Source organism: Excalfactoria chinensis, chromosome 13 (assembly GCF_039878825.1).
Source record: "Excalfactoria chinensis isolate bCotChi1 chromosome 13, bCotChi1.hap2, whole genome shotgun sequence".
In the NCBI taxonomy this organism is placed as follows: domain Eukaryota; kingdom Metazoa; phylum Chordata; class Aves; order Galliformes; family Phasianidae; genus Excalfactoria; species Excalfactoria chinensis.
This window is the reverse complement of record NC_092837.1, coordinates 6,296,513-6,399,122: the sequence shown is the minus strand read 5'-3', so window position 1 is coordinate 6,399,122 and position 102,610 is coordinate 6,296,513. Positions and strand designations below refer to the sequence as shown.

General features: G+C 46.7%; 5 protein-coding genes across 8 annotated transcripts; 2 read left to right on the top strand and 3 right to left on the bottom strand.

Moving 5' to 3' along the window:
- Positions 1-447: 447 nt before the first annotated feature.
- On the bottom strand, positions 448-14,225 carry MRPL22 (mitochondrial ribosomal protein L22). Of its 2 annotated transcripts, XR_011905166.1 has the most exons (8): positions 14,104-14,225; positions 13,979-14,024; positions 12,105-12,240; positions 10,152-10,217; positions 9,624-9,701; positions 8,776-8,845; positions 5,461-8,391; positions 448-3,212 (listed from the first exon to the last, which is right to left on the bottom strand). XR_011905166.1 is itself a non-coding variant. In XM_072347887.1 (7 exons), the coding sequence occupies exons 1-7, from the start codon at positions 14,129-14,131 to the stop codon at positions 8,180-8,182; spliced, it is 636 nt and encodes a 211-aa protein (XP_072203988.1). In that variant the 5' UTR covers positions 14,132-14,225; the 3' UTR covers positions 449-8,179. The 2 variants fall into 2 exon arrangements, 1 of the variants encoding a protein (XP_072203988.1); XM_072347887.1 differs by having other exon boundaries at positions 449-8,391.
- On the top strand, positions 14,137-31,183 carry GEMIN5 (gem nuclear organelle associated protein 5). The gene is made up of 28 exons (XM_072347881.1): positions 14,137-14,423; positions 14,525-14,679; positions 15,265-15,446; positions 16,174-16,325; positions 16,549-16,668; positions 16,849-16,981; positions 17,427-17,586; positions 18,149-18,361; positions 19,036-19,121; positions 19,658-19,752; positions 20,383-20,519; positions 20,907-20,980; positions 21,360-21,541; positions 21,643-21,782; positions 22,316-22,487; positions 22,745-22,972; positions 23,492-23,605; positions 23,869-23,997; positions 24,578-24,673; positions 24,920-25,057; positions 25,522-25,669; positions 25,801-25,920; positions 26,242-26,452; positions 27,105-27,362; positions 27,869-28,031; positions 28,423-28,999; positions 29,281-29,377; positions 30,461-31,183. The coding sequence occupies exons 1-28, from the start codon at positions 14,273-14,275 to the stop codon at positions 30,614-30,616; spliced, it is 4,587 nt and encodes a 1,528-aa protein (XP_072203982.1). The 5' UTR covers positions 14,137-14,272; the 3' UTR covers positions 30,617-31,183.
- A 662-nt stretch (positions 31,184-31,845) lies between these two features.
- CNOT8 (CCR4-NOT transcription complex subunit 8) lies at positions 31,846-36,803 on the bottom strand. Its single transcript, XM_072347888.1, has 6 exons — positions 36,591-36,803; positions 35,423-35,616; positions 34,669-34,830; positions 34,185-34,329; positions 33,470-33,580; positions 31,846-33,162 (listed from the first exon to the last, which is right to left on the bottom strand). The coding sequence occupies exons 1-6, from the start codon at positions 36,705-36,707 to the stop codon at positions 33,013-33,015; spliced, it is 879 nt and encodes a 292-aa protein (XP_072203989.1). The 5' UTR covers positions 36,708-36,803; the 3' UTR covers positions 31,846-33,012.
- Positions 36,804-37,000: 197 nt separating this feature from the next.
- On the top strand, positions 37,001-49,304 carry FAXDC2 (fatty acid hydroxylase domain containing 2). Of its 3 annotated transcripts, none has more exons than XM_072347883.1 (10): positions 37,001-37,275; positions 37,501-38,284; positions 41,672-41,719; positions 43,576-43,667; positions 43,771-43,874; positions 44,574-44,695; positions 45,005-45,210; positions 45,817-45,922; positions 46,728-46,894; positions 48,008-48,302. In XM_072347883.1, the coding sequence occupies exons 2-10, from the start codon at positions 38,261-38,263 to the stop codon at positions 48,162-48,164; spliced, it is 1,026 nt and encodes a 341-aa protein (XP_072203984.1). In that variant the 5' UTR covers positions 37,001-37,275; positions 37,501-38,260; the 3' UTR covers positions 48,165-48,302. The 3 variants fall into 3 exon arrangements, with proteins under 3 accessions (XP_072203984.1, XP_072203985.1, XP_072203986.1); XM_072347884.1 differs by lacking the exon at positions 37,001-37,275 and adding an exon at positions 40,487-40,551 and having other exon boundaries at positions 37,892-38,069; positions 48,008-49,304; XM_072347885.1 differs by lacking the exons at positions 37,001-37,275; positions 37,501-38,284 and adding an exon at positions 40,412-40,551 and having other exon boundaries at positions 48,008-49,304.
- A 3,846-nt stretch (positions 49,305-53,150) lies between these two features.
- LARP1 (La ribonucleoprotein 1, translational regulator) lies at positions 53,151-91,541 on the bottom strand. Its single transcript, XM_072347882.1, has 20 exons — positions 91,110-91,541; positions 77,673-77,699; positions 65,506-65,567; positions 64,363-64,428; positions 63,284-63,455; positions 62,500-62,631; positions 62,193-62,336; positions 61,298-61,460; positions 60,902-61,046; positions 60,517-60,691; positions 59,852-60,021; positions 59,205-59,564; positions 58,342-58,465; positions 57,582-57,787; positions 57,387-57,493; positions 56,876-57,027; positions 56,417-56,561; positions 56,121-56,230; positions 55,507-55,634; positions 53,151-54,409 (listed from the first exon to the last, which is right to left on the bottom strand). The coding sequence occupies exons 1-20, from the start codon at positions 91,459-91,461 to the stop codon at positions 54,197-54,199; spliced, it is 3,153 nt and encodes a 1,050-aa protein (XP_072203983.1). The 5' UTR covers positions 91,462-91,541; the 3' UTR covers positions 53,151-54,196.
- Positions 91,542-102,610: the final 11,069 nt, after the last annotated feature.

The following is a 102,610-nucleotide window of genomic DNA, read 5'->3' as shown; positions in this document are numbered from 1 at the left end:
ATCCTTAGCCGACAGAAATTAACATTCTCCCATCCTTGCCAAGCCAGGAGTAGATCTTTGGTGGTAAAACACCATCAAGTTTACTCCAGTTAACCTTCTTGAAGGTGTTTGTTGCAAAGAATTCAGTTTCCTTTGATTTTGGTAGATCTTGTTCTAGAAGAGGAAAGAGACTTTTATTTCAGTATCACTCTTCAGACTAATTTGAAGGCACTTACAGCAACCTGTGGCACGTGGCTTCTTCCAACTCACTTTTCCTGGTGTCCTGGTGTGAAACTGTACCAGGAAAATGCAAAAGGAGAAGAAGAAGAAGAAGAAATCACCAACCAAAGTAACGAGTCCGCTTGGATCTAACCTAGTTTGGGAATCCCAAAGATGCAGCGGAATCTGAACTGGCTACCCAGTGCCAGCTGAAAAAAAAAACAACCCAAAAAGCACTGGCTTCTTTTTAAGCTTTTTTTAATGTACAGATCAAACAAACAGACTTTCAAGTGCTTTCATTTAACTTTGATGCCAAACTTTGATGTCTTCGCCATTTACAGTAATCATTTTTATGTGCACTTAATGTTATTTTTCTTTAGTCCACAATGTTACACATAAAACACCAACTTCATTTGAAATACGCAGCATTTTTGCTATTCAAAAACTCTGCATTTTTAATTTCTTTCTTATCAGCAGACCACTTCTGGGGCAAAGAGGGAACATCAAGTTTTGAATGGTTGGTTTCAATTAATATTTTATGTTTGGATTCAAACAAGCTGGCTTATAGGAGGGCTCTGACACTTTTTTTCCATACTTTATTTTCTGGCACATCTTAAACCTGAAGCGATGGTTCTCTCTCAAATGTTTGGTGCTTTATTCCATGATGGGGACCCAAAAGATGACATTTCTATGCGGTTTAATCCATTAGAATCATTGCTCATTAGCCCTCTGCCAAGCTGGGGTGGAGCAGCTCCCCAGTGTCTCAGGAAAAAGACAACACATCGATCCTTTGCTTCAAATACAAATACCTGTTCCTAGTACTTGAACGCCCTCACCCTCAGAAAACAATACAGGGTTGCAATTCTCTAGTTCTGTATTTCCACCCAGCTCTTTTCCAAGAACACAGAAAGCCAGACATGAGTGAAGTTTTAATGAAAAGGGGTCTGAATGATTTCTATTGCATTTAATAACCACTACATCACTGTCAGTAGATGAAAGTGCTATATTGGATTCCATAGCTGACAACAGTGGTGAGTTAGAGGATAGCCTTCAATTAGTCTTCTCCCTTTTTAAACTGACAGAGAAGGACCATATTTGAAGATCACAGACAGGGTCTACAATTAAAGTTTATAGAAGGAGGAAACTTAGAGAAGGAATGTAGTTACATACAGCCCATACTGTGGCATTACCCCATTTCTACAGCAAGAATCCATTCATGCTGTTATCCAGCAGGATACGATATGGGGGGAAAAGTTCTCCTTTCTAGGGCAGATGAAGGAGGAGAGCACCGAGAAGCAATCATTAGAAAAATAATGAGTCGTCTGCTTTGCACAGTTGCCACAAGACATCGGTGCCATGAGGGCTGGCCTGCCAAAGCCAAGGCTGTGCCAAGGAACTATGTACTGCTGGGGCTGCTGCTGCATTTCACCTTGTAGGTGTATGATGCACCACCGGATCAGCATCCCTACTCCCCTGCTATGCCAGGCAACGCATTGGGAAAATGTATTATCAGCCATGTGAAACCTAGAATTTTGGCCCCAAACATAACATCTCAAGCCTACTTTTAAGAATGTCACTTTATGAAAGCATTTATTATGCATACCCTATTTTCCAACCAAGTTAATGCAGCAGTCCTTGAAGAAGGAAGAATGCTTTTGTTTCACATGAAAGGAGATGAGCACAGAAAAGAACTAGCAAGAAACCCAAAAGGGGTTAAATGAACATAAGCAGTCATTGCGAAAATTTCATCACGAAGTCTCACTTATCAGAGGGAAATCATATTAAAGGATATGGTCTAGCAAGGAAAGACGTGCACTGCACAGTAACTTATTCATATGCTCCACGTGTAAAGAAAGCAGCTAAGAGCACAGTCCTTAAGGATGCTCCCAGTTCCAGTGGTGTTCAGAGCACTCAGAACACTGCAGGATTTGCCTCCAATGGCTATCTGATCCAAAAGCCAAACTGTTAAATGAACAAAATTCCCTCATGCTGACCAGGAGCAGAAATGACTGCCTGAATTACTGACAGATTATCAGACTAACAAATCCACCACGAGCTTGGTAAAATAAATAAATCTCTCAAAATACAAGGAGAAGAAATGCATTCCCAGCACAGACCCTGAAAACCTTTCAAACAACAGACACAGCCAGAACGAGAACAGGTGGAGGGATGAATAGGAATTGCTTTCCAAGCACCTATCCCACAAAAGCAGTGAGCAAAGCAAGAGACAGGCAATAACAGGAAAATAAAAACTAAGAGCATCTTCTCCTTGATGAGAATGGATGGGATTCTCTGCTTTGAAATGCAGCACACTAGAGACAAATGTGGACGTTTGTATCTATTTAGCCAATAGTTTACACAACATTGTTATGATCTCCAATAGAAGTTTCAATGTAGTTTTGTATATAAGAGACATAACTGCATCACACTGCAAATCCAGCTGTTTCACACTCACATTTCTCAGTCAAGAAGGTGCCATTTGTCTTCATCCACAGTTCTACATTGATATAACACCAATGGCCGCAGGCAAGATAAAAACTTAGCAAGTGTTATTTTCAAAAGGTTCCTGCAAACCAAGATCTTGGGATGCTTCCCCAGTGGGCAGTGCAGACAGAACGTGGCTCCAGCATAGGTACAGGTCTACCATTGCAATAGAGTTCTGCTGCTGCTGTTATCTAAGCACAACGTTGAGATCATCTCCAGTGACCGAACCTTTCCAGCTCGAGGTTCAACGTTTACAGTTTGTCCTTTTCTTGCAATAACTGTGCTATAGTTTCACTGTTTCTCCGTCATGGCACAGAGGGCCACAGGTTATTGCTGCTTGTGCTCTGAGCTGACAGAATATGAACCCATCCAGAAGGCCTTCAGACACAACACTGACCTGAGCCAAGCCCTGAGCCCAGTCCTGCTGGAGGGCTGCCTAACTCATGGCTGCTTTCACCACTGTGCAGGCAGGTTCTTGTTTAAAGACAGATCAACACCCAGATTCACTGAACTAGAGACACATTCCAGGCCTGAAAGAAAGAAAAAGAAACAGAAATGGATGTTTTTATAATGGAAACCATAAGGAAGAGCTAAAAACTAAAGCCATCTAAGTTATGACAAAGCACATTGGCAAAAAACATCTATTTGCTGGAAGGAGACCTACTGAGAGGCAGAGGTCCCATCATCCATGCTGCACCACAGTGGAGTTCAGCTGCCGCCTCCTTCCCTGGAAAGCTTCATTTCTGATTTGCAGCCTTGTAAGAGCTTTCCAGTACTCTTCAGTTCAGAATAGAGAGGTTAGTAGGATGAGGCTCGTTATTAATAACATAATTAGCCATTCAGAGGGTTTTGTGCCAACTCTACCTTTGGAATTTTAGGACACACTGCACAAGGGGAAACAGGACTTCTGTGTTCACTCTCAAGCTGTTCCATTACACCTGATTTATAGCATGACACTACTTGTTCTAGCCCATAACCTTGAGCTTGTAAACCACACAGGGGAAAATTTACTAACTACTGAGTTCATCTTAATGCACCATTGGGAATTTTAAGCAGGAAAAACTCAGGCGAGGTGCTGAGGACATTTAAAAGAGCTAGTCCTGAGCAGCAATCTTTTAATGGCCCAGTGCAGCACACCTCACAGTCCACTCTGTTTTCTTTTAATTAAAGCTTTAATTTACATGGCTAGCATACAGTAAGGACCTGTGTTTGTCTTCCTCTTAAGAAGATAATCGACAGGAGAGATGAAGACACATTTCATTGCCTCTGAGCTGCATACACTGATGGAGTTCAACCACAACAACACGTATAAATGCGTTTATTCCACTTTTAGTTTGCCTAGGAGTTTGATTAATAACAGAAGCCAGAATGCAGTACTACAGCTCTCATACTGGGGAAGAAAGAAAGACCATCACCCACACAGCAGAATCATTTCTTGGTGGTGAAGAAGTCTGCACTAGCGTATATAGAAAAGCAATGAGAGCTGGAACACAAGTGTCAAAGGTACCTGCTGCAATTTTGACGAGCGATCTAAAAAGGACCTGGGAGTTACATGAGCATCAGGCTGAATGCGAGCCAACAACACACTCACAGATACAACCTGCATACTTGGCTCTATTAGAAGCACGGCCAGCAGACAGAAGGGAGATATTCCCCTCCAGTCAGTGCTGGCAGAGGTGCACCTAGAACATCTAATTTGGTTTCAGGTTCCCCAGAGCAACAGAGAGGGGAAAAAAACTAGAAAGTGTACAGCACAAGGCCTGGAGAACTGGATTTTTCAAGAAGGCTGAAGTTGGGCTTGTTCATTCTGCCAAAAAGAAGCTCCACAGGGTGATCCTGACAGCAACAGCTACAACATGATAATCAACCATTTCTCCATAGCACCGCACCATAGAACAAAGGATTACAGCAACAGAGTGCGATTTGAGGCTGAGCTCTGCTCACATTTCCTTAAGGCTGCAATTCATTATTTTTGGTGAAAGGGAAAAAAGAAAGAAGTGAATTTAGTTTAATATATGACGAAATTAACTCTATCATGCAAAACTTGATGGTTGTATAATTAAGCAATACACAGAAATATCACCTACATGTGGTAGTAAAGCTCTGACCCACATTTTGTCTTTAGGTGCAAGAACACTCAGCTCTTCAAGCACATCACACACTTCCAGATTCATTTCCTCAGTTAATAATCTGAGATGGATGCATAATTTGCCTGATGTAAAGTTACTCTCCTTGGCTTGCTCTGTTCAATGGCAGGCTGCCCTCTGTACTAGCACAGAACTTCCTTGAAACGAGAGTTGATAGAGCAAATATAAAATTAGCTCTGCATTTGCTGTCTGCTCCCGAGAGATCCCTTGTTCCTTACTTCAGTCTAACTACTCAAAAGTCAGTTCCTGACAACAGCTCCTGCAACTTTCCCCTCCTTGCAAGTTATTTTCCCCAGGTGAGGCTCCAGCAAACAGTAACTCATGTGATTATTAGCACCGTTACAGTCTCTTCTTTTGTTTAATTAGTAATTATTTTAAATGACATGGCTGAGGTGCAGCTGAATAGCTGTCATTCAGCAAAATACTTGTTCTTTAGAAAGCTAGGAATAGGGGCATTTTCAAGAGAACTACAGATCATACAGTGAAGACTGTCACACTTTGTTTACACGGTTCATTGAAGATATTAGGAGTAACCTTATTCCTATTTAGAGGAGAACTCTGTTTGCAAATGACCTTCCAGCATCCCATCAGTGGGCTTTCATGGGGACTGACAGAAAGCAAAGAACAATACCTATTAGTTATTTGCTCCAGTTGAGTGAAGGACTTTCCAAGCATCTGGATGCAGAGGAGGCGGTACTCTTACACAGCTCCCATATTTGTGCAGGCAGAGTTAATCAGAAGCTTTATGCTGTATGACCTTGGTCTTGTCAAGTTTATTCCAGGTGCTGCAGCACAGCTGAAGCACCAGGCTGGTCTGTGCCACGTACCATCCCAGCCACTACAGGTCATTGTTTAATCATGTTTAGATTCATCTTCCATGTTTTGCAGAACGCTCATGAACACTACATCCAAAGGGTAGATTTAAGGAAGATTCATTAATGATCTCCTCAGTAATTGCCATAGAGCTCTAAAAAAGGAAGAAACAACAAAAATTCACAACACATCCAGCAAGACATCGAGTTGGCAGAAGTACCTTGACTTTCTCAGCGAGGACTTCAAAATGTTTACGAACAAGCCCAGCAGCAGGTTTTCAAGCTTTCATCAATTAAATCTCACATTGCTGAGCACAGCTCACAGTTCTGCTCTCTTCACATTTCCCTGAAGCTTTACTACACCTTCACGCATACTTGCTCCTTCTGCAGTTTCTGTAACATCAGCACACAGGTACACAAGTGGTGAGTTTACAGTGCCCCAGATGCTATTAATAAAATTAGCATCAAGTAGAGGCCTAGGTGCCTCTCCCCTCCTGTCTGGTGACAGCTCATTTAAGAATGTTCTTTTATTGGAGGTCGCAGGGATAAACAATCATCTTCCACAAAAGACTTGTTGCAATTAACAGTACTTTCCTTCTGAATCCATCTCACAAGTGTAGATGTACTAATTAGCATGAAAGCGCAGCAGAATAAATAAAAAGCAATTTTATTTTATATTTAGAACTTGGCAGTATAAAGCTTTATCACTAGGATTGTACCGAGATCAAGATCCAAACAGGCTCCATAAATCACTTCAGACACTTCCACCCTCCTATAAGCAAATGGGAGGAATCAAGTCAGTTTAAGCTCTGTATCTCATCAGACCTCCCAATGTACTGTTATAGCCAAGGATGTGGATCTTCCTTGGCCAGTACCATAAAGGTCCACTACATGTTATATGCCACAGAACACAAGCATCTTGCCTTTTGACTGAAGGCCATTTAAAGAAGTGTCAGTGCCACCAGCTGCATCACGAAGGTGGAAAAGACATCAGCCACATTCTCACTCCTCTTCCAGTTTTCAGAGAAAACAAGAGCAATGATACAATCTTGTCTGGAGGTCCAAAGGGGATTTGAAGGGAAATCTACAGCTTTCTCCTGAAAGAGGTACTGGGATAAGTTATCTGGAAGTCAGGTTTTGCACTTAAATCATGAGTGCTGTCGTTAAGTATGGATTATCTTGCAATTCGGTTATCTTTGCCCAGATCACTTACAACCCTCCATCAGAACAAGTACTGCATCTGCAAGCACACCATGGAAGAACAGAGGGCAAATAAGCACCATGTATGTACATGTGTAACTTCACTATCCCCTAACACTCTAGGATTTCTTTGGAAGCCAAAAGAAATAGTTGTATGCCACCTCCAGTAGGACAGCAAGATAATTTGTTTCCTTACGAACTGTCCCATTATCATCATTTAAGCACTGATGAAATTAAAGTCAAGAAAAGTTGTCACATTTCAATCAGTGTGGTAAAAAGAACCAAATGAGGTAAGCAATCTAATCCATCCTAATGCTCTCAGAATGGAAGGGTCTAAATATCAGACATCTTCATAAACAAGCAGCAGTAGGTCTTTTATGCCAATGTCCATGATCTCTGGCCAACTGGATGAAAACATGACAGGGTGAGGTCCTTTTCACCACTTTTCCCCTCTGCATTAAAGTAATAATAAAAATAGGATATATATGTATTTTTTTTCAGAGAACTGGAAGTCTGGTTCATGCATGCAACAAGCCATTTCACATTAAATCCATACATTATTTTACTCCCCTCAACATTACAAAAGTGATTTGCTCCCAGACAGTGTAATTAGTTCGCCCTTCAATACTCACACTGAGTTTCCACAGAGAACAGCATGAACTCCACACACATATCCAGACTATTAATGCCATGGTCAGAATTAAGAACGGTTTCAACGCACTGCAAGTTTTCACTACCAGGTCCCTCCCTGACAAACTAAACAATGCCACCTACTGACACTGCCACAATCTCAACTCGGATTTTTCCACTCCCCACCCCCAGACAAAGCGCCTATGGAGCACAACAGAGACAGTAAGGAGGTAGCATTACATCCCAGATAAAGAAATCATTAATTGATGCCTGATAATCCAAGATTGATGCCAGTTATGTTACACTGTTGTAGCTACTTTCAGGTGTCCAATTCTGGCAAATTTACTCCAACTCCTGACCCCACAAACTGACTGCCAATTGTACACTTGTACAATAAAGGACCTGAATGTACGTAACAAAGAGTTGCATGAACTGCAAGACAAAATTCCCAACAAGTTTTAAGTGCACTCTTTCCTCTAGGTTTGATGGCCCAGAGAAGTTGAAAGCTGTAGTCCAAGTAACTCAGAAAGTAGCATCTGTTGCTGCTCTTCCAACATTCCTGCACACCTTAGGCTTGACGAATAAATCTACAATCATTGATGCATCATCCAGCTCCAGCAGCAACAAAAATAAACCTAAAAAATGCTTTTATTATTTTACATAACTACTTTGTCAAACAAGAAGTACCTATACAGTCCCACAAGTCCATCACAGTGTATGAACAAGGGTTCTATTGCGCAGCTGTTGCACGTATTCTTTAGCTTGGTCAAAACCAGTCTTTCGTGGTTCTGGAAGAGGAGGAGGACCTTCCACCAACTTCACAAAGTAGTGGCACGTGACGATTTTCATGATGCCAAACATGCCTTTCCCATGGAAACGGATCCGTTTTGTATAGTGACCTTTGCCTGCCAGAGACTCAGCTGAAGAAAAAAAGGTAGGGAGGAAAGAAGACCAGTCAGTCTCAGAATAAACTGCTATGCATCTGGAACACTGTTTTACCAGTGGGTTTTCCCATGATTACAACTGAGAAGTTAATTCAATTAATGATTCCCTTCTCCTCCATCTTCCTCAACATTCAGCAGATTATTGCTACAGAAGAAACCCCGGAGTTAAACTAACACTTCAGAAGCACCAAAACGGTGAATTTAGAAAGTATATCTTTAATATTTTGCTGAAGATATTTACTAAGAATTGCATTTCATCCATTTCTGCCAATTTGAGGTAACAAAGTCTTACAAAGGATAAACTTCTCATGGAGCAGGATGACATTTTTCTGCACTAAAACAACAACAAAAAAGAATTACCTATATATAAATTGGATTTGAACTCCACGTTGTGATTTCTTACTGCCATTTCCTGAGCCTCTAAGAGAACCTGTTACAAAAAGAAATGGAAGCACTAAGCAGGAATTGAAGCAATATTATTTCCTATCTCTGGATAAGATGAAGAAATTTGTAAGTTTAAGTCAATTACAGAAAAGTACCTCAGAGACATCAAAATAATTAAAAACAGACTTATATAATTATGTTCTCTGCACACAAACTAGGAAACTTCAGGTCAACCTCATTACATTTTTGGGTTAGATGGCTCCCACCAGCAGCTGTCAGTGAATGAGTCTTCAATTGGTTTGATAACAGACTAGAAACGGACATGGGTAGAAATCAACTTACGCCACTCAATGTTTTTGAGCTAAAACTTAATGCTAATCAGTCACAAATACGCCAGAAACCAATGCTTTGGCCAAGCGAACAATTTGATACTCCCAACAATATACTGCATATGAAATATTTCTGTGCTTTAACAGAGCTCAATCCCTTCCCCTGATGATATTCCTCATCATTTATGATTTTGAAGGAATGAAGCACGTTGACAGAGCAGCTATTTATGAGAGATTCTGCATTATTTACCATGATCTTAAAACCAAAGATTGCTACAGCAAAGGTACCCACATGTTGTTTGCTATCATCAAACATTTAGAACATTCAGCACAAGCTACTTCCGTGTATTCTTACATCACAACATTACATGATTGCTAAAAGAATGTGGTCTGAATGGGTTCTCACAGGCTTACCAGGAACATTTAAAATCAACATCATCAGATATTTGGAAAGCTTTCTTGAAACTGGGTTTGTTAGAGAGTACTTCTGCATACCTCTTTGATCACCTTCGCTCCCTTTTTATCGTTAAATTCCAGCTGAGCAAGAGCTTGATCAATGGACATTCCTTTAATCTGCAATTAAAGCGTTAAAGTTAACTCGTATCATTACAAATACTTCTCTTCTTCAGAAGACAGTCTTTAAATTATTTTGTCGTTACAAAGAACAAACAGGAAGACTCCAGCTTCCTTAACTGACATATCTTCAGTGCAATATCATACGTTCAGCTCTTCTCAGCTAAATGCTGACTGATAAATTATTCAACTTTTTTTCTTTTTAACTTTATTTCTCAAAGTGAAAGAACGGCACATGACTCTGCTCCAGAGATCCCTGGGTACGCATTTGAGAGCGTACTAAGATTAAGTGGCTAAATCAAACTACAAATAACTGCCTGCTGCACAACTGCATCCTCAGTCCTCTATCATAAAGATACTGACTACACTCAGGTTGAGCTGAACTGTTAAAGCAAATACAACAATTAAATTTTGTTCTAAAATTCAGAACAAATAAGCACTTTTGCTTACCAGTTTTGCCAGATACCACATCTTATCTTTGCTGTATTTTATTTCCCTCCGACAGTGATATATTTCCTAGGTGCATAAAAGAGAGGATGAGTAATTTTGCTGTAGGAACAAAATGAAGCTCACATCTGCTCTGCAATGCACATTATTTCAAGGAATAGAAGAGCAGCTCTCCATAATACTCATACTCATATGCGCCAAGTCAAACATACTGTTGCCATTTTAACTGTAAACTCTAATTCTGTATAATAACAGTAAACCTTAATACAATCTCCTAAGAATTAAATTAGTTTATAAGCAGAGATCCTGAAAACCACAGTCTATTTTTTTCTGTAATCTTCTCTTTTCCATCCTCCCCACCTTTTGAAGCATTCTAAAGACTCACATGCCCATTCAGTCTTAAAGGTATTACTGTGCTGTCACAGCAACTTGCTGGGATAGCAATTCGACACCAATGAATTTAATTAGCTCTTCAGAACTGAGGAGGGTTTTGAGTTTGACTGGCATGACGAGGTGTCTCCAAAGGGCCATTTAACATTATAACTAAACCAAGAGAGCAAAAGCAGCTAGTAAAATTGAACATCGATACAAATCTGAAGGACGCAGAATCTTTTACAAACAGGAAAAGAATTGATTTAAGCGAGCTGGTTGGTAACTCTATGTTCATGTATATATTGCACATGTCAGCACACTACACAGCATGTATTTCTAATTCTAGGCCACAGTATTGATAGAGGTGATGGATGCTAATTGCTCACAAAAGCATATCGAGAAAAAAAAAGATTCTTGTGAGATGCAAATAATTTACTTTCCTGAGCAGCACCTCTAACAGAGGACACAAAACATCACTGCCCGTGTACTATTAAAACAATGAAAATCCAATCAGTTTTTAAGAATGAGGAAATACTGAAAAATTCACCTAAAATTTTCTCAGGTTGAGATGTAGAGAATACAGTATTGATTACTCCCTTCAGTGACCAAAGACAACACTTCAATGTCCACAAATGACTCAAATTAACAAAAACTTGCTTCTATTTGCACCTATCTGTACTTCCCAGTTATAAAATGATCAAGAAGAGGCGACAGGGAGAAGCATGCATGAACTTGCTGTCATCAAAACTAGTATCATCTGTTATGCCTACCTTTTAAAAACAATTGTGTTACTTAAACTGACTTCTGCAAAGCTTGTCTGGAATGGCTATCAGGCCTTCATTGATTTTAGGCTCTTTGCTTCAATTTATGGTTTAGTAAACACAAGTTATTGTGCAACAGACTGAATAACAATTTCACAGCACGACGTTTACAAAATGATTTCTTAAGGAAAGGAGACTTCTGCCATCACATTCTTCACCTGACTCCTTTGTGTGTCCCCACACAACTTTACAATCTCTCACCCATGTCAAACAAATGAAGCAACCATTATGAGAGCAGGCAACCTATGAACAGCCATTAAGAGAGAGGCAACAGAGTATGAGACCTAAGACTCCTATAAAGCAGAAAAATCAAGAAATTTAAATAGAGTGCATGCTTTTCAAAGAGACACCATTATTTCCACTGCTAAATGAAAGTTACATTTATAGTTGTATGCAAAGAAACAACCCAGCTGTCTTCTTTGCTAGTTACCTACTGCTGTATGAACAGCACGAGTGTATAAGGACACATTCTTGATAACTTTCATCACTTCGTAGTTCAGAGAATTCTACAAGCAGAGGATGGCACCTTTGCAGTTTGCAGCACATTGAGCCACAGAGCAGCTCCAGGTTCCAATTCAGTTAGAAACAGAGAACAGCCAAAGTGATGTTAACTCCTACAATTTCAATATGTGAAACAGGATAAAAATCTTAAATAATCAACAAGGAAACAACCAGACTCGTGCCTTGTGGAGTCATCCAGAGACAACCTGCTTTGAAACTGCAGAACACAAACATGTAAAGAAACATGCAGGTGTGTGCTTACAGCTGGTCTGCGAGGCTCTCCAGGCAGCTGAGGAGGGTACACAATCCTGTTCTTTTTCTCCCACTTCCCAAGTTTCTGTAGGAATGTACTTGTGTGGATGCATGACAGCGGGAAAACACTGCCAGCTGCAAACCACCTGCAAGACAACACCACAGTCACTGCTGTGAACATTAAAGTTCTTTGCCCCTGTCCAGACTATCTGAAACAATTATGAACCTGCTTACCTTCATAAAGAGAACTGAAACATGTGACTACTTTTAAAGTAACGCTGTTGAAGTCCTTTATAGTTTACATTAAAGGGCTTTTTAATTTAACAAAAAGCTTTAGGCTTCCTAAGGCATGCCAAGTAGCTCAAGTTACATTCGTAGAGCATCAGATTCCACAGTGTCCTCTGACCATCACACAGACACCACCATTTCTCTCCTCTTGGGTGTGGTTCATTACTCGCATAAGGAATTCATGTCTTGTCGTTTTGCCAAGACTGAGCAATACTCATTTAAATTCTAACAGCAAACGTTCTAACAGCAATAATTTGTAGCTTTTTAAGGAACTGAGAGTGAAGAAAAAAAAGCATCAAAAGCGTGTAAGCATTTACCGTGTCTGAAATTTGAAAGGGAAAATAATCTCAACCTTGAAAACACAAGGAAACCAATGCAAGACAGCCGACAGCAATCATAAGACTTTATACGGCTTCCAGTCAGTTTGATCACTCAGATTCACAAAGACAGAGCTGCATTTTGCCCCCTGCTGACCAGGCGGAGCAGTGCGAGGCAGCCGCTCACGATGGTAAGTAAATCGACAAGCTCCACACGAAACACTTGGAGTTTTAACAAGGCTCTAACAGCTCTGTGCGGGTTGCCAAGTTGTGCAAAACGTTTCAAGAAGTCTGGCAAACAAAACACACCGAACAACTTCACGAATGCACTGTACACCTTAGAAAGTGTTCACAATACTAATAGGGAGCAGGATGCTAAATAAGTGTGTTGGGCACTTTTTTTTTTTTCCTGTTATTTACCAAAAAACAACAGTCTACCATCACCAGACATAATATCATCAATTCACACAGGATGATATTTGACCATCACACAAATATCACTCTGCAGTTTCACAGCCTAACAGTGAAATAAGCATAATAAGCATTACCTTCCAGGCATCAGCAGAACATGCTAGTCCTGACACGCTGAGGAACCTGACATTCTATATCTTAAGGCAATCCAGGGAACAACTCTATTTACCACAGTTCCGTGAGAGGAAAAAGGACACAAACACATTGCAGGAAAACCAAGGGACAAGCAAAAGAAGTTTTGATACTTTACAACCAAGAGGTTCTTTTTTACATAAGTTTTATGCTATGTAACTTTCCAGGAAGAAGCATACATAAAAAACAGGAGGGAGATGCACAGAATAGAAGAACTGATCAGGAAAAGCGATTCAGCTGAGCTGAAGGGACAAGAACATCACATGCCTTTATTTCATTTTCTTCAGTGACACACCCCTGTATTGACCTACAACGGCTCCAGCAGAGACCAAAGCTCTGCACTCTGAGTTCCGCACACTCAGCCTTTCTTCTGGACCTGGGGATGCAGCGGGCAATGACCAGCACTCCCCAACATGCTGCTCCTCCAGAGCAATGATTGGCCGCTGTAGGAGAGCAGTGACTGAGGAGTGCAGCCGGGCACAAGAGATACGACCTTACTGCATTCCGAACCAAGCAACCAGAGGAAATAATACGTGTGCTGGATAGAATGGGGCCAAATGAGAGCCCGTCACCGTGCCACAGAGCCCGAGCGCAGAGGAGAACAGGGATGGGGAGCGGCCCAACGCACACAGCCCACACCCGGACCTGCTGCAGGACGGCAGAACCCCGGACTCACCTCTCCGGCCGCGCCCAGCCCAGAAGCCCCCGCAGCCAGGCGCTACCTGCAAGGAAGAAACGGGATGAGCCCGGGCAGGAGCGAGCGAAACTCGCGGAACACCGCACTCATACCACTACACTCACCAGCACCTCCCGCACACCGCGCCGCCATCTTCCCCGCCTCCCTTTACGGCGGCCGCTCCGTGCGCGTGCGCAGCGAGGCGGGAAGACGGCCGGTTTTGCGACACTTTGCGACGCTTTGCTGGGCGGGAGCGCCCGGTGCGAGCGTGTGGCGGCGGCGCGGCGTGGAGCCATGGCGGCAGCCGTGCGGGTGTTGCCCGCCTCACCCAACTGGTACTGCAGCCGCTGCAGCGACACCAGTGGCGACGGGCGACTCTTCGGCTTCGCCGCCAGGCACCGAATCACCGTGCTGGATGTCAGCACCGCTACGCCGGCGTTTCACGGTACGGCCGCGACCCCCCTGCTCCCCGTGCTTATATAGGAGCTGCTGAGCTCCTGTTGGCTGCGGGGGAATGGCGTTCATACGGGGCTTCTCCCGGTGCAGGGGAGCTGATCGGGCACACGGAGCGCATCGCCGCCTTCGCCTTCTGCCCGCACCGCCAGCACAGCGCCCTGTGCGCCAGCGGCTCGGACGACGGCAGCGTGCGGCTGTGGGACGCGGCGGAGCTGGAGCTGCGGGGAGAGCACGGCCTGCACCAGGTGGGAGCTTGAGGCGCTGGGTGCTGCTGGGCGCCTTGTTCCCTCAGCCTTAGGTGTGCGCCGCCGTTAAGCATCGTAACGGGATGATGGTCGCTGTTAGCACCTCCTTGCTGCCGCACCCAACTTGCTTTGCAGCCTCCTGGCGTCTCATGCAAGGCATGTGGCAGTTACTGCTGCTCAGGACAAATAAATGGCAACTCAAAGAGTTTAGAACAGGGAGCGCTTGCAGATCAGTTTCTGCTTGTTATCCTGTGCTACACAGTCAGAATGGTTGAGTTGGAAGGGACCTCAAAGCCCATCTGGTTCCAACCTGCAGGAACACCTCCCATCAGATCAGCCATCATCCTTGGCCGTGAGCACCTTCAGCAATGGGGCATCTTATGGGCATCAGCGCCAGGGCCTCACCTCTCTCTGAGAATGATCTCTAGGCAGCCTGTTAGAGCAAGAGTTTTCCATCCCAAAAGAGCCAACTGCTAAATGCGCTTTGCTATATTTTGGGCTTCAGTTCTTTAAAGAACCCACAAAATGAATTCAGTGGCCAAGCATGCTCAATGGCTTTACATGTATTCAATTGCCTTTCTTCAGAATGCAATCACAGCGTTACACTGGTCACCCCTTGTGAAAGATCTGATCGTGTCCGGTGATGAAAAAGGGGTAATTGTTTGTTACTGGCATAGCAGAAACGACAGCCAGCAGTTCTTCCCAGAGCCTCGGACAATTTTTTGTCTCACTTGTTCTCCTCATCATGAAAACCTGGTGGCTGTTGGGTAAGTGTTACGTTTTACTTTCCGTTCTTCCATCTGAAAGTGTCTTGTTTGGATTTTTTGCTGCACAGTTGTAAGGTTACTTCTAAGAAGTTCTGGTGGCTGTTTTTTCATTGTATTCCAGATTGTATACAAGAGCTCAGAAATGATATTTTGATAGACATGCACAGTGTTTGATTCTGTAACCATTTACAGAAACGAGTTTGGTTTACACTCTGAAGTTACTTAAAACAGGTATTTTTAAATTAGATTTCATTAACATTCCTCACGTTACAGGTTACATCATCTGAAGAGAGCTTCATAGTTTTACTATCTCTTTATCAACAGCTGCCATTTCAGTCCTTTGAACACCTAAGACTACTGAACAAAGCAGGAACGTGAAAGCCTTTCAAAAGAGATGGGAGAGAATGAAAGTTATTTGTGGAAAAGGGAAAAGCTTTCCTTTTATAAAAGTCTCTGTTACTTTATAAGACTCTGAAAACTGTATTGCTGATTAACTGGTGTTGTTCTTGAGCCAAATATACTGCCTGGTTGCACTTCTCAAACAGAAGGCAGCTGTGTTTGTGCTAGTGCTACACTTGAGCTCCAGTTGACTGGTCTCGTTGCCACTTGTGATTGGGCTTCTCTGTAATGTGGAGACACTGATCCTGAGTAATAGCTTGGAAATCAGATTAGGTGTTATTGCACAAGGGTTTAACAATCTATCATTAACTGAAATCTCTGTTTTTAGCTACAAGGATGGCATGGTGGTTATAATTGATATCAGCAGGAAAAAAGAAGTTCTTCATCGGCTAAGAGGTCACGACGATGAAATTCATTGTCTGGCCTGGTGTCCTGTACAGGGTGAAGGAAGGTTACCTGCTTGGCAAGATGAGCTCCAAGGTATGTAGAAGTGATACGTAATTTGTGAAGTGATATTTAGCTCAGGAAAATGTCCCTGCGGAGAAGTAAATTCCTTATCCCTGTAAGGTCAGTAGGTACCTAATAATCAGAGGTAACTGGTTCACGTAAAGTATTTTCTGATCCAGAGCAATGGATTTTCAATTAACATTTAGAGCCTTGAATTCCAAAGTATAATAACAGACTTCAATGTTGTTTCCTTCAGAAGAAGACGATGTTCCAAATGGGGAGCTGAAACAAGATACAGCCATGAAGAAAAGTTGTTACTTGGCTTCAGGAAGCAAAGATCAGACAATACGAATATGGAGCTGTACTAGAGGCAGAAGTAAGTAAGATTAATCATTTGAGTGAGACAACAACATGAGTGAAGTGCTTCTTTCTAACTGTGGGTTTCATTTGCTAACTCAATAGTTTAAAGAGTGGGGAGCTGACTTAAAGTTCAGATTCTCAGGTCTTCTGAGAATTTGGATGTACAAAGTCGAGATGATCCCTTTCTTTTCCAAAGGTATAATGACTCTGAAGTTGCCACCCACAAAGAGAAGAGGTGGAGCTGTTGATCCTGCTGTTAAAGAGCGCATTTGGCTCACTGTCCACTGGCCTTGTGGTCGTCCTACAGAAATTGTATCCAGCTCTTTTGGGTAAGTAGGAGACAAAGCAAGTAAAATTAATATTAATTGTAAATTAATTCATTGATATTTAAAGAACAACTGGCAGGAAACACTGACACCCCCATCTTCCTCCCTTCCTAGTATAGCAAGATAGAGGACAGTCTAAGAGTCGTAGTGGGAGTTCAGTCTTCTAGAAGGCTGTTATTTGCCCCACAATTCATTTGATAATCTAACTGAATACTGACTGCTAATGGTACTATTTGCGTTTTTTGCCCATTTAATGGAAACAGATGACATGTCCACTTCCAGTGTGATTAAGAACAGGTATCTGTAGGGTAGTTTTATCTCTGTAGAGGTACATGTAGTACATGTCTATCTGTATTACTCTTACACCTGCAGTATGTGTGTGAGCACTGATAGTCTATATGATTTTTTTGAAGCGAAGAATGAAATATACACACTTTACCTTTCGCAGAGGAGAACTGCTACATTGGGATTTAACTCAACCTGGAAAACGCAAGTGGACACTTCTGGGATCTTCAGAAGGGCAAAATCACTCCCGGATTGTGTTCAATCTGTGTTCCCTGAAGCATCAAGACAAAGAGCTGCTTCTTTCCATTTCAATGGACAGAGATGTAAGAACCAATTTTAAAATTAACATCAAAATAACAGCGGCTGTTCAGCTTGACTGAGTGAAACTAGCGCTTTGATGACCACACATTTTCTCCTAAAGCAGGCTTATCGCTGCCTTTTATAACATCACTGCTCAACATTTCTTCTGAGCACAAGTTGTGCATTTCTTTGTTAGCTTGTAAGCTCAAGCTTTTACCGTAGTGGACAGAATGGTTATGCCCTCTGGACCTGAAAATTAAACGTTTAATAGCTGCCTTTTTGCCGGGGGGGTGGGAGGAGATGGTGCGGGAGGAGTTAAGGAGGGAAGGGTTATTATGGCTTTGTTTTGTTTTGCCTTTTACAGGCAGCAGAGAGCCTCCTGTTTTGAATTCAGAAGAGGACTGTATAATTAAACCATAGCCTTTTTTTGCCTGTTTCATCACAGTCTTGCAGTTATTACAGCTCCATCTTTGACACATGCTGACACGTGCATACCCTGAGTCTTCCTCTCACTTGTGCTTTGTTTTTTTTACCCCCTATCATACCACTCACTTTATCATTCGTTGTTTATTAAATATCCTTTAGGTAAAGTGCTGGGACCTATCAACTCTAGATTGTAGCTGGACAATGCCTTCACTTGGGGGATTCGTCTACAGTCTTGCCTTCTCCCCTGTGGACCCAGGCTGTCTTGCCATTGGTGTTGGAGACAGCATGATCCGCATATGGAATACTTTGTCTATGAGCAATATCTATGATGTTAAAACTTACTGGCAAAGCATAAAATCCAAGGTTACAGCAGTAAGTGTGCTTTTCATTCCCCTTCTTTCTTGTCTCTTTTCTCACTCCATTTTTCTCTTTGAGGAATGTTTTTCTCTCACACTGAAGAAGGTTTTCCCCAACTAAATACTATAATGCCGAGTTGTTACTTCTGCTCTCAATTTGCATGATATTAACTTTAGAATTGAACAGCATTTTAGATGTTTTTAGAACAGTAGGCATTTACAGTACACATACCGAAAATCAGCTGAAGTTCAGGTGGTTTTTGTCTCACTTTCTTGGTTTTGTAAACCACTGTGATCATTCCTTTTGTCTGCTAGGAAGTTTAACATAGAAAAACTGGCACTGATACCTTCAGTTTGGATTTGACCAGCAATTGGCTAAATACTAACATCTAGTAAAAGATGGCAGCATTACAACATGTTAGTCGATCATGCCAAAAGTATGACTATGTTGTAACGTAGCAGTCAGGTAGCATTTCAGTGATTTCAGTTCTTTTCATCTTGTCCCAATAACTGTTAAGGGAAGAGTCCTTCATTCACATCGCAATGTGGTTAAATTGAGTTGCTGTAGTCAGCATGGTGAATATAAGGGACAGTAGTATTTGCTTTCAGTGCTTAACCTGTTATTTATTATTTAAAAATAAACTGTCAATTCCTTTTGTCATTATGGGGCTCTTTCTACTTTTCTTGCAGTTAGCGTGGCATCCAACTAAAGAAGGTTGCTTGGCTTTTGGAACAGAAGATGGAAAAGTTGGCATATTTGACGCCTTATCCAGCAGGTAAGAAAGTAGTTTCCAGATTCATTAGTGTCCGATCTTGCTGGTATGGCAGCATGTGTAGATGATATGGTCTTTCCTGAGTTTTACATTTGCTATTTGTTAGAAGCTAAATTTAAAGTAGTCAGGTGTATTTTAAGTGTATCTTTTCACCTGTTCCTTGTGACTGGCAGCTCTTAAGGTAACCTTACTCAAATTGTGTAACAGTCACCTGTTGGAAGTCATCAGTCAAGGAAGACTTAGGCCAGAAAAAGTTCCATAAAATGAGCAACATGCAGCTGCAGTTCATTAGGACAGTTTTGTTCTGATTTTAGTAGCATTCTACAGGAAGCATCAAAGGCTTGGCTGAGCCGTTGCTTTAGTATATTAAAGCATCTGTTGTCTGTTTTCACTACTGGAAATATACTACTTCTAATTTTGGGGTTTTTTTTGCTTGTTTTGGATTTGGTTTAGTTTTGGTTTGGTTTTGTTAGGTGTTTTATTCTATATTTCCCTTTGCTGCAATCAGACTACTCCTGTTTCCTTACCTTCCTGCACAGTGCTAAGAATAAGCCACCACAAATCTCCAGTACTTACCACAAGAGGACTGTATACACATTAGCCTGGGGACCTCCGACTCCTCCACTATCTTCCGGTGAGTGTTATAATGTCTTGTTACAAAGTAGAAATCCATACAGAGCACACAGATGCCACAAAGTTGGCGTGCTTCCCTTCCTTATGGAGGGAAGCTCCATCTGCTTGGTAGCAGTCATTTCTATCCACTAAGGATGTATTCTGCCTGAGAAATTGTTAATAGTTTTGCAAGGGAGCAAAATAATCTGTTCTGTATTTTGAAAGGTTCAGGAAGTAGGTGGGAGTAGAGCACAACACCACATAGTTACATGTTTGCAATGCACTGAAATAGCTATATAGGCTCTCCACAATAATTGGTTAGGATCAAGTACAGATTCTTTAGCTCTATATGTATTTTTCTATCATTAAAACTAAACAGAACAGCTCCATTTGTCATCTTATGCAACTTGGGGGGGTTTATTGGCCCAGATTTAAAGGGAGTTTTAATGTGTGCAGCAGTTGTGCTATGGAGAATGAATGAGGGGTCCTTTTAGGGAATTGTATTTTGAGAATTTCTTGCTGCCAGATCACAGAGAATCAAAGCATACATACAGCATTTTAAAATACTGTTTTGATTTATAGTAAGGATAATTGCTTTTCTTAAGACTGACAAAGAGCATAGTATACTTAGATTTTTTTCTCTGTTGAATAGGAGAAGAAGGTGAACATCCCTCTGTAACGTTATATAGTTGCGCTGGAGAAGGTATTGTTTTTCAACACAACCCTTGGAAACTTAGCGGAGAGGCAAATGACATCAACAAAACCATCAGAGACACTAATTCAATTAAAGTGAGTATGATTATTGCCTTTTTCTGTGGATCTGTGGTTATAGTTGCTATAGCCCATAGTTGCAGGCTTTTGAATTTTCTTGGAACATGTAGGGCTTTCTAAGGAGCGTAAGGAGGTGGAACATCAAGATCCTTTTGGAATCCAGACATTTCATTTGACACATTCCGCTGCTCTGGATGTAGCCAGTGATTCTTAGATCATGTTGTAGTTTCTTCAGTCCTCGATTGCCCAAACCTATGTCACTACTACAAAATGCAGCAGACACTTGTGTGGCTTTTGTTTTGCAGACTAATTCTGTCTAGTTGCCAGCTGTGTTCCATTGATATATTCAAGAGAGACCTAAGAGTTTGTGTGATGGCTGGTAATAGCTGCATCTTCTCTCCACAGCACAAACTGCCTGCACGTACAGAGATCAGCTGGAAACCAGATGGTAAACTCTTGGCCCTTGGCAATGAAGATGGGTATGTTTCATTGTCAGGATTGGCACATACACGACCTTAACCTACAGGTGTCAGTATTATGAAGCACAAGTACTTTCATTGTCCTGGTTTGGTTCTTAACTTTCATTGCCTATGTATCTGAACAGTGATAATACAACATTCTTTGCTGGTATTTCATTAAGTTGCTCTTGGCATGGAGGATCTACATCACGTTACATCATTTTTTCAAGGATCTACTCATGACTGAAACACACTTTCTCAAAGTACTAAATTGGAGCGTGACTTGGATTCAGAACAGAGAATCTCATTTTGTTTCATAGACCATCATTCAGGACGAACAAAACAAAATCACATTTTCACTGACTGGAGGATTTCTAACACTGTTATTCTTGCATTTTAGGTCAATCGAAATATTTCAGGCTCCGAGCCTGAAGTTGCTCTGCACTATCCAGCAGCATCACAAATTGATTAATGCTATCCGGTGGCATCATGAGCATGGGAGCGATCCAGAGTTGAGTTACTTGATAGCTTCAGGCTCAGTTAATGCCGTAATCTATGTGCATAATCTGAAGAGTGTTGTAGGTAATGGTTTGCAGATTCTGTCCCATGTCTTGGCATCTTGTTTTGCTTTCTTGTTGGTTTGCATTGCTAGCCGTAGCTTATCCTTTTATTTCTTCTTTCAGAGAGCACTTCAGAAGGTCCTTTGACAATAACGGAGCCTTTTCGAACTCTGGCGGGACACACAGCAAAAGTCACAAGTCTTTCTTGGAGCCCCCACCACGAAGGAAGATTGGTATCAGCTTGCTATGATGGCACTGCACAGGTACTTCTCTACAACCACTCAGAAGAGTATTTCTTTTAATTTCAAGTCATCCTTTCTTGCAGTATTTTAAAAGCAAGCTGATTGAACAGGAAAGTTTTTCTGAGTTCAGCTGCTTAACTACTGCATATTTACCCTTGGCAACAATCTCACAATGGATACCTGATACAGAGGTATACTTTTGGCTTATTCCTGCTTTTCCAACACGCTGCACAAATGAGAATACTGCAAAGAAGGCTTTTAGTCCAGGCCTATGGGAATGAACAGAGGGAAGCTGAGCAGTAGGTATAGTTTTGTGCCTTGCAGTTTGATTTGTAAGTCCAGTAGCATTTTTGGATTCTCAAGAAAGACATTAAGCTGGCTTATTGTTATAAAAAAAGAAAGGTTTCTGAATTTTCTCTATTTGCTTGCTTGTAATTGAAATAGCTCTGCAAACTCACTAGACAAGCTTCTACAAATGTAAATTGCTAAATAGGAAGCATGGAGTTTCACGGCTGGAGGAGATTAAGTAATAAAGTTTCTTTCTTGGTCATGAGGTATGGGATGTTATGAAGGAAGAGCCACTCTGTAACTACCGAGGGCACCAGGGCCGGCTGCTGTGTGTCCAGTGGTCACCAGTGGACTCAGATTCTATTTATACAGGAGCTGATGATTTCTCTGTTCACAAGTGGCTCATCTCAAAGCAGGAGCATACACGGCCCCCTCAGGGTAAGTATATTCAATGATCCTTTCCTGAAGGTTGATTTGGGAGCTGGGAAATAGAGGGTTGTCATGTTGAAATGACAGTAAAGCTTTTATGCTGAATTCAATTCCGCCTGCTTCCCATTTAAGGATAAATGTTGTCTAAGTTCAATTCAGTCGTATACTTATTTGCAAACTTGATATTGATCTTGAGAGACAAACAGTTTATACCCCAAAAATCTCTACAGATAATACCAGAGTAACTTTTTTGTGACCTTTTATAGGCAAAAAAAGTATAGAATTGGAGAAAAAAAGAAGTATCCAACCAAAAGTAAAAGCCAAGAAGAAGAAAAAGCCTGTAGGAAAGAGTCCAGCCAAGCAGGATCTAAGTGATGCCATGAATGGGGATGAGAGCATGAAGGATATGTTGCTGGAGGAAAACGGAGTGTCCGACCATGAAGGAGAAAAAGCAGCTCAGGAGACAGAACTGTCCAATAAAGATTCCATGGCTGGTAATGATTTAACTGTCTTAGTTTAGTGGCTCCCAGACTGCTTAATCTCCAGAGCATCAGCAAGCCTAACATCTTTATGCGGGATTTTCTTCTAACACTGTTTTATTGAAATAGTCCACTTGAAGGAAATATGATTCCAAAATACCTTTCGTAACTTTATAAACTGGTTTGGAACTAGTTGTCTTTAAATAAGAGATTCTGGACTAAGAAACAAAGTTAACTGTTTGCCTTGAAACAGCATCATTTTATATTACTGTTGATTTATGGTGATAAATCTTAATATACTGATAGACTGTTATTAATGTCTTCTGCCATCTTAGGTAGTTTTTTGACAGTTCTGTAATGTTTTCTTATTGTTTCCTTTCCCTAGAAAGCTATTAAGTTATATGACAAAGCAAAGCTTGCTTTCTGTATAATTTGAAGTTATTGTTGCAGAATATTAATGTCAGTTATTTTGCTGTGGGCTTTTCCATGTATTGTTTATCCTTTCTTAATCACTTCTTAATTGCTTAACTGCAGTGTCCAGGGATACATCTTTATCTGCATACGATTACTCTTCATTCAGCTCATCAAAGCCTTTTGTAAACCTGAAAGCCACTCCTGTGAAAAAGGATCCACCTAAAGAGAAAGCAGGTTGGTACGTTTCAGATACTTGCATCAGTCCTGTATCAAAAGAGAGTTCTTCATTCTTGGTTTAGGCTTGGCTGCATCTTCCCTTATTAGTGAGTGGTGGAGAATGAGAAGAGTGCTCTTCAAATCTCTTAAATGTTTTGAGTCTCTTATTTGCCTGCTTGCCAGGTCAATTGTTTAATGGGGGAAGAGATGACGCCTTCTAGTTGCTAGTTTTAGTCCAGGCAGGACTAAAATATTGATTTGTATTTGTATTGATTTTTCAGCTCCTGATGCCTCTCTAAAGAAGAGGAAACCCCGCTCACTTTTACCTTTCAGTACATCCATGGATCACAGATCAAAAGATGAATTGCATCAGGATTGTTTGAGGCTGGCTACGTGTCTGAAAACCAAAGGTACCGGTCTTAAACTGCAGCTTCCCCTCTCTGTTCATCTAGGTAAAATACTTAGAGGGAAGGTACTCTGAAGTATTCAGAAACACATCACAAATCCAAGTCCTTGATCTGGACAACCTGGCATTAAGTTTTGGAAATGGTGATCTACTGTGTAACTTGTCCTGTAGTGCTGTGACGCTCTGTAGACATTCCAGACAGGTTTTGTTTAGGATTTTGAATTATAGAGATAGGGTAAGATTGTCTAGTTCAGGCTTTTTTCACTTTCAGAAGGTGAAAGGGAAAATAAGTCATCAGGAGGATGTTTTTATCATCACAGTGTTTTTCTTTAGATTCAGAGCATTCCAAGGGAATTTCCTATGTTTGATTTGAAATGAATGTCCTGCACATACAAAATTCTTCTGTTCAACCTTAGATGTAAGTTCTGAGTGACGGTCTGCAAATGTGCAAGCTTCTTAAGTGTAAAGAAAGCAAAAGACAAATACTTGCAATAACGAGTGTAGTAGCGCAGCATACTGACTTAGCACATCCTCGTTTTCCATGTTGTACCAAATCCTAAATGTTCATTCTCTTTATGTGTTAGATCACAATGAAGATGTGTTCTCTGACCTCCAGAATTGCATCCACTTGGGGCTGTTCACAGACAGAGCTTCTCTGCACAACATGATTGATGTGGAAGGCAAGTAGAATAAGGAGCCCAATACCTCCATTGTCACTGTGATATTCAAGGAGAAAACTCCTACTGCTTATTTAAGTGCAGGATTAAGAATGCAAGTCTGTTCGAAGAAAACAGAAGGCTTACTTTTGCCAAATAGTTTTTACAGCTTTCAGATACAAACATTTCTGTCAAGGTATTTTGCTGTGTCAAATAATGCTAGTGCACTCATGCTGCTGGATAACTAGGAAGCTTCTTTACTTCAAACAGGAAAATACCACTTGGAGAACGGACATCCAGAGCTGTTTCAGCAGCTTATGTTGTGGAAAGGAGACATGAAGGGTGTACTCCAGGCAGCTGCTGAGAGGGGAGAACTGACAGACCAGCTGGTTGCGATCTCACCCATGGGTATGTTTGCTCATGTAACACATAAGCAGATGGAATTAGATGCCGAATTTCATCCTGTTGCTCTAGGTTAAAACTCATGACTTCTGGATTGGACACAAAACAAATCCTATTTATGACAAAGCCACAAGCACCCTTAGATTAGTCCAGCAGAAAATAAAGTGATTTCCTCTGGGACTTTTCAGAGAAGCAAGCTGTGTTTCCAAGGGCAAAGATGGTGCTTTGTAGTATCTAGCAGTCCTGGCTTGCTGTTGGTTTCAAGTTATTGTACTTTCAAGTTATTTTACTGCTAGTGAAGTTGTGTTCAGGTTCAAGCTTGGTCCTGTTTTATTGCCTCAAGTAGCTTGCATTAGAGAGATGAAAGAAGTACCTAAGAGGGGGCAGAGAAGAAATGCATGCTGAAGAAACCAGGAATTTTTGCTGTTCTAAATTTTTTGCCTGTAATTGTATTGCTTTCTCTTTTGCAGTTGGATATCAGGCTTGGGTTTGGACAGTAGAAGCCTTTGCAAAGCAGCTGTGTTTCCAGGAGCAATATGTGAAGGCTGCCTCCCATCTCCTGTCCATTCATAAGGTGTATGAAGCTGTCGAGCTCCTGAAAGTGAATAATTTTTACAGGTTGTTGCATATTTGTTCAGATAATTTTTTTCCCCCCATGAAATTCATGAGGTTTGATGATTCCTTTATGAAAGAAGGTATTTGTGTATTTTTAACACAATCTTCTATCTGGTTTCTCTCATGTGCATTAGGGAAGCAATTGTAATTGCTAAGGCCAGGTTGCGTCCAGAAGATCCCATTCTGAAGGATCTCTACACCAGCTGGGCAGCTGTGTTAGAGAAAGATGGTCATTATTCCATGGCTGCTAAATGGTGAGTGTTATCAGTAAGAAGACAGAATGGAGGGCTTCACATCTGTGATTACCAGAGTTACTAATAACATTTGGGATATTTTGGGTTGGAATAGCATACTGGCTTTGCTTGATGATGGATTTGGCTCAGGCATTTTTGGAGTTTTCACACTTCTGTAAAGGATTCAGCTGAAATCCAGACAGAGGCACTGATTTTCATCTCTTGAATCTATTTATTTGTACTACCCTTGTAAGCCATGCATGGTATACGTACCACCTGAAGTTTCATTGTATGCTGTTAGGCTTTGTGATCTAGAGTCAGTTTGCTTTTTTCTCTTTTCAGTTATCTGGGTGCTTCCTCACCCTATGATGCAGTAAAAGTGCTGGCAAAGAAGGGGGATGCGGCATCCCTTAAAACTGCAGCTGAGCTTGCTCTGATATCCGGAGAGGAGGAATTGTCAGCAAGTTTGTCTTTCCGATGTGCCCAAGAAATGCTGTTATCCAGGAACTGGGTTGGAGCTCAGGAAGTCCTTCAGCAACAGAAAACCTTATTTGTGAGTCCTGTTCTTACCTTTCTGCTTTACTTTAGCACCGTCTCTCTCCAGGTTAAACTCGATGAACTTTACACCTCTTCCTGTGTATTAACAATCCACTGGTAGCCCTGAGCTTGTTTTGCTTCAGAATATTTTGCTAGAAGTTTGCAATGACACTTCAAAAAACCATGAGTCTTTACAGAGGAAAAGGCCTTTGATAAGGAGGCATATATGCTCTATGCATGTTATATCCATGAGAGGCAGTTCAGAAGGTTTTGCTGCTTGTTTTTGCTTCGGTTTAGTTTGTTGGGTTTCTTTTTGTTAATTACATAATGCAGATGTCTTTTTTAGTACATAATACTGATCATAATAAGAAAGGTAGAAGAGTGTTTGTTGTTTACATTAAATGAATGAACATGTATATCCATCCAAGGCTTAGTCCAGGAATTCCTTATAGCACAGACTGAGAAGCAGAACGTTGCCGTAGCCTGTTTTGATGTTTCCTTCTGACCTTGGAGAGCTCTGCCAGTATTTTTCCTTTAGAGCTATAGTAGTTAAGTATGCTATCACCAGCAATCTGCTACTAGCCATGTTTTTCATTTGGCCACTTGGTGTAGTCAGCAAGAGATTATTTTTCAGCTCAATGCTCTTTTTTTTCCTTCTCTTGTTAAAGGGGCAAAGACTTGTTTTCTGCCTCAACGAACTGCTTTGTAAGTGCCTTAGTGAAAGAAATCCCTGTAACCGAAGGAGCCCTGTGCCTCCCTGTTACCACAACTGGGAGCTGAACAGAAATGCCTCCTTTTTCGACATGGTGATAGAAGTGTGGCAGAAGGTACTGGGCATGGACACCACTGAAAAAGCCACGTGTGCACAGGAGCAACTGCGCAGCATTGAGCATCCTCCTTCTACCAGCAACACTCACCCAAAGCAGGTAATTAAGTGTACACACCAAGCCTCCCTATGACATGTGCAGCTACACAGCCACTTTGTAGTGTCCTGTGAGCTGTTTTCAGGAGACTGCTTTCTGCTACAGGATGAGGTTTCAGTCTGGGAGAGTTAATGATAAGACAACTGGGACAGCTTCCCCCAACAAGCTTTTGTTTAGGACTGTCAGAAGAGACCAGGATGCTTGTTAAAAATATTATAGAGTCAGGTCTGGTCATAGACTGATGCTTTTGCAGCTCTTCTCTCTGACCTCGTTAAGTCACTGACCATTGGTGTACTTCTTGGCCACTTAAGAGGACAGTGGCTGATAATTACAGTGACAAGTCATGTAAAGATACTCTGATCTCCTATATAAACTATGTAAGTTCCATCATTGTTAAAATTTCTCTTGCTTGTTATGTGCTTCTGGACTTTTCTGTAATACTTTTAACCAGCAAGTCATTCATACTTAGCAGTAAAACTATTAACTGTGCTCTCTGCTGCTTCCCCTAGGTGCTTTTCTATATCTGCCATGACCTGACCCTCGCAGCACTGAGCTATCAGGCTGCTGCCTGGGATGAAGCAGTGAAAAGTATTCTTGGTGCCGTGGCCCGCAGTTACGATGCTGGCAATTTTACTCTGATGCAAGAAATTTGCAGTATCTTCCTTCCTGAAGGTCAGTCTCTTCTTGTACATCTCCTGGCAATGACAAATACAAGAACCTTCCTCATAAGCAGAGCTATGTCCATCATATCCATTGTTCTTCTGTTTGTTCTTCAGTCTATGCAGTGCATTCACCTGTAGCTCTTGATCATGTGAATATCCTAATTAGTGATTTAGGACACAAGGGAGTTTGCTATAGATGATAAGAACATGCAGCCTCATGCTAGCTAGAAGAGAGTTCTGTATTTAAAAAGATGCCAAAGATGCCTGCTTTTGCTTTTCTGCTTCCAGCATCGCTCTGCTGGCATATGAGTAAACCTCTGCTATGGGTCTCCTGGACAGCTATTCAGTTATTAGATCTTGTCTTTTTTCATTTGGAAATCCTTATATTTTTTTATTATTAGGCTGTGAGAACCTGAGAGACAAACTGGACAGCACAAATTCTCAAAGCACAGCTGCTTGCAGAAGTTTAGAAGGCTTTGTGGCTTATGGACTGCTCTATGATCTGTGGTGGAACCCACCCAAAGACTCCCCTGCCGTTGAAAGGGCTGGTTTGGATCCGGTGTTTTGTCCCACTGAGCAGACAGCTCTTGAGCAGAGTTGCATTCCTGATCACTCCTCTCCTGAAGAAACTCCTGGTCAAACTGCAGTTGAGCTGGATGAAAACCTCAGCAGCACGACTGAATGTAATAGATGCAAGATAGAAAGCGACTCAGAAACTAACTCAGTCGGTTTGGCAGACCGACAGTCAAAACTGAATGGCTGCAAAGTGCTTCTATCAGAAACGATTGCTGCTTTACAGAGCACACAGAGAGATATAGCTGAGGTCCAGAAGATTTTAGCCAACATGATCCAGCAGCATCAGCAGCAGAGGAATACTCTCCAGGAAAGCACAAATGGAAGTATCCATGAGAACAACGTGCAGCAGAGTTCAGAGAATGAACCGGACAAACCATGCTGTGACAGCAGCCAAATGGAGTGGTAAGCTTTAGAACATGAGATGGATTGAAAAGTGTTGCTCTTTGGTTTATGTTTGCACAGTGGATTTCTTACTTAGCTCAGATTACTTCTAATCTCATGCTGATCACTCTGGAATACCGAATGTAGGCCTAAGAAGTCTTGCATTTCTGTAAGGCATTACTGTGTGTGTGAACTTATTGCAACTGAATGACTTTTTGATAGGTGGGTTTGCTTATAGCAGGGAGGCTACACAGTCATTCAAACAAAACAGTTACTCATAACACATGCTCTTTTCTTAACAGTAAAGATGAAGAAAAAGAAGCAATTACCCTCCCTGAACTAACAAAGCAACTCTTGGAAGCAAAGCAGAAACTAGCAGAATTTCCAGACAGCTTAAAGGTAAGTTTTCAAAACAGATAGTATAGTCTGAAAGAAGACAGTCTTTTTGTAACTCATTGTAATGCTATAACTTGATAGAAAGTTCAGTAGTAATAATGGGGTGGCAAAGCCTAAGGCTGCAGCAAATGGGAAGCCCAAACACAGCAGCTGCGGATACAGAAACAAAGGGAAAAAAAAAAAAATCACTTACCTTTGGAAGGCTTCAGGTATGCGGGGATCTCCAGCAGAATCCTCTTGCTTCCACTGCCAACCCTTAAATGAGGTTTGGGAAGGGCTGGATCCTGGCTCCACCCCTTCCAATCACTTAGGAGCATTGCATGCACCTGAGCTCTCCTGGGTTGGCCCTGCCTTCCACCAGGTGCTCCATCACTGCTTCAGGCTGGGACTCAGCAGTTTTGCTAGTCATATACTCCCCTTTTTATACAGGAGGAACAGTGACTTTCTTTGTGCCACAGCTGCACTCTAGATTTGTAAGATAAAGGTGCTAGTAATGTAAATATAAGCTGGCTGATATAGGTGGGCAGAATCACCCTCCTTTTCCCTGAACTAATCCCACAGCAATTTTAATTAATACAGAAATGTAATACCTGGCATCAGGGTTGGATTCTTGCTTCAAGCATTACTTTCTCCATGCAGTTAGAGCGTGTAGGTGAAGTGTCTGCATGAGACAACTCAATGGGATATCTTGTATGGATCTTTCCCATGTATTCGAGGACCAGTCCTTTGCTATGTACAGTAACTTCATATGCAGAAACAGTTTTGATAGTGAAATCATGAACGTCAGGTATAAAATGGCCTATATTAATTGGAAACTGTTCAAACACCACACTGTGAGACTATAAACCACATCTCTAGGCTGTATCATCCCTTCTCTTGTCTAGTCTATAAGTATTCATGGTGATAATGCACAAGGGAACCAACTTGGTTAAATGTGTGCTAAATGTCCTGGAAGAAGAGGAAAATTCCTGTCTCCCCAAACAGATGTTGTGAAGCAGTTTCTAGATGCAGCTGTTTGAATGTGTTGTAGTAAAACAATTCTAACTGAAAGAGTGGACTCACTCTCTGTTCTTTTTTCACGTGCAGGTCTTTCCGTTCCCCGATGTGCTGGAGTGCTGCCTTGTACTCCTTCACATTGGAGCCCAGTGTCCTCCTGAATTACACCAACAGGCATTGGATCTCCTTAGGAAACAAGGCAGAGCTGACGTTTATGAAAAGGCTGTCAGGAAGTTCTTGACGTGACCTTTTGAGACCAGACACACCTCCTTTGAGCTGCTCGAAATCACTTACTTAGCACCAGTTAACACCAAGACTGTTCTTCAAAGCGAAGGCTCATTTCTACAGATATAGTTACTGATGAGTACTGTTTTAGATAATATTACAAACAAATCGGGTTTATATACATACATTCGCGGTCATCAACTGCTACTTAATGAGATTGCATTAGGAAATTGAAAAGTAGTAGATTGCAGCCTTGAAACTCTATACAAGAGTTTTATGTCTTTTATTTGCTGGATGCTAAGGAAACCTCTTGGAATTTACATGCAAAATAGTTTTGAGCAGCTGTCTTCCAGCAGAAGAGCACCAGCTGCCCTCTGAAGAAAATAATGGTTCCTTCAAGTAGTCTGACCTTTAAACCAGTGTTGTACTTAAGAAAAGTGTGACTTTATTTCCCCTTCTTTAAATAAAGTCTTCTTCAAGCAGGAATGGGCATTTAATTAGATGTCACTAAAAGTAATTACTTCTGTCACTGTTAATACAATAGAAATTGAACATGCTGGATAAAGCAGGTGTTTGTTGCATACCATGACTCAGCTTTGTGTTTTTGTTTGTTAGCTTTTAAATACAGCGAGTGTAAATGTGAGGTAGTAACAAGTTCTCTCTTCTTCAAGTGTCAAAAGTGATCCTAGGTCCTGCAGTCCTGATCATGCACTGTGCTGGCCATTCTCACAGCTTACTGGAGCTTTTTTCCATCGTAACATAAAAACTTCTTTCTGAAAGAACAAGGCTGCAAAGAGCCTCAGCAACTTCTAGAAGCAAAACGTTGCAAACAGCAGCAGGTAAAAGGAGTAAGTTGTATCAAGAGATGCGTTAACCCGTTGAGTTGTTCCCACTAACTTGGAATTGCTTGAACCAGAAGGGGGAGCTACTGCTTAACCAAACAGCTCTCCTATTGTTTGAGCAGGAATTGGTGAAGCTGAAGCAGGAAAATGTCAAGCAGGACCCATCAGCAAAATAGATAGGTCATTTAAAGTGGCTAAGCTGCTTGCTGAGGTTCTTCCACCACAGGGATTTTAAGCACAAGCTTATCAAAGAACAGCTGAGCAAAGCAAATTTTAAGAACTATCTCAGTCGTACATCATAAGTAGTAAAAGAAACTTCAGCATCTTCCCTTTCTTGCATGCAGGTCTCTCTTGAGTTCAGATTCCAAAGGCCGAGTTCCATCAAGCACTAAAATTCCCAAACGAGGCCTTGTTTAAAAAAAATTTATTTTACAAAAATTAAAACCAGGTACTATTTACAAGCATTTCAAACACCAGCTCCAAACCCTCGTTCCTAATAACGGATTGTTTAAGCTTGTGTTAAATGCATGACCAAGTCAAAATTTTGAGTTTGCCACATCCAAAACTTTTGCAGGTTTTTTTCCTTGTTCAATAATGTCATTACAGAGCTGCTGGGGAAGAAAAAGTATTATAGAGCGACTTGATCTTTAGAAGTCAGAATCCCACATTGTTCATCCATTCTCTAGCTCTGATTTAGATGTTTGTAATGAAGGAGAGCTGTTTTGGAAGCTGTTAAGCGTGGAGTAAAAAGAGGATCAAGTTTATCCATGTTCTGAATTAACTGTGTCATAATGAGACTAAAATTCGTAGGTCAAGTTGAAGAAACTGAAGTCAGAATATTGGTCCTGTCAAGAGGTTCTCAAGCAAAAGGCCCTCTTCATCTCTATCTACAATTGTTTAACGCCTGCAAGAACTAAGCCAAGGCTCAGTATGGATCAAGCCTGTACCACAGTGAAACAGCAACTACGAAGCTGACCAAATCAACTCGAGACTCAAGTAATATCCATTCCCACTGTTGTTAAAGCAAATCTCCAAATAGTTTTAGCTGCAAGGATCGTTTTTAATGTTATCCTTTCCCAAACCTCTGCAGTGATCAAAGGGAGCATATTTTCCACAGACTACACAAAGATAAAATAAGCAAAAGATGAGGTGAAGCTGTCACCCTCACAACATGCAGAAGTTTTAAAATAAGCTTTCTAAAGCACAATTTGCAAGTTCATGTGCACGTCTGTGTCTGACTTCACTGGATTTCCAGGTCCTTGTCTTAAAGGAATATTATTACATCGTTAAGTCTTCCTTGCAGATTCTGTACAGTATAAAGAGGAAAAAAACAGAGGTATACACAGTAGTTTCTGTCTTTTGCCCTTCGTATTAAAAAGATGGCAAATCACAAATGCTGGCATTAGGAACTGAGTCAACTCTGTCCAGGGTTTCAAATGAAGATGCAGCTCTTCAGCAAAACTGCAGCCTTCCAGAGATTGTGTACTGTGCCTTTTGAGACAGCATTAGGGAAAATGGGTGAGGTGACAGCAGCTGCCAATACAGTAACCATATTCTGCTGAGGGCTACCACCTATCATGGCTGCATGTTGTTGATAATAGCCAAAATGCTCATTTTCTCCTGGGCTGAGTCCGGATCTTCATTTTGTTTCTGAGCCACTCCCGTGCCAAGGCCATACAGCCGCCCACAATACTTTGCATCATCAATTGTATCCTCAAAAAACAACTGCGGAGGGGAGGGAAAAAAAAAGTAAATTATTTAATTGTTCCTCTAAACTGGAAAGCACCTAACCCTAATTAAAGAGCTTGTCTGAAGTCAGCACCTCTAGGATTCAGCACAGGCAGTAAGACAAAGACTGGAAGGAAGAATAAAGGGAAAGATTTCCATACCAGTATAAACAATTCTTATTACTGACCATTTTGAAGTGTAATACATAGCTTAAAAAGAAAAGCAACACCAAAAACACATGGTTTGTACTGATACTGATGGATAGAGATGAGAGAAAGGTGGACCAAAAAGAACACTGCATTACCTCTTTCATTCTGAAGAATGCCATTCCTGTGAGAAGAGAGTCTGATCCTGCCTGGTGTTGTCTTCCAATTCGCTGCAAATCCAGTTGATCTGCCACTTCTTGAAGGCCGCCCTGCAATGGAAACAGTCAAGTTTATTTTCTGAACATCGATGTCCCACCGTAAGTGCCACACTTCTCCAGAACACAACTGTTAAATATATTGTATGCAGATCCCAGCAACATGCACACCCCAGCTATAAGTGAAATACAATGATAGATACTGTTCAAGAATGCAGAAATACTCTACCCAAACTTAGGTACCTTGCTTTCCTGCTGCAGACACATGAGATGACTGTGGGTACATTCACAGGTTACAAATGCTGCACCCTTTCCTGAACCAAGGCTGTGATTCAGTACATAAGTAATTTTCAACCCTCTGAGTGCCTCGCAATTAACAATTCATGTATGACAAGAATGTTCCACTTTGTGCAGGTGAAAAAAAAGTAATAAGATACACACAGTTACATCAACATTCCCAATATAATAAACATATTGACAAGCTTCTAACTGGGGACATAGTACCTATTAGATACAGACTTAGCCTTAAGTGTCTGTGTGTGACTACTGGATTTTATATTCCAATTCTGAGAGACAAACAGTTTTGTCATTTGGCTTCCTGCATACGTGCAGGGATGTTGCCCATCCAGCCTTTGTTTGCATCGAAGATGAAAGTTACCTTGAGGTTTTTGCAGCTCTTCATTAAGTATTTGACATCATAGATAGATGGGAAGAAAAGGTTCAAGATATGGAAAAATTCATGTTCCTCTTCAGGTAACCTGGAATCTGTCAACAGCTTCACCATGTAGCCAAAGTCATAACCACTGAAAACAAACACACAGAAACCTGATAAACAACACCTGTACTCAGCTGCTATTAGTGTTACATTCATCTCATGAGGGTAATTTTCTATACTAACAACCTTCTTTTCTACAGAGGAAGATAAGAGCAAAACACGCACAAAATACAGATCACAGTAGGTGCTGAGATAAAATGAAGTACCAAATGTGCTTAAAGTTTGCCTTTACAATTTATATTAAGAACTGCACAGCTGCTGAAATCCATCTCCTTAAAATCTGTCAGTCTCCATGGTCCAAAGCAGCACTATTTAAGCCAAAAATAGGCATCTTGTTCTGTAGTACCAGCCATCACCTCAGACCTACCTATGAAACGACAGCCATTTCACACTGTCACTAAGGACGACCCCTGAAGTCATGAGCAACTCAGCAAAATGCAGGGTATCAATCCCTTCTTCTTCATGCTTCTGGAACTGCAGCCCAGAGCTTGCAAGGAGGTCTATGGAATCCTGAGAGTACATATCCTCCCTGAAGGAGAAAAGCAAAGCTTTGCAGTCAGGGTGCCAACAAGGAAGGCTCATTTCCAAAAGATTTCTCACACGTTGCGTTTTGGAAAATCAGAGTGACCTGCAGGCAATCCATCGCTGAGCTCCACGTTTGTGTCTCTAGGAAGCTCAGATCACTTTTAATACCATGACTCCTATGCATTTAACAAGATATTCCACAATCTTTACCAAACATTAATTCTTTTGCTACTGCCAAACCTGAAGAACACCATAAAACCTCCACAGAACGGACATCTTGAAAAGCAACACTGAGGGAACAGAAGTGCCACAGATGATGGGAGAGAAGTCAACAAAATTCATACCAAACACTATAATGTTGAGTCAAACAGCGTTCAGTGTCAAAACCTCTTTGTTACGACTTCCATGCTTTTAAGAGGCTGACAGTTGTGGAAGTAAATACTGCAACTTCTGTTTACAAGAACTGCACGATCAGCTTATAGTAAGTATATATGCATTTAATTGATTACATAAAATATATGGAAACATATATGATATATACGCATTGAGCCTCACATAATCTGTTCTGGTATTGCTCCCTAACACAGAAGACTCACGTGAGGTTGAATTTGAAGTTAAACTGCCAGGTGTTGATCCCAGAAGGATATTCTCCTTTCTCATTTGTGAAAGTCAGGCCCAGCTGGATAATTTTCAGCAGGTCAACATTACACCGAAGAAGCTGATACTGATAGTCTATGGAACTGCGGAATTCCCCAATTGGCCTTACAACAACCCCAGGAAACTCCGTGTCCTAGAAAAGAAGAGGAAATCTTACGGCTGCAAATCAAGACAGACCTTAACAACAAAGCGAGCATACGGTTTGTGCTCTCAAGTCAAATGACATCCATTGACTACAGCACACACAAAAGCTTTCAATGAGGATCCGGCACATGAGAGAATTTCTGCCTTGCACATCTTCCTGTACCCACTCTTTCAGCACAGCAATTACAACAGGCCAGAACGAGATGAAAGCATATTGAAGCGAGGCAGTTCGTTTCCAATCAACATACAGTTTGAAATACGTAGATATATATTTACCGTCTACTTACACAGCTTTGCTCTGCACTGGATTCTATGCACTCTGAAGGCACGTGTATTTTTACGGCATGCTTTTATTACAGAATTCTCTCCTATCTTTGAGTTTTGCATCCCCAGTCAAAGCCGTCATAACTGAAAAGCGTCATAACTGAAAAGTATCATAGCTCATAGCGGTTAGCCATGTGAGTGCTGGGCTCCTGTCGAGCAGATACAGACTTAAAGAGCAGAAAAAGACTGCTCCCACCTAGAGGATATTCTGCTGTTCTGGAACACGCTGCCACATCTACAGCCAGAATATTCTGCTTCTGGAGGGATCAACAGGTGAGCACGCTAAAAAGGAGCCACCTCTGCTAACAAGGTGTCACTTGGGGGTTTCTCGTCCTACAGTTTCATATCAATTTCCACAGCCATAACAGGCAAGAAAACTGCAGGACAAAAACGTTGGGGAATCTAAAGATTCGTACACACCTGACCCTTCCACCTTCTACTGTATAAACTAATCCCTGCTGAACAGCTCCATAGTCAATTAATTCCCTTTTTTAAGGCCACCTTTCCATCAACACGGGACACGGGAAATCAGTTCTTGCTCAAGAACCACCACAGAATCACTGACGCTGGAAAAGGTCTCTCGGTCCAACTATCGCATGCCCCTATTCTTTGAATAAGACAAACGGGTGAAGCATTTACCATAGCGATGTAGCTGTAACTCAGCACAATCTCTCGGATTTTCCTCATCTCTTCCTCCAGGTTGTTGGCCCACACCTCACAGATCACCTGGCTGTTCTCCGCCAGGGCTGCGGGCATCCTGCCGGGCCCAGGGCGCAGCCAGCTCCCCTCTCCTTCAGATGGCGGCGTACAACCGCAGGCCGCAGGCGCGATGACGCCTCCGGCCGAGGCGGGATTTCCGGGTTGTCTCGCGACACTCTCTCGCGAGAGTTCCGGCAAAGCCGCAGCGGCGCGCGGTGCGGTGCGTAGTGGCTCGCGCTTGGTGCGCGCTCCCGCGGAGAGGACGGGTGGGGGGGGGGGGGTGGAAGCGCGCATGCGCAAAGCCGGTGTCCTTGTGTGTCCGGCCGTGACGTGGCGCTGTGCCGTGAGCCAACCCGCGGCGTAAAGCGAACGGAGGCATCCTTTAATCTTAGATAGGCTGTAAATCCTTCGGATAGAAGCCATATCTGAATTGAACGGAGGTTAAAAGGGAACGCTGACATCTGTGCAGGTCACTCTTATCGCCTGCTTTAGCATATTAGATTAACTACGCCACCAGAGCAAGAGCAAATAACGTGCTGGGCAACCTTTATTCTCTTGGCATCCCAGTTCCTTCCTTTCCTAACTGAGAGTGGTCCTTAATGTGCCTTGCCTGGACGGACACACGGTAAGCTGTGTCAAGTACCACCCTCGTTGCTCAGCGCTTAGTTTATAATAGGACGCCGTACATTGGGTAAGTGGTACAGATTGGGGCCACATCTGCATAATAAAGGCAACGCTCCTGCAAGTTACACCTTGCAGTGCTGTAATTACAGACCTTATGGTCGGTAAGGGGATTTAAACACGACTGAGCCCAACCACATTCTAACCTGTTTGCATTTCATCCTCATAGACAGGACCTGGACCTGTAACCGTTTGATGCAGCGACAGCTGGTGCAGTTTGCAGATGCGGTGAGATGTGATGAAAGCTGGGCTGCTGGCTTTTGCCAAACTCCCCTGTAACTCACATGCGTTTCACAAATGGCACCTTTGACCCACTCGGTCACATTGGCATCAGCTACTTTGTGCTGACAACATGAGTTAGTGCCTGGTAGAAACTTATCTTGACTTATCTCTAAGGCTAGAGCTGTCTCTTTTATTCTCGGATGCAGCCATTCACTCCTGATGAAAAACTCTCACCTACAGAGATGTATTCTGAGCACTGGACTGAGTGACAGCATGTGCACATGCACAGGGAGCAGTGCCAGCACTAACAGTGTCATGGTACTGGCTTCACATGACTTGTCTGGGAGGGGACAGCCAACTCCTGCTTGGAAACACCCCGGACGGTGCCTAAACCCTCATAAAGTCTCCACAGCAGTAGTGAAAGGTGAGGAGTTGTACTCTGGGCTCTGAGCAGGCACAAAGGACCTCTCCTAGGCTACAGTCAGCAGGAGGCGAGCAAAGAGACGGAGCTCAAAGGTATCGTGGCTTGAAAATACCCGATTGAAACAGAAGAAATAACTAAAGGGCAATGTCTTATGTATGTTTAAAATGCAATTGTAAGCTTTTCCAGGAACTGTAATTGCCTTCTGAGCTATGCAGGACTTGGCACGATAGGAGAGCCACCAGACACAGCATCTAGTCCTGTATCTGACTGTACAGTGTGGCTGATGTGCAGCTTTTGTGGAGAGCAGGTGGGTTATCCTTACATTTTCTTTCAGTAGGTTTTGTACTTTCACCATGATTGGAAGACAAGGTGGGTTGTCACCGCCTGTGCACTATAAAGGCTGATTCCACTGACGTTCTAACACAGAAGATTCAAGCAAGAGGGAAAAAGGAGTCCCAAGCAGCTGGGCTGACAGCCAGTCCATCACTGCAGACACCTGCAGTTATTCCTGCCAGCAGCAGGAACACAATAGTGGGTGCTGTACAAAGGGGAAGTGGGTACTTGTGCAGTCTCAGCATGGGACTGTCTGGGCAACAAGAAATGTAAGAAATAGTTTGTATTGGAATTCTTTACTGCCTAAAGCCAGGAAAAACATTGATTTACAGTTTCGTTAGGATCAAATTTTGTCTTAACTACTCAGATAACCTCAAAGGAACTATTTGAAACAGCGCTGCTTCTGTAAAATGCTTGCAAATAGCTGCAGACAGCTGAGGTCTTCACTGGTTGCTTCAGGGCTGTATAATGTGCCAAAAGAGATCAGTGCCAAGCAGTTGGAAGGCCTTTTTGTTTGCTGGAACAGCCATGGTTACATGAGTGCTTCTGTTAACGTACCTGGTGCCTTCTGAATCACAGAAGATATTATTCAACAAAAAGAGATCAATGAGGAAAAGCTCAGTCCATCAAAACGTATCTTGTTTTAATGGAAACAGCGTAAAGTTTTGTTCTGTACAATGAAGGTAGAATATTGAGATTCTGGGGAGAGGGAAAGTAAGCAGACATGGCAGTACTGTTTCAAAATAGGTTTTGCTCAAGAAGGGCTCCTGTGATCATCCGGTTCTTTTAAAAAACAGGAGAAATAGAAGCTGTTCTGCAGACTCATAGAACGTGAGGCTCAGCCAAGCAATGGCTCTTCCTAGCAACTCCAAGCAGAGGTGCATTCTCCATTGCACCCTTTGCATGCAAAGATACAGTGCTGCTGTATGGAGCTGGTAGTGGTAATTGAGACATCTGCCCCTCTCAGATCTAGTGCTGTCTATTATAAGATCGTCTTGGAGTGGAATAATCTCTTAGCACAGTCACTGCGGCCAGCACTATTTACTGTACTGTCCCAGCAAAATAATTACACTGTGCTGTTTTCTGTCCCTGCTGGGTGGTTGTAGAGATGGTGAGGCATACAGCAAAAGGACAAGGGACGTGAGTTATAACAAGGGACATTCTGACTAGGTGCAGGAGAGGGAGTCCAACACCAGAACAGATTTCACAGAGAAGCTGTGCAGTCTCCCTCCATGTAGATGCTCAGAGTTCAACCCAAGGCTCTCAACAGCCTGATCTAACTTTGAGTTGGTTCTGTACCAAGCAAGAGGTTGGACCAAGTCTCTTCCAAGTGAAATTAGGATGTTAGTTTATGTAGTGAAGTGAAACATCCTTAAAGAATAAGGAAAGTGTTGGAACTGAGACTGGAGCGGAGCAAAGCACCAAGACATGAATGGGTTATTCATTTGAAATGTTTCAACCTTAGTGATGTTTTCATAGAGATAATCGGCACTCCTGCACTGAGAGGACCTGTGTGACAAGATGGGAACATACTATTGATTGCATAACATAAACTCCTTCATCAAGATCAGGAGGTCTTTGCTATGAAGATAAGACCAGTTTGTCCCATGGCAAGTTATTTATGTTCTCTTCAGACTAGCGTGTTATTTGTTATTGTAACTCCTAAGAGACAGTGTTCTCCATCAGGTATATTACAGTCCCAATATATCTTACCAATGAAGTTCTGGTTGGCAAATTTGATGCAGAGGGGGAAAAAAAAGCAAGAAGTTCTCATAGAGTAGTTCTGTTAGCTTGGAAAATCTCATAGTGAGGAGCTGTCTTCTCATCTTCCCATCGGAATATTTACAACTCTAGTGTTGAAATATGGGGTTGGGAGTTAGGGCTTGTGGTTCCACATCAGGTCTCTTTTTGTCTGATCTCTTTTTTTCTTCCCAGAACAGTTTCACTTCAGTAGTTTGGTGGACTGGCCTCATCTTTTCCTGTCCTCAATTAAGCAGGGATGCAAGTAGGAGGAAGGAGTCCAGTTTTTCTCTCTGCTGCCCGTTGATCTGCAGACTAATCTGTTGTAGGGAAACAGAGCTGGAAACACTTGAATAGACAGAGTCTCATTTGTGAGGCAGTACCCAGAAAGTTGTCATCCAGCCTCCTGGATAACGTGATGGTTTCTTTTTGGCAGCACATTCCTCCTTTCTGAAACACTGCAAGAGGTGTAATCCCAAAGCACTTGCAATCGTCACAAAGGTAATAGAATATCATCTCCCTAACGAACCATTTTCTAACTGCTTCTACCTTAGACAGGTGCCTTGGAATCTTCTTTGTGCCTCCTTTGTTACCTTAGGTAACATAGTCTGCCTGTGCTTGACTATTGTTCCAAAGCAGATGAAATTGTGCCATGCTCAGTAAATCTGTCATTCATGTTATTAGAATTTGTCTTAATGTCTGTTTGAAACCAATAAAACCTTAAGGAATGTTCTCTTCGCTTTTGCTAATTACAGTTTATGATAAGAGTGCAGCAATGTGAAAACAGCTACGCAATAATCCCTATGGCAAGCACAGCACACCTCCTGAAACAGGGCTCTATATGGCCGAGGAGAGCAATTCAGACCCAGCAGCTGCTTCAACCTCGTGCTCGATTCTTACCTTATTTTCCTCTTTTAAATTCAGAGGTGGCAATAAACAGTCCAGTAGGAGCCAAACACAGGGAGGTCTGTGGTGGGGCAGCCTCCAGCCCTTTGGGTTTTAATCCTGAAACTGACAGCTATTTCTGTCCTTATCAACCACGGCTGGACTTAAAGCGGTGCTGATTTTCTCACCATGCTCTCAGACTGTAACTTACAGTTTCCCTGCCACGCAAGTGAGGGCTGCACGGTGCTCTGCTGCGTTAATGCTTCATGGCACGAGCTCACATGATAGCAGTCAGGTTTATTTGTTTTCATTGTTGTCAGTTCAGCAGCATGCCTTCATCATGGCAGAGCACGCATCTCGTGTCACTGTTTGCTTGGCAGGCCATGCAGGGCTGTTCCTACTGAGTGCAGTGTGTTTCTGGGACAGGTCAAGGGAGAGAGCTGTACCTCATCACACCAGCTTTGGTTTGGGCTGTTCTTCCATTGTAGTTTGCTACCCTTAATTCCTCATCAGCATTATAGGAGAAGACTAACGCACATCAGGAAGTAAGGGAACTTTCGTAAGGCTTTCTTTAGAGCTTTGTTTCTTGTACAATAATGAAGGATGGACAGGGCACAGACAGTAAGTACCTCAGTTTTGCAACTGAACTTGCAGATGAAGGGATTTGCTGTTGTTAGCGGTGCGTTCTTCCACCCTGCAGCTGTACAAAACTCACTCAGATCACTTCTTATTCCAGATGAAGAGAGACTCGGGGTATTCCACTATGGCTGCACATCAGGAGCAGGTAAGGACTCAAAGTCCATCTTTTAAAGGAGGTGGGTGAGGTCCCAGTGCTCCAAGTGCTGCTGAACAATCTGTTTCCCAGCTGGTGTGCCTCAGTCTCTTTACCTTGCAGGTAGGAACTCCAATTGGCACTTCAGCTATTTAGCAAATTGTACAAGGCCTCTGAGGGCAAGATCTTGGGAGATCAGTGGATGTAAGTTTGGAAACCTCTCCGCAGGTGTTCCTTGCATGAAGAGAAACAAGGGTGTTAGCACTTGGACTTGACAAACAGGATTTTTTCGTGTGTGAACTTCTCTGTCCCTGCCATTCGTGTAATTATAGTGCATGGGGTTCATTCATATAATTACTTCCTCACGTGTGGTAAAAGCACAGCCTCCAAACAAGACAGTTTCTATCAGAAGGCTTTGAAAAGAGCTCAAGTGCTGAACTGTGGCTACTCCCCATCCTGCCTCAAAGCAGGACTCGGAGGTGGATCAGGAGTCATTACTTTTGGTGAATCTTTGAGATCTTCATCTGGAGGACAGTGAAGAATCAAACACCACTTTGTCTAACTAAGAATTCCAGCTCTGTAAAAACTTGGGAGCTTTTCTTTGGTGTGTCTGTCATCTCAGGAGAAAGAAAGATTTATAGGATAGAGTTCTGTTAAAAGACTCAAAGTATTTTATGGCTTTTCATACTTCTATTTTTTGCCTAAAGAATACCCAGATGGTGCTCCAGGCTTTAAAGATTAAGAAATCCTTATCTACTATCAGCATATATTAGTGTAACATGGACAACATGGTTACAAATGGAAGCATTGTGACCTGTGAAAGCAAATATCCAGCCCCAAACCCAGCACGTACTGCTGTGCAGCTGGGACAGGTGATTTCTGCCAGCCTTGCATTAATAGTGGAGTCACCCACTGATAATGCTGGCAACCGATTGTATTGCTTACAGTGTGAGCCTATGGGGCTCACTGACATGAAGCTGTAGGGCAAAAGTCCAGGAAATTACTTTCTCCTCAGTTGCCTACTTGACAAAAACTGAGATGATAGGAATAAATGTTTGTTTCAGCAAGAAAAGTTTCAGTGCTAATGAGCAAAGTTCTATTCTGGGACAGATAAATATTGCTGACAAGTTCTGGGCAATGTTTAATATTCTGTAGCTGTTACAGAACCCAGAAGAGCTCCTAATGCTGAAAGCTGTGTTGTCAGGGTTCCTCTGTATTGCATTACCCAAAACACACCTGCATTCAACAGCTACTCCTTGAGCTGCCTCTTGTTTGTCCTCTCTGCCAGGACAGGACCAAGACAGCAGCTATGAATCATGCTGTTTTTACTCCAGTCTGTTTTTGCAGCACAACACACATCAATAAGAAACAGGAAGGACAGAGTAATGCACAAGACTCTACCTGGTTATTACACTACATTGTTTTAGAGCCGCATTTGTTTTTTAGTCATCCTGCAGATAAATACAACACATACTCACCTGAGAAAGCTCAAAGTCAGTTCCAACTGGGGCCATGCTAGGAGACAAACGGTTAATTATGTATTTGTCATATATTTGATAAACATTTTTAATTACTTACGTGTTCAAATACGTTGAATGCTGCTTTTGGAATGTTCCTAGAACCAAAAGGACTCTGTTCATTCTCTGATTGTTTTGCAGTTGCTTTGTGAAGTTCAAGTCCTTGCTGTGCTGAAGGAATCGTGTTAACATCGCAGTGCTCTCACAGCACACAAGAAGATCCCTTCAGCAGATAATATTTCTGTGGCTGAGAGCGAGGATTTAGAGAACACTGTACTTTTAAGAAGCTGCGTGTTTTAACTTTAGTACAGGACAGCAGCATGCACTCAACTCTTGTTGCTTGTTGCGCAGGAAGATAAGCTCTGGGTTGCTGTGAAGATGTCTGCCCTTGTCCTTGGCTCAGCGCTGCTCATATTCACTGCCTTAGTGAACTCTGTTTCTTGGTAAGATTGCTCAGACAAAAGGGGCTTGAGGAAAAGTGTTTTTGTGGAGAGGGGATAGGCAGACAGTGAAAAGAGGAGTGACTAAGAACACTTATTCCCACAGGTGCGTGCAAAAGATCTGGGATACTTCGGGCTACTTCTGGCAGACAACATGGCTGAAGCTTTACTACCTGTTTGACGGAAGGGAATGGTCACTTTTCCTCTTTGGTGAGTTCCTCGGGTTAACATTCCTTTGCTGTACAAGGAACCCTCCATGCAGTGCATCTCAAATGGAACATGACTGTGCCTTCCTCAACCCACTACTTAAAACACACTTAGCCTTCATGGCAGCTACAGCTGACAGCACAACCATGCTGCCTTTGGGGTGATTCCTCATTAGACCCATTACACAGGTTAACGATTCATCTTTGTGCACAGAAATCACTTCCCTGCGTAGATGGTGCTCTTTGCTTCTGTGAGAAATGAATGAATGAATGACTCAGCAGAACTAATTTCTGAAAGTTAAAGTAAAATCAGTGAATTTTACGCTTGCTGTAGTACATACACAACCCTGCTCCATCTGTAATTAACTGCTGGTGAACAGGCTCGGCAGGGATGGTGCAAGGTCCCAGGGATCAACTCAGCCTTATCCAATGTGTATTTAAATATCAGTGGTGAGGTAGATCCCCAGCCTCCCAGAAAAGCTCACAGTGTGGGCAAATTTTAGCCTATGGGGCACTTATACAGTTTAACCTCCTCACCATTCCCTGGGTCCCTACTGGGCTTCAGAACCTACTCATATTCTATTCTAAAGCATCGCAGCACATGTAGCTCCTAGTAAAGTCCTCTGGGTACTGCTCCATTGTATTTTTAAACTGCCCAAAGCTCCCAAGGTATTTAAGTGTCTGTCCCTTCCTCACATCACAGGGGCTGCTTTGGTTCCTAGCCTTGTTTTTTGGTTCTTCAATGGAATCCTTATGGTGGCTGATGTAACAGGAAAGCCAACTTTCATTACTCGGTATCGCATTCAGCTGGGCAAGAATGATCCTGTAAGTACTTCTGTGTGCTACTTCTGCTAGCTAAATGCTTGTAGTTTGTTAGGAAAAGGGAGAAGAACCACTTATGCTTTTCCAAGCAGATAGGATCCAAGAGGAATCAAGCTAAGTATTGTGTGTCTACTGCAGAGGAAGGCACAGTTCTTGTAATTAGGCTGCTGATCAGATCTTGATAGCCTGCTTGTTAACAAGTTGATCCTACAGCTGACTAGTGAAAGCAGCTAATCCTAAAGCTCTTCGTCCTTCCAACTCAAAGCCACAGTGCTTCTGATATAGCCTGCAATCCTGACTTCTGTTTTGCAGGTGGACACACAGAAGTTGCGACAAGCCATCTACACAGCGCTGTTTAATCTGTTCTTTGTCTCCTTCCCCATGCTCGTGCCCATGTTCTATGTAATGAAATGGTGGGGCAACACCTTCAGCAAGGAATTACCCACTTTCCAGTGGTTTCTTGTGGATCTGAGCGTCTTTACCCTCATAGAGGAAATCCTCTTCTATTATTCACACAGGTGAGCTGAGCACAGAACAGGACTCTGGTTTGCTCTGATGCCATTAAGCTTGTACCCATCTCTTGAAACGGCCCCGGTCCACCCTCTTCCATCAGTCTTGTCTTTGTGACTCCAGCAGTGGAGGATAAAATTGAAGCAAGGAAAGAAAAAGCCAACAAGACTGTGCAGAAGCAGGCACAGCGTTCTCAGAAATACACAGATTTTCCTTCTGGGCAATGCCCAGAAAGAACAAGAGGCCATTTCTGACTAAGGGCCAGAAAACCTACAATCCTGTCTCTGATTGTTACCGGTCAGAAAAGTCAGAACAGTGAAAATACGAAGCGAGTCTTTTACTGAAACGTGCTCCCAAGTCTGAGAAAATCAGTCGTTCATAGACTTGATTTTATGGGATGTATCAGAACTTGAGTTTAACACCAACCAACAGACAGTGAAACCATTTGATGAGGGCTGAGTGCTAACAAGAGGAAACCATGGATGCTGCACTGCCATTCCCTGCTCTAAGATCTGGCTTAGATGGGCACAAGCAAATCTCTGGGGGCTGTTCTGTTGCTCCATGTTCCTTTCTTATGGGGAGCAAAACTACATTTCTTTGTTTTCTCTACTTAGGCTTGCTCATCTCCCACTCCTGTACAAGCACATCCACAAGAAGCACCACGAATGGACTGCCCCCATTGGTGTGGTCTCCATTTATGCTCACCCACTAGAACACATAGTAAGTGGATTCTCCTATGGTCACTTTCCACTTCCTGCATGTAGTGTGGTCTCCATGGGATGAGGAGAGGTGGTAAGAGAAGCAAAGCAAATGCTTCCTTGGAATCTTCTTTCTTAGAAAAGGAAGCTAAGCTGCATTTCCATGAAGCCCAGCTGTAGATGTGCTGCAGTGCCTGTTTGTACTGTACTTTACTAGTTTTAAGAGCACAAATCCAAAGGCCTCTGCTAGATAAGAATGCTGTTTCTTTGAGCACAGGGTTTCCGTGTCCAAATACCATCTCCTGTAAATGAGAGGCCTCGACCCTGTGAGTCTCCCTTTGGCTATAAGAATGACTTTTTGGTGCAGTAAGCTTTAACCTGGGCACTGACAGCTGTTTGTGCCACTGGTAGGAAGCAATGAAGTGATGATCCCAGCTGCGTCACTTCATTGCACATGTCCACACCATCACGTGAACTTAGAACCTTTTTACAGCTTGCTTTCCTAGGAGCAGTTTCAGCACTATTCCAAGGTAATGCTGAAATTCTCCCCTTTGACTCCAGGGTGAGTAGCTGGAATCCTGCTGCCCTCATAGGCCTGGTTTGATCTCGCCTCTTTTAGGGCTCTGGCTGTATTCCACAGTGAGTAAACCTGAGTTGGCTCAGAGTAGAATTCTACCTTTGATGATCACGTAGTTTTGGTAAGGTGTTTTCAGAGGGATCTGCCCTTTATGCTGCTTTGCACAAGTGACCCAGGTGAAGCAATTCAGCTCCTAGAGGACAGCCTGCTCATTGTCCCATTAATGAGGTGGTTTACTTCTCTTTTCTAGCTCTCCAACACGCTGCCTGTCATGACTGGCCCGATGCTCATGGGGTCTCACATGGTTTCAATCACAGCGTGGTTCTCCTTTGCTCTTATAATAACAAGCATTTCACACTGTGGTTACCACCTGCCCTTCCTCCCATCGCCAGAGTTCCACGACTTCCATCACCTCAAGTACGTCCCAGCTTCCCTTTCTCCTCCTTCCTGTGCCCTGTCACTGCTGGCAGACAAAGCTCCTTTCTGAGAGCCAAGTGATTTTGCATCATTCACATACAAGCAGAGAAACCTGTGTGGTTCACATGACAGCAGACCAGGATCTTGGATGTCTTGGAGCAGTTCAACAGAGCTTTGGTTTCCAAACCAAGCTGCCTTCCTGCACAACTGCCATCCACCTCACTGACATCTACCCTCCGTCAGCCTATCCTTACCTAGAGCACAAACACAGCAGCCAAGTCCAAGTGATTCAGGTGTCCTAAGGTGACATGGAAGGAAAGCACACAGTGCCTAAAGCAGCAGCTATCACCTGAACATCAAACAAACACTGCAAAGCTATTCCTGGAAGTTTAGAAGATACTGTACGTGATCTAGAATCAAAACAGAGCAGAGGCAAATCACATGGCACAATAAATCTGCAGCCATCTCCCTGTCTCTTTCCTATGCACTGAGATTAGTGCTGATGACAGGTAACGCCTCAGCCAAACAGCCTCAGTTAACCCTTCTTGGCAAAGGTTCCCAGCTCTGTTTTACACAGGAGAGAGCAAACTTTCAGTACAGCATTCAGGGATACTTACCAAAACAGCAGAAGAATAGTTTCCTTCTCCCTGCTGTGCATGAAATTCATACAAACACTTCCTCAGGCAGTTTGTTTCTCCTGCAGAAACAGAAGATGTGGTAGTTCTAATGCAACCTAAGTGCAAGGCAACACCCAGAACGTGGGCCCAGTTCTTGTTACCAACCATTTCACCCGCAGCTCAGCTCAGGCGCTGTCTGGGCAGAAGGGCTGTGCCAGTGTCTGCATTGCTGGGAGCACAGCAGCTCCACATCTCTGGGCAGCCTGAGCTCAAGAACATGGCAAGGTGGGCGCACAGCTGCTCCCACAGCTCGGAGCTGCTGGGCAGTTGCTCAGTGCCACTGTTCCTGGATAACAATGTTTTGAGGGGTTCATCAGAGGTACAGCAGCAGCAATCAGGTGAATGGCTTATCAGAGCTCTGAAAGGAGATGGGAATAGGAAGGGTGAGGTAACTTCAATACCTTCCAGTGATGTTTCTTCTCTGTTGGACTTCCAGGTTCAACCAGTGTTACGGAGTCCTGGGAGTGCTGGATTATCTGCATGGAACAGATGATGTGTTCAGACAAAGCAAAGCCTACGAGAGACACAGGGTCCTCCTCAGCCTCACACCACTCTCCAAAAGCATCCCTGATATACCCAAGAGGGCAGGGTGAGCCCTTCAGCCTGCAGCTCCTGCAGAGCCCAGGGACAAGGAGAGGAAGAGACAATGATGTACGCTAACAAGTGTTCTACTTGGGAAACAAGTTATTATTCACAAGTAATGAATCTCAAAACTGAACTTAAACACGATACTTGAGATGACTGCATGTACTGCCTGTTATTTGCCACCTAAAGCATGAAAAAACAACTCCAGATAGTTATTTCTAAGCCATTGCACCGCTTCTTGGTTCCAGCTGCCTGCAAGATGCATTCTAGGCTGTGTGGCAGTGGGAGATGCTCAGTTCTCATTGTTAAGGTCATAACAACTTTTCATAGACCATGGCCACTTCTCTAACGATACCAGTAAGGTCACTGTAGCCACATAGCACAGGAACCAAACCCACATGGTTGCAGACATCCCCTTCATGCACATAACAGGCCTGCTTTCCCCTCAGCAGTTTTTCCTGCTCTGTAAGATGCAGGTCTGATTTTGGGGCTGCTCATCCTCATCAACACTCCACAAACCAACCTGTGCAAACGTAGAGTTTCTGGCACAGGAAAAATAAAAGGACAGTTGGGGGCTGATGTTTTTCCTGTTAAATTTATATGGGAGGAAACAAGAGCCCTCCCAGCCAGTGCCCCAAAAGAAGGGAAGTCCCTTTAACCTGGAATCCAACTGACACAAGCCCTGCTACATCAGCTCCTACTGACGAGCCTCACAGCTGTCAGCCCATAGCAGCAGCTCTCCCTGCACTGCCCTCCAGTTCCTCCAACCAACCCACACCATCCCATCCCACGGAGCCTACAGCCCTCAGGGGAAAACACAGCGGTCAGCAGAACACAAACCCCAAACCGCGCTGTCTTTTGAAGTTTTTATTTTTATACATTTTTTTTTTGTATTAAAAAGGAAAAAGCATAATTACCACAAATTACAAAGGACTAAAGCATTACTAGAATAATGAATCACATCAGCCTAGAAAGCAGATACTCTGAATAATATTAATGTTATAATACAAGCTCTCATTCAAGTATTTTACATTTTTTTCTCTTTTATATGCGATGATGATCCTAGCACGTGGGTCAAAGATTATGTACTATCGACAGGAGATGGATCATGTACAGCGGGCCATATTAACAAGATTTTCCTCCCAACTGATAAATGGTCTGTGATGAGTCATTTTAAGTTTGTCTCTACGATAAATGCGGCTGAAGAAGGTTGCACACTTTCTAGTCTGGGAAACAGAAGGCTGAGGTTGGGACATAGCCAGTCTGAGAAGGGCCAGCACATCGAACCATCCCCCTGTTGTTCCAGCCACCGAGGCTGAGGTCTCATCCGTGTGACCTGAGCAGGTTGGAGCAGGCAGGCTGAGCCTCCCCTGGGCACAACTCAGCGATAGTTTCTGAGATCCAAAGATTTCCAACCCCAGCAGGAGCGGAACAAGCTGGGAGAGGAAGGGGGGAGCAGGTTGGGCTGCCTTTCCCCTGGGCATACATCTGCACCAGGGAAGCTCAGGGACCAAGTGCTGCAAGCACCCCTCCCACGACAGCTGTCACCGTCCCCAGCCCACCCACGAGACTGCCATTGGGAGATGGGGACAGGAGGGCAGCAAAGGCCTTGGGTGACCCCGAGTGCTGCAAAGGGGCGGTGGTACCTGGGCCAGTCCATGCTCTTCTGGAGCTCCCCACCGAGGGGATGTGCTTGTCACAGATACGTCGGTCCTATGTTCAAGTGTCTGCAGAAAGTGAAGCTGTAAACTACTCATTGAAATGCTGCCCTCCAGGCACCCACTCTGTGCCACTGAGATGAAAACTTGGTTTTTATTTTACAAAAGTCATTCTACCTGTATTGGAAACTTGAGAAAAAAAAACAACAAAAGAAGAGTCAGCGAGGCATTTAACATCAGTGTAGCAACCCTCACTTCAAAGAGCCTAGCATCCATTTCTAAACAGTGACAGTGACATAACCAGTCTCAGAGGAAACAGGAGAAAGTAAAAGCATTGCAAACACAGCTTGCTACATTTACAGTTTTCCTTTTTTTTTTTTCTTTTTTTTTCCTTTTTTTTCTTTTTTTTCCTTTTCCTTTTGATAAAATAACTGGAAAGGCATTAACAGCTACATGGCCCCCTCTGCATCACCGTGCTGAACGCGTGGCAGCGCGCTGAGCTTCACAAATCATCCTTCCAGTACAGTCACCAGTCTGAAGCAATGTGAGCAGTTGCCAAACCTCGAGGGAACCCATGGGCTACAGCAAACAGCTGCTGACAGGGGTGCAGCAGGGAGAGGGACAGACAGGCAAACGGAGCAGCAGTACTATTATTATTATTATTATTATTATCATCATCATCACCATCTTTTTTTATTTTTTTCCTTTTTTTTTTCCTTTTTCCTCCCCAAATGAACACATTAAGCAACAAAGTCTCCTCTGAAACACACCGTCCACGTCCACTGCTGACCCCTACCCAGAGGTTCGGAGCTGCTACAAGCGCCTGCAGCCACGCAGGGGTCAGCAAGTGGCATTGCAGTCACAGGAATAAGAGGACCTGATTGCTCAGATCGTTATAACAACAATTTAAAACACCATTACACGTGATCGTGATGAAGCAACCAAACTAAAAGCAAGGCCGAACTCCTTCCTCAGCACGAGGACAAGAGGAATCCAAGCAAAACCCCGCTCTGGACGGCTGTCCTCATTCCCTGGGGTGGAGCAAGCCACGTGCAATGCTTGACGCGCAGTGCCTGATGCACATGGCTGCACAGCACCAGCGGGGTGTGCACACAAGAGGGGGGGGAGCACTGCAGCCCCGTCCCCATGCCTGCTGTAGGACATCAGACAGCCTTGCAGAGCTCAGTCCCCAAGCATTTCCACTGTGCCTGCAGATGTCATCACCTGCCTTGCAGCATGGAGCAGACACCTCCTGCCCAAGCAGCGAGCACCAGCTGAGCAGGCTGTTTGTTTCCATCTTCCCTTTACTCTCTGGAGATGCTGCTGTCTGATGGAGGTGCTACAAGGCACACAGCAGCCTGCTGTCCCCTAACAAAGGACCTCCATTGCTGGGATCTCTCCTCTGACCTCCTGCAAAAGCCACCCTCAGCCACACTAATGTGACAAAGCACTGACTCAGAGGGGAAAACTCTTCCATGCCAAGACCAGACACAGCCTTAACCTCAGCAATTAGGGGGATAATTTCACATCAGTTCAAGTTTTGGAAAATTCTATGGGACATTCTTAGCCTCTTCTACCACCCGACCAATCCCACAGTCTGCTCCACAAGGAACATCTCCACAGCAGGAGTTTGTTTCTCCTAGTTTCCTATTTTGTCCGTTGCTCAAAAGCAAATCATTGGCATCCAAAGAACACGCACCAATGAGAGGAACATAGGGAATGCAGCAAAGACCACCTGCAGCATGTTCAGACCCACTGCCACTTGCATACAGCCATCAAAACTTCCCTAACAGCCTTGGTCAACCCCAAGTCCAGGCTCCAAGGCTTTTCCTTCTTAAAGCAGGGCCAAGTCCTGCCACATCCATAGTATCAGAGATCCGACTCAGCTCACAGGAGAAATGTGGACATAACAGTCAAGGCTGCAGTTACACCAAAGTTACTTGCCAGCCCAGCCTGTGTATGCTGGGAGACCCAGAGCAAGGTGATGACTCAGATACAGCATCCCCAAACCTGGCCTCTAAGTGGTGCTGAGCTGCAGAACGTTCTGATAGCAGCAGACAGACCAGAACAAGATCACACCATGAGGAAACAGTGAAGCAGCAGCTGCCCTGGCTGTGCTCAATCCCAGGTTCACAAAGCTGCCCTGTAGACCAGTACCTCTCCCTCACCTATAAAGCAGGACTTTGATGCTGTGTCAGTTTGGGAAGGCAACATCAGGGTGTAGCAAGCAGCTTCAGCCACTCAAACCTCCAGCACCTTGAGTTCTGCTCAGCACCTGGCTGCTCCCACCTGCAAGCCTCACAGCCATACAAACACAGCCTAAGGAGATGGCTCCTTCCTGCAGCTACAAGACACGGTGCTGTAATGACTTTGTGATACTTCAGAGAAATGTTTGTACCAGCTTTTGATTTTACAGAGGACAATGCAGTCAGCCGCATCTTTCTACAGCCCACCAAGCACCCGCTCCGTATCATGCACACAGCATGCTCACAGCACATGAGGACAGCGTGCCATGAGTCTCAACCAAGCCAGCTACAAAGCACAGGTCCTGACCCAGGGCACAGAGTAGAGCAGCAGGGCGAGCAGCTCCAGGTCTGGGGCACAGATCTCACTCCTGGACCATTCCCCCAAACACAGCCACACGTTCACAAGGGATGCAACCAACATGGACCTGGGGAGGATTTGCTGCCCACAGCCCGGCCAGTGCTCCACAGCACAGCCCCCAGGACACTGTTACAGCCCCCACTGCAGCTACTCAGGCAACAGCCCTCCTCCAACAGGCAAGTCCCTACTGGACACAGAGCAAGATTCACTGTCTGGCAGCAGCAGGAGTTGCACCGTGTGTCAGACAACAGCATCGGCTTGCATGAGGGCCTTGCCTGCCCTCCCAGTACCAAAGTCCCTCCAGCTGCCTTGATAGACGCTGCCCACCTCCCAGGCATAACCTAGGCTGCCCAGAGAAGGCCAAGCGATGCCACCAAGCACACAGTCACCACTGCAGGGAGGATGCTACAGTGGTACGTACGCAATGTAGGACTTCAACCACTTGGTGAGCACAAGTCTGGAATATGACTGCCCTCAGTGCCTTCCCTGCAGGAGCATCCCAGGGAGCTGTGGGTTGGGAGGGGGCTGCGGGGCAGGTGGGCTCGGCAGCAGTGCCAGGAGGAGTCTGTGAGTGTGGGCCAAGCGCCCAGCACGGTCTGGGGCACGAGAGGCCAGCGAGCCTCCCCATTCCAGCTCCACCATAAGGCAACGTTTTTTTTTTGTTGTTGTTTTTTGTTTTTGTTTTTTTTTTTTGTATTTTTTGTGGGGTTTTTTTTTTTTTTTTTTTTTTTTCCTTCTTCAATTAATATATCCAAGGAAGAAAGCAAAGGGAGATGTCTTTCTAGAGTTTTTGTTGTTGTTTCAGGGGGTATCGTGTTTTTTGTTGTTTGTTTCATTTTTCCAAGTGAAAAGGAAGGGAAAGGCTCCTTCAGCAAAGTCCTGTCTTTGCATGCAATGGGCCCTGGGCAGGCGGCTGCAGCATCCATGCAGATTCAAGTCCAGGTGCCTGCCGGCCTCCCAGCTGCTATCCTCGCAGGAAGGAGTCAGAACAAACCTATCCTTGGCAAAGGTCCTTTGGTTGACTTCCAAATTGTCCGTGATGGAAGGGTAAAAAGGTGAGTGGAGGGCGAGCCAGACCCACAGGAAGCTTGGAGATGAAGACGCTGGGGAGGACGGACCGGGAAGACCAACAGGGCTGGGCGCCTTTAGCGACGTGGTGTTGAAGAAGCACTGCCAGACGTGGGATAGGAAATGTCAGCCAGGTCATGGAGATCAGAGGCTCCGCAGCACTGTAATGCTGCGGCTTCGGCCCCTGCTAGGGAACCTCACTCCTCCGAGCTTCCTGGCTGGGCTGCCCAGCGATCCAAGGGGTGGGGACACAAAAGGAGTCACCAGGGTTGCACAGAGCGGACTTGTTTTGGTAGATCTGGACAAACTTCTAGCAATAATTTAAAACTTGATATATATATATAATAATAATAAAAAAAATCTCCCCTTTCCAACCCAGCCAGAATATTTTTTTTGAAGATACACTAAGACATGAACGTGTGCACAGGAGGGGAGGGATGAGAAGGAAAAGCAAAAGGGTGGGTCTGGTGGGGGCAGGTCTGGCTCTGGTCAGGTTTGTAATAGCAAAACGGTGTTTTAGATGCGGATCGTCTTTGCTTTCCAGACACAAGAGAAAACAAAAATCATGTGCGTTGAAGTTTCTCCCAGCAGGCTATTCCTGGGCATCCACATTCCAATTCCCTTCCCATCCCACCCCTCATCCACTTCTCTCGGCCAGTCCCCCACCAACTCATCCTGTCTCCTGGTGGGAAGCAGAAGCTGAATCCTCTCTACTTCCCCACTGTTTGCGACTCTGCAGCAGGGACTTGCTGGCTCAGGTTTTTGGCATCCTCTTGTGCAGGCTGACTGGGCGAGGCGTGGGCTTGGCTGGATGGGCACTGGCTGACCGTTTTGCTGGAAGACTGGGATGGGTAGCGCTTCCTGCCGTCTCCCCCTGACGTCGTTGGGTATCTCTTGTGTCCACCTTCCTCTCCCATGGGTGGCTGTAACAAAAGTACCCCAGTATCAGCACAGCCTCTGTCAAATGCACATTCACTCCCCTGGATCAGAAAGCATCCCTGCTGTAGGCTTCTGACTGCAGCCCCTCTGACCCACAGGGAACACACATACCTGCCCAAGTCACACAGTATTAGGACAGCTGCTCTCCCCTCCAAATCCACCACTGCCAGAATTGCTGACAGTCTTCCAAGAAAGACCAAGTTGTCACCCTGTGCTTAAAGCATCTCCTTCCTCCCAAGAGGGAATGTGTCCAGAAGTCTGGGAGACAAAGCTACACAAGGCCATCTCCACTCAAGCCATTAAGACTCACTTTCCTCTTATTTTTCTCCTCCCCTACACATCACCAGGCCCTCATCCATAAAGCCAGAGAGCTGCCCCAACGTGGATATACTATATTCAAACCTTGCATCACCTGCTCTGCTTTGGAGATACCAAGCCAGCAGTAACTGGAAGTATGACTGATGGTTCAGACAGTATATGAAAGACCCAAGAAGAAAGAAAGGACCTAGCATGTGTCTGCGTGGGCAGTGTGTGCAGCTCTGCAGCTCCATCCCAACCAACAGATATCCTCCTTTCCCCACTCAAAGCTTTGTCTGCCTTCATCATATCCATCTGAGACACATCTCCTAAGTGTCACTCATCTCTGCTCATGTTCTTGTGCTCCAAGGATGGCGTGTAAGCTTTAGCTCCTCAGCTCCTGATCTGATGAGCTGGCAGCAACATCAGCACAATCCTGCCATATCCAGCCCCACTCTCTGCCCAGCTAAGGTACAGAGAATGGCCTGCACTTCCCAGGGAAAGGGAACCACACAGCGCTTCCTAATAAATTTCAGCCCTGACTGGCCTCTGAGCTTTTGCTGTCTCAGCAATGCAGCTGCTGAAGGACGACAGAAAATTATGAAGTGCTGAGGCTGCTTGTTTCTTGGCCCAGCTGCAATGATGGACTGTGACACTAGGTGTCACTGACTCCCCCAGCCACAATGCTCAGGAACATCATCCTGAAAACCTCTGCCCTTGGAAAGGCCTTGGAGCAATTGTGGGGGTACTTCACTGTGGTGTGTGGGGCACTGTTTCTACTTACATCCACTCGGAAGTCCTCGAGGCGCTTGAACTTGCTGAGGTATTCTTGCAGTTTGCTGTTGATGTCCAGATTTTTGGCTTTGGAATATTTTAAGAAGGCCCAGAACTTTTCCAGCCCATAGAGCTGGCCTAGAGGGAGAAGAAAATCAAACCAGGAGTCAGAAAGTCTTTCCTCAAGGCTTCCTCAATGCCCATCCCATGGGCTCACCTGTCCTACTGGTTGGCACTGACAAAATAAAAGGAACCTGGAGGAAAGCAACCAACATCCATTTAGGGCAACCCCATTGATGGGAAACAGCTCCAGGCTCTGTGATTGGGCTGGTGACCACAATGAGTGGTGGGAAAGCTATGACCTTCTACAATCTAGCTCCATATCCCCAACAGCCTTCAAGCCGGTGAGTATTCACTCCACCCTCTCCTGCAAAGCAAGCATCTCTGCTCTGTGCAGGAGCATTTCTTACCTGCAGGACAGAAGGGCTCACGGATGTCACAGCCTGTCACTGTCAGACACAGAATTACACGGCTTCCCCCAGGTCACAAAAGGAGGCACAGGGGCACGCATTTGTCTGGGTAACATCACTGCTAAGCTCAGGTGACAGCAAAGGAGACACTTACCAGCTTCGTAATCCTTGATGGTCTCTTCTTGAAAGTCTTTAAATATGTCTGGCCGGAATTTCTTCTCCAGCCCATAGCTGTAGTATCGGAAAAGGCACTCCAGACCGTATCTGGGAACAGAAGAGTATGTGGTGCTCAGACACTGGTGCATGCAACACCTAGGCAAGAACCCTGCTGCATCTCACATAAAGGATGTGATCCAGGGTGGTCCTAGTCTTACTTTCAAGCCCTCAAAGACAAAACACCCTTCCCACAATCCCCTCTTGAAAAAGGTCACCCTGCTCCTCCTCTCTCACCTGTATCCCTCTTTCCCATCCTCCACAGCCAGCTGCTTGAACTCCTCATACATTTTCTTATTGAAGTGATCTCGTAGGAAGAAGGACCAGAACCGGAAGAGCGTGTTCATCTCCTGGGATTGACCAATGCCCAGCCGCTTTCGCTCTGTTTGGGGAAGAACAGCTGGTTACAAGACATGCTTTCTCCCAGGGAACCAACCCTACATAGGGGATCTCACAGAGGAAGGTCTTATTTTTCATATAAAGACCTCTATTTATATGTCTCTTATTTTATACATATAATTGGACACTGTTAACCTTCTGGACCATGAGGAATTACCAGCTACCAGCAAGCTTGTCCTACCAGACCCCCATTTACCTCTGTGCGTGGGCTCTGCTGCCATACACTATGTCCCTACACAAAAATCACAAGCACCCTGCTCTACATCCAGTGGTAGGCAGCCCTCCCCACATGCCTACCGTTAAGGCAGCGCCGACGGTACTTGTGGTAGACGTGTTGCGTGAAGCCATTCTCCTTGAGCAGCTCATGTGAAGGATGCTGGAACTTGGGCAGGGACTGCGGGGTACAGCCGTAGCTTCCAACGGCTGGAGTTCCCTCAGAGGGGCTAGAGCTGCACACAAGAGAGCCTCATCAACCCCCTTCCTTTGTAACCAGCCAACAAACAACATACTGAAGTCATGCTCCGCCCTGCAACACTCATTTGTTTGTCCCACCAGCTCCCTGTGACTGCATCCACTCCAAGTTTGGGACCTGACCTACAGAGCATCCTAATAGAAAGGAAACCAATTATACCTCATTATTTCAAAACTTCAGAATTTCACAGCTCCCTTTAGGATGAGACAGGTCCCACCTCTTTCTGCAGCCACCTAAGAGGTGATCTGCCCAATGAGATCAAACGCTGGCCTTCCCTCTCTTGCTCCCTTCCCTGTATCTGGTCTCTTTATGACTCTATTCTCCCATCTCCAGTACCTGATGGAGGCAGTTCGGGGTCTGTGCTCCCGGGAGTCCATCACCCAGCCCACATGGCACTCCATTGGGGGGTTTGAACTGTGCCTTGTCTTCCTCTTCCGTGGAGTCTGTAAGACACAATGCATCAGGTACATCCACTCCACGTACCAGCTGGGAAGCTCCTGTCTCCCACCCACACCCCAGCCCTGGTTCTACCTTGGCATCTATCGTCCTTCCCTCCTTCACCACTGGGTAGAACCGGGGTGTCTGTGTTGGGTCCTTCAGCTGAGGTGTGCGAGGGGTCCGGGGGGTCCTTGCATTGCGGTAGTTGGGTGATTCTGGTACAGTTGTAGGCAAAGATCGGGCGATGGTTGAAGGTTCAGGTACTCCAAACAACTTGTTAGCCAAAGCATCTGTAGGTACTGCAGAGATAAACCCCAAAAAACCGGGTCAAACTGAGCTCTGAGTACAAGAGCATCACTACAGCCAAAGAATGGGCACATCCCAGTCCTCCTGAGACAAACAACTGCAAAGCCAGTCTGTGACCAGAGAAACCAAAGCCAGCAGCAGGAAAAGCAGACACTTTAAGGAACCCTGTGAAGTACCTGCTTTCTAGAGGAAGATCAGACCAGTGCTCTGCCTGGGAACCAGATCCCACCAACAGGTAAGCAAGGCCCAGCAAGTAACTGCCTTTAAAGTACTCAGCAAGGGATGCTACAATGAAAGGGTCCAAGAGGAAAGTCATATTCATGGAAGTCTGCCCAAATTTCCTCACTCTGTGGAGATACTCCTGCTTTTGGGCCTCCTCTTTTGGAACTCCAAATTGTTTTGCTGAGAAAACAATACCTCACTGGGAGAGATAACCAGCTGTGGCTCCACTTGCTTCCATCTAGCTATTTTTGAACCCCAGGACCACTAACCAAGAGGATAAGGAACAAATTAAGTCCTACCCATTCCTGTCCCCATTGTCTCTTACCTTGCTGGAACCTGGGGGGGCCAGGAGGGACCTCCTGGTTTGGATCCACGGGGGGCTCTGGGGTCAGAGTATCGAACTGCTCCCTGCTGATCATATTCACCTTCTTGAAGTTCTCCACCTCTTGCTGCATTGGAAGAAGAAGATGATGAAGCAACCAAACACCCTCTTGTCCCCTCATCTCAAAAGCTCACTGTGACCACCACTCCACTTGTGCAATAGCCACAGAGCTGAGCACAGGATACAGCTTCAGTCACTGCAAGAGCCTGGGGCAAGTTCCTGACCGCAAGAGTCACCAACCTGGGACTCAAACTTAGAGAGGTAGGTGAGTTTTCTATTAAAAAACAAACAAACAAAAAAAGAGCACCAGCCTATGCAAACGGGCAGAAAAATGGAGAACAGCACAGGCCAAGAGTGCCCCAGTCATCAATGAATTCATCTCCAGTAACTGGGGTCTCAGTGGACTGTGCCATTAAGCACTAGGCACTACAGACAGCGCGAACAGCTGGTTAAATCAAGTCATCTGGTACTGCCTATACATTACTACAGTCTTGAACAGCCAAGACCCTGGCAGACAGAAGATCAGTGAACCACATTTTCCAGGTCACCTGGCTACCAGAACCTCAGTCAACTGGCTGCAGCTTTACAGCACGTTACAGAGCTGTATTTATCCCACACAGCATGACACTGGAAAATAGGAATCCTAAACTCTGCAGCAAGATCAATCCCAGCTGAGCTATACCCCAGTCATGGGCCAGGAACTGCTGTACAGAACACAAATCATCACCATGGCCAACCCACCATGCCTCCCTGGAAGGAGCCATGTGCGCCTTTTGAATTCTCCTCCCCAGATGAGCCTCTCTCACCTTGATCTGCGAGTACTCTGGCTCAAACTGCTCTGTCCACAGGTCTTGCTCGTAGTAGTACAGCCCATCATTGATCACCTTGGCCAGCTCTGAACTCATTTTAGCCCTGGATGTGTGGTTGCCAGTCCGGTCTCCACCAGGATGCCGGCGTAGGTAAGGAGGTGTCTGAGTCACGATGAGGATCTTGTTCACATCCCGATCATCAATTTCGTAATCTGAATCCTCGTCTGACCAGTCGGTGAACGTGTTCTTGCGGCCATCCATCTGCTCCATCTCCTCATCAAAGAGGAAGTCCAACTCCTCAGGCTCATCTTGGTCCTTTTGCTTCTGCTGCTGTGGGGTCTTTGACTCCTCTGGTTTCTACAGGTAGGGGGAGCAATGGTGATGCAACACAAAGAGCACATAGCAGCACAGACCTGCTGTGAGACCCAACTCTTGCCCCTTGTTTCTTTATGACAGCCAGAAGTTGTCTGGGGATAACAACTTATTTGTACCTCAGTCACTGAGGAGCAGCCCTGAAGTGGATGGGAGCATCACTCGCATCCAAACAGACCTTACGTGGTCTAAAACCTGCTGCTCACTTAGGGCTAAAGCTCCTCAAACAACCAGCAGACCTTCACCCCAATAATCCCCACATTGCTACATACCTTGGGCCTGGCTGGAGAGGGCCGAGGCCTCTTCTTCACTTCAATCCACGTCTCTGAATCCAGGTCGGGCAGACTTGTGGACAGGCCCTTGGGCATTGTCTTCAGGTTACTGACTTCCTCTGTTTTCGTGGGGACTGGGCTGGTGGGACGTGGGGAGCCAGGAGCAGACTCTGGAGCCAACAAGAGCCACAAATGCTTTAGTGGGAGGGTGGGAGGCTTGAGTGGTAGCATACATAAAGCACTCAGTTTAGAGGAAGTTATTTTGGCAGCAGAGCATGCGGGACACATGAGCAGGCAATGACTAAGGCAGGAACATTCCTGCTTGCCAGCATATTGCCCCAGAGTGCTGAAAAAAAATCTCTGGTTAAGTCTACGATGCTGGTGGTGACCACAGAGCTTTGCAGGTGTGGGTTTCCCAGATATGCAGAGAGCCCTAAAGCAGATGGTGATTTTGCTGTTCTGGGAGAAACTTTCCCATGACAGCCTGGAGCTAGTGAGAACAGATGTTCTGCCTAAACTATTACAAAAGCACCAATCAGATCCCCTACATGGCTACTCAAGCTCAGGCATACAAACCAAAAAGCAGAACCCTGTCCTGGGAAACACTCATGACTCCCAGGGGTTCAGACCTGCTGTGGTACCAATGATGGGTCTCAGACACTGACCTGTTTCCTTTTGGAAGCTTTGCCGGGGCACAAACTCGGGACAGTTGATGAACTGTGAAAAGTCAGTCTGCGTGTAGTCTGCCATAGGGGGGCCAGGCAGAGCCCATTTTTCTGGCTGCTCTTTTCTTCTGATCTTCTGGTCCACGATTTCCACCACCTTGCTGTCCTTTAGAGCCTAGAACCAAGCAAAATCAGGTAAGCTCAAGGCCCTGCTTTGGCACACGGAGGAGCTCAGCTTCAGCTCTTCTTCCCTATGTAATTCAAGAGAAGCAAGTCAAGGACAAGGGAAGGTGTCACTTGCATCTCACCCATGACCTAGCTAGAAAACAGGCAAAGAAAACAAGAAGCCAGACAAGAGAGGAGGTTCAGCCTTCCTGGCCCCCACCTTGATGATGAGACTGATGTCAGTAGTCAGTGCCTGCACACGGTGGAAACTGGCGATCAGGGTGATGGGAAGGAAGCCATCTGAGTCCATCTTGCGACGCAGGAAGAAGTCTCGCTCCAGGTTGTCCACACTGAAGTAATATTCTCTGTGTGGATAACACATCAGTGAGAGACAGGTCTAGCCACCTTCCTCAGGATACCCTCCATGGAAACAATCCCCCCTGCTTCTGCTCTTATGAGGCTGAATAGCAGCAACACAGGGAAGCAACAAACTGGTGCTGCAGAATGCAAAGCACACAGTAAACATGCCTTGGCTCTAACCTTACCCCAGAGATTAGCTACACAATCTACAGGGAGGGCACTGGTGAATACCTAACCAAGGAGAGATGGTGCTTACATCTGTCGCTTGATGTAATCCTTGAGCAGTTCCTGGTCCACGCTATAGAGCTCAGTGCTGCTAATGTTGTCAAAGTAGTAAGTGATGTTGCTAGCATACTTCTGGGTGCGGGAGCCATCTGAGCCCTCAAATTTCCGGTATCCATACTGGTAATCAAAGTGCCCTGCAAGACACCAACAAAGAGAACATCCTGGTTAACACAGAGCCTCAAGATCTGCCAGACAGTCTGTGCTGCTATGTGGGGCAAGGTATCAGCACTAACAGCTCTCTTAGCACTGCCCTTGGGGGGTCCCCGTGACAGCACAGAACAGGGCATTGCTGACCCACTCCTCAGCCCACTTCTCTCACACTTTCCTGAGGGATCCCAGTGAAGTCCTAATACACCAGTGCAAAGAGAGATCACTAACTCTCATCCAGAGGCAATTAAATAGCCTAGATAATACACCAAGGTTCTGCACTGAAGTTATGCCAGGGTTTACACAGACACAGCTGTGCTGAATGCTAGTAGAAGCTCTTCCCAAAACAGTGAAGATTCCTACTTGGCTTTCAGAGTGACATAAAGCCTAGGCAGAATATCAGCATGCTGCAACTGCTGCACACAGGAGTGTTGCAAGGGGCAGAAAACAGGTGGAAGAGCTTGGCCTACTAGCAAGAATAATCTGCTGTTAAAAAATCAGCTCAGCTGGATGCCACCTCCAGAACAGCTCCTCACAAAGGATCTCAAATCAAGAGTCCTTTTTGGCAACTCATGCTCCCCAGCTGGGATGACCTGCCACACTTCACTGTTTCCCTGAAGCACTCTGCCCTGCCCAGTCTGCTTCACACACATGCAGTCCTGCACTCTGGCACGTGCCTTGTTCTCTTTCTGCCACAAGACAATACAAACAGCAAGTACCTCCTCTGCCGCGGCCCCGGCCTCTGCCACGGCCCCTGCCTCGGCCCCGGAAGGCTCCTCGTACAGCTCCCCCTTCACTCTTCACACTGGAGGTCTCATCATGGTCCTGCCAGGGGCGCTCATGCTTATTGTCCGGGTGCCAGCCTGCAGAAGACAGAGAGGCAGGAAGTGCGTTACAGGATGAAGGAACTTCCCCAGAGCAAGCCCACTGCCCCGGAGCTTTTTGACTGCACAAAACATTCCCACCGCACTCCCCTGCTGCCCTGTGGTCAAGGAAGGAAAGCAGAGTCCCACTCTGAGCCCTCACCTTTCAGCTCACCACGGTTGTTGGAGAGGTGCCTGTGCTGCTCATTTTGCCGGTTGTTCCGAGAAGCCGTTTTGTCCCGAGGTACCTCTGACTTCATGTCTATCTGCAAAGGGACCCACTTGTGTTTGTTGCCTGCAAAAGGACAGGATTTGAGTGTGACACAGGTTCAGAGAGCAGGTCCTCCCATCCCGTAGTCTCTGCCCTCCATGTATCCCACACACTGTGAGGGAAGCAGTAGGGCTTTTTGGAGCAAACCTTTCCTGGGGCCTTGCTGTCACCAAAACTTTATAAGGGGCATAATAAGAATGCTGAAAAGCTCCAACTGAAACCTCTGGGCATGGCCAAGCATGACACAAAACTCCACACTGTGGCTTCATGCACTTCTCCTTCCTTCTCCCCCTTTCCGCCCACTAGGGCTCAGGCTAAAGCAAGCCCATGCTGATGCAACCCACAGCCAGGGGCTCTTCTGTGTCGTCATGGAACACACTTAAGAAGGCAGACTGCTGCCACACGCCATGGGCAGAAACACAGATGCCCATACCTAGGCCCTGCTTCATGTGCTCTCCTACGTATTGCAAGATGTTGCTGAACAGGGTAAGGCCATTCCACTTTGCTTTGTTGAAGCCCATAAACACCTTTTCACTGCAGCTGTGAGTGTGCTGAGACTGCAGCTGGCCCCACAGGCAAAGTTTTGGGACACTTTCACCTTGCTTTGTGTCACTGAAAGGAAGACAGGCTGAGCCTGGGGGACTATCCCCACCATGTCTGCCATGCCTTGCCTTACCTTTCTTCTTCTGGGCTGACTTCTGGTTGTCATCATCACCGTTCTTCTCCTCCCCGGACTCATCTGATTTGGTTTTCAGGCTCTCTTTGCCATCACTCCCATCCCCTTTCTCCTGTTCTTTCATGTCTTTCTTGATAGGCAGTTTCCGGAGGGATGGTGCTTTGTGTGGCTGCTGGAGACATATTAGTGCAGAAAAGTTGTGAGGTTCATGAGAAATTGAAGAGCTGGAGGCAGAGTCCAGCAATCCTGGTGGGAGCAGAAACAAGAGGACCCGGCCCGAGGCTGGAGACATCACTGCTTCACACTGCTCAGAACTGTCCTGGACAGACTTGAGTTTGACCAGGGCAAGGAGCTCCACAGATGCTGGGAAGTGCTCAAGCTAAGGCACAAGTCCCAGGCACAGACATAATGAAGAGGGACTGCCAGGAGGCCTGATGCTCCTGGATAGGTATGCGCATGGTGGGGTTCTGTAAGGGACCAGACTGTCACAAAAGCAAGAGGGCGAGTGACTCTAGCGCCCTGACAGCCAGCTGGGAGTTGGCGAAGCAGTATCTCTGAACAGAAAGGTTTCAACAACACCCATGTCTGGAACATGGCCTTAAGCCCTTCCTTGCACACGTTTTCAGCTTCCCTAGTGAAAGTCTTGGATGCTGCTCAGGTCCCTTTTATTGCACTGTACAGCCCTGAAGACAGCAGGTCTGGAAGCTGCCATACCTGCTCCACCAAGCCCAGGGCTTAAGACCAGGCTCCATGCTCCCAGAATAGCATGCAGGGAGGGAGCCCAATGTGCATAGCAGCCCTAAAAGGCAAACCCCTGCACCCTGCATGCTATTCTTGGCTGCCCTCACGCTGGCACTCAGCACCCCAAATGGCCTGGCTCAGCCATAGCTTCCAGTGACACTGAAGAACAGGGAGGTCTGCAAGGGCCTGCTCATCCAAGCTAGCCCCTAAGGCTGTTACCTAGGAGCAACAGAGCATGCAATTGTCTGCCAACCACACAGCCTCTTTGGGCACACTACAATGGAATCAAATTACTGCAGCTCAACCAGATGCAGTGTCTGAGGATTTTGTCTTCTCACCTGGACACTCTTGTGGGCTATTTCTCCGGGTGTTGGCCAATTTGTAGCATCACCAAAGTCACCAACCTTGTATACAAAGAGAAAAGTCCCATTAGTGCACAAACTATGGGTGCCATTTTCTGGATCAGCAGTCAGAAGCCCTCCCAGCTACACTCCTATCTGGTGGTGATACGAGCTCTGTTCCAGAAATCCCACTGCCACACGGGAGGACCACCAATCTCTTCCACTCAAGAAGTGACCTGGCCACTATAATCATTTCCACCTCCTCCATCTTTCAGAGCAGTCATGCAAGGAAAGAACCCAAAAACCAGCTGCTTGGGCATACAATGTGTCATGGTTGGTCACTGAATTTACAATGATCCGGGTACAGAAGCTCCTCCTTGCCCTTGAGGGGACTATTATTCCTAAGTTAATTTGTAGCCACCAAGTTGCCCATAAGATCAGGTCTCTACACTCAGGTGCCATGCTTCTCTCCCTAGGAGGCAAGTTTCCAGGGAAAGCCACTTGCAGTGTACAGCCATGCCTGTTTCACAGACAGAAGCACCTTCCATCCCCAAAACCCTCCCCTCCTTGAGATGGAACAGACAAGGAAGTCATATCAAGTTTCAAATGTGTCTTCAGAGGCTGCTGGGAGCCAACACCAATAACCACACTCCTAGCTGTGCTCCAGCTGCATCCAACATCCTCAGAAACAACTGTCTCTCCATCACAGATTGATTCCCTGGAACAGATTGCCCTGGTTCTTCCCGAGAAGTTGCTTTGTTTGAAGTCAATTACCCTTGCTCTCTGTGTACTAGTAAAGAACAGGCTGGAGAGGGAAGAAAGAAACGTGCAGATACAAGCTTTCAACATCTAGCACTATCTTATGAATGAGCCCTTCAGGCAGGGAGGTGAACCAGGTCTCCCCCAGCCCAATTGTGCAGGAACCAGCCCCCAGAGCATGAAAATGTCAAAATGCTTAAGAGAAAAATGAGGATGCTCCTGCATGCTCTTTGCTGACAGCCAGTTCAGTACATCAATCCCTCCACCACCAGACTTGCAAAGGATGCTGTCTCCTCACCAGACCCTCAAGGCACTAACACTGCACTGATATCTGAATCAGAAGCTAGAGGCCAGTGAGGGACACAGCAGGCATGGACTTACCTTGCTTCCCTTCCGCTGTCTCGGGTTGGCAGCCCTCACCACTTTAGCAGGAGTTGAGTTTTCTGCAAAAGGAGGAGAATAAAACTGTTATATCCAGTTGATAGTTGGTGAAGCAGAAAGCAAGCCACCTCCCCATTCATGACAGCAAGCCTACAAGGGAAAGGTGCGCAGAAAAGAGAGCCAGCTTTGGACCTGAGTTTCCCAGAGGCCGATCAAAATTAAGTGGAGGTGCACTGAACAGAGAGCCCTAATGCAGCACTGTGTGCAGATATGGGGTGAAGCCACATACTTAAACCTGCTACTCTGGATTAATACAGGTGACTGATGCCCCAAGAAGACAGGTCCTGAACTCTGTCCCTGTGCATGAAGGCACTCCAGCACCTAGCTCAGCCCTCCACTCCTGGCCTTGCCAGTCAAGGAGGAAGTGTGGAGAAGAGTTCGGCTTGCTCCACGAGGCACCACACAGAACTCAATCTGCTGTTACTCACTCACAGCAAAACAAACATGCCCTTGAAGAGGCGAAGCAGCTCCCCATGCCGACACAGCCAGCTCCACACTGAAGAGGGCTGTGGACGTGTACCCACGTGGCTCAGCCCGCAGCACATGGACACTGCTCATCTCGTGCCTTGCTTTGATCTCTGGTGCATCCCAGCAAGGGGAAGCAAGCTCACAAGAAGGAACACAGAGAGACGGAGCCAGATCCAGGAAGGGCTTAAACCCCACTGCAGCCAAGAATATTTAAATAATCGAGTGCCCCTGAGGGTAATTGAAGGTCCAATACCTTGTGCCCTGCCTGGAAAAAGAGCTGTCAAAACCAACCCTGCCACAAAAGCAACACAGGGTCAGGCTGCTGCACTGGTCCTGAGGTTGGAACAAGGTTCAGCCTCTGCAGCCTTGCAAGATTTTGGTGCAGGGCTTCAACACCTGCCTTGCAGGGCAAGCTGTCTGCTGTAGGCTATACAGTTCAGCAGAGCCCACTGCTGTGCACTGCCAAGCAGCCATGCTGGGCTCACCACTGAGGCAGCCCCTCCAGCACCAACCCCACTTCCAACTTTGTTGGAAACAAAACCTTCCACACTGGGGTAGGAAGGAAGGTGAAGAGAAGAGCCCCAAGGAATTGCATGGGCTATGTGGGGACACCCTGGGAACCACCATGAATAGCCTACCTAACTCCATTCAAAGTTGGCTTTGATCTGCTGCAGAAGACAGGTCGACTTTGCCTAGATGATCAAAACCGGTACCCCTCCTTGCCTGAAAACTTATGATTCATCCTGCTGGCCCAGCCTTGCTCTGAGCTGGAGACTTTGAAGTGTCAATAAAGCAGAGCCAGACATGGCAGAATGGAGCCATCTGCACTCCCCCACCCCAACTCCTTTTCATAAGGCTCCCACATGGGGATTTCACCCCAGGGAGAGCCCAAACTCTCAGCCATGCCCCCAAATCCTTCCCCTTTTCCCCCCGGGAGTTTCTCAGCCTGCCTGCACTGCTCCAACCACCAAACAGTGGCAATCCCACGTGTCTTATTCATTCCACGTGCATCTCACTGAGAATCCTGGCTCCACAGCACAAAGCTTGCCACAAGGCTTTTAAACTTCCCTTCCTTAAAGCAGCGTAGGAAGAAAGAGCGCTTTCAAAACAGTCCCTAAAAATCTTCCACTCAACACCCACAGGTGTCACCAACTAAATATAGCTTCCAAATGCTAAAGCACAAGCCTGCAGCCAGCCCAGCTTTCACAGGTAGGGAGCACCAGCCTGCTCTGACAGCACCAACATACCTGACACTGCTGAAAAAAAACATAGCCGAGCTCACTTGGCAGCCTGGCTGTGCACAGATCACTTGGCTGGAGCAGAGCAGGTCTCCTGGTCCCAGTGCACAGGCCCCAGCTGGTTGCCTGCTCCCAGCCTGCTGCAGCCCAAAGGTGACAGAGATGGCATCCTGCTCTTTGCTACAGCTGCTGCTCTCCAGAGCATCAGAGGAAGAGAAGCTTTTGTGCACTTTTGGGAGAGGGTAAATAAAGGGAGGCCCTCCGCACCTCCCCAGGAAACAGGAGGGCAGTGCAGGGGTGCCAGAGGAGAAGTGGGTGCTGCAGCCTCTATCATCTTTATGGGTGAAGGAGTAGATGATTTAAAACAAGTTCTGCTAGTTTCCTTATCGGCAAGATAGGAGCAGGCATCCCTTATCTAGCCAAGGTGCTGAGAAGACTAATTAGCATTTGCAGAGCGCAGTGGAAGACAAAACACGCCCGGCAGAGCACTGCAGCAGCACAGGCACTGCTGCAGCCTGGCGGGAGACTGATCCTGGGCACACAGCCAGCCCAGTATACAGCAGAGGCTGCGGCTGCTCCTGACAGTGTGAAGGGAGCTGAGACCCACTGAGAGCTCTGACGGAGATGAGGGCTGCCCAAATGAAGGCAGGAGAACAGGGGGGTGGGAGTGTGCAAGCAGACAGACACACCAACTGCAGAGCCAGAGCCATACTAAGCAGAGGCTGCGTGTGCTCGGCCTCCTCCAGGGTGAGTCAACCTAACCCAGGACCTCATCTCCAACCCAACACATACGCTACAGTGACGCTCCTTTACATCAAATTATAAACTGCTCTTCATGTTCCCTTGCAGAGACTCTAGCAAACAAAAAATCCAACCCACCCAGAACACATTTAGGCTAACCCCTGTATTCAGGCTTCAGATGGAAACCTTCCCACAAGGACAACACCACAGCTTGCAGCACTCAGCAGAAATGACCCCGTCAAACTACACTGAAAGAAAACTGCTGCTCTCCACTACCGTATCAGTTTGATGAATGGGGTGCCACTCACCCACGTGCAGGCACCCAGGTCAAGCAGAGCTAGTGAGGGACACTACCTATCACCCCCATGAATAGATGAGCAATGAAGAATTGCTGACAGCTATCTATCACAGAAGTCACAACACTCACCAGGTATTGTCAAAGGGAAAATGAAACAAAACGAAACAAAACCAAAATCAGAAAATTACAGTAACTTCTTTTTGTTTTTGTTTTGCTTATTTCCAAATGGCACTTTGTTTTGGTTCTTTGGGCCATGTAAAAAATGAGTGAAGCATCCCTGCAGGGCCACACTCTGTCCCCATGCAGCACAGCAATGGTGCTGAGTGAGCACAGGTGGGCAGGGTAGAAAAGATACAGAGGGAGAATGAGGGGTGAGCAACAGACTGCCGTGGAAGGCAGGCTGGGGTGGGGGCACCTCAGTCCTATGGAGGTGGCAGCACAGTGGCTTCTTGCTGAGCTGGGCAGAGCAGCGGGACTCAGTATAATCAGTGGCTCTGCTGAAAACTAACTGAGCATCCAAGGGAACCCTGGAACAAAGCAAACCATCCTCCCCTACCACTTCAAAGGGCATGCAGAGCCTGTAGGCTTTGGCTTTTTGATGTAAATATTAGGAAGAGATTGATCCACTTCACAAATCTCATTTTGCACTTATTTGATTGCAGTAAAAAACACTCAGTTGCATTAGCACTGCCTGAAAACCCAAACTAGGCTCCCTTATGCTATGGAATGGCCAGGACAGCAGCAGGGACAGCCAGTGTGTGAGCAGCGCAAGCCTGGCAAGGGGACAGAGGCCAGGGAAGGAAACAGTGGTTTACCTGAAGTCAGACTGCAGATGCTAACACAGCCAGGGATAGCAAGCTTTGATCCCAAACACTGTCTGCAGCCTTCTACCTTCTCTCCTCTCATTCTCATCCCAGCAGTATGACTCCAGCAGGAGCACTAGGGTCTTGATGGTATTGCTGTCAAAGTCCTCCTAAGACGAAAGAGTTCTCTAACACTTACTGTCTGAAGCACCTGATGAACACCACTGATGGGTAGAGCAGCGAGAACACTTGTGTTTTCCTTCCAGACCACATCTGCTAAAGCAGAGCAGCCCTCTCCACAGGTATCGTGGCAAGAAGGGGGCAACCAGTTGAGCAAAAACCTTGTATCTGGAAGCTCAACAGCCACTGCACAATGAACAGGCAGCAGCACCAACAGCAGCTCTGCAGCCACACGTGCTCCCCAGGAAAGGACTGCTGCGCACATCCAGAGACATACTTTCTGCTTTACCTGGGGAATCAAACCCTACACCAGCCAACCCAGATGCCTGCTGCTCCTTATGGCAACTGCAGCTTGTAATGGATTTTTAGAGAATGCAGATGAGCCTGAAAAAAATCTGCAGGGCTGGGCCAGGACCAGGGATGATGCAGAAGAAATATCTGCTCCTCTAGCAAGTAAGCTGCAGCACCTGCTCCTGGCACACCACCCAGGTGCAGCATGGATGTTCTACAGCTGGGACAGCCTCTGGAAGGACAGTCAGTGATTGAAGCTCCCAGCAGGAATTTGGAGTCCTTCAGGGCTCTGCATGTGCTTCAGCCCTAAAACAGCACACATTCCTCCCTCTCATGGGATCCAAGTCAACAGAAGGAAGCAGTCCTGCTCCTGAGCCCTGCTAGTCCATAGCCTGGCATCTAGGAAAAAGTGCTGATGAAGTTGGTTTTTAAGCCAAGAACTTGGACTTTGTGCTGGAGAGGCAGAGGCTCAGTACTGCAGATCCTGCTGGGGCAAGAGACAAGCTGGAAGCCACAGATTCCCAAGTGCAGGATGATCAGCCCACATGCCTCATGGTCTAAAAGGATCCACACAACTAATGTGCAGGGATGAGTCTCCAGACTGCCCTCCCTCCTTCCCATGTTATGCAGGATGCTGCTGTGCATACCAGCCAGGTACTGCAGCCCATACCTTTTCTTACAGGGACAGCAGCTCTTGCAGTACAGCTCCGAGGTCTTCAGATAAGCAAGAGCAGCTTGAGCAAGGGCTGTGTCTGAGCAACTTGCCGGGGAGAGAAGAAATTGCCTAGGCTAATGTAAGGAGAAGGCATTGCTCTATCCTCCTGAGAAACCACGAGATATCAGTTATGGCAATCTCTAAAAAGAGCAGAGACAGAAACCATCAAACAACTTACAGCTGAAAAGACTGCTACTACTTGATGAAACTATTTCTGTATAAAGACTCATTTTCAAGACACAGAAGGTCAGCCTGGGTACCAGCAGCTTCCTCCAGAGGTAGTTTCCTCCCTCAGTTTTCAGAGCATGGTGAGAATCCCTCTGGGGTGCAATACACAGGACAGACCTACAACCACAGCACTGACCTGCAGAGCAGTTTCAACAGGGCAACAAACCAGGGACAACCTGCAGAGACTCCATCATAGCTGTGATCACAAGAACTGGCTTAAGACTCCAGAGGAGAGCTGGGAAGCGAAGTAGAAACATCTGTACATGGGCTTACTACAGTGTGTTCCCAGCACGACAGCAAGGAAACATAAGGCATGAATTCAAGTCTCCAACCAGGTCCAAAGCAAGCCTTCTTTCCAAGGCAGGCCAATCCACCCAGCGGTGGGGACAAGGTAGTGATTTGTGTGAGCTGGAGATATGTGCCTACCCGAGGATTCTTCAGTGTTTTGGAAGATGTGACACCAGAATACAATGTACTGTATAATGTAATGAATGTGGCACTAACCAGCTGACATCTGCTCCTGGGACTGCAGGAACCACCTGTGGTCAGCTGCCTGGACACACAGTCTCAAGAGATCCAGCTGGCAGCACAGCACCCAGCCCTGCCCACAGAGGTAAGAGGGATAATTTTGACACCTCTGCAATGCTAGAATTTTCTGGCAGGTGTGAGATAAACCATTTGTGGAATGGGCAAGAAGAGGAGCAAGCAAAACATCTCCAGCTGCAGAGCAGAGCAGGATCCGGCACAGCATGTGGGCAGTCCATTCAGCAAGAGCAAGACAAGCTACAAGTTCCACAGCTCAAAGCCTTCCAAGGAATTTTCTGCAACTCCTCAGCAGACAGCTCCACCTTCCAAGCCCTACTCTAACAGCGAAGGAAGCAAGGAACTGCCTACACTTCTATGCAATGTAAGCTCTGCAATGCCTGCAAAGATCACTTGCTAAAAATAACTTCAAAAAGGGCATCTGACAGCACTGCAAAGAGCATGGGAACACTCCTCCCACCTAAAGCAAGATCTGGGGGGGGGGGTAGAATAGGGGTTTGCCCCGGGAACAGGCAAGACACTGAGGGTACAGGTAGGTGAAGGCAATGTGATGGAGCCAGAGAGAGTCCTGAGCTTGCAGTGCCAACACCTGGGTTGTGTCCCCAGCTCAGCAGCCTTCCAGCTTGAGACAAAATCCTTCAACTTGTAGCCAAGCTACCACCAGGAAAAAGCAAGTAAAGAAACACCAACAGGCATTTTTAGCATTAAAAGCATCAGTGAATGCAACCAATGAGTCTTCCTGGCATAGATGACTACAATTAGTTCACTTGCTACCCCTATCTTAAGGGCAAGTGACATCTTTCCACCTACTTTCCAAGCAATATCCTCTCCTGCAGAGAATTTCTAGGAAACTTTCAACACAGATGATACACACGCACACTGCACTGTGTGTGGGACACCAGGCTCACACGTAAGGGGATGACAAGAACGCCTCCAATTCTGGAAGGAAAACTGACTTCTCCCATCGAGTTCAAAGCAAAAGTTTTTGCTGTGAAAGCTGGTGGCTCCTAGACCACAGGAGGCACCTCAGTGGGCATGTGGCTAAGCATGCACAGTTGAGAAGACCCAGGCACTGTCATAACCAGGAAGCCAGGCTAGTTCTGTCCCCAGAAGTCCCAAGCCACCACACAGTCACCAAGGAAGGACAGCTGTGCCCACACTGCAGCATCACTTCAGCCTTAGCCCAGCTTTCATGGTGCACACAAATCTCTGGCCAGCATAACACCAAGCCAGCAATTACCCTGTCATCACTCAGGAGTGCAATGTCAACCATTCTAATGCCTCCAAAAACCATCTGCAAACACTCCCTGGCAGATTAAAGAGTTAACAGAGAGGGCTGGAAAAGCCAGCCATGCTCACAGCTCCCAGGCATCAAGAAGGCATGGCGGTCCCAAACCTGTGGATGTCCATCAGGAAGGAGCTGTGGTTGCAGATACTGAGCCCTGAGAAAAGGTGCAAGTTGCTTCAGCTGCTGCTCAGGGCAACGAGGCAAAGCAAGGACATCTCCATGCCAGAGAGAGGAGGACGTCAGGGGAAAATACTTCTGCTTGGAGCCTGGGCAGCCTATGCTCAGCACTAAAGCAAAACTGCAAGGGCCTGGAGACAATTCCAGCAAGCGGATGAGCCAAGCAATCGAGTCTGAGGGTCAGGCTCTCCTCCAAGCTGGCTCCAAGACCAGCTGATAGGTCATGACCTGAAAATCAGCAGCAAGGCAAAGGGAGGAGCAACATGATCAGGAAGTACAGGACGGCAAGGACAGACACACAGGACAAAACAGGACTCGCAGCTCCTTGTAGAAATGCAGAAGAAAAACCAACTCACCTTTGGGGGCTACTGCTTTGCAAATTAAAAGTGTTCTATGCGTCCTATCAGGACTGGCCTCCACCCTCCAGGACAGACCTGGAGCAGTTTCCTCCACTCCTGCTTACCTCTGCAGCACCGCTCTGCCAGTTCTGCCTGGCTCTAATGAAAAGCCAGTTGACAGTTAATTATTACCCATTCAGACACACGATCCCCTACACTGACTGACTGTCGTCCAGGAGGGATAAGACAGTCACGTGATGCAAAAATCCCAGCCTTATGAAAGCACAGGCAACTATATTTAGTTTGAAAAACGATGACCTAGCAGGACCGCCCCTTCCTGTGCCCGGCCCCTCTGAGGAGTGGATCTCTGATCTGCACAGGAAGTTCAGCATCAAGCCAAGCTACGGGGTTGAGACCAGGACACCCAGCACACAAGTGATGCATGGTGTGCGTACACATGCACTGGTCATCCCATGGGATGTCCCAGAACACAGCACAAGCTGGGGAGACCTTCCTTCCCTCTTGCGCCTTGGTGTTGCAGGTCACCTTGTCAGTGACAAAAACTGATAAGCACCAAGAGCAACAAACAGGGCCCAGCCCAAGGCCCTGGACCTTATCTTGGAAGCAGGAGGTATGCTGGGAACTTCACTGGTGTGACTAGCACAGGGGTGGTGCTTGGTAGAAAGGCACCAGTTGCTGGTCTCTCACTAGGGCCAGGAGTGAAGAGTGGGGCTCCACTGCCAAATTCAGCCCTGGATAACAAGAGGGAGATGATGCTCAGACCTGGTGATGGCAGAACCAGGGTTGGGATCAGCCCTGCTCCTCTTCCTGTAGCGTAGCTCAGCCAAGGAAGTAGACATGACTGTACTGAGAACAAAAAGGGAGCAGAAGCTGCTGTGCAGAGGTCATGCATGTGTTGTCACCACACAGAGAGGGCTCCAAAAAAAAAAAGGTGTGTGGTGACAAAAGCCCAATCCTGCACGAGCATCATCCGCTCCCTCCTCCTACCTCAGTGGAAGAGCTTCAAAAGGAACTGCCTGAGGACCAGACATCATTAATCTCTTGTCACTGGCAGAGGGGTATTCTCCGCCTGTATCCCGCTGCAGCCGATGAGACAGCACAACCAGCAGAGCCCGCAGCGCAGCAGGGAGAGGTCACTGTGTCGCAGCCAAGCCCAAGGCTCCACACAGATGCAATCCCTTTAATGGCCGTCAGCCTCTTTTGCAGCTGCAATTGGGGACTTGGAAGCTGACAAAAACCCTTCTACAGAAGCATCTGGTACATCTCACTGTAAATATTTAACAACAGACAGGAACTGAGAGCCAAGCGCTGCCTCAAGCCCCTTCAGCTCCGTGCCTCCCACTTGCCAGGAGGGGAACGCACACTTCCCACAACAGGCACCAGCACAGGGAGTGAGGGGTCATGCAAGGAAAAGGTGCAAACTGAACACAAGCACGCACACCTCTGAAGAAGCTGTCATCTCAAAGAGGAGATCCAGAGACTCGATTTCTAGAAAGGAATGGTAAGGGAATCCAAATAGCACCAGCCAATTCTTCCCTGCTGATTCCTGATGTCAGGGTACATTCTCATAGCACAGGAAAAAAGTCCCCACAAGCCCCATATCTCAAGTCAATGGCAGTAAAATTCAAGATTTTTCTTAACTTTGAAATAGAACACACTGACAACTTCCTTCCAGAGCACACAAAGATGCAGATCCTGCTATACCAAGCATGCTTACCCATCCATGCAGGTGGTTGCTTCCCCTTTCTCAACACACACCACAGAAGTGTTAAAAAGACCCTAATCAGAACAAGCCTTCCTAAAGGAAGCTGAGAGCAGCCAGATACAGAAGGAAGTGCAACACACCACCATCTCTCCTAATTTAAAGACACAGCTCCTCTCCTTTTCTTTATAAAAGACTAAAAACTAGAAATTGTTTCTGTACAGTGTGAGCATCACCCACATCTCCTTATGAAAGAGCTACAAGTGTTTGACTCAAAGAGGCATTTGTAACTCAAAACAGGTATCTCAGTCACTGCTGACAGTTTTCCAATGATCAGCAAAACCTGTGGAAGTAAATCCTGAGGTGGAATGCATGGGCAGCTTTGCAGGGGATTCACAGCTGATATATCCACAGTGGTCCCAATGGTGACATCCTCACTGTCCTCATCCAACAGCAGGAGTGGGGAGAGGGAAAAAGCCTTTCCTTCTGCTCTGCCAACATACAAATGAGCCTAGCACACGTTTTCCAGGGATGTTGAGATCTCTCAGGTTTTCTCCTGAACTCCAGACCATACGGTTTGAAGTGGCTTCTTCTGAAAAGCAGTATATATATCTTATCTCTAGTCATCTGAAGTGAGCAAGGAGAGGACTAAGACCCATTGCACCAGACATGGGTAAATCAGCAGTCTCCTGGACAGAGCAGCTTTATTTCCAAAGGCTGTTAGGTAAGCAAGATGCAAGCACTGCTTCCCTTCCACCTTCATGGCACCAGCACACGACACTCTGCTGAGGGCAGAACACCTCCAGCATGCCATACGAGCAAGCAGGTGCATGCTCTGGGGCATGCTACAGTGGCCATGCCCACAAAATGGCTGATGCTTCAGCTCAGGCTCCTCACCTGTCCAAGTCCTAGCTCCTGTTGTCACAACTCAGCATTCTCAGTCATGTGCCAAATACTTCCTTGGGCAAAAGGACAACGGACTTTCCATCAAGAAGGGAAACTAGCCATAAAGACACATCTGGCCTTGTAAAATTAACCTTACAGAATAGGCACTGACATAGCTTATTGGAGACTGGGTGATTTGCAAGACTAGAGTGCAGCAAATTAATTTGTTAGCAAGGGAAGGGAGGTGAGGAAGTCAAAAACAACAGCCTCAGAAGTGCAGATCTGCTGCCATGCTAGGAGCACCCTGCTGACAGCGCTTCTCTGCCCTCACCAGCCACATCCACACTGTGTAGTGTGCAGGGGGTATCAGGCCTTCTGAGTGAGCTTTGGTGTGTAAGGAAGAAAAAGCACAATTTGAAGGCTTTTCTGGAGAAGGCATGGGAATAAGAGTCAAGAGGCCGCTACCATAAAGAAGAACCTTGTTTAAGCTTTCATTTATGAACTTAAAAATACAGAACTGCAAAAAACCCCCAGCCCTGCAGGCAGCATTTTCTGTAACACCGCTGACATATAACATGCCCTTTCTGAAGCACACACTATCATCTGCTGCAGATGCACACTTATGCCCCACCCCAGAGCCAGCTGTGAAGGTCCATAACCAGCTGGAGCACAGAGGATGGAGTGGTGCCAACCAGAGGACATCTCTGCGTCTGCAGCTCAGGCAGACAAAACACAACACCCGATGAAGGCAGACTTTCAGAGGGCAAAGAATCTTCTTACAAGAAGAGAGAAGAAGAAAATCCCTTTAAGTCACTGATTTTTTTCTGTGCGGTCATTACTCCATCCTGGCTTCAGGCAGACTGTACTCAATGCACAGGAATACACCTCTGCTCCTCCAAAACCAGCCTTAATACTTCACTTTTGTGCATGTTATGAAAGCAATAAAAAACGTGAAAGGCTTACAAACAGTTGGTTACTTTTGTAAAACCTAGAGAAGCAACTTCTGCAATGCTAGGGGGAATTTCTGGCTGTATACCATGTTAGCTGGCTAGAGCTCTGGAAACAAACTTACACACACAACTTCCAACTGCCTGCTCAATTCACGAAGCCAAATTGCTGTCTCCAATGTCACATCATACCTCTTAAAAAATAGCAATTTACTTTTTACTGAAACCAGATTTAAGATAATGGAGCTGAATTTCATGCTTCCAAATCTCTATCATGCAGTGCTTCACTGTCAGCAGCAATTTACCCTCACACCATTGCTGTGAACTGGGGAAATGTAATCCTATTGCAAAGCCAAAAAATGCAGACAGGAGGTGGACACAGCCATGTGACCAAGGCTGCCCAAGGCCACATAAAGTACTGCCCCATATTGCCAGTGCCTTTGCTACAGGTCATCCAAAAGGCACTCTAGCTCCTGGGATAACAGGATGTTCCCAAGTGCTCTTGGTATCACTGTGTGAAACATAAGCCTCTCCTTTAACATGAGCTCTCCAACAGTGTCAACCTGGATGAAGATCCCATGGCAGTCTGGATTCAGACCCCCACTCAGAACAGTCTTCCCCTCCCAGCTGATGAGCCCAGTCCTTTTATGCAGGGTCCATCCTTACTAGGCTCTATGCAGTCCGGGGGCCAAGAAGCCAAGGCTGGTCCTACACTGACAGCAAACAGGTGTAAACCACATCACAGCCCTTACCAGAGATACACAGTAACAACAGATATACTGAGCCACTCAAAGGGGAAATATAGATCTACTTAAAGTACTACAAAGTCAGGCACACAGCTACAGGTTTATGGACACATCAAGATGCTGATAACTAACGTGCATACTAACAGCAAAATTCTAAGCTACATTTGCATCTTGAAATGTCAGTTACACAGAATTAAACCCTGTAAGTTTCCAGATTCTTCCACTGTGGACAACCAAACCCTCCTGCTGCAATGTTCTGGGAGGAAAGCAACCTTCCACCATTTGTGATTACCACTACATGAAAGCATGAACGTGCCTGTTATACAGGACTGTCATAGAGGAACGACAACAAAATATTAGAGGGCCTTTTTGAAACTTCTGTTGCATGTTTCTGCACCAGTCTTCTAAATTCAGTTAGTGATGACTTTGGAAAAGACAAGTGCAGGAAAGACATGGGGGAGTGAGATGTGAAGAACTCCATTTTTAATTAATACATACCAGACTGGCCATCAGCTGGAAATATATCTGCAAAAGAAAAAAAGAAACAAATCAGTATTAGTTGCAGCTGGAGCGCAAATCATATTTAAAAGGTTCCTCCCCTTTTGATTTGTTTGCTTTAGCTAAACAGAGCAAGTATTTTCCTAGTATCCCAAGTTAAATATCAATCTAGCTGGGAACCCACCCCAATTCAACCACTTGTTGCAAGAAAGATTTTGATAGAGTTAGTGCCTGAATACTTGAATGTACTGCTCTCATTAACAACCTTCTATACTGGCTTCTAACAGACAAAGAACGAATCAAGTCCCAGTCCATGAGCCAGCTGTTGACACCTCCACTCTCCCCCTGAGCATGGTCACCAAATGAAGACCCATGCAGAGCACCCAACACAGTGTCCAGCCAGGGGAGAGCAGGGGAAGCCAAGCAAAAAAGAAAAATCAGGTCAGCTTTTCCTGAAGGTTCCGTTCTTTGGAGAAGAATACAGGAGACTGTGAGTGGAGAAACCTCGCTGATAAATGCTTCCGTAAGATGCTACTGAAACAGTGTATTTTAGAGAGCAATATATCACATTTTCTTCAAGGAACTTGGAAGAATAGGGGGAAGGGAGGCTGCCAGCAAGCCAAGGTCCTCCTAGGACAGGGGCAGGCCCCTGGCTCCAGCTTATCAGCTGCCCGAAACACACATTCAGATGGAAAGTCACAAAAGTTGCAGCAAGGACTACCCCTTGGCCAGGGCAATGATTTTCAGACAGCGCTCAACCAATGCAGAAACAGCAGAAACACGCCTCTACTAAAAAGCTGCTATTTCTCTGCCTTTGACAGCACACTGTGTACAAAGCATCCTCATGCAGAGATGCTTTTCTGCAGCCGACGCAGTGAGAAAACACTCAGAACTCCCTCTGCCATTACGCATGCTCACAGTTTGCAGCCACACTGAAGGCATGATCTCAGGGAAAAGCCGGTGTGTCCCGAACAGCCTCCAAGCACCAGCCTTGATCCTCTGTAGACTGCGTGTTGTACTGCAACCCTCCACCAGCACATCACCAGACACATCTGAACACCTTGCATTTCTGATGGTTACTGATGAGGTCAGGCTCCCAAGAACAATGAGCAGGAACACCCTGTACTTGATCTAACAGTCCCAAACAAGAGGCAGTTTCTTTATTTCCCTGCTTGGGCAGCTCCCAGCCAACATCTTTTCAGAGGAACAAGGTGGAAGCACTTGTTAATGCAGACCCCATTTGTATGGATCAGCTAGCTGTACTGACTACAACCAAAAACAAACTTAACAGATGAAAAAAAATAATAGTAAAAAACAATGGCTGAGAAGGGGAATTTATCTGTGCCAGCCAAGGCATGTGACATGCCCTTCTGAAACACAGAGGATGGATACAAAACAGGGCTAGTCAGGGACTGAGGCATGATGTCCCTTTGGGATGCTTCCTACTCTACAAGCAAGAGTGACTAGATTAGTGATTAGCTTACCAGTTAAGGACAGCACCTGGTGTGCCCAAAAGAAGCCTACATTGGGCAGCTCTTCTCCCAAGAAAGCCACAGCAGAAAGGAGGCTGAAACACGTGTGGCCAGTGAAGAAGCATTAGGGCTGTGCTCCAAGGGGCCCATTTAACGAGTTTCAGTCCTTCTCAGCACTGCTAAGGTTAAAAATCAAATACAGAAGTCCCAATCATAGAGACGGTGCTAAAATTCTGCTTCCACAAAGCCCCAGCACTGAAAGGAAACCAGCCCCAAGAATTTCTCTCACCACACATACACAGTTTCCCACCTGCCTCAATTCCAGACATCCAAAGCCAGGTACCCTAGCATGGGCCAGATGCTGCAGGGGATGATGCTCCAGAGCAGCTCCACACCGTGCTCCCATGCAGAGCAGCAGCTTCACCCCTGTCTGCTCCACCCAACCCCGCAGTGATGGTTCAACACATCATCAACCCCAGGCAACCAAAAGGAAAGGGCAAGACAATGCCAATGCTGCAGTGTGATTGTGGGAGCCCCAAGAAATTTAGGCCCCATGGTCTCACATTTCCTCCCCTTTCTCGTGTGCAGTGTCTTCTGTTTCTTTCCCTGGGCCCAAAAGCCAGGAAGATTTAGAGCCGATATCTCAACAGGATTATTATGATGAGGTGCATTGGCAATCTCTGCAGAGCCAGGTATTTCTCAAGCACGTTAACAACCTATTCAGCTCTGTGTGTTATCCATGCAACCCACAGCTCAGTGGGAACCAAGTTCCATGCATCTCCCTGTTATCAGCGCAAGGAGCGGAGGAAAGGAGAGAGCAGGAAGAGGTCAAGGATGCACACCACAGCAGCAGGATGTTTGGGAGGCACCAAGCATCCCTTTCCAGACCGTCACATGAGAGTGTGGATGTGTTACAGGGGTGCTGGCTGTGAACACCAATACCCAGAGCCGTAGTGCTAAGAGCCCAGGAAACAGCTAAATTGAGGACAGTCCTTCCTATTTTAGATGTGGGTGAGAGGGAGATGAGTGACTGGGATACGGAATCACAATTTTTGCTTGAGGGTATTTTTAAACAGAGGAGACCATATGTTTAACTGGGGCATTTACAGAGGAAAAACTGCTGTGTCCACACACAAAATCCCCTCTCCAGGAGCTATTTGCACACTGCTGCTATATATCAGCACCAAGCAGGCTCCTCAGTTTAAGAGCCCACATCTCCCCAGTGCCAAATCCAAGCACCTTCACAGGAAGTCTGAACCCACCCACACTCCTGCTGCCTCTACGCGAGCAGCTGAGCACACCACATTCATTGCTTCCCAGCTATGGGAACAATCCTCACAATGCAGACAGCACAGGTAGGGAAAAGGTCCCGATCGACAGAGTTCAGCTTCTGCTGCAAAGAGACCAGTGTTACTTGAATCTCTTCTCCATCCCCAGGCAACTTCTCAGCTCAAATCTGTATCACCTGCCTTCTCCTGAGAGGCCCAGATAGTGCCTGCACAGGCTCCTCAGACAGTGGCCTCTTCAAAGCAGCGCTCAGCAGAGAAGGGGGCGAGGTCTGTTAGGAAGAAGTAGCAAAGCAAGAAACCCAAATCCCAGAGATTAGCATGGCCAATTAGGTCCCTCCCGAGGATCTTGCTTGCTTCCTGCTCCCCTCCTTCCTTTCCTGCCAAGCAGGCTCAGGGAGGGTCCAGCCCTCAGCCACCCAGATCTTCCCAGCCCTCCTCAGCCATCAGCTCCAGACAGACACCTCCAGTGCCCTGGCTGTTGTACTAAGTCTCCTCACCCCCACAAAAGGAAGCTGAGGCTTGAGGTGGGTGAAAGATCCAATCCAGATAAACAGACCTTGCTCACCAATATTGGTTTAGGCATTAAGACACCACAAAATCTGTTCAAGAAAAAGGTTAAAGAAAAACAACTGCAGAAGCGCTGATCATCTTTCAGATCCATTTCTCCAGAAGTGTTGGAGCAGACCATTAGATCTTTGTAAGCGGTTTTCTGATCTCCGTGCAGAGCAGAGGATCAGCTCCTTCTCACACAGGCAGGCCATGATCTGGGGACATCCCATTCACCTGTCCTAAGAGGCTGAAGAGCTGCAGCCAGAATGAGCTCTGGCATAGATTTCCCACAAACCATATGGAAACAATACTTGCAATGAGTTTCTGCTGCAAATAAATCTGTGCCCCAGCTAAGTTCATGTGCTTGAAAAGGGATGAAGATCTCTGGCCTCACCAAGCTGCAAGGGAAAAACATCCTGGAAAAAATTACCAACTGCATTAGGAGAAAATTATTATCTGGAAGAGCTGCCCAGCTTTAAACTCACACTATGCACTACAGTGAATTAGTACCTTAATGCTGATACCAAGTCTCTGTCTTCATGCAAGGGAGAGGAGCTGCCTAAGCAAGGCTGTGATTGGCACATAACTGAGCACACAGCCACCAGTGGGATCAGCATGGTGCTCTGCAGAAGCATCTTCCAGGGATCTGCTTGGAAGAAGGCCCTTTTCCAGGCATCAGAGATGTCAGAGATGTTCTAAGGAATGCAGCTGGTCTGCTTGACCAGAGAAAACGTGAGCGCTCCAAACAAACAATCCCATGAATCCTGCACTCACATATGCACAGACACACAAAACATAACTGTAAGGTCATGGCTGTTTTTTCTCCTATCCACTTATCAGTGCTTGTATTGGAGAGAACAAACACTGGATGTTCTCTCACATTAACCCCTTCTCCGCCCACCCCAGAATGCTGTTGTTCAAACCACAAGTTGTAACACCAAACAAAAAGCCAGACACAGCACACTGCACCTTAAAGGAAGGAGCAAGAGAAAAGTCTGATATCTGATGTCACAAAGTGGCAGCTGACCCAGCTCTGTCTCATGCTCCTTAATCACAAATAAGCCTCCAGCAGGTCAGCACAAACAGACCCCACAACAGCCTGAGCCCAGCACAACCTCAGCTACCATCCCCAAACCGTTCTTCAAACTACTGGGTACCGAACAGGCAATAAAGTTTCAAGCATCATCAGGCAAAACTCACATGCTAGGAGAGAATCCTGTTGAAAAGCAGCAACATTCTGGAGCAGCCTGGAAACTAACTGGATCCCATCCTACAGAAATTGATACAGGATGGGGTTCCCCTATGACAGGCTTATTGCACACTGCCCTGCTACATGTACATAGGCACGTATGTGACTGCAACACCGGACAGGGATGTCACAAAACCCCATGAAAGCCTCTGATCTGAAATTCAAGGCTCTCTCCATCTTAGTGTTGAGGACAGAGGGCCAAGCAGGGAGTCTATAGGATACAGGGGGCAGCACAGCAAATACAAGATAATTAAATCTTTTAACTGAATTACAGATCCTCAGACTCACAGCCTGTGTGAGACATTTCCCACTCTGGACACCGTGACTTTAATCAAACACACAGCTTTTCCAATCACCCTCCAAGTTTTGTCCTTGCTTGGTTCCACTTCTCTGCTGTTAATGAGATCAACTCAGATGTCAACCCCAAGTCAAGTAAGAGAGTTGCCTGCCTGTAATCTCACGTCTCCTCCAAATCTTCTCCAAGGCCATACTTACAGGTTTCATTTTATGTTCTAAAGATGAGGGTTGCTTGTATCAAATTCCACTCTTAAAACAGAGTGCAAATGTCATACACAGCATTCTCCGTTTTAAGGGAAACAAACAAACAAAGGATATACAGTAGTTCACCTGAGACTGAGAAGCCAAAAGAAACCAGTCCCCTGTTTGCTTAGTTCAGTGCAACACCCTCTCTGCAGTAGATTTCTGCATGCTCAGAAGATGCATTAGATGGTGTTAGGTATTCCCCCGAGCCTTCAAGGTTCAGCTGGGAGTTGGAAACAGAAATTTAATATGATTACAGTCAGAAACATCTCATGCTTTGTCATCTGAGCACATGGCAGAGACATCTCTGTGATTTGCTTCCTGTCTTGTTGGGTGGAATCTCAAATACAAATATCCTATTGCTTCTTTTCCAGTCAGATTTAAACCTCCTAACAACGTTTTTCAGATGCATTTCTCCACATTTCAGTACCTGCTGCTACAGTGACAACATTGCTCTTCATTAATGTGTACTGGTATCACTCTTTACATTTCATTCTTTGCCCTGTTTACTTTTTACCTCCACCCCTGCACAGCTTTGTAGCAGATTCTGCCAATGTGGCCTGACCACAGACAGGGTAAAGAGCTTCCGTCACTCCATTACAGTCCTTTGTGCTGGGCGAAGAGCTTCACTATCTACAGGCATGTGGAAACTTGATAGGATGGTCCTTATTTTCAGTAGGCTCCTTTTGTGGGTTCAGGGGGGTTGGCATAAACAGACATTGTTCCTGAGCTACATAGCTATCTGGAAGGGCAATAGTAAACATATAACATCTATGTAATGAGAATCGTGTCTTGCAGGAATACATTCAGTGTTCCTTCTGCAACATTCCACACACACACAACAGAAAAAAAAGGCAATTGGACCTCGATGAATCTGAAGAAACTAATTTCCTGTAGTTTGAAGTGAACATTGGCCTATCAAACATTTAAATCTTACTTAATTATAATTTCTATTTCATCTGTTCACTAGCTTCTTTCATCTGCAAGTGTGCAAATCGGATAGCCTGCTAACTAATGTTTGGTAAATTAATAATTACTCATTCGCAGCGCTGACCAGATGCTTCCAAAAGCACTGTTACAATGGGGGAGAGAAAGCAGGGTGAATTCAGTGTGAAGGCTGAAAAGGTGTTGCAAATTATCTGGTTAGAGGCAGTGCTAGGTATTTAACAATGCACCCACCATCCAGCATCTTGGAGTTACCAAGCAGGTATGACACCCCACCCAAACTCCTCCCCACACACCTTTCTCACCAATAAAACTCTATCCGTTCCTCTTTCTGTGGCTTTTACAATCAGATTCTTGTTTCCCCACATAGTTAGTCAGGAAAAACTCACCTCTTTTCTCAGCATTTCAGACTCAGTATCTAACGAATCTAGCCCTGAAACCACCTTGTTCTCTCCACGTTTACAATCCAACATGTGACTCGGAAAACTCAGAGGACTGTTGGGAAGGGAGGAGAAGGGGCGAGCCACCCCCTGTGCCCTCCCACTCAGCAGATGGGCTGACCCCCCCTCCCAGCACACGGCCATGCCTTGCAGACTGCAGAGTCACTGCAGGCACACTGCATGCTGCCGCTCAGCTGGAGACGTGCTCTGTGGTGTGTCGGGGACAAATGCTGCTTCCTTCCTTCCCTTTGACCCCCGGGGCTGCAGCCCCATACTGCAGCAGAGGATGAACTGGGGCAGGGGATGCAGGGCCAGCACGGAGCATGAGCTCACTGCCCTGCCAGGCTATGGGGAGGAAGCCAAAAAGCCAACAATGAAGAGCACCAGATATGCTTTTCCTGAATGCCCATCCTCCTGGGGCAGTGATACCACTCCTGTGCCTTCTCAGAAGCTGGGGCCACTCTAGGGAGTGAATAAGGATCATAGAAAGGCAGCTGCGGGTCTGCTGGTCCCAGGCCAGCCCTACTAAAAGCAGCAGGTTACAGCCTGCATCCAGTTACCTCCAAGGGTGTCGGGCAGGAAGCGAGCACACTTCCTCAGGAACACACATCAGGGCACACTCAGAGGGAACCAGAGTGCCATTTTCTCCATTATGTGAACAAAGGGCACCTATATCACCTCCAAGTACCACCAATACCAGGCTGAGCCATAATGATAAACCTCAGTCTCAAACAGCTCCGTTAGGTCTTATCCACTTCTGAAATAAACACCAGCTTCTGTCTGACACAAAGCACTCACTCCCAGCCAGGGCTGCCCTGGTCATCTCCCACACACTCCAGTTCGAGGCTATCAGCAGCACAGATCTCCACCCGCCCTTATGACTTGTGACCATGGAAAGAAATAAGATGACTCAAAGCCCCCTTAGAATCACAACCAGCACCAAGTACTGCCGGCCACGTGTTCCCGAACAGCACTGCAACAAAAGAAAATGTTGAGGCAAGCTGCTGCTCCTAAGTCAGCTTTGCTCCAGAAGGACACTGAAGGTAAACCACTGGTAATGCAGGTATTAGCCCAGTCAATTCACAGCTGTTCCCCTTTCTCCTTGCACGTCACAGCAGAATATCCTCAAACACATGTGGCATTAATGGTTGACTCTAGCAAAGTCCACGGTGAGCTTCACACCTAAGTGGGGCTGGCTGACTTGCTAAGGATGGCTTCTGCAGTTTGATCCCCATCAGCAGCCTGCTGTTGTCCTGTAACTGGCAGAGCTGCCACGTGCCACGCATTGATTTGCTCAGAAAAGGTAATATTTCCTGCTCCAGAGCCCCAGGCCGTTGTATAAATATATGCTCTGATAGAGAAAAGTTTAGTTAGGAGGATTTTCTGGGAACCTGCAATTACAGGATGAGTCTATGTTTGGAAACATGTTGACACTCTATTTGACCACAGTTTCTACAGCCCTTCCCCCCTGAAAAAAAAACGTACATTTTGTGCAGTATTAAAGCTGCCATCACACCTAATTTTTCCAGTGCCTTGTGCCAGTTTTCACTCCTCTGCAGCAGCACCCTCATGTGCACCCACTCCTCCTCCCAGCCAATCCAGCCTGACCTCAGACTGGGACTCCTCCCACAAAGAACTCTAAGAATCGATTTAATTGAGGCCAAATTCAGTTCCTATTTGTTCTGATCACCAATTATTGTTGCCCAAATACACAAACAGTTGCTTTAAGTTCTTGAAACTCTGTACTAATTTCTTAGAAGTTCTTTACCCCTCCTCTTACCTGCTTTAGTCACACACCTGTACCATTTGCTTACAGATTTTCAGATTAGCCAGTTACTTCAGAGCAAGGAATGAAGTCTCCTAGCTCCACACACAGCTCACTAAATAGGCCCTACACCTACAATAATGAGTTTGGAATTGAAGCATGGTCTCAAGACAGCTGCAAAAGCAGAGCTGGCCACATCAGAAACCATGCAGCACACAGCCTTCAGCCCCTGCTTGTACATCAGCAAAGGGTCCAGTGCCAAAACGACCAGCAGAGAATGGTTTTGAAGGCCAAAACGTAGCTGCACATCACAGTTGGGAAGGAATAAAGCTCACCACTCTCATCAGACTCCTGGTAAAAGGAGAGCAATAACCCTTCTCAACTATGCTACTTACACCATCCATAGCAAGGCACTGTACCTTGGCCTGCCCAGTTACAGCGATAGGAACAGAGCTCCTCCAAGAGTCACAAAAGACTCTGCAATCCTCCGGCAGTATGCAAATGTATTTAAGTTTTCATTAAGGTGATTATATTTTTTAACCCTTGCTGTTTGTAGCAGGTAACTGTAAGGATTAAAATACCCAACCTGGTCCAGCAGTACAACTTTCTACTAAAATACATGCTCTCTCTATTTAACCAAACAAGCAGCTGCAAGTGTGCAAGGAGAAACATCATGCTATCCAGGCTGGCATTTGGCATTCCCCTGAGAATAATTTCACACTATTTGAGCACAGTGAAAGGACCAGGTGTCATAATTTAGAAGCAAGCACCCAGCACTGCACCCAGCACCTCAATCCCTAGCTGGTTTTGCACACTATTTTGCCCTCCCAGCAGAACAAAGCCCCCCTCTGTCCAACGATCCCAGCACAGTCCTCCCCATGGTACTACAGGCAATAAAACACTTAGAAGAAGAGTTATAAAGGTGAAAGAGACTGTTGGTGAGGATCACCCAGTGATACCTCGTGGCTGGCAGCCTGGAACTGGAGGTTGAGATGGAAGAAGGCACCGAATCCCAGCAGCTGAGGCCCATGAGTCAGCTCCATGGAGCTGCGCTCCCCCGCCTTCCCGAAACAAACAGCACACGGCAGGGCAAAGGTCCAGCACAAAGCTGAAGGGCAAAGGTATGTGGGGGAGGAATAACACCACCCTGCACATTTGGGGAGCAGCAGTTCCAGTTACCCTTGTGCTCTCCAGTAAAATGGGAAGCGTTACTCAAATGTGAGTTGTGGGATTGGAACAAAAACGTATTTCAGAGAGGAAACTTGGGGTGGTGGGGGGAGGACTGTGCTGCGATAGCAGCTCTGTTGCAACCAGCAGCCAAAAGAGCTCCACAATTACATGCCACGACAAAGCAAGAATTGCCCAATGCTTTGGAAATAGGTGTGTGCAGTTTTACCACGCTAGATACCCCAGCAGGCAGACGTGCGCATCTCTTCTAAATACAAAGAAATGCCAAAGGTAAAATGAGCTTCCCATACAGCTTATCTCCTGTACTGGAGGCTGGCTTCAAGGAAAGCCCTTTGGGGACTTAGTCACTGAGGGGTGAGAAGCTCATGAATCTATCTTTCCATGCCTTCTCGTCGGCACCAGTAGCCAGCCCAGCCTGTGCGCTGCCATCTCTGAACAATAGGCAGCCAACTTCCAGTGTTTGCTGCTAGGAACTAAGGTGTGCCTTCTGGAAAGTGCTGCTTATCCTCCCAGTGCATCTGCCAAATGGCAGGCAAGAAACTCTGCTTGAGAAACTAAAGCACCTCTTGCTTCTCCACTAGGAAATACTGAATTTGCAACCGGGAGGAGAGACAGCATAGAAGTTAGTGCTTGGCAATAGCACTGCCAGTCATTAAAATCTGCAGGTTCTTATTTCCAAGATGTAAATGGCTTTAAAAATTAAGAAGTGCCAAGTGCCTTGATGCAACATTTCTTGAAATAAATCCAGCAGGTTTTCAAAATGGGGTGCTGTTAACACCTGTCCGCACCAACGCTTGCATCACTGCTAGCACTGGTGCAGGGCACAATGGAAGAATACAAAATGTTCCAGAAGGTCGAGTTCTCTTAACTGAAACCACACTTCTTTATTGAAGAATTAGGAGAAAATGTTTCAAATTTGGTTTATAGCCAGAAGTGCAAAGCTGGTTGTGTCAGCAAATGTTTCCTTCTCTCCTGCACATATATTCCCTACCATTGTGCACTTGCGAGTCAGGCTGCTGCCTGCATTTATTTACATGATAAGAAGAGAACATACAGCAACTTGCATGTAACGAGGGGACTGTCACACAGACCCTGCTATTTGATGAGAGAGCAAAAATGAGGCGTCATTACCAGCCTTGTCAGCGTCCCTCATGAGCAGTAAGTACTAATACAACCCTTGCCACATTTGACATGCGTATGTGTCATTTCACAGCTTAAAGGACCACCCCCTCCTTCCCACCTGCACCCCAACTCTGAAATGTCCACAAACAGAAATATAGCACATGTTGTAACAAGCACCACGACAGGTTGCTGGGTGCACCTCTCCGCTACTGCCCGATCCTCTGCATACAGCACCAGCCAGCATCACTGCTGTCTAACTCGACCTAATGGTTCCTATCCTTAATGCCACGCAGTTGTGCTTTTGGGAGGAGGGGTTAAGCAGCATGGAGAGGCTTCGCTTCAGGCTGCCTTCCTGAATAAGCAGCAACATTTACTCAAGCTTCCCAATACTGACCTTGCTCCCAAACTCCAGGGTACCCCAAGAACATCTGCTCCTGGAAATAAACCCTAATTCTCCCCAAAACGGACCCTGTTATTTGGCATCCGCATCAGGCCTCCATGTGTTCACCCTTCCCAGGTGACGTTCAGCTGCAGAAGTCAAGGAGTTCAAAACAAGCAGAGGGGGATTTGCCAGGCTTTTCCACATCCACAGATAGTGAAAAATCACAAACATCTTGAGCATGGTTCTGTTTTCCTCTGAGCTTGAGCTCAATTCCTTTACTTTTGTAAGCACAGATCGTTACAGAATGGGTGAACACCTTAAGGACCATGTCTTGTCCATTAAATCTGCTCTTCAGGCCTATAATTAATACAATCATTATAAAAAAATAGGGCTTGGAAAGTCTGTAAAACAAGTCACTGAGGGATCCCCATATCTTTAGAGATAATGTCCAATGGCTCCTAGTCCTCCTTACTACCTCCTCTATAGCAGGATCAAGGCTGCAAACATTCAGTAAATCAGCACACAAACAGCATGCATTGCCAACCACAGTTCCTATGCTAAATACCTCAAACCATTCAGTAATGCCTTTCCAGAGTTTACATGTGCTTAGTGTATTTCATGCGTACAGAGAAGCCACTTTTCTTTGATGAACTCCTGGAGGTCACTCCAACACCACAGCTCAACTTTTACACATTCTCACACTTCAAATCTCTTTACAGAAACATCTGCTGGAAGAAATCCTCCACCCGAAGCAGCAAAGATATGGCAGGAGCCTGTGAAGCCCATGAGAAGGCACTCAGGCAAAGGGCTGCTATGCAAGGCCAGCCACCAGCCTGCCTCTCGTGGGAGTTTGCCAGCCGTGTTTGTTTTACACGTTTTCTCTTCTGCTAACGAACCAGGCAGCAAAAGAAACAATGCCCCAAGTGCAAGGGAGCCAAGGGGCAGCGTCTGTGGCACTACAAAAATCAATTTCATTATTTCAACTCCTCCAGGAATACAATTGGGACAATTGGGCCAGGCCCAACACCACGCAGGACGTTGCATGCTTATTGCCCACTGTTATGCTATTCCCTCAAAAAATCATATCAGAGCCCCCTCCTCCACCACACAGTGCCTATTCAAGCTCCTGCCCCCCCCACTTTAGCATGCTTTGGATGTGCTGCAAGGCCTCCAACGGGAACACTGGGGGAACAACTCGTATTTTTTGCACCTTTTGGTCGATTCTGAGGGAGCGTTGCCTAAGAAGGCAGCGTGACAGAGCCCAGCTCTCACACAAAGGAGCAGTGTGAGCAGCTGGATGTCACTCTGCATGTAAGAGGAAAACATAGACAGCAGCACAGTCCTGGATTTCGTTGTGCATTGCACGCACAATGACAAACCATCAAACCATCTGGGCGCAGACTTTTACCTGGCACACTGACCTTCTCCTCTACACTACCATTAAAGACGACAGCTTTCCAGGTGGAAATTGCAGAGGTGTCCATCTTTCAAAGATCAATAGCACCTCTGGTGAATCATCCCACCTAGTCTGCAATGCTTCTTGCAAAATACAGACCAGTAACAAGGAACCTGATGTCATACCTGGCAGCGTGACTGCGGAGCTCGCAGAGAAAGGCCAAAAATATTAGGAATTAAAACTCCAGCCGAGCAGCAACCCGCTCCCAAACACAGAATCATTGAATTATTAGGGCTGGAAAAGGCCTCTGAGGTCATCTAGTCCGACTGTATATATACACCACCAATACTGCCCACTAAGCCACGTCTCTTAGCACCACATGCACGTTCCTCAACCACTTCCAGGGCCGGGGACTCCACCACCTCCCCGGGCAGCCCATTCCAGCACCCCACTGCTCTTCCTGAGCAGAAGCTTATCCTAATATCACTGTATCTCCTGCCAAAGAAATAAACAACAAAAAAGAAACCCCAAGAGGTGAAGAAACAGCGCTCAGCCATTTCGGCTCAGCCTTACGACTGGCGCCCGGGCCTCCAGGCAGAGCACACGCGGCCCCCCGAGCCCCACAGGGCCTCCACTGAACGCACGAGGCCTCCGCACGGCGCCCCAGGGCCTCCCGCTGCCCTCAGGCCGCTCCGGGCCGAACTCGGAGCCGCGCACGTGGGCCCGCGGAGGAGGAGGCCGAGCTCTGGGGGAAATCACATGCTGGGCCGGGGAAGCCACCACGTTGCCTGCGCGGCGGCGGCGGAATGCTGGGAAGGGGAGGCCTCCTCCTGCCCGCCCGGCCCAACGAGCGCGGCCCTCACCGCGCCCTCCGCCCGCTTCGGGCCTCCCCCAGCCGCATGGCCCCGGCCCGGCCGTTCCCCTCCCCCTCTCCCCTCTCGCGGCCCGGCCGGTTCTTCCCCCCCCCCTTTCCTCGCCACGCTCCCTCAGGCCGCACGCCGTTGCCGCATGGCGCTGCCGGCCCGGGGCGCGGTCGTCGCCGGCCGCGACCGCACCCCCGTATCCCTCCTCGGCCCCCTCCTCCGCCCCCCCGCACCCACCTGGAGGCGACTGCCCGTTGACCGCCAGCGCGGCCGCGTTCTTCGTCCAGGGGTTCACCTTGGGCGGCGGAGCCTCGATGAACTCCCTTCGCCCCGCTCCGCCGCCGCCCGCCTCGCCGCCCTCCTCCGCCTCGCCGCCCGCCCGCAGCAGGCTCTCCTTCTCCTGGTTGTTGCTCTCCTCTTTCTGCTGCTTGGCGCTGGGCGGCCGCGGAGCCGCGGGGCCGCCGTCGGGGCCCATGGGCGGTTCGCCCTTCTCCCGGCCGCCGTCCTGCGGCGGTTTCAGCACCAGGGCGCGCTCCTCGGCGGGCAGCAGCGGGGCGCCGGGCAGCAGCGCCTCCACCTGCGTCGCCATCTGCGCGCCCCCGCCCCGCACGGGGGGAAGCGCCCCCTCAGCGCACTCGCACGCGGCGTTTCCCCCCCGCCCCCCCCACAGCGGCCGCCGCCGCAGCAATATGGAGACGCGCGGGGACCACGCGACTAGCCGCGGGGGCGCGCGCCGCGCAGCGCCGCCCCGGCCGCGCGCGCGCACACCCGGCCTAAGGGGAGGGGAAGGGGGAAAGGAGGGGCGGGGCGCGCCCCCGACCGACCGGCCGGCGGCGCGCACGTGCCTGATGCAACGCCCGGCCGCGCGTGGGGGCGCTTAAAGGGGCCGCGGGGGCTCAAGAGGCGGCGCGTGGAGATGGGGAGGGGGCGGTGAAGAGGCACCGCTGCGATCCGCTCCGATCCTCCCGGCAGCCCCCGGCGGGGTGACCGGGTAGTGCAGGAAGGGCAGCTCCAGTGGAGGGTTGGGTGGCGTGTCGTGGTGGGAGCGCAGCTGGAGGTGCTGGTCATTACCCGGCTGTAGAATGGGATGCGAGTGTCGCTGCTGAACTGATCCTCGGGGCTGTGATGGGAGGGGACTTGGCAGTTCTTCAGCAGAGGGTGTCAGGATGGTGTCCCTAGGGCAGTGGCCATGGCACCGAGTTTGCCAGAGTTCAGGAAGCATCTGGACGATGCTCTCAGCCATACGGTCTGATCTTCGTGTGGTTCTGTGCAGAGCCAGGAGTTGGACTCAGTGATCCTTACGAGTCCCTTCCAGCTCAGGGTGTTCCATGATTCTAACTGAACAGAGAAAAGGGACACCTGCGGTTCCACAGCAGATTCTCTTCTCCATCAGGGGGACACAAAATCAGGTGTCCGATGAGCACAGGTTGTGTCTATGGCACAGCACAGAGCTACATTGGGGAGGGTCAGGTGGGGGTAAGGGAAAGGCTCTGCACCAGAAAGCTGTGGGCATGGAATGGGCTGCCCAGGGCAGCGGGCACAGCTTTGAGCTGCCAGAGCTCATGGAGTGTTGGCTCTCAGATGTAGGGATCTGACTTGGATGGTGCTGTGTGGAGCCCGGAGCTGGACTCGGTAATCCCTGTGGGTCCCTTCCAACTCAGGATGTTCAGTGCCTTTAGTGAAGGTTAAAGGCAGGAGTGCTGGGAGGATGGCTCACAGCCCAGGAGGGCAAATAAGGAGCCATCAGAAGGCTGATCAGTGACCACAACCAGGAGAGGTGGCTTGGTCGCTGTCATAGGGTGACTACACCACGACGTCAAAAAAAAACATGACAAAGGCAAGTGTGAACCTCAAATGCATCAGAAGCTCTTTATCCCATTACTGAAGGCACTGATGAGCCTTCCTCCAGAGCAGTGTGTGTAATTGTGGTTATCCGCATTCGAGGATGATGAAATGGAGTAAGGACTACAAAGATGATTGGAGAATGCAGTGCGTTTCATGGAAAGAGATTAAAGGAATAGCTTTTGTAGCCCAGCAAAACCTGCACACTTTCATTTGAGGAGGTTCAAATACATGATTAACCCCTAGCTAATGAAATGTCGCTCGGTCATGACTGTCTCTTATGCCCTCAGTCCTTGTCCCTTAATGCAGCAGGCCAGCCAGAGTCCAAATCCTGTGTGTAGTTATGCACAAATGAGACATATATGTAAAGCAATGTGTAATGCTAAACCTGCACTATTGTTATCACTTAACAAGACTTTTCTAATTCAAAGTGACTCTTTGTAAATAAACCCAGCATTGATAACAAGCTTCACACTGGCCTGATCTCTTCAATGAGCACACTGCCCTGTTTGTACCCAGAAACGTTCACCTAAAAAACCCAGTGTTTAATATGGACCCTGCAGAAACACTAGCAAAGTGACAAGGCACTAGCTCTGAGCTAGTGCATGGAGATGAATGGAAAGCTGATTGCACAGCTAAACAGGTAGAAGGGGAGGCAGACTTAGTTTAGCATCTTGTTCAGAAGGGTTACAGCCAGGAGTCTGACTGGTCCCTGGACAGAGACTTAGGTTAACAGGGAATCTCCACTGAGGCTGTTTTGGCCCCATATGTCCCTTGATACCCAGCCCAAGATACGTGTGCTTATTGCCTAGTTCTTACTACAGCCAGTGGAGTTTGTGTTTCCAGCTTAGAAAGCAGAATGAAGCCCGAGGGAACTTCCATTCCCATCCAGGCTTTAAAAAATGTTTTTCTCCCTCAGGATCCTCTTGGCTACCCCCAAAGCAGACAGCACGTTCATGTGGTGCAGTGTCTCTATGTGCCACAGCCCGGGGATCACCAGAGTGTGCCCCATGTCCCAGAAACATTTAAGAATCTGCCCAATTACAAAAGGAAATCTATGACTTGGTTCTGACTCTAGAAGAGATAGCACTGGCCTTGCTGCCTGGCTGAAGATCCAGAGCAGATGCTCTCATATTTGAGCTGCAATAACGGAACAATGCCCCATATTCCTATCAGCCCAGTCCCATATTTCCAAGAGGGTCTCTATGCGCTCATAAGCACACTTTGGAGACTACACAACTTATGTTGATTCCCCTCCAGCGGGGATCACATATTTACCCTCTGTGAGGCTCTGGGACATGCAGTGCCAGCCTCAGCTGGGTGGCAGATGCCAGCCTGGGCTGCCCAGCTCTGCCATGTGAGCAGGAAGAGCCCGCAATGGGTGAGAGCCAAAGTGGCTGCAGGGCGGAGCGAGCTGGGTGAGGCTCTCGCTCCACGCTCACTCTGTGGGCAGCTGGACTGAACCGTGTCATAGTTTTTAAATGCTAAAACAAAATAAATTAATGGCCAAGGAGGAAGAAAGAGAATTGTTCGTGCAAGCAGTCGAGCTTATGCACAGCCTTTATGCATCAGCCAAGAGGACAAATTGCCTCGCTGACCTTGGCTGGCTACCACGCCAACATGGATGCTCTCTGCGAAGGGAAGCTCTGCAAGTGAACTGTGCTCGGTGCACGCAGGCTTGAGTCAGTGTAAGCACATGGGCAGTGCCTAGCAGCCTCCACGCACCACAGTGTTCCTGGTGTCCTCACCTCTGCCAGCCCATCTCCCCCGCTCTGCCCGACAGGCAGCACACGCTGTGATGGTAGCTGGAATATTCTGTTCCCAGGCTCTGGGGACATGCTGAGAAGCAGCCAAGAAGTCACAGTGTTTCTGCGGCACAATTTACTGGGAACAAATCCAGCTCTGCTTTCCCCAAATGCAATAAAAGCACCTCATCGTCTCCCCAAGCCTGCCCTGAGGCTGGCCCTTCACCCCAGCTGTGTCCCCATGCCTTCCAGCTTTCTCCCATCCCTTTGCTTTTCGCCAGCCACGGTGCAGCCTTCAAGCATGCAGCCTCTGGGGAAATTCCTCTGCTGGCATCAGCAGCTGCGGAGCCGGCTTTGGGCAGGAGCTCCCAACCTCCCTCACCCTGCATACAACAGCTCACTTCTTTCTCCCTGAACGAAGCATGGCTTGCATATTTATCGCAGCCGCCTGGCTGCTTTGACTCTGGCCTGTGGGTTTAAAGATGCTTTCCAGGCCGATGGCCTGGGGGAGTGACCTTCACTTTGGGAACAGCTTTAATTCAGTGCTCTAGCCCTGTTCATTTTTCCCCCAACCCTCATAAAACCCAGAGCAGGATACTAACAAGCCAACGTTGCCTGATGTTTTAAACCAAGCTACTGATGCACTCAACCTTTTAGTTAATGCACTTTAAACAAATACCTTTATGAGAACAGTTTCTGGGCTGGCTGGGATTTGAGGTGATATCAATATCCCTGAGCTACTTGTGGCTGAATCAGGAGTGTGGTTTTGGAAAGAACTAACATCACAAAAAAGAAAACCAGCTCTTATCCCAGCTAGACAATGCAGGACGTGAAACAACCGCTGCTACAAGTAACAGAGCTTGACAGGTGCTGGAGATCGACTTTACTTGTGTTTTGCGGAGGTTTCCTTTAGCTGTAACATGAACTCTATTATGCACAAGCAGCTGCAGTGTGCTGGGCATGCTCTGGATCACAACATTTTGCCTCACATCCCAAAGGTGTGCCAGCCTTGCTGGTTGTTCGAACCACTTTGGGTCCAAATAGTCATTGCTGGGCACCTTCACATCACTTGTTTGCTACCAGTGAGTAGCGATTGCTCTGTGTGCTGAGAATGTCAGATGCAAACCTGTGTTTTAAGCACAAACATCAGCACGTTAGGGATCAGGCACCTGCAATGCTTTCAAAAAGAGAAAGGGGATTTTGCCAAGAAAAACCCAAACTTCCCATCCTGAGTCATACGCTTTGAATTCTTCACCTCGTTGTTACTGGTCTGTGAATTCTGCTGGGCAGGGACGCTGTGCGGGACAGCAACCCTCAAGGTTATGCAAATTCAGCAGCACTCCTTCCCACTGCTGCTTTTGGGCTAATTCAGTCATCCCAGATATTTGCCATATCTGCTCTGCTCTCCAGCGACTTGCAAATTCAGCACGATTGATTGAATTGCAGGACTACTTCTGACATCTACAGAGGAAAATCTTTCAAAGGACACCCAGGTCTTATCTGTGAAAAAGAAACCTGACATTGTAGCACATCAGTGTGGAGACCATACTCAAGTCTTTGTGCCACCAGTGGCGGTGCTGAGATCCAGCTAGGAATGTTCTATTTTAGCAAACTTGGCAGTTCCCCATTGGAAACCAGCAAGTCTGCCCTAAGGATTCTCAGAAACTGTGGGGACAGAGCAGCTCTGGTGGCAAGAGGAGGGCAGGAGCCAGCATGTGGCAAAGGGATGGGGCTGCAGCCTCCTGCTGTGCTCCGCAGTCCCGCTGGGCAGGTTAGCAGGAGTTCAGTTCTCTCATGCAGACACAGCACGCAAGGAAGCGAGACAGCAATTTCTCCATCCTGCTGCCACGGCAAGGGAATCAGAGCACACTAAGTCCTCGCCTTCAGAGAGGTAGAAAGCTCTCCCCGGCTCCGAGATGTGTGCTCATATCCTTCCAGCAAAACATATGAACGATCAGCATGAAGACTGAGCACATCCGCACTAAGAAGTAATTTTCAACCCACATAATAAAATGGCAGACACTAACGAGTTCCATTACATTCCCATTAGAAAGTGCTTTCACTTAGCAGGACCACACAGCCCAGAGCCCCAGCAGCGCAGTCTTACTGCATGGTGCTGCCTGGCCACATATCCCAATGCTGGTCTGTATGGACTCCACTGAGCCCCTCTTCTATCACTGCTCATGCACACCTCTGCACTGGAAAGCATGCAGCACAGTGTGTTTGAGTCAAGAATGCTTTGTGGGTATCTTCTCAGTGTTAAAGAGTGAGGTGTAAATAAGTCAATAGCCCAAAATTTAAAGTTGGAAGCTTGATCTGAAGTTTTAAGAACTGGTGGGATAAAACAAATCTAATGGCTTGCAACCACTTTTATCATCACAACTGTTTCTTCCAAAAGTTGGAGCTCATGCAGGATTCTCCCCGGATGATCAGTAACCTCTTTTACTTGAGACAGATTGTGAGAACCCTCCCACTTCCCAGTTATGGATGACATTGGCTGTAGAAAGCAACACCTCCAGACAGAAGTTTCCCACCTTGTGTATTTTGCTGTACATATATCAGTTGGAGGCTGCCTAACTCATCCCCTAATTTCTATTTCCATGTACTTTTGGAAGCATGTTGCAAGCCAGCCACTGAGGCTATTCCATGTGATGAATATTCGCCTCCAACAGAAATGGTTTCTTCCTCCCCTTTGCCAACTGTGCATTCAGAAATGTTAGCCAAAATATTTCAGACACTTTTTCCAGCCAGAGATGAGGAATAAATGTATCATTTTTCAGGATGCTTTCAGATCTGTGCTTCAGATGAGACGTCCTGCTCCCTCCCAGGACGTGCCATTCCCATTGAGAAGTGAGGCATGGTGGAAATGGGCTGTGAGCCCCAGGGCTCCACATTTCTCTGCCACCAGCTCTGTGTGCAGGAGCTGGTGGGGGACATACACCTCGCTGTCCTCCATGCAGGGAGATTCCAGCCAGCAGCCGGTCCATGGAGCCCAATTCATTCAAGTGTTGGCAGCTCATGCAGGTGCCCTAAAAGCACCCAGAGCCTCAAGGTGAGGATCAATAAGATTAACGAATGGGATTTCTGGGTTGTTTTTCCCTAAGCACCTAAGGATAATTAACAGCTCAGAGTCAACCAACAGTGTTAGGAAACACAAAATTGGAGGCAGCTCCCAGCAACTTTGTTCTCTCCTTTTGCTGGTTGCATGTTCATGACAAAACCATCAGCAGCTCGTGTCCACAAAGTCTCTTTTCCCATGGGAGCCCCGCTGCTGGCAGAGCCTGGCAGTTGTTTAAATATTGTTTTACCCCTCTGCAGTCAAAGCAAAGCCTTGGGCCTTGCCATCCAGATCTCACTCCCAATCACTATGTAATGAGAGTGCTGCTGGGCTGAAATGCAAAGTTTAAATTCCCCCCATTATTTTGTGTGTTGCGTTCAGAGCTCAGGCTCCAGGTGCTCAATGACAGTTGAAAAGTCCTTCCTCGTCTGCTCCTCCTGGTGCCACTGAGTTGATCTGGGGACAATCCCCTTTGCCAGGATGCTGAGCCCCCTGGTAGCACCCTGTCAGCAGCTGAGCAACCAGTCAGGGGGAAAAGGGTTTCAGCAAAGTGCAGTGCCAGCACCCAGCCTCATCTCCCATTGTACCAGCACAGTCTGTGGGACAGAGAGGGAGATTAAAGGATCTGTGTCCATAGCAGATCAGTGTATACAAACAGGACAGCTACCAGGGCCCTCTGTCCTCAGAGAGGTCAGCAGAGTTGGGAACAAGCACCATGTCAGCCCTGGGAGTGGATGGGCTGGGGAGGCAGTGAAAGTGTGGATGGTGTGGGTGTAGGATTGGGCTACAGCCTGGGAGGTGGTAGGGAACCCCTGGTTGCATGGTGGGCCTGGGAGGACTGAAGAGCAGGTCCTGAAGATGGGAAAAGGGAATCGTTCAGTGGTTTAGGAATGTCACTGCTGTCAGCCCCAAGCTGTTGGCTTGTCAAGATCAATGGCTGCAAAGGTGTGAACTGAAACTGTTCTGATTAACCTCAGAAGAAAGCATGGCTCCTTTACAGCTCCAGGGAGCAGAAAGACCCCATGCTCATGGTTCCTGACAGTGGGGTTCCATCCCTGAGACCAGAGACAGCACTGGGGAGCTGATGTTCAGCATGGGATAGGTGCTTTTCTCACTTTTCTGTTCTGTAAAGTGAGTTCATCCAGCTGACCTCCTTTGTGTAAGCTCTGAAATGCAGCTGGAGGAATGTCTCTGTTCTAGATGCTGTGAATTAGAATGTATTAGTTTATTATGATGATCTCAGAGGTCTTTTCCAACCTTAATGGTTCTATGGTTCTATGATCTCTCTTCTTCCATGTGATGGAGGCTGTGGGTTACAGCCACCTCTGGGTGCCACCATGCTGCCTTGCACCAGCAGAAGAGTTTTGCCTGCTTTTTAGGTCCAGAAGAGCAGAATTTGCAGGTGGGTTTTGTTATCCATTGGCTGCCAGGTTTTGTGGTGATCCAAAGCTTTTCACTGTCTGGCATGAGTAGAGGTGCTGACTCGTAAGAGTCCTACCTCCTGCCAGGGTGTTTGTTAGGCTTTGATGTTAAATCATGAGCAAAATGAATGCAACGTGAAGCTGTGTGCAGCCTGAGCCATGAGTTCTTGTTGTGTGTCAGTCTGTCTGATTTGCATGCTTCTCAGCTAACCCCTTTGGTTCCTGCACGTTTCATCAGTCAGCACATAACCAGAACTTCAGAGTGGAGACACAGCGAGCAGTACTATTACACGACCCCTTCACATGGGGACACTGTTCTGTCTGAAATAAACCAACAACCAACAATCAAATGAAACACAGGGGGAAAGCCCACAGTTCCCCTCTCTACCTCTGCAAGTTGTGGCTTTCAAGTTGGATATAGGGAAAAAATTCTCAGAAAGAGTAGTGATGCATCAGCACGGGCTGCCCAGGGAGGTGGTGGGGTTACCATCCCTGGGGGCGTTCAAGGAAAGGACAGATATGGCACTGAGGGATGTCATCAGTGGGCATGGTGGGGGTGGGCTGGGTTTGGACTTGAAGAGGCCTTTCCAACCTCTGTGACTCTGATTCCATGTTTCCGCAGCAGAATAATCTCTCTGCTTCAGCACAACCAGCCTGGGCTCAGCAGTCCTGCTGTGGGGCAATGCTGGGTGCTCTCCAGGATTTCATAAACCCTCTGTAGGAATTTCTGGCCCCAAACCAGGATCACCACAGCCATCTGCAGAGCAGTGCAGGCTTCTTTACGCTCGAGACAGCTTTTCTGGAGCTTGTTCCCAATTGCCAGGCTTATCTCCTTGTTTTGTAATTCCTCCCCTAAAGATGCAAACCCAGTGCCTGTGCCAAACCAAAACAGCTCCGTAGTTTATCTGAGCCCGGCGTGGGATGGCAGCCAGAGCTCATGGAGCAGCAGGGGCTGCTTGCAGCTGGTGCAGCACAAAACAAAGCCAACATACACACTGAGAACTACACCAGGGCTGCAGCCTGAGAGCAGCTGGGGTTGGTGGGGATGAGCAGATCGTAGGGTCCTCCGAGTCCTTCCCTGGCTGTGCTGAGCTCTGAGCTCCATGCAGTGCTGCAGCTCCTGTGCCATTCCTGCAGCTGCACTGCCTTATCGGTTCATTTAATAATTTACTTTAGAGAGGATCATTAAGGTGCCTCCTGTCCTTCAGTGCGTGGTGACAATGTGCTGTGAGAGCTGATAATGTTAGCGGGGGCCGGACACTGAGCTGCTGCTGCTGCTGCTGCTGATCCCAGGGTAACTGGGCACAGCTTCTGATTGATCTACAGACACATCCACATAAAAACCCCCTCTCAGAGCTTCCAACAGCAGCCCCCTCCCCAAACTCCTTGAGGAACCAGAGTACCAAACAGTTCTGCACCCTCCCTTTTCCATGCAGGGCATTGCTGAATGATTCAGGGGCCCCAGTGTCTGCTTGGAGTGTCACCAATTCAGTGTGAGGTGTTTCTGTGGGTCTTGCTCTCTGTTACAGCTTTGGATGCTTTGTTCAGTGAAGCTGCTCTCCAGAAATACTCCCAAAGAAATTGCAGTAAGGCCAGATGTTCACATTTCATAGAATCATAACAGTTGGGTTGGAAGAGACCTTGCAGACCATTCAGTTCCAACCTATAGCTCTGGGCAGCAGTGACAGGGCCTCATCACTCTCTGAATAAAGAATTCCCTTCTAACATCTAATCTAAATCCCTGGGGTTGGACAGGGCATGGGGTTCCCACCCCAGGAGCACGGGAGCAATCAGAATCCATCCTTGCCTGGAAGAGCCATTTCCCCAGACAGTGGCAAATGTCACCTTCCCTTGGGCAGAGGCCAGGGCCCCCGTCCTGCTCAGTGTTGCTATGCAGATAGGCAGGCTGCAAATAGAGCAGCTCACGTGAAGAGGGACGATAGCGCAGTGGGGTCTGAGCACAGGGCTCCAGGCAGCAGAGGGACAACCAGAAGGGAATGAATGGGCCAGCAGCACTTCGCCCATGATAAAAGCAGCCTCATGAGGCTGTAATCAGGAAAGGGCAGCCCTAGCTCTAAGCAGCATCTGGGGCCAGCCAGGCTGGGTGGGGTGATGTCGGCACCTGGGACCCAAGCACCAGAGATAACTTGTGCCCCAGGAGGCAGAGCTGGATAGAAAGGGGGAGTGCATCTAATCAGGGGGAATTTCCCACAGAGGTAGACTCTAGTGCAGGCAAAGAATGCCTCAGATATGGCCTTTGTGTGGTCCTATGGACAGGGCCTGTTCCCTGCTCTGCAACCACCCCATGTCTCTGGGCACAGCAGTCTGATCCTGTCCCATGCCCACCCTCCTGGCAGCTCACACAGCAGGCTTTGCCCCCTCCCCATTTTGTTTTAAGCTGGCAGGGAGCTGAAGGAGCCAGGCAAAGATGCTCCCAGCTCCCTTCCAGGGCTGCAGTTTGTTCTCCTGCTATTTCCTTCAGGGTGGCACGGCCCCAAGCTTCCTCCCATCTGGTCGTGAAGTGCTGGAGGCTTGCCAGCCTCAAACCGTGACTCAACAAAATCCCCCTTCCATCAACAAGGCGGCTCCCAGGGCAATTCCTCAGCTCTCCCATCCCTCCAGCCAACACCCATCCCTGGTGCCATTACCCACCCCTGGGTGTCATTACCCATCCCTGGTGCCATTACCCATCTCTGGGTACCACGTGAAGGACTTACAGCTGGGGGCAGATACCCGAGAAAAAAAAAACCAAATACACTTTAAGCCCATTTACATCACTGTGGCCTGGTGCTTTGCTCTTCTTTATACCCCAGAGAGTGGTTTGGGATACAGGTCCCCAGAGCTCTCTATGGAGAGGGACCAAATACCACCAACAAAGGCACCAGGAGTGCGGTGGGAACAGATTAATCCTTCCAGAAGAGTGAAGTGACCCTGGGATAGGGAAGGGAGGTGGGCTCTGCGGCCGTGCCTCACTGCATCCCACAGAACCTCCTCAAACCTGATATATGGCCACTTTGGGAATCACTCAGCATGTGGGTCGGGGAGCGACCCCAAGTGGGTTTAACAGCCCACCGCTGGGTTGCTGCAGATAAAGCAGCCGGGGCGGCCAGAAGCCGGTGAAGGTCTCTCTCCCTGCAAGGACGCTCCGGCATGACAGCAACGCCGCTGTTGGCTGCTGGCCGAGGGAGAAGGGAATTTGGGAGCCTGGAGCAAGGCAGTCACAGCCCGAGTCCGACTCTGCTGCCATCTGCCGCCCGTCCCGAACACCAGGAACGCAGATCTGCTCAGCTGAGATCGTTCCTTTGAGCCACAGCGCCTAACAGAAGGCGTTTCCCTGGCTCTAAAATGCCGACGTTTTACCTGCGGGATTTGGGGGTTCGCTTGGGAAGCAGCCACTTGCTGAGAGCCTCCAGCCTGGAGTCGGCCCAGAAGTATGTATAAATCCCATCTTTAGTGAGCTCCCACAAAATAGGATTATTGGTTTGTTTCTTTCCATGTCCTCTGCTCTCAAGGCAGGTGAGCACTGATCCCTTCCCCTCATTTCCCCAAATCTCAGCTCCGCACTCCCCAGCTGTGCAGGGCAGTGAGCCCCAGGGATGCTTTTCACCCCTGCAGCCATCCCATCTCCTCACAGCCCTCATCTCTGCCTTCACTTCTGCTGCTGGCTTTGGT

Excerpts from the sequence above, each read along its gene's own strand:
- MRPL22 (XM_072347887.1), bottom strand. The coding sequence starts at position 14,131 with ATGGCGGCGCGGTGTGCGGGAGGTGCTG. Across the intron at positions 14,025-14,103 it reads GCGGTGTGCGGGAGGTGCTG|GTAGCGCCTGGCTGCGGGGG; the intron begins GTGAGTGTAGTG and ends TCTTCCTTGCAG. Across the intron at positions 12,241-13,978 it reads GGCTGGGCGCGGCCGGAGAG|GTGGTTTGCAGCTGGCAGTG; the intron begins GTGAGTCCGGGG and ends GTTGTCTTGCAG.
- FAXDC2 (XM_072347883.1), top strand. The coding sequence starts at position 38,261 with ATGTGCAGCTTTTGTGGAGAGCAG. Across the intron at positions 44,696-45,004 it reads AGCTGGGCAAGAATGATCCT|GTGGACACACAGAAGTTGCG; the intron begins GTAAGTACTTCT and ends TCTGTTTTGCAG. Across the intron at positions 45,923-46,727 it reads CTCACCCACTAGAACACATA|CTCTCCAACACGCTGCCTGT; the intron begins GTAAGTGGATTC and ends TCTCTTTTCTAG.
- CNOT8 (XM_072347888.1), bottom strand. The coding sequence starts at position 36,707 with ATGCCCGCAGCCCTGGCGGAGAACAGCCAGGTGATCTGTGAGGTGTGG. Across the intron at positions 34,831-35,422 it reads AACTTCAAATTCAACCTCAC|GGAGGATATGTACTCTCAGG; the intron begins GTGAGTCTTCTG and ends TTTCTCCTTCAG. Across the intron at positions 34,330-34,668 it reads AAATGGCTGTCGTTTCATAG|TGGTTATGACTTTGGCTACA; the intron begins GTAGGTCTGAGG and ends GTTTGTTTTCAG.
- GEMIN5 (XM_072347881.1), top strand. The coding sequence starts at position 14,273 with ATGGCGGCAGCCGTGCGGGTGTTGCCCGCCTCACCCAACTGGTACTGC. Across the intron at positions 17,587-18,148 it reads CCATTTCAATGGACAGAGAT|GTAAAGTGCTGGGACCTATC; the intron begins GTAAGAACCAAT and ends AATATCCTTTAG. Across the intron at positions 26,453-27,104 it reads AGCAACAGAAAACCTTATTT|GGGCAAAGACTTGTTTTCTG; the intron begins GTGAGTCCTGTT and ends CTCTTGTTAAAG.
- LARP1 (XM_072347882.1), bottom strand. The coding sequence starts at position 91,461 with ATGGCGACGCAGGTGGAGGCGCTGCTGCCCGGCGCCCCGCTGCTGCCC. Across the intron at positions 62,632-63,283 it reads GTCAGCCCAGAAGAAGAAAG|GCAACAAACACAAGTGGGTC; the intron begins GTAAGGCAAGGC and ends GTCCTTTTGCAG. Across the intron at positions 57,028-57,386 it reads CCCCGAACTGCCTCCATCAG|CTCTAGCCCCTCTGAGGGAA; the intron begins GTACTGGAGATG and ends TCTTGTGTGCAG.